Raw genomic sequence first — 131792 nt, forward strand, 5'->3', positions numbered from 1 at the left:
TGTTAATACGGGTTTGGTTTGTTTTTGCTTTTTACATTTTTCCCTGTACTTAGAAGCTGCTGCTGCCTTGGCTACCATAACCCTACATGGTTTCTCTAGGTTGGGCTTTATCCACATGTGCTAATGACTGCATCTTGCCAGTCAACCATATAAGGAATAATCTGGGTGTTTCAGGCTCCCATACAACCACTTTAAAAACTCTTTTGACTATGACCTTATCTAATGACCCCTCCAAGGGCCATCCTACACCAAAAGCAGGCCGGTTTATTTCACAGAAGGTCCTAAGCTTGTCAGGAGTCAGTTTGGCCCCATAATCTCCATTAAGTTCCCTCTTAAAGTTCTAGGGGAGTGTTTTTACTCTGACCTCCTCCCATTCCTCCCTGTTTGCCAGACATCTAGATAGAAACAAAGACAGAAGGGATGAGAGCTGTGGAGATGAGGTAAGAGGTTCTCCTTTGCAGCACACAAGGGAAAACAAATAACATCATTCACCTTGCCCATCTCCAGCTGCACCCCTTGTGGAAATTTAGGTGTCTCTTGGCCATAGTGAGTCCATATAAACTCTGGACTGGAGACCCTGTTAGGGCTCACCCTAGACCATATGACTTTGCCACAGATCCACAGATTGGGACTCCACATGTGCTTCATAACCAGGCTGTGTCTTGGGCTTGCACTTTCATACACTCTAACACAGCACAGTATTTCCACCCTGCTCCCTGAACCTGAAAAACACAGCTGCACTCCAAAAAAGGGTGTTACTTGGTTTCCTACAGAGAATTGATCAACTCCCTTCTGCCTCCTGAGGCAGGTCTGAATTTGAACTGTGGTTCTTACAAGTCTGATGAGTGGGGCTCCAAGATTGGTTCCCAAGCCTTCCCATGTCTTTGTGCAACCAGAACTCACTTCCTTTGCTCGCCAGGAGAGAGGCTCCCCCACTCAGATGAACATGGTCCAGTGGTGCCTGGCAGGGGCAGCTCTTTCAGTGGGATGGGGACTTTCAGCCAATGACAAGGAGTGGAAATGCCTCCATCCTAGTCCAGGGTGGGCTCCCAGAAATGTTGCACGAGGGCTGAGACAGAGACTGAGAGGGCACCAAAGATTTCAGGATGCAAGTTACTAAGCAAGCAGGTTGCAACTCAGTGGACTCATGACCAAAGGCTGAGCCCTCAGAACAAAGGGAATTTTCTTATATACCATTGAGAACAGGCTGCACAAATGGGGTTATGGGAGAAGCCGGAAAAGACAACACACAAAAGACAAAACGTGCATGACGCTGGGGCCAGGTAGGCTGGGTGCTCTGATGGAGACACACTGGCCCCTCCACCTCCAGTGCGTTTATTATACACAATAGCAACACCAGGCGGAGACACACTTCTCAGGGGAGAGTGTGACATTGTAATCCTCAGGAACAGGAGAAACCTGTGACAACTTCTCTCCCAATGTAAACATCTTAAACAGCTGTACCGCATCTTGCCCACCTCTGCGGTTGAGGCTGTGCCAATTCAAGCAGCGATCTATTGGGAATAACTATGCTTTCTCCTTTCTGCAGTTGTGGGCTGTGCCAAACTGAAACCCAACCCGCGGTTTATTCCATACACCTGTCAGCTCCCGACAGTGTGTGATCACTTCACCATGTTGTGGAATTTGGTTTGCAAATATTTTATTAAGAATTTGGTTTGCAAATGATTTATTACAAATTTTGCAAAGATTTAATTAGGAATCTCTCTCTGTATAGCGGTCTTTATCCCAAACTAGCAAAAACGCCATGTCTTTCTTATAGTCTGTCATGGCCCAAATGATATACATACACAGGTGAGTAAATGTAAAAATGATAAAATGAAAAAAGAATTTTTGCATCTATGTTCATCTATAATTTCTACTTTTTGTTTCCTTTTTTGGGTTTTGGTATCAGTGGAAGGCTGGCCTCATAGAATGAGGTATAGACCTGTTGATGTCCTCTTGGGTCTTTTTAGGTAGGTCACATGCACCTAGAAATTTATCCATTTCTTCAAGATTTTCCAGTTTATTAGAATACAAGTTTTTGATGTATTCCCTCATGATCCTCTGGACTTAAATATATGCACTTATAGCTATAAACTTTCCTGCTATATATAAACTTAGTGCTGCCTTTGCTGTGTCCCAAGGGTTCTTGTAAGTTCTGTTTTCACTTCCATTTGTCTTAGGAATTTTTTATTTCTGCTTTATCTTGTTGACCCACTGAGCATTGACTGTGTATTGTTCAGGCTCCATGTGTTTGAGTATTTTCTGTAGTTTCTTTTGCTGTTGACTTCTAGGGTTAATCCATTGTTATCTGATAAAATACATGAGTCACTTCTATTTTATTATATTTTTTAAGACATGGTTTATGTCCTAAAATAAGACCTACTTTGGAGAAAGATCCCTGGGCTGCTGAGAATAATGTGCATGTCTGCAGTTTTGTTTATTTAATCCATTTCATCTATGGTGTCATTTAATTCTGAAATTTCTTTTTTGATTCTTTATCTGGATGACATTGGTTTGTGAACGTCAGGCATGTAGTTCACTCACTATTCTATGAAGTTTATCTGTGCTCTTATGAATTGGGTGTGCTCATGTTTAGTGTGTATTATTTTACAATTGTTATATCTTGTGATGGGTTGCTTCTTTTTCAATATGAAAGGATCTTCTTTGTCTCTTCTAATTTTATTTTGAATTCTGCATGTCAGAGAAGAGCTATTCCTGCCTGCTTTCAGGTTCTGCTTCCTTCGAGTGCCTTTTTCCATCCTTTCACTTTAAGTCTGTATTTGTCTAGCCAGTGTGGTATGTTTCTTTTAGGCAACAAATGGATTGGTCTTTTTTTTCATCAAACACACCAAATCTATGTCTTTCGGTAGGAGAACTGAGACATTAACATTGAGAGTTGTTATGGAAATATATTTAGTAATACCTGTCATTTTTCTTTTTCATAGTGTTTGATTCTTTCATCAGCTTCATTTGTTAATCTACTCATCCAGTAAGATTTATTCTTTCTGGTATTTTCCTGATTACATCTGTCTTCCTTTCTGCAGGTAGCATTCCTTTATATATCTTCTGAAGTGCTGGCTTACCATTCATGCATTCCTTTAGTTTTTGTTTATCATGAAAGGTTTTTATTTCTACTTCAATCATGGAAGATAGTTTTGCTGACTATACCAATTTAGGTCACCAGCTGTTTTCTTTCAGGTCTGAAATACACTGTCCGCCTTGCTTTTAGGGTTTCTCTTGAGAAATCAGATAGATTTACTTTATATGTAACTTGTCACTTCTCTGTTGTAGCTTTTAATATTCTTTCTTTGTTCTGTTTATTTACAGTTTTAGCTATAATGTGACTTGGAGGGGTTTTTATGTGTGTATGTGTGTGTTTGCTGGGTGTCCTAAAAGCCTTCCGTAGGATGACTGTCTCTTTCTCATGTTTCAGGAAATTTTCTCATATTACATTATTGAATATGTTTTCCATACCTCTGGTTTGTACCTCTGCTTCTGTGCCTGTGTTTTATAATTTGGTCTTGTAATTGTAACCTAGAAGCCGTGGATGTTCCATTTTCACCTTCATATTTGTTTTCTTCATCTTTATCTGAATGTTCTAATTCCTCTAGCTTGTCTTCAAGTGCCAATATTGTGTCTTCAAACTCATCCAGTCTATTGCCAGGCTTTTGACTGAGTTTTCTTTGACTCCTTGAAGTTTTCATTTCCAGAATTTCAATTTGATTTTTTCAAGATTTCTATATCTTCATTGAATTCCTCCTTCATATCCTGCATTGCCTTATTTATTTCATTTAGCATTTATTTGTATTCTCTTGTAATTCATTCAGGTGTTTATCTGTACCTCTTTCCTTTGTTAACCATTCTTGTACCTGTTCTCTAGAATTTTTTGAGATTTTATGTACTTCACTGTTGCTGGTGTCTATCACTGGAGTTGCTGGCTTTTAGATGTGTCCTGTTGCATTATTTTTTCATACTGTGTGTTTCTGTATAGGGATTTGTGCATAGGCCAACCCACTGGTTTAAGATGTAATCAACTGTAGTTGCTGAGTTGAAATGTTCTCAGTGTTTAGGCAGGACTGTGTACGAGTGGAGATGAACTTTCTCAACTCTCCACTCAGTGGTGGGGGAGGGTTTCAATTAAACAAATTCTTGCCCATGTGCTCAGGGCACCAGTTTTGATTCCCAGCAACACTCAAATAGAGGAAAAGTAACTGGAGTCTGTTGCACTTCCTAGCATCTGTGTTGGTGCTATGTGTGGGTTGGGGGCAGGAAGAGTCAAAGGTCAGTTTCCACCTCTGTGCTGCTTTCACCTTAGAGTCATCCCTTCTTTGTGTACTGTAAGCCACAGCTGGCTGCAAGGAGATTTTTAGTCTGTGGGACAGGCAGGTTCTCACTTGCTGCACAGATTCCCAGTTTGTCCCCCCAGGGTCAGTTAGCCTCCAATCTTAGGGGTTTCGATAAATGTCTCAGATAGTGAAGGAAATAAGAAACAGAGCATTGAGTTCTGCAGTGGCAGTGGAGATCTGAGGGATTCAGGCGCTCTGTCTTCAGGTCACATTGCTTTCAGAGCCAGCCCCATGTGAGGGAGGAGGCTGAGGGAAATTGCATAATCCCCAGGTCCTGTGCTCACAGCAATCAGCTCCACCTGGCAACAAAAGTCCACAGCTGGCAGGTACCTGAGCACTCCAAGATACAGGCTTGCTGCCATTTCTGCAGTGATCCTCAGGCAATGGCACCTGCTCTGCCAAGGAGGGTGAAGCCTCAGACCAGCACACTATGCCTGAGACTGCATGAGCTCTAGATGCTAATACTTCCCAGCTGATCGACGTCAGACCTTCTCCCTCTCCACAAACACATTTCATGGCTTCTCCCTCCTGACACTGTGGTCAGGTCTCCCAAGACTCCCTGAGTCATGATTGGTCCTCATTTTTAAGTCTTGATCAAGATGATATATAGCTTTCTGGGATATGGGGACAAAAACATGTTTCTGCCCAATGCTAGCCTGGCACAGCAGGGAAGGCCCTGTCCCTCCAAATCCCCACACTGGGCTCAAGGCTTCTAGGAGATATGGGCTTGTCCGACAGCTAGGTCTGCCACTATCACCATGGCTGTCTAGATTATCTTCTGGTGGAGGCTTCTATTTTCCCTCAACTCCCCAAGTGCCCTGAGCACATGGGCAAAAATTTGGCTACTGAGATACCCCGTAGTCCAGTGGTGAAAAACGACACTTCCACCCAGCCACTACACATTTCTGCCTGAGCTTGCAGACATTTCAGCTGAAAGACTACAGGTGATGACAACTTCCAACCAATGACTTGGCCTCAAATACACAATGGGCTGGAGTCTCCTAATTATTCTGTCACCAGTTTCTTTGTGCTTTTCTGTTGTCCTGTTCTTCTTTCAGGGTACCAGTATGCTCTCTCTCTTCTGAATACAGTCTCTACTTTGTTACCCTGACTCTTCTCGTTAAGAGATTAGCCAGTTTGTGAAAGCTCGTACTATGCCATCTTGCCCTGCCGCCTCTCTGAAGATTTTTAACAATACAATAGCCTGCCGTAACAAGTTTTCCTTCCTTTCTTTCTTTTTCTTTCTTCTCTCTTTCTCTCTCTCTCTCTCTCTCTCTCTCTCTCTCTCTCTCTCTCTCTCTCTCTCTCTCTCTCTCTCTCTCTCTCTCTCTCTCTCTCTCTCTCTCTCTCTCTCTCTCATTTTTTCTTCTTCTTCTTCCTTTTGGCAAGCAGAGTTTGAACTTGGGACATTTTGCTTGCTTGGCAAGTGCTCTACCATGTGAGCCACACTCCCAGCCTTTTTTGCCTTGGGTACTTTTCAAATAGGGTTTCTCATTTATGCCAAGGCTAGCCTGGACTCTGATCCTCCTATTTACACTTTCCAAGTAGCTGGGATGACAGACACATGTCACCACATCACCAAATCTTTTATTGGTTGAGATGGGGTCTCACCATATTTTTATCTGAGGTGACCTCAAACCACAATCCTCAAAATCTCTGCCTCCCAAGTAGCTAGGAATACATGAATACCAGGCCCAGCAAATTTTTCTTTCTCACAGAGGCCAATAAGATATAAATGAGTTCTTTCCAATTGATGATATCATAGATCAGATGCCTGAGAAGATGGCCTGAGATAGAGATTCTTGTTTAAATGATTTATTGACCCAATTTATTTTAGGACAGTACTGGGGTTTGAATTTGGGGCCTCATGCTTGAAAGCAGGTGATCTACAACTTAAGCCACTCTGCCAGTCATAAAAGGTCTTTTAAGGATGAAATTTTTCTTCGAGTGATATATTGAAAGAGATGCCAGAAGAAGGGAAATGGGGAAACAGGAAAAGGGAGGAAGGGAGGCTGAACTGAATTAGCTGTAGTCTGCTCCCACAGAGATGCACAGGTGCAGGAAAGGCACATAGAGCTGGGCTGCATTGGGAGAATATGGCCTTGTGTCCCACACCAGTAAGCCACTGGCTGTATTCTCCCTACCAGGTTGAGAGGTATGAGAGACAGAATGACCTCCCTGCTGGAGTGACCTCTGCTTGACCAAGTACACTTCTCTTGAAATCCATTCCACATTGCGTTTGTACACATAACAAATTATATTAAAAATAATGCTGACAATGCAAAGTAGTGGGGGTACTTCAAAAGAAAATAACTAAAGCTTAAATAATGACATATGAGAAAGAGTATAACAGGGATAGCTTATAGGAAGTGGTCCACAAGCAATGGCCAACTTTCATGATCATTAACTGTATTTTGAAGCCTTATATCCTATGAATAACTCTTTTTTTTCTTTTAGTGCAACAAGGACTTTTCAAAAAGCACTAATCTGCAGATGCCAAGTGGGTGACTAAAAGCAGGATAGAAACCTGGCATCTCTGCCTTCCTTTTGCACCTGTCTCCTTCTGCACCTGGATCATATTCCTGCTCAGCTCTTCCCATAGACATGTCAGTCATTTCAGGAGTGTCCATCTAAAGGAAGTCATGCTCCCCTTCCAGGATGAAGGCACCAGGAGGAATAAGGTGTTTTCAAGATTTCCCAGGACACCACAATCAACAGATTGTCAACCACCAGCTTTTACATGTCCTGTTCCAGATCCCTTGGGTCAGTGCCTTGAGGTCTCAGGTCACTGTTCTAAACTTGCAGTCACCCTGGAGTCCAGGACCATGGAGACTCACAGCAGGTCACAGCGTGAGGACACTGGTCCCCATGCAGAAGCAACTACCTCAAGGCTGTCCCCTAAGACAGAGCAGTAATCTTATGAGAATTGGATTCTCCCCTTTATCAGTGACAGCGATGACAGTTTCTCCAGGGCCACCCTGAAGACCAGAACTGAGAGAATGATGACCACCATGGTTTAAAAACCACTGCTTAATGATGCCTACCTGACACCCCCATGCCAAATGCTTCCTCTAGACAAACCCATCGCTCATGTCAGTAGTCCCAACAATACGCTGGCCGTGTGGTCTCCTCCACCCTCCCCACATGGCCACAGAGCTTAAACTCCCTGCCTGCCATCCATCATTACCATTCCATTTGACTTCTGGGGTGAGTGGCTACATGCAATTGCTGGGACCCTGAGTCAAGAATGAGGTGTAGGAATCTGGTAGCACATCAGTCAGCACCTATAGCCATCAAAGACCAAATCTAATCAACTCACTCTCCTTACCTGAGAAGTTAACCCTCTGTGGTGGAAGGCAGCATGATTTAGAGCACTAAATATGTGTGCATTTATGTGAGTCAACTCCCTGTATAGCTATCCTTATCTCAACTAGCAAAAACCCTTGGTCCTTCCTATTATTGCTTATACTCTCTCTTCGACAAAATTAGAGATAAGGGCAAAATAGTTTCTGCCGGGTATCGAGGGGGTGGGGGGAGATGGAGAGGGTTGGGTGGGTGGTAAGGGAGGGGGTGGGGCAGGGGGGAGAAATGACCCAAGCATTGTATGCACATATGAATAAAAAAAAAAAAACACTGATTAATGATGCCTACCTGACACCCCCATGCCAAATGCTTCCTCGAGTCAAACCCATGGCTCAGGTCAGTAGTCCCAACAAAAGACTGGCATATGTGGTCTCCTCCAGCCTCCCCGCATGGCCTCAGTGGTTAAACCCACTGCCTGCCTTCCACCACTACTTTTCCATTTGACTTCTGGGGTGAGCAGCTCATGCAATTGCTGGGACCCCTAGTCAAGTATGTGGTGTGGGACTCTGGGAGCACATCAGTCAGCACTGAGAGCAGTCAAGACCAAATCTAATCAACTCACTCTCCTCACCTGAGATGTTAATCCACTCTGGAGGAAGGCAGCATGATTTAGAGCATTAAATATGTGTGCATTTAACAAATACACAAGCGCTGCTTCATTATAAGCTAAGCAGTCATTCCAGAAGATTTATTTGCACAGGGCTGGTTTTACAGATTAGATTTATAAAACCTAATTGCATAAATAATTGGCCTCAACACTCTGAAAACAGCCTTCTGGATTACTTCCTGTATGATGAGGTAATGGGCACATCCATCTATATTTACAATTAAGATTTATTGGGTATTTCCTGTGTGTAAGGTGGGATTTCAAGGCTGAGGTGCTGGTCATATTTATTTCATTAGTTATCACAGAAAGGCTGGAATGCATGCCCCACTATTATATCCATTTTATAGTCAAGGACATCAGAGCACAGACACCATAAGCATTTTATCATTTCACAGGAGCTTGGGTGCAACCTAGTCAGTCTTGGAACATGGCCAGCCTGAGTGCAGAGCTTCCAGTCTTAATGGCATCAGCCTAAGTGTTATCAGCCCATCCTTGAACTTGAGACTTGTATCATATCTTGCACGCCTTTATTAGTGCAGGTTCAGGAGGTCATGGCATCTGGTTAAGCCAGGTCTTTGTCCATCTTGATCTTATTTAAGAATGGCATGGCTCCCACCACTGACGAATGGATTAAGAAAATGTGGTATCTATACACAATGGAATTCTATGCAGCCATGAAGAAGAACGAAATGTTATCATTCGCTGGTAAATGGATGGAATTGGAGAACATCATTCTGAGTGAGGTTAGCCTGGCCCAAAAGACCAAAAATCGTATGTTCTCCCTCATATGTGGACATTAGATCAAGGGCAAACACAACAAGGGGATTGGACTATGAGCACATGATAAAAGCTTTAGCACACAAGTAAGGGGTGAGGATAGGTAAGACACCTAAAAAACTAGCTAGCATTTGTTGCCCTTAACGCAGAGAAACTAAAGCAGATACCTTAAAAGCAACTGAGGCCAATAGGAAAAGGGGAACAGGTACTAGAGAAAAGGTGAGATCAAAAAGAATGAACCTAGAAGGTAACACACATGCACAGGAAATTAATGTGAGTCAACTCCCTGTATAGCTATCCTTATCTCAACCAGCAAAAACCCTTGTTCCTTCCTATTATTGTTTATACTCTCTCTACAACAAATTTAGAAATAAGGGCAAAATAGTTTCTGCTGGGTATTGAGGGGGGGAGAGGGAGGGGGTGGAGTGGGTGGTAAGGGAGGGGGTGGGGGCAGGGGGGAGAAATGAACCAAGCCTTGTATGCACATATGAATAATAAAAGAAAAATAAAAAAAAAAGAATGGCATGGCTTTTCAATTTAGAACTGTCAGCTTCCTCCATACTCTTAGAAGTCCCATCCCAACTATTGTCTTATGTAAAGAGTGGCAATATGGAAGCTGAGCACAGCTGTACATACCTGTAATCCCAGCCCTCAGGAGGCTGAGGTAGAAAGATCTTAAGTTCAATACTCAATTACATAGTTAAGTTCGAGGCCAGTGTGGGCTGCATAGGTAGACTCTGTCTCAAACATACAAACATCTACGCACCAGTGCCTGTATTTCCAGCTACTCAGGAGGCAGAGACCAGAAGGATATTGGTTTGAAGTCACCTAAGGCAGAATAGTTCATGAGACCCTATCTCAAAAAAACCCATGAAAAAGGGCTGGTGGATTGGCTCTAGGTTTAGGCTCTGAGTTCAAGCCCCAGTACTGTAAAAAAAAACACAAAAATAGTGGCCAAATGTTTTAGTGGGTAAGGTGGATGATTGAGGAAAATAAGTGTCTGAGGAAATTTTTGCTAATGTCTAGGTGTATGCTACATGTGTCAGCATATATTTAAAAAGTGGCAGTCCATGTTGTAATCTTAGCACTTAGAAGGCTGAGGCAAGAGGACTGTGAACTCAAGGCCAGCCTGGGCTACCTAATGAGACTGTCTCCCAAAACTGAGGCCTGCGGATATAGACAGCATGCACAGATGCTTGTGTAGCATGTGCAAACCCCTGGCTTCAATTCTTGGCACTGAAAAAATTAACTCTTAGTTGGGCACTGTAATCCTAGCTACTCCAGAGGCAGAGATCAAGAGGATTGTAGGTTCGAAGCCAGCCCAGCAAAAAGCATGAATCTATCTCAAAAATACCCAATACTTTAAAAAGGCCTGGCAGAGTGGCTGAAGCTGTAGAGCGCCTTTCTAGCCCTGAGTTCAAACCCCAGTACTGCAAAAAAATTAATTCTTAATTAATTAATGAAAATTCTTAATTTTCCACTCTTATGAATGTACTGTAAGAGAAAGTATTACAAGGAATTGTATGTAGTGAAAATCAGTGTGAGTTATCCATTTATAGCACACTAAAGTCAAAAGAAGAAATTATAACACATTTCACCTGAAATCTGATTGGCTCTACTGCAATTCATGGATAGGGCAGCTTCCGTGCTACAAAGTAGGATGAGAGCTCCCACCAGGCCATGATTGTAAAAGCTACAAGGGAGCAACAAGGAAAGAGACCAGTGGGAGAAGTTGATTGGTTAACAGTTACCCCAGGTTACCTCGTGTAAGTTCTGAAGGGAAGGACCCTTCCATATCACACTGACTCAGGGTGAGTGGGATGTCCTGTTTTCAGGGAAAATGGCCTATTGGAGATCTGTTTCCTTCACTAAAGTTTAGACTTGTCTATGGTAGTTGGCGCAAGTGACTCCATTTTGGTTTGATCTGTTCTTCTGGGGTCTAGTGTAGGAACTAGGTCCAAAACTGTGTTCTAATATTTTATGTTTAATAGTAATAGCAAATGGTCTACTAAGAGTTTCTTCCCTGTGAGCCTTCCTGTGTGGAATTGTGTAGGCAAATAGAACACAGGATTGAGCCTTGAAATAAACAATCAATGCCCTGGCAAGAGACTGGAAAGTTTTCACAAGGCAGTAGCCTGAAATAATACAAAGGCTAAGATGTAAATCAGTTCTTTCCAAATGATGGTATCATAGAACAGATTCCTGAGAAGCATGGCCTGAGATACTGATTCTTGTTCAATTGATTACTTTTTTTATAAATAAGATAAACCAATATATATATAATAGGGCCTCTCAGCAGATCTTATGCATTCTTTGCTAAACATTTATCTTTTCATAAGTTGATTTATATTTTGTACATATAGAACTTGTGCCATTTTGTTTCCTTTTTTTGTTTATCTATTTTTTTAAAATTTTATTAGGATATATTCATTATACAGGGAGGATTTATAGTGACCATTCTGATTAGACTTATATTGTACATTATTTACATTGCCTCCATCATCCCTCCCCCTCAGCCTCCTCTTAGGTTTCTTAGTTCTGTTTCAATTAGGTATGTGAAGTCCATCTACCATATACCATCACCTTAATCTCCTTACTTACCCTCCCCCTGCCACTAGTAACCTCACCACACACTGTACCTATTTTACACTCCTTTCTTTCATTATTAATATTTGATATTTAAAGTGGTGTCTCAATGTCTTCCCACAGCGTGTATACTTCACTTTGGTCCAGTCAACCCCTTCCATTGCTCTGCCTTACCCCTTTACCTCCTATCCCCATTTTTTCGAAAGTTTTCAATACACATCCTTTTATCCTCTACCTTTACATCTTATGTGATGTGATATTACTGATGCTCTGTCATCTTCTTTCCCTTTCCCTTTTTCCCCAAGTTTCATAGAGCAGTTCCACTGTTACAAACATGTTCTACATATGAGTTTGTATTTGATCATGCTTGCCTTTGTGTATATGTTTATCTTTTGTATCTGTGTTCCATGTATGAGAGGAAACATGCAGCTTTTGTCTTTCTGAGCCTGGCTTACTTCACTTAACATGATGTCGTCCTCCAATTGTATCCATTTACCTTCAAACCACAGATCATTTTTCCTTATGGCTGTGTAATACCCCATTGTGTATATATACCATATTTTCTTGATCCATTCATCAGTTGTAGGACACCTGGGTTGTTTCCATAGCTTCTACGTTCTTTTGGGTAGATGCCCAGGAGTAGTATCACTGGGTCATATGGAAGTTCTATCTTTAATTTTTTGAGGAATCTCCATACTGCTTTCCACAGTGATTGTACTGATTGGCATTCCCACCAACAGTGTATAAGTGTTCTTGTTTTGCCACATCCTCACCAGCATTGATTGTTGTGATTACCCTTGATTAAGGCCATTCTAAATGGAGTGAGATGAAATCTAGGTGTTGTTTTGATTTGTGTCTCTTTTATAACCAAGGAAGAACACTTCTTCATGTATTTACTGGCCATCTGTACCTCTTCCTTTAAGAATTCCCTGTTTAAGTCATGTGCCCATTTCTCCATTGGGGTGTTGAGTCTTTGGGGGCTGAGTTTTTTGAGTTCCCTGTAGATTCTGGACATTAGAACCTTATTGGATGAGTAGCTGGCAAAGAATTTCTCTGATTCTGTGGGCTGTCTCTTGAGTATGGTGACTGTTTCCTTTGATGGGCAGAAGCTCTTTAGTTTCATACAGTCCTAACAATTGATTTACTCAAGGAGAGCTGCCAGGAGAAGGAAATGAGGAGCAGGGAGAGGGAAGAGGGGGAGAACTGAACTCAAAGCTACATAAGCTTCAGTCTGACCCCAGTAAGAAGCACAGGGGATGGAACAGCACACAGAGCTAGTCCTGCCTTGGGGAAAGATGGTCCTTTGTGTCCCCACATCAGTAAGTCATTGCCACATCCTGCCAAATAGGTTGAGGGATGTGAGGGACAGCTTCACCATCCCTGGTGGAGTGACCTCTGCCTGACCAAGCACACTTCCCATATGCACATAAATTGCAAAACAAACAAACCAACAACGATGACAAAACAGTGCTGATAATTTTAAATGGTTGGGAGAAAACTTTAAAAAGATAGTAACTAGCCGGACATTGGTGGCTCATGCCTGTAGTCCTAGCTACTCAGGAGGAGATCAGGAAGATCACTGTTTGAAGCTAGCCCGGAGAAATAGTTTGCAAGACCCTATCTCGAAAAAACCCTTCACAAAAAAGGGCTGGTGGAATGATTTAAGGTGAAAGCCCTAAGTTCAAATCCCAGCACTGCAAAAAAGAAAAAGAAAAAGAAAAACCCCACAAACCCCATAACATCATAACATATGAGAAAAAGTATTATAGGCAGTTGCATGAAGATAGTCCTGACCATGTTTTGAAATCTTCTATCATGGTGAGTAGCTGCTTTTTTATTTTAGTGTAACAGGATTTAGCAGCTGCTATTGTGAAAGTACTACTTCACTTGTTCCTGCAGATGCACAATAGGCAGTTAAAAGCAAGTTAAAACTTGCCATCTGCCTTCCTTTTGTACCTGTCTCCTTTTGACCTGAAAACTTTGGGTCAGATTCCTGCTTAACTCTGCACAGAGGCAAGTTAGTCATTTCAGTGGTGTTATCTTCAAGGATGAAGGCAGGAGTAAGGAAAGGTTGTGTCTGGGAGAAGGTAAAAGGAGGAGGGAAGGACGAAAGGAGAGGGTAGATATGGTCAAAGCACTTTATATTCAGGTATGAAATAGAACAATGAAACCTTTTGAAATTATTTTAAGAAGGGAAGGAGGCCCAGGCTCCAGTTGCTCACAACTGTAATCCTAGCTACTCAGGAGGCAGAGATCAGGAGGATCATGGTTCCAAGTCAGTCTAGACAAATAGTCCATGAGACCCTATCTCAAAAATACCCAACACAAAACAGGGCTGGTGGAGTGACTCAAGTGGTAGAGCGCCTGCCTAGCAAGTTTAAGACCCTGAGTTCAAACCCCAGTACCACAAAAAAGGGAAGGGTGATGAGGGGAAGGAATAACAGAAGGTTGAATTTGATCAGGTTACATTGTGTGCATTTATGGAAACATCACAATGAAACCCTTTTGTACAACTAATATATGCTGATAAAAATGGAAGAAAAAAGGATGAAGGTACCAAAAGTAAGTTAGATATTTTCAAGATTGGCAATCACACCATAATCAGATTGTCAACTACTAGCTTTTATGACAATGCCTGGAAGTCTTCAGTCATTGTCTTGCACCTATAATCACCTTGGATTTAAGGGACAGCAGAGCCTGGCAGGTGGATCGCCCCATGAGGAAACTGATCCCCTAAATAGAGCAATTTCCAGGTGATGGGAACTGGGGCTGGCCCCCTAAGCAGGAGCAGTCATCTCATGGTTGATTTTAGACCCACTCACCCCCTCACTGCTTCCCTCTTGCTTGAGCACTTCCTTCTCCTTCCCTGATAACACACCTCGAGTGTGTTATCTGAGCACCACACCTCGAGTCAGCACACCAGGCAGGTTATGACAGTCTAATTCTGACACCCCATTCTTTCTCAATCTGTTGTGAGGGGTTTGGAAACAGGTGAAAAGCCAGAGGGTGGGGAATGCCAGAGATCCTTTATATGCTGCAGCTCCTGGAAAGTTCTACAGAAGACTAGACCCAGTGTCAAAGAGCCACCAGAGGGACACAGAGATGGCAGAAGAGGTGAGTTGAAGAAGAACTGCATTAAACTTGGGCCATGGCTAAACCACAATGCATATTGAAGTGAGCAGGAGTGTGCCACTGAGGTGTGTGTGAGCTGCACTGTGTGTGTGGGGGCAGGGGAGAGAGAGGAACAGAACGACAGAGAGAGAAAGAAAGAGAGACAGAGAGACAGAGACACAAACACACACAAAAAAACACACAGAGATGGTTCTATAACCAGGTATTGAGCAGAGGGTGGGCATCTTAGGGACTGAGACTTACCTGCGGACACATCTCTGAGTGCTCACAAGAGCAGAATGGATGTGGCCTCATATGTCTCCTCTTGAGAACAGTGGGGAGAATGAGCTCACACAGCGGGGTGCTGGATCTTAAGGCTGGGTCTGTGTACAGTGACCTCAGGCTATTGGATCCCCTGCCTCAGGTCTCCTAGCAATGGTATTGCAGAAAGGACCCTCTCTTGATAGCTAACCCTGTATAGACCATCTAAATACCAGAGATTAGGGTTAAGGTTTTATACATGTTACCTCTTCTCTTTCCTGAGAACACTGTACGAGGTTGGCATTTCTGGTGATCGTCCTGTAAACTGAGTTAGGCAGTGCTTAGGTAAGGTATCTCTAATCCCACTGCTATTAAGGGTCAGAATCAGGATTTTAATCCAGTTAGCCTGACTGTTCTACAACCTTTCTATCTTGTTAAGTATACAGAGACCTGGCTGTGATGGGGTGGGAGAGCAGGGTCTTTGGAGCCTATCCTTCAATCTCTAACCTGCCACACCATTGGAAACTGTCAGAGGAAGAAAACCATAATCTGGTTGGCCCCTCTTATCTACTCTCTATCCCATGGCAGGTCCCATACACAAGGACTGTGGCCTTGACCATTGGTTCTTCAGTGACGATCAGAGGGACACCTACTATCGCTTTCGTGTGAGTTCTCTTTATACATGGGTGGGGTGAAGTAAGCTTTGGGGGCAACCTGTGTCTCAGTGACATTGGAATGTTTAATCTGCAGGATAGTGCCTGTCTTAGACCCCACCAGGCATTAATATAGGGCTCTGGGTAGATCTGAGGGATGGGGGAAGAGATAAGCTCATGGTTGGGACTCTGGCTCTTTATCAAGAGGTGTGGACTTTTCAGGGGGTGGACCACCAATGTCAGTGCTGCTCAGTTTTAGTCTTGGGTTAAGTAAGAGACAGAGGACTCACTGGCCAGCCCCATGGGGATAAAAACTACAGTATCACTTAGGAAGACCTTCCTTTCACTGTGGAAAGTAAGTGGAAAAGGACTTGTTTGTGTATCTAATCTGTGTGTCACCACAAGAAAGGGTCCATGCAACACATCATTTGATTTGCCCTTCAGGAAAGACCCTCAACTGCAAGTGGATTTCCATACTGAACCCAGTGAGAAGTCTGACATCGCCTTCCATTTCCGAGTCTACTTTGGGTATTCTGTGGTCATGAACACTCGTCAGAGTGGAAAGTGGGGCAATGAGGTGAAATCTTCCACGATGCCCTTTGAGGATGGCAAACCATTTGACCTGCGCATCTTGGTGCTCCGCAATGAGTACCAGGTGAGTGACCCCGGGAATGACCCCTACTCTGCATCCATGGGATCTTAAAGGAAGACACAGCTCACATGGCTTGGCCCCAAAAGTCTTGTGGGATCCATCTCCCATAAGTACTGGCTTTTAGCTCCCAGGAACCCTCTGCTCATTGCCATCCTCAGTTCTTTCCCTAAATATGACAAGGGTCAATGTCAAGGTCAGGTCACATGCAACTTGCCCCAAGTGGAAAATGTCTTCTATCTTCACCCACAGCTTTTCTTTCTTCTTATACTGTTAAATGAATATCCAAGTATCTAAATAATTAAAAATGCATTTGAATGAAATTATTTTAATCAACCCAAAATTGAAGCTTCCTCTCATCCCTGAACACCAATCCCCTTCCCAATAACAACTCTTATTAGGTTCTTTACTTCTTTCTAGAGACAATCTATGTTCACACAAGCACTTTGTGTTTAAGTATATATATTATATATTTATATATTTTCCTTTTTTTGAACTTTCTTGTGGGACTGGGCTTTGATCTCAGGGCTTCATGCTTGCAAAGCAGGTACTCTACCACTTAAGCCACAGCTCTAGTCTGTTTTCTTTTCTTTTTTTTTTTTTTTTGTGGTACTGGGACTTCAACTCAGGGCCCTCACCTCGAGCCACTCCAGCAACCCTACTTTTTGTGAAGGAATTTTCGAAGTAAAGGTCTCACGAAACTTTTGCCCAAGATGGCTTGGAACCGCAATCCTCCTGATCCTTGCTTCCTGAGTAGTTAGGATTACAGGCGTGAGCCACCAGCACCTGGCCTGTTATCATTTTTTAAAATGAAGGATAGTATCAATTTCTCTATACATTAAACTAGAGATTTAAATTTTTAAAGAATAAATCTTGCCAGGCTCCGGTGGCTCACATCTGCAATCCTAGCTGGTCTGGATAAACACAGTTGGAAGCCCACTGTGGTCAAATAGTTCTTGAGATCCTTTCTCAAAAAAACCCATCTCACACACACTCACACACACACACGAACACACACACACATACACACACACATACAAAATGGCTGATGGAGGGACTTGAGGTGCAGGCCCTGGGTTCAAACTCCAGTTTTGCCAAAATACATGAATGAATAAATGAACAATAAATCTTAATGAAAGAAGTAAAGGTTAAATAGTGGTTTCCAGAGCCTGGGAAGGATGAAAAGAGGATGGTAACAAAGCACAATTAGATAGGAGGAATGACTTCTACTGTTATGGCATGGTTTGACGACTGCGGCTGGCAACCACGGATTGTACATTTCAAAACAGGAATGAGAATTTTGAACGTGCCCAACACAAAGGAATGAAAATGTTGGAGGTGATGAATGTACTGATTACCCTACCTGCTCATTACACATTTGATACATGTATTGTAATGTCACCCTGTAGCCAGTAAACATGTCTAGTCACTACTTGTCATTTAAAAATAAAAACATAGAGTCAGATGTGGTGGCTTATGTCTGTAATCCCAGCATTCTGGAAGTTGAGGCAGCAGAATTGAGAATTGGAGTTCAGGCTGGGCTATAGCCTATAGTGAGACCTTGTCTCAAAAACTAATAAATAAAAATAAAATATATAGGCAATTTAAAAAAAGAATGTAACTTCCAAAACTAATTCTGGCCTATTTTCCTTCTTATAGGTAATAGTAAACGGAGAACAGTATTACAGCTTTGCCCATCGAATCCAGCCAAGCTCTGTGCAGATGGTTCAGGTGTGGAGAGACATCTGCCTGACCTCTGTGGATGTCGTCTAGATAAAGTGACCAGTCTCCCCTCTGTGAGGACACCCTCGCTCTGGACGGCCATGGGATTCCTAGAACCTCTAACCGAAGGCTTCCTCCTCACCCCTGCCATACATGGTCATTAAAATTAAAGCTCTACCAAACTTTACAGGGTTTTGTTTTTGCTTTAGAGGGGTAATAAAGTAAGAGTCCATCACCAAGATGGCTGTGGAAGTTCCATGAGAGAGATCAAGTAAAAAAGGAGGAAAAATCTTTCTGTAACACAAGGAGTGAGTGACAAGCTCACTAAACTGTCTGAACATAGCAAGGACATCATTATGTAGGACTTATCACATGTCAGATGCTCTCAGCCAAAATCTTTACCCAGTTTCCAATGACTGAACTGAAATATTAGGCAGGGTGGAAGGGGCTGGTGCATGTGGGTCTCCCTACATCACAGTATCACAAAAGATACCAGGAACAGCAATTAGACACGAAAAAGAAATAAAATGCATCCAAGAAAAAGGAATAAGGAAACCTCTCTTTACTTGCAGATGACATGATCCTGTATGTGAAACCCTCAAAGTGTCCATAAAAAAGCTGCTAGAGTAATAAATGAATACAGTAAAGTTGCAGGATACAAAATCAGGTATCAAGGTTTCCAGGGGCCACATCCACCCAGCATGCACAGAAGGGGACCAACCACAGTCCTCTTTCACTCGGTGGGGTTTGCCATCACTCTTCAAGCTGTTGCTTGATAGTCAGGCTTGTCACTCACCTGCCTCTGGGAGTTGACACAACAAACAGTGGACCTGAGAGTCTGGAAGGGATTTCCCACACAAAGGGTAATAGGTAATCTTTTTGTTTTGACAGTACTGCTGTTTGAACTCAGGCCATTGCACTTACTAGGCAAGTGCTCTATCATTTGAGCCATACCTCTGTCCCCTTTTGCTTTTAGTTTATTTTTCAGGTAGGGTCCTCATAGTCTGAGGTTGGCCCAGACAATGACCCTTGTACTACTACATCCCATGTGGCTGGGATTATAGGCATGCACCATACACCCAGCCAGGACTAGGAAGTCTTTATATATCCATAACTACTTTCCTTGTGGTGCTGAGGGCCTCTCACATGCTCGCACATGGTCTTCCACTGAGCTACATCCCCAGCCAAAAGAAAATCAGTACCATTTTAATACAGAAATAATGGTCTAAGTGAAAAAGAGAATGATCCTTATTTGTGATGGCATCAAAAATCCCCACAAACCTAGGAATATAACCAAAAAAGTGAAAGTTCTCTGCACTGAAAAGGGTAACCTTGATGAAATAAATTGAAAAATAAATAGAACTATTTCTTGAGCTCATGCTCATGGATCTGAATAATTAATATTGTTAAAATGTCCATACTAAGTGAACTATGGTGGCTCATGCCAAGTGTGAGACACAGATCAGGAGAACCATGGTTTGAGGCTGTCATGGGCAAATAGATCAAGAGACCCTATCTCAAAAACACCAAACACAAAAAAAGGTCCGGTGGAGTCACTCAGGTGATAGAATGCTTTCCTAACAATTGTGGGACCCTGAGTTCAAGCCTCATGCATCAAAAAAAAAAAATTCATACTCCCAAAAAAACCCACACAGATTCAGTGCAATCACTACCAAAATTGCAATGTCACTTCTCACAGAAATAGAAATGATGATTCCAAAGATTTTATAAAACCATAAAAGACTGAATAGCTAGAACAATTCTGATGAAGAAAATGTTGCAGGCATCATACATGCTCATTAAAATTATATTACAAAACTAAACTTATATTTACAAAGCTATAGTTATCATACAGTAACCTGCATGGTAGCTGTGTGTGGTGGTTCACACCTGTAATCCTCCTGGTTCTCAGGAGGCAGAGGCAGGATGATCACTAGTTTGAGGCCAGTCTGTGTTCCTAGCAAGACACAACCTCAAAAAACAAAAAAAAAAAAAAAAAAAAAAAAAAACCCTGCAGGATACCGGCAGTAAAACAGGCAGGAGACAAATGGAACAAAAATAGAAAAAAATCTACATGTTTATGGCCAGCTAACTGTTGATGAGGGCACCAAGAGGACAAATGGGGAAAGAATAATAGTTTCAGTAATTTGTTCTGGCAAAATTGGATAGTTGCTTGCACAAGAAGGAAGTTTGATTTCATGCCATCCACAAAAATAGACTAAAAATGGATATATAACCAGGAACTTTAAAACTCCCAGAAGGGAACTTAGGGGGAAGGTCCTAGACATTGGCCTTGACTGTTTTTTTGGATATCACATCAAAAGCTCAGCATACAAAGCAAAAATAAGTAAATGGGAGGTCGTCAAACTTAACAGCTCTGTTCAGCAAAGGAAACAACACAAGGAGACAGCTGCTTGCCATTTGGGAAAAATTTGCAAACTACAGATCTATCTGACAAGAAGTGAACATCCCAAATTCATGAAAAGCTCATGCAGCTCAATAGTGGCAAAACAAATAATTTTCTAGAAATGGACAAACACCTGAAGAGACATTTCTCCAAGAAGAGACAAAGCTCACCAACGGGTCTATGATCATCAATCATCAAGGAAATGCAAATCAAAAGTACTATGGGATATTCCCATACCTGTGGGAATGGCTGTTATCAAAAAGTCAAAAGGGGTAGGGGAGGAGGAGGAGGTGGCACAAACAATGTATACACATGTAAGTAAATGTAAAAGTGAGAAAATAAAGAAAAAAATCAAAAGAGGACTGGAGGAATGGCTCAAGCAATAGAGCACCTGCCTAGTGAGTGTGAAGCCCTGAGTTCAAACTCCAGTACTGACAAAAAAGTCAAATGATAGGGAAGATGTAAAAATCAACAAAAGTCAGGTCTTTTCTGTCAAAGGGGTTCATATATAGTATATTATCATTGTGCAGATGTCAATTGTTGCTCCAAATTGTTGGCTGTGAGCCTTGTGAGATATCACTTCAAACTGTAAATTCCTGTTTTAAACAAAGGGCTGTTCTTCATAGCTGAACAAGTTCCTATTATCTCCAGATATGCTTGTTTCAAAAACAGCTTGCTTAAGGCAACTGTTGTTCAAGTAAATCTTTGCCCTCTCTACCACAAGGTCACTTGTCCCATGTGTCCCCCTTTCAAATTAGCTGATTGTGAAGATTGTGAACCCAAAACCCTTTCAATCAGGGTGAAGGACAGACTTTTGTTAGAGATCAAATCTGAGTGGACCTCCCACCCATGTGCTTACTAACAGGACTCTGTCTGTGGAACAGAAGAAGTAAATTTTGCCATGCCTTTTGACATCTGAGTTGTGTCATCTCCCTCATGACACTCCCAATACCACAATTTCATTGTTAACAAGGATTAAGGAAAAAGGGAATGCCTGTATATTGTTGGAATGTGGTGAGCACAGCCATAGTGGAAAACAGTATGAGGATTCTAAAGACTTTAACACTGGAACTATCTTGTGACCCAGCACTCCCTCTTCTGGGTGTATATCTAACAATCAAGAAATAATCACCTTGTAAAGATGCTTTGCTCTATCATGGTCATTGCAGCTTTATTCACAGTAGCCAAGATATGGAAACAACCTAAGTATCCATCAATGGATAAATGGATAAAAATCTTTTAATGCATATACACAATGGAATTTTATCCACCCTAGTGAAGAATGAGATTTTGACATTTTTTTTGTCTCAACAGGGATAAGCTTAGAGGACATCATGGTAAGTGAAACTACTCAGTCATAGAAAGAAAAGCATTGCACAATGTCACTTATACATGGAATTTTGAAAAACCTAATATACACTGGTAGAAAACAAAACAAAAGTTACCAGGTGTAGTATGATGGAGGAGGAAAGGGGAAGGTGTAGGTCAGTATGAAGTGGCAGATATGTAGAATGAATAAGTAATACATTATCTCAGTTACATCTAGAGTCTAAAAAATGTCAAATGTATTGAAGTTTGACTTCTCTAAGTGGACAGGGTGGGGTGGAAAGGGAGCTGTTGACCAGAGGGTACAAAGTTTAAGTTAAACAGTTAAACAGGAGGAATAAGTTCTAGTGATGTGTTGCACGGCATGGTGACTAGTGTTTATAATAATAACATCTGTATACTTCAGTTGCTAAGAGTAGATTTTAAATGTTCTCATATCACAGAGAAATGATGAGTATGTGAGTTGGAAATGTTAATCATTCCATAAAGTACATACATCCCATCATGCCCCATATATGGAATTACTACCTTCCAATGAAAATAAAAACATGAATTACACATTTAAATCTAAAATAAGGTAGTTATCAAGCATTATAGAAGAAACCAGCCAGTTATGCTTGGGTCCCAGCTTAGCTCCAGTTGAGTTTAGCTCCATGAAAACATCTCAGTGAAAGTCAATATAATGCAAAGATTTCTGCTTCCCAGGGGCTATCTTCCATCTCTTCACTTTGAATTTCACCAAGCATTTAAAGAGAATATCAATTCTTCAAAAACTCTTCAAAAAGTAGAAAAGAGGATGACACTTCTCAGTTCATTCTATGCAGTCAAGTCTTACCTGCATATTGAAATGTAAACAGAAAAATACAGGCTGAAATTCTTCATGAGTACAGACACAGAAATCCTAATAAAATGATAGCAAACTAAATGCAAAACATATAAAAAAGGGTTATATACACAGCCATGTGAGATTTACTCCAGGAACACAAGAGTAAGCCACCCTTGAATTGGCTAAAATGAAATATAATGCAGTTAGAAATATTTAGAAATGAAGCAGTAAAATTATCTCTACTTAAAGGTAATATGGTTTCATATTTACAAAATCCTAAGGAATCCATTAAAACCCATAGATAACAGTATAATAAAACCATAAATCCCAAACTACATTAATATCTCAATACATACCAAAAAAAGCATTTGGCAATATACAAAACCCTTCCATGATCAAAACTCACAGAAAACTGGGATTAGAAGGGAGCTTCCTCATCCTAATAAAAGATACTAAAATGCCCCTGGCTAACATCACATTTAATTGTGAAAGACTGGACATTTTCTCTCTTGATCAGGAGGCAGCCTGCTCACTTGGACTGTTGGAGACAATGTGGCTATTTTTTTTGGGATTTACTATGTGTCTGGAACATGCCTTGGATTTCCTACTCTGGGGCCACAAGCAGCTTTCTGCAAACTCAAAAGTGTCACAGACCTCAAGCTAGGCTCTGCAAGGTTTCCTGTATCTGTGACCACAATATTTCTGGTGCATTGGGTGACCAAAGTTGGCATTTTTGCCTCCCTGGCTGTCAGACTGTGGTCCAACTCCTGGGGGTGTAACCCAGCCAAGGCGCCACTGGACACTTAGTCCAGACAGGGAGAGAAGCCTCCCACAGATACTGAAGCCTCAGGTCTGTACATGCCAACAGAACCTGGGTGGAGACCCCATGAACCAGGAAAATTTGGAGCGGCACCCGTCTGGAACAGATAGGACCTGGGTCCATAAGAGTAGTCCCATCCATGAGAGGATAGAAGAGGGGCATGATCAACCCCTAAGGTTTCCACTAGTACTCCTGAATCTGGTTGTTTGGTTTCTGTGATTATTCAAGAAGAAGCTGGGATACATTGCAGACTAGGTTTGTTGAGTTGGATGAATGTGTGATATGCAACTGAGAGCATGAAAGGAGTGTGACTTTGGTCACCACATGGTGTGTGGAGTCCATTTCCAGAAGCCAGAGGTGTTCTCATATAGTCTAGGGTGACCCCCCACACACACTTGGGGCACTGGGCAGGGGTTTATACGGGCTCACTACAGCTATGAGATGTCTCATATATCTCCACAAAGAGAGAACCTAGGGATGGACAAAGCGAAAGTTGTTTGTCTTCCCTTTGTGTCAGAAACTGAGGACGCCATACCTCATTTCCAAACTCCCTGATCCTCTTGTTCCTTGTGGGTGGGAACTATATGGATGGGAACCAAAGTAAAATGACTCCTTTGCAATGTATGCTTGACAATTTCAAGAAAGGATACTCAGGTGATTATGGTGTGGAACTCACACCCCAGAAACTTTGGAGAGTCTGTGAAATAGATTGGGTGTCCTTTAAGGTTGGATGGCCTTCCAAGGGATTTCTGGAGTGAGAAACCATACATAGGGTCTATCAGGTAGTGACAGGAACACCAGGCCATCCTGACCACTTCCCCTACATTGACATAGGGCAGACATTGACAGCTCATCCCCCTCCTTGGCTTAAGAAATGCTTTGAAGACAGTTGCAAGATTATGATGGCAAGGACTACAAATATGGGACTCTTAAAAGAAAGGAAAAGAGAGAAAAGGTTCCTCTCCCAGTGCAACAGGCTGATCCTGACCTGTACCCACCACTGTATGCCTCAGATTATCCTCCCATGCCTTGGCTGCCCTTGTCTCTGGCAGATCCCACAACAGACCCAGAACCTGAGGACTCAGGAGACCTCCCTTCTCCTCCCTCATCAGGAGTTTCAACCAGCCCTCCTGCACAGTCAGGAGCTCACCCAAAATCCCATTCAATGGCACAGGTAGCATTCCAGATGCCTCTCAGGGAGACCAGGGGGCCCATGTGGTATAATCAAAATGGTGAACTGCAAGGGGGTGGACCCTTGTTCATTTATCAACCCTTCACCACCACAGACCTCCTCAATTGGAAAAATCATACCCCCTTGTACACTGAGAAGACACAGGCCATGGTCAACTTGGTTCAGCATTATCCAAATTCAAAATCCATCCTGGCAGGAGTGTAGGCAATTTCTCCAAACACTCCTCAGCATGGAGGAATGGAGATGAGTTGTCCAGGCAGCCCTTCATTGGCTTGAAGCTCATGCCCCCAATGGGACAAATGATGTGTGAGCCTATGCCCAGACAGCCTTTTTAGAAGCCAAACCTACATGGGACCCAAATGAAGCAAAAAGCCAAGACAATTTACATAGATATAAAGAGGCTCTGAGAGAGCTAAGAGGGGCTCAGATGGCAGGTCTAAAAGAAGGGGGAAGGAAGGCCATGAACATGGACAAAGTCACAGGGCTCTTACAGAAGTCTGAGGAGAGCCCAGCACAGTTCTATGAGAGACTATGTGAAGCATACCGTCTATATTCTCCCTTCAATCCTGAGGCTCCTGAAAATCAGTGCAAGATCAATGCTGCCTTTATGGGAAAACCTGGGGGACATTAGAAGAAAGTAACAAAAATTAGAAGACTTTGAAGGCATGAATGCATTCCAGCTTCTAAAAGTGGCAACCAAGGTGTTTGTTAACCCAGACAAGGAAGTTCAAAAGGAGGCAGAACGAAAGATGAAAAAGAAAGTAGATCTCCTAGCAGCAGAAATAAACAGACAGGGAGGGCACAGTTTCACTCAGGGCAGAGGCTGAAGAAGAGGCAAAGGGGGGCCCCTAGGAAACTCCCCACAAGTACGGCCTCAGGGATCAGAGCCCCTAAAGAAAAATCAATGTACCTTCTGTTGCCAAGAAGGACACTGGAAAAATGAGTGCCCACAGCTCCAGGCCAGATGCAGAGTGACAAAAGAGAAACAGGACTTTGTGGGGCTTGCAAGCATTGAACAAGCTGAAGATTAGGGCCTATTGGGCTCTTTCCTCCTTGTCCCCCAAGAGTCCATGGTCCATATGTCAGTAGGGGGGTCAACCTGTAGATTTCATGGTGGACACTGGTGCTGAGCATTCCATGGTGACCTGACGGGTGGCACCAATTTCACAAAGACACTGGACAATTGTGGGGACCACAGGGATCCAAGCCCACCTCCCTTTTCTCCAGCCCCAAAAATGTATTCTGGGAGGACATTTTGTGACTCGTGAGTTTCTCTATATACCAGAATGTCCAGTGGCACTGATGGGCTGAGATCTGCTAAGCAAGCTGCAGGCCCAGATCAGTTTTCAGGAGGAGGGACAAGCGGCTTTGAACTTTGGCTCAGGGCCCCCTATAGTCCTAGCCCTCATCACTCCCCAGGAAGAAGAGTGGAGATTATATTCAGTAGAGACTGCATTAAAGGGGCCAGAGATGCCCTTTGAGGTTCTGGGAGTATGGGCTGAAGGCAATCCTCTAGGGCTAGCCATCAACATTCCTCCAGTGGTAATAGAGAGAAAGCCAGGAGTCACTCCAATAAGTGTGAGACAATACCCAATCCCAATGAGGGCACGAGAAGGGATATCTCATCACCTCCAGAGAATTTTAAACTATGGAATCCTGAGACCTTGTCAATCTGCCTGGAACACTCCTTTGCTGCCAGTTCAGAAGCCGGGCCCTAATGATTACCACCCAGTGAAAGATCTCCGGGCAGTCAATCAAGCAGCAGTGACTCTGCACCTTGTGGTTCCTAATCCATACACCTTGTGGCCCTGATACCAGCAGAGGCAACATGCTTCTTATGCTTGGACTTAAAAGATGCATTCTTCTGCATCCAGTTGGCACCTGTGAGCCAACCCACAACCCCTCCAATGGGAGGACCCCCCAGTCAGGGGGGCAACAAGAGTTAACCTGGACCCGTCTCCCACAGGGTTTCAAGAAATCCCCAACCGAGGATTCCAAGATGGCGGCTAGAGGTAGGAAGCAGAAAGCGACCCTCCTATAGTGAAATCTTGGAGAGACGCTGGAGACACACTTTGCAGGCATAATCACCGAGAAAAGGCATAACTTTGACCCCTCCACATCTCCAGCCGGTGCAGAGAATCTCCACTTCACATTAAACGGAGAAACGAGGAGGGCCCCTCCTCCAGTGGCCAGCGCCTATATGGCTTGGAAAGATGCAGACCAGGTGAGCTTCGCGGTATCGCAGTACCCCCACAGACAAGCCTGGGCCAGAGCAGCATAGCCCCCTGGACAGACTGACGTCCACCCAGGGAAAAAAGAGAAACTGAGTAATAAGCAATAAGAACAGTTAAGACACGCTGGAAAGAGGGTGGGGCGCACTGAGCGCTGAAGATTGGGGGAAGGGAATCCTTCCTGGGACTGTAAATAAACAAGCCAGGCGGGCCAGAGAGGCTCTGGCAGGAGCGGGGTGCGCACCCAGCAACCAGGAGCGGGGAAGCTTGTGAGAGGAGGGAAGACCCACTTCCCACGTGAACTGTAAACAAACATGGCTGCTGGCAGGAGCAGCAGCACCACCCAGTAAGCAGGAGCAGGAAAGCTTCTGAAAGTGGCAGTGGGAGGAAAACTTCAGAGGAGAGGGGGGAAGACCCACCTCCCACATGAACTGTAAATAAACACTCAGGCCTGACAATGCGGGGGCAGTGTCACCTTTCCCAGTGCTTGGAAAGGGGAAAGCCTGTAGCAGAGGCTCCCGCACAGGAGAACTCTGAGCAAACAAAGCCTGTGGGACCAGGTGAGTGCTAGCTCACCCCAGAGATCTGCATAAATAACGCCGCCAGCTACAGGCTGAGAGCAGCGGGCAGGCAAGCCACAGTTGCAGATACCACTCTCAGAACTGTCTCCAGACACTTTTTTCCTTTTTCTCCCTACCTTTGATGAGAGAACAACCGAATTACACCTGCAAGCCGAAAAACTTACTGAAACTGTATTGCATTTGAACTGGGGACACTTGGTGGGGCTTTGTGTGTGTGTGTGTGTGTGTGTGTGTGTGTGTGTGTGTGTGAGTGTGTAGTTTTGTTCTACTTTATGCATCCCCTTTGATGAGACAACTACAGAACAACATCTGAGGCATGAACTCCAGGACTGGAGATTGAGACAGACACCCAAATTATTAAGACTGAAACTGCATTGCATATAAACTTGGAAGTTTTTTGGGTTTTTTTTTTAATTTTCTATTTTCCATTTTATTTTAATTCATTTTTATATATAGATATTACTTTCATTTACTTATTTTTTATTTTTTTATCTTTGATTTTCAATCCTCTCTCTGTCTAATGTCTGTTCAGCTTACTGTTGATTAGTACACTAACACTCCCTGTTTATATCTTTGAAACTTTTTTGTTTGATTCCTTGTTTTGTTTTTTCCTACTTGTCTGTTTATTTGTTTCTCCCTTTTCTTTAACTTCTTGCTTTCCATCTCCTCTCACCCTTCCATTCTAAATATTACCATTGTCATTATTACAAGCTAGAAAATACTTAATTGCACACAGTACAGGGACAGTAACAACACCAAGGACAATGATGGGAAGACAGAAAAAAACAGGGAAACCAGTTTCCCCACAGCAAAATAATTAGTACAGGAACCAGAGGGGAATGAAGAAAACAGATACTCAGATCCAGACTCCAACAAAATGAAGATAAACTAGCCCAAAGAACCCAATGAGGCCCACAAGAATAATTCAAAAGAAGACATACTACAGGTACTCAATGAGAATTTTATAGAGATGATACTGGATATGGTCAACCAAAATGTACAGGAGACACTCAAGAAATTCCAAGACAACAAAAATAGAGAATTTGAAAAAGCAAAAGAAGAAATAAAGGAAACCATAGAAGCACTGTATAAACACCAAAGTGAAACAGAGAACATGATTAATAAACAGATAAATGAACTCAGGACAAAAATAGACAACATTAATCTTCATTTCAGTCATTTCTGTCCTGATCTTATTTTTTCCCACCTACTAATTTTGAGTTTGATTTGTTCTCACTTTTCTATGAGCTTGAGTTGTGTCACTAAGCTGTTTATTTGTGATCAATCTGATTTTTTTAAATGTAGGTACTCCTAGTGATAACCTTTTCTATTCACACTGTCTTTGTTGTGTCCCAAAGGCTCTGATAAGTTGTGTTTTCATTTCCATTTAATTCTAACCCTTTTAAATTCTAAGATTTCTCCCCTAATTTCATCAAATGATCTACTGGTCATTCAGCAGTGTGTTATCATCTCCATGTGTTTGAATGTTTCCTGTGGTTTCTTTGGTGTTGACTTCTAGTTGTTCCATTGTATTCTGGTGAAATACAGGAGGTTATTTCCATGTCCTTATATTTAAGACTTGCTTTATGTCCTAAAGTGTGATGCATTTTTGAGAAAGTTCCATGGGCTGCTAAGAATAATGTGTATTCTGTAGCTGCTGGGTGCAATATTTTGTAGATGTCTGTTACATCCATTTGATCTATAGTGTTATTTAATTTTGATGTTTCCTTATTGTTTTTTGTTTTGTTTTGTTTTTTTGGTCTGGATGATTATCTATTTTAGAAAGTAGAGTATTGAAGTCACCCACTGTTATTGTCTTGGGGTTCTTCAATAGTGTTAGGTTTATGAAATTGCTTGGCCCATGTAAGTTTACAGTTGTTAACTCCATGTGAGTCATTGTTGCCTTTATCAATGTGCAGTGACCTGCTTTGTCTTTTGTGACTAATTTTGTGTTGAAGTCTGTCAATATGAGTACAGCTACTCCTGCTTGCTTTGGGGTTCCGTTTGCTTGGAATGTCTTTTCCTGTCATTTCACTTTAAGTCTGCGTTTGTCTTTTTCAGTGATGCGCATTTCCTGTAGTGAACAAAAGGTTGAGTCTTGTTTTTTAATCCAATCTGCCAGTTTGGATCTTTGGTTGGATAATTGAGACTATTAACATTCAGAATTATAATTGAAAGGTCCTTTCATTTTGGTTTTTTTTGTAATTTTTGTTTCTTTTCTAATCCTCACTTAAAAAATAGACTTTTCTAGTGAAATTTACTCTTTCCCATATTTTCCTGTTTGCATTTATCTTTCTCATCTGTGTGAAGGATTTCTTTAAGTACCTTCTGCCATGCTGGCTTATTAGTCATGAATTTCTTCAGCTTTTCTTTATCATTGAATAAATGGACCTTCAATAAGGTGCCAAAATGATTCCATTGGAAGACAGTTGTCTTTTCAACAATGGTGCTGAGACCACTTGACATCCACATGTAAAAGAATGAAGTTGGACCCCTGTCTCACATCATCAGCCAAAAAGAACAAAGACATAAATTCAAGAACAAAAAAAAAAAAAAAAACACCTTCAGAAGAACGAATAGGGGTTGCTCTTCATGACCTAGAATTTGACAATTAATTCTTAATCATAACAGCGAAAGCATGAACAACACACAAAAAAAAAGATAAACAGGATGTGATAAAAAGAATTTGAGTGCCAGATGTGGTGGTGCATACCTGTCATGCCAGCATTGGGGAAGTTGAGGCAGGTGAATCTTGAGTTTGAGGCCAGCTTGGGATGCATAGAGAGAACCTGTCTCAACCGAACCAAACCAAAACACCATTTGAGTCTCAAAGGATACTATTGAGAAAGTGAAAAGACAGTCTTCAAATTGGGAGAAAATATTTTCAAATCATATAGATGATAAAGGATTTGTATTTAGAATACAGGAAAATCACTCTTATAATAATTAAAAGTCAAGTAACTAAAACTGGGAAAATAATCTGAATAGGAATTTATCCAAATAGAAATAAAATTTAAGTAAAAGAAAGAAGAAAAATTGAAAAATAGTAGCAGCATACCTGGCACATACTGCTTGCTCAAAAGGTGGCAACTGTTATTACTGTTACTGTTTCAAAATAATTTAATTTTTTCCTCTTCCTCATTTGGCTGCCTGAACAGAGTCTCCAATTTGCCCCACCTTCTCTTGGTTGAGGTAGTGGTTCTCCTCTTACCTGTGGGTGAGACGAGGTAATCTCATAGCTCTCTTTGCTCAGAAGGCCTAAAACAATGACAATCACAAACAACGAAACACAGAGCACTCAGATGTTGACTTCAAAATACCATCATCCACTAAAAGGAACTAGAGCTTCATGGAGCAAATTATTCATCCCAAAGATGGGACGGAGTAAGTCCAAAATAAATGTGGATCACCTTACCAAAACAAATTTTTAAATAGTTTTGGAGTTACAGAAAAGTTGTGAAGATAGTAGGTACACCTTCACAATTGATTTCCTTACTTTTCCTCTGCTGTTATTTTTCTGTTCCAGGACCCCTCCAGCATTCTGCATTGCATTCAATCATCACATATCCTTAGGCTCCTCTTGACTTTGTTGATTTCTCAGACTTCCTTTATACTTAATACACTGGAGGAGTTAATAGTTATGGTAAATAGACTGGAGGAGTTAATTAAGTTTTAGAATATCACTTAGTTGGAATGTGTCTGATTTTTTGTCATGGTCATTATGATATTAATGGCTTTTGGAAAGAAGATTACAGAGGCAAAATGTCATTTTCATCATTTCATCTCAAGAGTACATGCAGCTTGTGTATCCCTAACCCAAAAATCTGAAATCCAGCATGCTCCAAAATTCAAAAAAAATTTGAGCACTGACATGAATAAAGTTATTTAAAATAGTGTATAAAATCACCACTCAGTAATGTGCATAGGTATATGAAATAAATTTCATGTTTATACTTGGGTTTCATCCAAAGTATATCTGATTACGAATTTTGAAACATTCCATCATCTTAAACATACTCAAAGCTGAAACACTTATGATCCCAAGAATTTCAGATAATGGGTACTCCACCTGTATCAACATGACTTATACATATGGATTATCTTTATTTATATTAATATAAACATGGGGTCACACTGATATCGTCACTCTACTCCATCACTCCATAAATCATCCTAGCCTTCTCCCTAGTAGAAGATCTTGGATTGGATCTTTTACTAGGAGAATAATTGCTACTGAGGACATCATTGGTAAAATTGGTTTGATTGATTACTACTACTGTATCTATGTTGAACTTGGTAATTGTACTGTGCCATTGGAAAAAGAAGGTCCTTGTCTAAAGGAAATATATGTGAAAGTGTTCAGGTCCTTGTGGGAAAGGAGTGTGACGTATACAGCTTATTCTCCAAAATGATTCAAGGAAAAGAATCATAAAGCAAACAGAGCAAATCACTCTGGTGAATCTGAGCAAAGGGAGTTAGTTACAAGGCATGCAATTATGGCAACTTTTCTATAAATTTCAAATTATTTCCATATGGAAATATTTTCATTTGTTTTGTTTATTAAAAACCAGTGTAAGAAGTGGTGGCATATGCCTATATGCCCAACTACTCAGGAGGTAGAGATAGGAGACTTGCTGTTTGATGCCAGCCTGGGGAAATTTAGAGTGATACCCTATCTTAAAAACAAACTGAAAAGAATGAAAGGACTTGGGATGTGTAGGTCGAGTGCAAGAATGCTTACCTAGCAAGCTCAATGACCTAAATTTGATCCCTAGTGCCAAAAAAACAAAACAGAACAAGACAACAAACCACTGGCATTGAAACATGGTGACCTCTAACACAGAGCACCTATATGTTTATTCACTCATTCATTGCAGTGGAGTGTGTGGGGATAGAGCTTATGTCAAGGGCCTGGAGTATAAGCCTTGCTTTGTCCTCTACAACTTGGAAATGGGACTTTGTCTTTCTGTACCTCTGGGAATTTATCTACCCCGTGGTGTAATCAATAGACCCAGGAATTTGTGTGTGTGTGTGGTGTGTGTGGTACTGGGTTTTGAACGCAGGGCATACACCTTGAGCCACACCACCAGCCCTTTTTTGTGTTGGGTTTTTTTGAGATAGGGTCTCACAAACTATTTGCCCAGGGCTGGCTTTGAACTGCAGTCCTCCTGATCTCTGCCTCCTGAGTACCTAGGATTACAGGTGTGAGCCACAGGCACCCAGCTGATCCAGGAATTTTTAAAGATGAATTTGCCAAACAGATGACTTCTATCTTACACAAAATATTCTAAAATGAGAAAGGGAAGAAAAGCTGTACATTTCACCTTATGTTACTAATATAAATGTGATATTATCAGAGATAGAGAAAATAAAAAGTAATATTGACTTATCAGTTAATCAAAAATCATATCTAATAATGAACAACATATCACAAAATGAATAAATACTATCATACCAGAAATGCAGGATGGGGGCTGGTGGAATGACTCAAGTGGTAGAGTGCCTGCTAGTGTGAGGGCCTGAGTTCAAACCCCAGTACCGGCGCACACACACACACACACACAAAGAAATGCAGGATGGGTAGGTACCCCAGAATTTGCCTACAAGCTGGGTGCAGTGGTGCACACCTGTAATTCTGGCACTTGGGAGGCTTAGATAGGAGGATTTAGAGGTGGAGACCAGCCTGGGCTACATGGTAAGACACTGTCTCAAAAAAAAAATTCAGCTCATATATTCCAGGAAGACAGACAACATTTATCTCAAAAGACCTCTAAAATTCAACTACTGTCCGTGACTTTTTTTAAGACCTCAGCAGACAGAAGTGAAAGCAAAACTTCTTAACATAACATTTATTTAATCAATAAATCCCCCTTACCATAGTTCAGCACTGTTATAGTGTTTATATACACATTAACTCAGCTATCTACAAAAATACAACAGCACACTTTGTAAGAAAACTGTGGTCATTTATTTTCAATTAAACCCAATATTAAATGTTATTCGATGGAAGTCATAATCAAAACATTTTAAAAAGATAAATCACTGCATAAAACTTGGAAGAAAATGAAAATTGTAGCTATTGCCACTAATTACATCTTATATATAAATCTAGTAAAATTGAAAGGCAAGCTATCAGGAAAACAGAATTGCATAACTTTATAAACAGAAAATAATTATGATGCCAGGTGCCAGTTAATTACAGCCTCACACCTGTAATCCTAACTACTTGGAGGCAGAGTTCAGGAGGATTGCAGTTCAAAGCCAGCCTGGAGAAATAGTTCTGGGAGACCCTATCTCAGAAAAAAAATCACAAAAAAGGGCTGGTGGAGTGGCTCAAGGTGTAGGCCCTGAGTTCAAACCCTAGTACTGCAAAACAGAGAGAGAGAGAGAGAGAGAAAATAATTATGATATATTGTCTCTACAATCCTTAGAAATATTCATTAAAAACTCCTTCCAAGTCAGAAGCCCATGGCTCACCCCTGAAATCCTAGCTACTTGGGAGGCTGAGATTGGGAGGATCTGGTTTGAGGCCAGTCCAGGAAAATAGTTTGAGAGATGCTCATCTCAAAATAACCAGAGCAAAATGGACTGGCAGTGTGGCTAAATGGTAGAGAACCTGCTTTGCAAGCATGAAGCCCTGAGTTCAAGCCATAGTCTAACCAAAGAGTATGTGGGGGTGAGGGGGGATTTCCTTCCATCCATTTTGAGTTGATTTTTGTAAAGGTTGAGAGACAGGAACCCAATTTCAGTCATCTACATGTGGAATCCAGGTTTACCAGCACCACTTGTTAAAGATGACTGTTGTTTTGCTAATGTATATTTTTGACAATTTTGTCAACTGGGGAGGTGATGGGGAAAAGGGGCAGGAGGATGAATACAGTGCAAATATTGTGTACACCTGTATGCAAATGCAAAAATTATACCTGTTGAAAGTATTCCAGAAATGTGGGGAGGAGGGGATAAAGGAGAGTAGTGGAGGGGGTGAATTCAAGAATGCCATATTTAGTATGCTAAATAAATGTCACACAATAAAAAATGAAAAAAGAAAGAGTTGGAAAAAAAGAATCAGTTCACTGTAGCTGCCTGGGTTATTTCCAAGTCTTCCATTGTATACCGTTGGTCTACCTTAACATAAGACTTGAAACTTTGAAACTACAAGAGAAAAACACAGGGAAAACACTTCAAGAACTGGGTATCAGCAATGACCTATGAGTAGGACTCCAGTAGCCCAGGAAATAATAGCAAAAACTGACAAATGGGATTGCATCAAATTAAAAAGCTTCTGAACAGACAAAGAAATAGTCAACAGAGTGAAGAAACAGCCTACAGAATGGGAGAAAATCTTTACCAGGTATCCCTCTAACAAAGGGATTAATATTCTACATATATAAAGAACTCAAAACATTTAACACCCAAAGAGCAGATAATCCAATCAATAAATGGGCAAATGAACTGAACAGACACTTTTCAAATGAAGAAGTACAAATATCTAATAAACACATGAAAAAATATTCCCCATCTTTATCCATTACAGAAGTGCAAATCAAAACTACATTGAGGCACTATGCTCTTTTGCATAGCTGCCTGCCATTCTATCCCTTTTCAATGACATCCTACTTAAAAAAAAAAAAACTACACTGACATTCCATCTGACCCCAGTCAGAAAGTCTGTCATATTTGTCTGGGCCAAATATGAACCCAGTTTTCCAGAACTATTTGTTTTCTAGTGAGGCAGGTGGCAGGTGAGTTTTTACATTTTACTAGATCCTGGCTTACCTGGCTATTGTCCTCTTCTCTGTAAGAACCAACCCTTTTCTGGGGTCTCTGAGACCATTATAAAATGCCTAGTCCTGGACTTGCTTCATGTAGATGTACCAGGTTGGCTTACTCAAAGTAGCCCATTCGCCACACGAATTCCACCCTTGACTCCACTGTGATGAGTAAGAGCATGTGTTTCCTCCCATCTACAGTTTCAGAATAGGTTGACAAGCATCGGGCAATACAAAATATACAAAAGGAATGAGGCCTTCCTAGTCACCCTGATTTTCAACCACCTACTCCACCCTCAGCCTATTCCTTTACCCTAGGTTTGCAGGGCCAGAGGGCAGCATGATCAAATGGGTGCCCTCTGGAACTTCTTTCACTATTGTTTCTTCTGGCTCTACCACCAGGGTCAACCTAAATTCCTACCACCTCCCCAACTCCTGGCTAGCTCCACAGAGTGGAGGTAGAAAAGCCACAGTGTTCAAAAGGAGCCACTGGGAAGTGACAGAGAAAAATTGGGACATAATGGTTTCTAAGAACTTGGGGAGGGGGGTTCCTAGGGATGCCTGTTTGCCCCAGTTTCCATGGCACTACTGTTTATTGGGCCTGGAGAGTCTAAGGAAGATGATAGAGAAGGGGCCTGCTGAAGACACCCCTAGGTGGCCATGGGTTCTTTGGGATCCTCCAGACTGGTGAGGATGGAGGGGCTTCATGAACCATAACTACCCCACACCCTCTGTCCATCCCTCCCAGCTGCCTGTCACTGTCCTGACCGCTCCCACAATATGGCACTCCTGTTTCCAGGGGTTGGAAGGTCCAGGCGGGAGAATTCAAAGACAGTAGGGCCATAGGGGTATTTTCTCCAAGAACCTATGGGCCTATTGGATCAGTGGGGGGACCATTCCCTCACTCTGGCTGGCCAGTAGAGCTGGCCTTCCTCTTCACTTATCAGCCAGGACAGGCCAGGGTGAGACAGCACAGAGAAAAACCCTTGAGGACCTCTCTATAGATTGCCAAAAACCTTCTAAGTAAGCCTAACCATCTACAAGAGGAAAAGAGGTCACTAGAGCCCCCTGCTTGTCATGGTCAGCCACACGTGTCCACCCAATCCTCTCAGCAGCAGAGTCTACAATTGGCAAATCCAACACAGGAGACCTCTAGGGAGAGAACTCGAGGTTGTAGTGACTTTGGCTTTTCTCCCTCTGGAGGCCAGGGGCATCTTAACACTGTGCAGAGTTCCTCCTCTATTTCTGTGACATGTTGGAGTTGGATACTCTTTGCCAGTCAAAGACCAGAATCTCTTTGAAGAAGTTTTAGGATTGCTAACTGCATTGGCTCCTAATTCATCCCAGACCAGGGGCTGATTAATACTCCTTTTTTTTTTTTTTGGAAGCACTAGTGTTTGAACTCAGTACCTTGCTCTTGCTAGGCAGGTGCTCTATCACTTATGCCACATCTCCAGTCCTTTTTGCTTTGGTTATTTTTAAGATGAGGTCTCACTGTTTATATTCTGCTAGCCTGGACTGCAGTCCTCCTATTTATGCTTCTCACCTAGTTGGGATGGCAGGCATGCACCACCACATCCAGCCTTTTACTGGTTGAGATGGAGTATCTTGAACTTTTTGTCCAGGATAGCCTCGAACTGTGATCCTCCTGAGCTCAGCCTCCCAAGTAGCTAGGATTACAGGGGTGAACCACTGTGCCTGGGCAATTAATACCCTTAATCATGTATCCTAACTCCCCCCATTGATTCTGAGCTTTGTTTCCGCAGGCCACATACTCCAGAGAACCAGGGTGAGACCAAGACCTTCCAGAAATCTTCTGAGGTTATTAACCGCATCTGTTCCCAATCTTTCTGAGGCTGGAGGCAGCCTGACACTTCCAAAGATGTCCACCCCAATTATAGATGTGCCAGTCCACGCCCTTCCTTGGCCTAGTTATTGGAAAGAAAAAAATCAATGAAGGGTTCCTAAAGGCATTTTAAAATATGGCTGTTAGTTCTCAGCCTTCCGCCCTCACTCCCGAGCCCTGGGCGAGCCCAGAGAAGGTCTGCAGAGAGTTTTGATCCCAGAGGCTCTGAACCAGGTGAATTCAAGCCCTCCATACCCTTGCTTCTAATCCTCGCCTGTGCTCCTTTAACTTCTCTTGGTGAATATTTGCTATTATTTTGATGCACATTTACTCATAACTATTACACCCTTACTGCAATACCCTTGAGTTTATGAAAAACACTTTTTCTCCTTTAATGGTTATCAACCTGAATTCCACTTTTTTATTCATATGTGCATACAATGCTTGGGTCATTTCTCCCCCCTCCCCCCACCCCCTCCCTTACCACCCACTCCGCCCCCTCCCTCTCCCCCCCACCCCCTCGATACCTGGCAGAAACTATTTTGCCCTTATTTCTAATTTTGCTGAAGAGAGAGTATAAGCAATAATAGGAAGGAACAAGGGTTTTTCCTGGTTGAGATAAGGATAGCTATACAGGAAGTTGACTCACATTGACTTCCTGTGCATGTGTGTTACCTTCTAGGTTTGAATTCCACTTTTTAATAGTAAGATTGTGATCAAGCCAGGTGACAGGGCTCACACCTATAATCTTAGCTACTTGGGACGCTGAGCTTGGGAGGATCACAGTTCAAGGCCAGCCTGGGCAAATAGTTTGCAAGTGTGCCCCATCTCTAAAATAACCAGAGCAAAATGGACTGGAGGTGTGGCTGAAGTGGTAGAGCACCTGCTTTACAAGAGCAAAGCCCTGAGTTCAAACCCCAGTCCCACCCTCCCCCAAATAAATAAAATAAATAGGTTCATTACCATTGCCAGTTCCCCAGTCTTTTTTGTTGGAAAAAGAAATCCAAGTTGAAAAAACTTGGTTGACTGAAGTTGTCTTGTAATTTTTGTACTTATTGGGTATAAACACATAAAGAATTAGAGGGAATCTGTAACCACATCCGTTCCACCCAAGGTTGAGTGAAAGGTTCCTTAGAAAATAAAGAAACGAACGAAATGTAAGGAGTTGTGGATTCCTGTCTACATTTCTTTTCGGGTGAATGGTCACATATAAATCTCTAGGCTTTAGAAAGTTCTCAAATGTCTAACCACAGGAGTCATAGTTTTCATTCTATCTTGATTGCGGTGATGGTTTCACATGTCATATGTACAAACTCATCAATTTTTATACTTTAGCCACGTATTCTGTGATTTCATTTATGTGAAATGTGCAGAATAGGTAAACCCACAGAGACAGAAAGTGGGTTAGTGGTTTCCGTGGGCTGGGTGGGGGAGGGAATGGAGGGGCTGCTCATGGCTGTGAGGGTTCTTCTTGGGGAATGACAATGTTCTGGAATTAGCTGGTCTGGTGGTTGCACAACCCTTGGAATATGCTAAAAGTCACCGAATTGTAAACATTAAAAGTGAATTGTATGGTAGGTGAATTCCTTCTTCCTTAAGCTGCTGCTACAATGTGAAACTTGAAATATGTGCAGGTTACAGAATGTCAAGAATGTGTCGATGAAGCTGCAAAAAGTTTTATTGCTTTAAAATTTAAAAAAAAAGAATTTCAAAAAACCTGTAATAGATCTGAGAGAAATCTGATAGTTGCAAACCTAATCTGAAAGTCTAAAGTTCATAAAGTGTTATTAAAAGTTTCTGGGAGAACGGGCCAGCAGGACATCTCAATTTCCTTCTCTCTCTCTCTCTCTCTCTCTCTCTCTCTCTCTCTCTCTCTCTCTCTCTCTCTCTCCTCTCTCTCTCTCTCTCTCCCCTCCCCTCCCTCTCTGCCTCCCTTCCCTTCCCTCCCCTCCTGTTTCTTCTTTTTGTTATTTGATACCGGATCTCACTTTGCAGCTTGTGATTCTCGTGCCTCAGCCTCTGCAGCGCTGTGATTACAGAGGTGCATCACCATGCCCAGCAACACTGGGTTATTTACCCTGGCCTGAACTATGGAGGACGGGAGACAGAAGGGCAAGAGAATAAGGGAACCATCAAGTTCATTTGTCCCCAATGCTTCTGGGGCTGGAGGCGACCTAACACATCCAAAATCTCCGCCCCTGCTGCAGATGAGCCTGTAAAGATGCCCTTTTTCCTTCCAAGAACCAGGGCCCTTCCAGTCCTTTCCAAGAAAAACTGAAGGATTCCTTAAGGCATCTTTGAAACAGGGCTACGGCTGTCGCCTAGTTGTTGGTTCCAGGACACCGCCAACTTTGACCTCCAGGGGGCGCCACTCGTACGACATGAAAGATGGTGCCTGGCTCCTTGTCAGGGGCGGCCCTCTCTTCTCTGCCCTGCCTCGGGCAACCTCCTCCCCTCTGTGCTCAGGGTCTGCTGCTTCCCAGGCCACAAACTGGCCGTTAAACACGAGTGGATGGGGACCGAGACCCGGCCGCCCGCCCCGGCCCGCTTTCCACCCGACGCATCTATTCCAGTTTCCCCGCTCCACCACCAGTACGTCACTCATCGCGTAAGGCCCGCCTCTTACCCCTGATGTCCAATCAGGATCGAGGTCTGGATCTCCAGCAGCACCTGCTGGGCAGAGAATTTTTTTCCCCCACTGTTTTATAGGGAGAAAAATTTAAGGGTAGAGGAAAAGGAAGGATTTTGCATGGAACTGTTACCATTACAACACATGGCATAAGTAAAAGAAAATCCGAATAGATCAAAGAAGAAATTACAAATTAGATCTAAGAAAGGCCTTAGCTGTGCTTTGCACCACTTCGGCCACACATTCAGATAAATCATTGTATGGATTTTTATGTGTGTGTCTTCTTGATTTTTCTGTAAACTTAAAACTATTCTAAAATTAAGTTTATTTTTCAAAAAGTGATCTCTCCCCAAATGCCCTTAGAAACGTTAAAGGTTTATTTTTTAAAAAAATCTTCGATATCTCTGATTACTTTGTAAAGCTTTTTTTTTGTCTGTTGTTAAGACAGTCTTCATTGAAAAGAATGTTTTGGGCGGTGCTAGGATTTGAACTCAGGGCTTTATGCTTGCTAAGCAGGAGCTCTACCATTAGAGCCAGGCATCCAGCCTCAAACCTACGTCTCCTCCTCACCCTTCTTGTGTGTACTCAGATGAGTTTTTGTTGTTGTTGTTTTGGGTTTTTTTGGTACAGGCTGGCAGTCTACCAATTGATCCAGTCTATTCTTTTTTTGCTTTAGTTATTTTTCAGATAGGGCCTCCTGTTTTTTACCTACCCAGCCTCAGACTGCAATTCTACTTCCTGTGCCTCTATTGTAGTTGTGATTACAGGTGTGTACCACCACACCTGGCTCCTGCTGTCTGACTTTTATAACATGTGCTCCTTTGACCATTTGCAGCACCTTGGTTCAAGAGAAGGAGGATCTGAAGGTAGCAGTGGTGAGCGGGAGGGATGACTGGGGTCTGGTCCTCTCTGTCTTGAGCTTCAGGGGAAGTGTCAGGAAGGAGTAATATTAGTCACTCTCCTTCTGCTACCTGTCCCCTGCCCATTCACTACCCTCTTTGCTCCCTCTGAGATGACACACAAGGAGGGTAGAGCCAGCCAGCCTGGATTGGAGTCCTGCAACTTCTACCAAGCTGACCTTCAGCAAGGGTCACCTTGCTTTCCTCATCTGTGAAATGGACAAAATAATAGCTAATATCTACCACCCTGAATTGTGAGAATTAAATGGGTTGAAAGGTATGTATATTATCCGGGTGCTGGTGGCTCAATCCTGTAATCATAGCTACTTTCGAGGCTGAGATCAGGAGGATCATGGTTTGAGGCCAGCCTAGGCAAATATTTATAGACCCAACATTATAGACAAATAGTATTGTGATATAGTTATATATTGTTATATTATCATTATATATTACTCTACACTTACATAGTATATATAAGCATGCAGTATAACAATGTAGCTTTGTATTGGCTCCAAAATTTGATATATATGATATATATCATACATATGTATAATTTATAACCAGCTAAAAACTTAAATCAATCGAGAAGAGAGCCAGGAATAATTGTGCGCATCTGTAATCCCAGCACTCAGGAGGCTGAGGCAGAGGATCACGAGTTTGAGGCCAGCCTGGGCCGCATAGTGAGATCTTGTCTTAGAAAATAAATTAAAAGTCAATTGAGAAGAAAGGAGAAAAATCTGCATTTACTGTCTTTTAGAATTCCATAGTCTTTATTGTTGTTCTGTTTTTTCAAGTGGGTTCAGACATTTTGCTTTCATCCTGAAGTTTCCTTTTGCATTTCTTGTAAGGTGGGTCTAGAAGCAACAATTGTCTCAGTGTTTGCTTATCTGCGAAAGTCTTTACTTTGCCTTCATTACTGAAAGGTCACTTTGTTAGATATAGGATTCTTCCTTAACTTTTTTTTGGTGGGTAGGGTTTGTAGTCAAGGCATTACACTTGCTAGGTAGGTCTGTTAGCTCTTGAGCCACTCCACTGGCCCTGATGTTTATCTGAGTACATTGTCTCATGCCCTCCATTGTTCTTGCTGAGAAGTCAGCTGTTAGTCTTATTAGGGTTCCCTTTACATAGTGCAGCTTTTACTTTTCTTTCTTTTTTTTTTTTTCTTTTTGGTGGGACTGGGGTTTGAACTCAGGGCTTCACACTTGCAGAGAAGGTGCTCTACCACTTGAGCCACATCTCCAGTCCATTTTGCTCTGGTTATTTTGGAGATGGGGGTCTCAAGAACTGTTTCCCTGGGCTGGCCTTGAACCCCAGTCCTCCCAATCTCAGCAACCCAAAATGCTAGGATTACAAATGTGAGCCACTGGCACCTGGCTGAGTTATTTTCTTTTCTGCTTTCAAGTTTTTCTCCTTGTCTTTGCCTTCAGCATTTTTACTATGATGTGTCAGTTTGTGGACCTGTTTGCTTATCCTCCTTGGGGTTCATAGAGCTTCCTGAATAGGTATATTATTGTTTTGCAATAAACTTGGATGTTTTCAGCTGTCATTGTTAGAACAATTGCTCTGCTTATTTCTCTGTTCTCTGGCACTCCCATTACATGTATTTGTTTTGCATAATGGCATCCTACATGTTTCTGGAGGCTCTGTTCATTGTTCATCATTCTTTTTTCTCTCTGTCCTTTGGCTTCCATAATCTCTGTGTTCAAGTTTGTTAGTTCTTTCTGCTGTAGGTCAAATCTGCTGCTGAGATCTAGTGATTTTTTTCATTCAGTTATTCTTTTTTTTTTTTTTTGGTGGGACTAGGGTTTGAACTCAGGGCTTCATGCTCACAAACCAGGTCTCTACCACATTAGTCACACATCCAGTCCATTTTGCTCTGGTTATTTTGGAGATGGGGGTCTCAAGAACTACCTCAAACCATGATCCTTCCAATCTCTGCCTCTTGAGTAACTAGGATTACAGGCATGAGCCCCCAGCACCCGGCTCACTCAGTCATTCTTTTCACCTGCACATTTCTATTGGGTTCTGTTTCACAATGTCTTTATTGATAGTTTTGATTTGATCAGGCGTTCATTGTACTTTTTATTTGAACATATTTATAATGACTATTTTGAAGCTTTGTGTGTTAAATCTAACGTGGTCACTGTCACAGGAAGTTTCTGTTGACTGATTTCTTGCTAGTGTAGGGGTCACACTTTCCTTTCTTCCAGAACCCACATTCCTTCTCTTTCCTACCCAGAACTGCCTAATAAAACATTCTGCATGATAAAGATGTTCATTTTTTTCTTTCAGTACTGGGGATAGAGGTCAGGGTCTCACACTTGCTAGGCAAGCGTGCTCTACACTTGAACCACACCCCAGTACTTTTACTTATTTTGTTTTTCAGATAGACTCTTGTGCTAACTTTATGTAGGCAAGCTTTAGACCATGATTCTCCTATCTCTGCCTCCTCAGTAGTTAGGATTACAGTTTTGCGCCACCACACAGGCTTGGTTTTTTACAGAGAGGCTTGCTGACTTTTGACTGGGATGGCTTCAAACTGTGATCTTGTCTTCACCTCCCAAATAGCTGGGATTATAGGGGCCCAGCTGATACAGATTTTATTTATCTACATGGTGCAATATGATAGCTACTAGACAAATATGCCTGCTGAGCAACTAAAATTCCTCCCTTCCTCCCTCCTTCCCTTCCTTTCTTCTTTTGGCAGTACTGAGGTTTGAACTCAGGGCCTTGTGGCTTGGTAAGAAGTTGCTCTATCATTTGAGTGTATGCACCATTTTTGCTTTAGTTATTTATCATATAGGACCTCACATTTGCCTGAGCCAACTTGGATTGCAATCCTCCTACCTATACCTCCTCTGTAGCTGGGATTACAGGCACACCATTATGCCAGGCTTGTTGGTTGAGATGGAGGTCTCGCTAACTTTTCTCCCCAGCTGGCCTTAAGCCATGATCCTCTCGACCTCCACATGCCCAGTAGTTGGGATTGCAGGCATGTGCCATCATGCCTGCCCCTCCATTTCCTACCTTTGTGATGGCTAATGTGTGAACACTGTATAATGTTTTGACTGAATATAATAAGTGTGCATGTGTGTCTACATATATATATATATGCACACACAAATATCTATGCCTCACAATTTTGAAAAGGATTTTAAAATTTACACTATTAGGATAAATCTCAAGCTCTCCTCACATACATACATGCACACATTGCTTATAGAACCTCATACAATCTATCTTCCATTTGCCTCTGTGACCTGATCTCCTGCTACCCTCCCCCTTGCTCTCAGCTCAGTCAAGTTGACCTTGGTCCAGCCAGCAGGGCCAAGACACAGAGGACTTTGTTGGACAAAGCTTAATTGCCCCTTATTTAAAACCAGTCCTATTGGCAAAGCAAAGAAATGTGTGCAGTGGGGGGTGGGTGAGGACTGGAGTTGGAAGAAAGATACCTGCTTATATAAGAGAGCCAGAGATGGTTCTGAAGGCTGCCGAAAAAGGAGCCCTTTTGCTTGAAGGAACCATCAATCAGGTGCCCTGAACAGGTGCAAGCTCCTCTCTCTGGGGAGAGCTGGGCCCAGAGCTCCAGTTACCAGCCATGGGGAATCCAACTAGGGAAGCTGGTGCCAGAGGGGAGGGAGAGGAGGAGACAGAGGCTGAGTCAGTGGAAAGAGTTCCTCCAGAGCACCTGAGGTGAACAAAGAATCCCCAGCAAGAGATCTGGAGAGTGGAAACAAGAAGATCAAACTCTGGTTCTCAAAGGAGGGGTCTCTGGACCAACAGCACCACCTCATTAGAACCTCAAATACAATGCCAGGTGTGGTGGCACTCACTTGTCATCCCAGTTATGCAGGATGTGTGAATAGGAGGACTAAGGTCAAGACCAGCCTGGACATAAATGCACAACCCTATTTGAAAGATGACTAAGGCAGAAAAGCTGGGGATATGGGTTAGGTGATAGAGCACTGCCTAGGAAGGGTAAGATCCTGAGTTCAAAACCCAGTAATGCCAAAAAATACAAATTCTCAGTCTCCTCTTAGTGTCAGAAACTCAGGGAAAAGGAAGGCTCACAGCAATCAATGCACCAATTCTAACATACCTCTAGATAAATCCTAATTATATGGATTTTCATATATGTGCCTTAACTTTTCCATAAATTTAAAACTATTCTAAAATTAAAAGTTTATTTTAAAAAAATCACTCCTTCAAACCAGGCACCGGTGGCTCACACCTGTAATCCTAGCTACTTGGGAGGATCACGGTTTGAGGGCCAATAATTTGTGAGGCCCCTATCTCCAACCAGAGCAAAATTGACTGGAGATGTGGCTCAAGTGGTAGAGCGCCTTCTTTGCAAGTGTGAAACCCTGAGTTCAAACTCCAATATTCAGTGAAGTCAAAACTACAGATCTAGGTTTAGTTGAGTGTGTATTATTTTAGTTTGAGTGTGTACTAGGTTTAGTTGAGTCTGTACCAGGCACTATTCTGAGTACTCACTATCTATGAACTCATGGATCCACATGCCAGCACTATAAAATAAAAGGTGCACATTTTACACATAGGTGTGAGAAGGGAGAATTTGTGTAATGTGCTATTCATGTAATCAGAGAGTCAGATGGAGCCTCAGGGTCATGTCTTCCCCTTCTGCTGCATGCTTTCCTGCAGCCGTGCTGGGATTTCAGCACCCAGCCCTAGAGGGCTTCCCAAAGGGCCATTGCTGCTGGACCCTGGCCCTGCAGTGCAGGTGAGCATGCCATCTTGACAAATAGCCCACAGGGCCTTCAATTACTGTAGTTCCAGCTCAGCAAGAACCGCCCAGCTGAGCCCAGCCAAAGAGCCATCACAGTAACTGCTAAGACACTAAGATTTGGACTAGTTTGTTACATAGCAGTAGATTCTTGGAATCATGGGCTGTCACTAATGGCTTCTGTAGGATGAATAGCAGAAAATGTTTACCTCATCTGAAACATGTGCCTGCAACGTTAGAATTCCCTGCAGGGGATGGGTGGGCACAGCAGTGGGACAGACCCAGGATGCATGAAAGAGGTGACAAGACCACACATGATACTCTTTGGTCTTTTAGGCCCATCAGTAAAGTGAGGACCTGAAATCACCCTCACAAGGACATCATGAATACTCAGAGAACTCGTGCAAGTGAAGCCATCAGCACAGGGCCTGACACCTAGGTATACTTCCTAAATGTCAGCAGTAACACGCTTACCATGTGGTAAGAGGGGTGAAATCTAAAGGACTTGAATCACAGGAAATGCACATTTCACACGGCAAGGAATGTAGCTTCCAGGGTTGTTAAGTTCACTAATTTACCCATTCAAACATTTAAAAAATTAAATTATACTTCAATGAAAATTTCATTTAAAAGTATGAGTGCCAGGGCTGGGGATGTAGCTCAGTGGTAGAGCACTTGCCTAGCATGTGCAAGGCCTGGGTTCAATTCCCAGCACTGCAACAACAAAAGCATTATATATGTAATAATATAAAAAATATATTACAATATAAAACATGATAATATACATAAAATGTATTTATACAAATGTGTTTATATTAGTACATTTATGTGTGAGATATATAGTTTTATATATAATATATAAAATACATTTAAACATTTTTGCATATGAGAACCAAGTTTCGGCTAGGCACTGTTCCAGGAGCTTGAGAGAGAACAGAGAGGAAATCAAAGTCCCTTAGGTGGTGAGGGACATTATCAAGGACTTAGGTCCTTTTTCTTCTTCCCTCCCACCGTCAGCATGGCAGTCCCATCACTGGATGGTGGCGTCTGCCCTTAGCCTTGCCTCTTTACCCAGGAGCAGCCTGGGAAGGTGCTCTACCCTGCCCCCCTCTTTTTAACTCCTTTATTGAGGTGTAATTTGCCTGCAATGAAATCTACCCACTTTAAGTACAGCACAATGAATCCCAAAGGTCAGCTCACCTTTGCTATTTTAAGATAGTTTCATCACATATTCTTGAGTATCTAAAAATGTTTCCCTTTTCTGGGCACTGGTGGCTCATTCCTGCAGTCCTAGCTACTCAGGAGGAAAAACCAGTAGGATTGTGGTTCGAAGCCAGCCCAAATCAATAGTTCTTGAGACCCTACCTTGAAAATACCCAACACAAAAAAAGGCTGGTGGAGTGGCTCAAGTGGTAGAGCGCCTGCCTAGCAAGTGTGAGGTCCTAAGTTCAAACTCCAAAAAAATGAAGCTTCCTTTTGCTTGTTTTTGAGCTATATATAGAGTATCATCCTATAGGGAGACTTGAATTTTGCTTTCTTCACATTACATATGAGATTTATCCTTTCTTTGTGCACTTTGAAGAACTTTGTTTTCACTGGTGTATAATATTCTATCATGTGGACACACCACAATGTATTTACCCATTCCCCTTTCCATAGGCATCGAGTTTATTTGACTTTTTGCACCAGTGGTGACACTATGCACTCTGACATCTTACCACGATCAAGTGCTTCCTTCGCTCTGGCTAAGAACCTGGGGGTGAAGACACTGGCAGTAATGGATTCAGATCTCCATCTTGGTTGAATTTTCCAAAATAGCATCATGATTTCCTCCCCAGGAGGCTGCACCCATACAAGTCACACCAGCAACCCAAAAGGGCCTGCTCATTCCCACTGTTGCCTGCAATCATCTTAACTTTTGTCAATCTGTGGGCATTAAACAGAATCTCAGTGTGGCCTTTGTCCCTTACATGTTCACATATTTCAGGGCTGGCTTTTACTCCAAATGGGTGGGACAGAAGATGGAGTTGGAATGGAGCTTAGAGGGCAATGACGAATCTGTGATGGATAGGGGACAGTGGCCAGGGTGTGAGGAGTCATGGTGGCAGGGAAACGGTGGGTACTGGCTGGTGGTGACACTGAAGACAGAGGCCACAGTGGGTCCTGGTAGGGCAGGCTGGAATGAGGAAGCTGGTTCCAGGTTCCCACCTGACACTGTATGCAGAGCATCTCATGCCAACCAATTACAAAGCTGCTGAGGCTACAGACAAATCAAAGGAAAAGATCAACAGACCATTTTTTAGTGACTTTTAAAAACAATGTTTGTATTCAATTTTTTTTAAAAAAGTGAAATTTCCAACTCTGTCTCAAAATCCATTTTGTACCAAAAGCTGACATAAATGAACGCTGAAAACACCTTGTCCCCATTCAGAGAAGTGCCACTGGCAGAGGACACATCCTGACAAGGACACTCAGGAGGGGAGAAGGTTGTTTTTGGTGGCACTGGGGTCTAAACTTGTGCCTTGAACTTGCTGTGAGTTACACCCTAGTTCTTTTGCTTTTAGTTTGTTTTTCAGCTAGGCTCTTGCACTTTTGCCTGGCCTGGCCTTAGACCTCAATCCTCATACCCTTGCCTCCTGATTAGCAGGGATTACAGGTATGTATCACTGTACCTGGTTCAGACAAAACAGCTTTACAAAGAGCAGGTAAGTGCACTGCAGTCTATGTTCCACCCAGCAGGATAGTGACAGGAGTTTGAGCCTCTGTACTGGTGGCAGGGCAAGTCAAAACAAGACCTTGAGGCTGGCTTCACAGTCCCAGTTTGAGAGTCAAAATACACGATTCAAGCCTCACTTTTCACCTCTTAATTCAGTTAATATTTATTAAATCTGTGCTGGGTTCTGGAGATAAGGTGGTGACCAAAGTAGACTGTCCCCATCTTTATGGATTTGTCAACCTAAAATGGAAGGCAGACACCCTCATGCTGACATCACAGATGGGCAGGGCTGGGATGGGGGTACTCAAAGAGCTATGAAGCCCAGAACAGTCACCCAACCACTCCAGGGACCAGTGGAGCTTCCTAGAGGAGACTTCTTAACTGCAATCTGAAAGCAAACTGGAATTAGCTATGGGAAGGTGAGAGAAAGTGGGGTGCTTCCCAAAGATGGCAAGCTCAAATGCCTCCAGGTGATGCAGTCTGGCGTGTTCCTAACCAGCACAATCCAAAAGAAACCTAACACAAGCCATAAATGTGGGCTGCCGATGTGACTTTTCATTTCCTAGGACCATGTGAAAGAAAAAAACAGGTGCATTTTAATAATATATTTTATTTAACCCAAGATATCCAAAATATTACCATATCAACATGTGATTCAATATAAAAAATTTTGTACCAAGTGTTCCAAATCTGGTGGGCATTTTGCACTGAAAATACATCTCAATTCATGCTAGCCACATTGCAAGTACTCCACAGCCAAGGTAGCCTGTGGCCACCAGACTGAACAGCTCGGCAAGCCCCTCGCAACTCAAAGCCTGGGCGCCACTTGGGGGCTCGTTAGAAATGCAGAGTCTCAGGCCTTCCCAGACCTGGCAATGCAGAGTTTGCATTGGAACAAGATCCCAAGGGATTTGTGTGCACATTCAAGATTTAGAAAAATGAGTCCAGTTCTGTTTAAAGAACCTCTGCGGTTTTCTATTGCCTTCGTGGTATATGCCCAACTACTGAGCTTGGCAGTCAGCCATCCATCCATCCCTTCATCCATCTATCCCACATCCATCCACCCATCCACCATCCCTCCACCCATCTCTCCATCCATCCACCCATCCATCCATTCAGCACTACTGGGTGCTAGGCCTTGTGTTCGGTGATACTAGGGACACAGCAGGGGCAGACAGACCTGATTCCTGCCCTCACAAAGCCCTCAGCAGGCCATTACCACAAGGGGACCAAAACCAGTGTTCCATTCCAACTGCTGCAAATGCCACATGCTTAACATGAAGTTACAGTGTGTGAGAGCATTAGAGTCCCAGCCTGGCTGGAGAGGAGCGGGATCCAGAAAATAACCTGAATAAGGGAAGAGGCCACAACCATGGCAAAATCCACAAGCAGATTAAATGTCCTACTGCAGGGACAGGACTGCCAAGCAACCCAGCCTGTCCCTGATCATTAAGACAGATCATTTTCAGGACGAAGAGCAGCCAGGAGAGGTGCCTGGAGTATAAGGTTACAGGAAGTGTGCCAGAGAGTCACAGTGACAGTGTCACACCAGGCACAGACTTGTCTGCATTTGGAAACTGGGAAAAAGGAAACGGAGAATGAGGAAGGTGATCCATTGGCCAGTAGAGGGATAACGTGGGTCAAAGAATTGGTTATCTTTCCTTTAAAACAGTGTCCTTGCAAGGTGTGGTGGTACATTCCGCAATCCCAGCATTTGGGAGAAGAGGCAGGAGGTTCTTGAGTTCCAGCCAGCCTGAGCTACACAGGGTCTCAAAGTCCTTTAGTAAAACATATCTGAATTTGCTCTGAAATAACAGCAGGGGAGAAAAATGAGCAGAATACAGATAAAACAAGAACAGGCACCTGCTACAGCTTGGAAGCTGGGTGATGGGGGTCTGGGAGCTCATTAGGTTTTTCTCTTTGCTTTTGTATATGCTTGAAATTTCCCTAAAGGAAACTATTTCCCTTCATAAACAATTTGGGACATTGGAAAAGTTTTTAGTGGTTGGAGAAGAAAGTAATTTAAGCCCTTCCTTCAGGATCAGTACATTATGACCTCCTTTTAAGAACAGAGTCAAGAAAGAAGGTGCACAAGGGAACCTAGATGCCTGGGTTTGAATTCAGCTGTGGCCATCAGTTGACTTACTCTTTAAATGCCTCACTGAAAGGTGGGAGAAGTAACTACAGCTGCCTCTTATGGGCTGTGTCAAGGTTACTGAATTAGGGCTGGGGGTGGAGCTCGGCATTCTCAAGGCCATGGGTTCCATCCCTGGCTACTCTACTGACCAAGTTCACGCTGGCCTGACAACTGTGGTGTACACAGAAATAGCTTCCACCCTCTTCCCACTGCTGTAGAATGTGTTGGTAATAAAGTGATTCCTGAAAGACTTTTCCTCTTAAACCAAACACAATGCAATTTCTTTTGTTGACTTTTTTCCTACAAGTTTAGCTGGGCTGAAGAGGGAGAAGGGAGGCCAGGTCGGAGAGGAGGCAGAGTGGGGATGGAGGCAGAGCAGTAGATGGGGAGAAGAAAGCAAAGGTGAGAGGCATCCAGAAGTCCACTGGACTGATAGGCCAGGCTGGGAGTGGGGCTGAGAGAGATGTCCAGGGTGAGGCCAGGCTCTCTCTGGAAGCCTGGAGCACACAGAGGCCGCTCTGAGAGAGTCGAGAGAGGAGCTGATTGCAATTTAGGATATGGTGAGGGGTAGAGGACCACCAAGCTGGGGGGCAGTGGGCACCCTGGAAGCCTCAGGATCTCCCAGATCTGGGGCTCAGAGACGAAGTCAGAGCTAAGAACAGAGACTGGGCAATGCCAGCACAGAGACAGGAAAAGAAAAGGGTGAGATGGCCCAGGTGGGTGAGAGAACAGAGCCCCCACATCTAAGAAATCAAAGGGAACCTGCAAGAGAAGTGTCAGGGACAGCAGAGGCATGGAGCCATAGAGCCATGAGAGTGTGCTCTCAGAAGGTGGGCGTGGCCAGCACTGCCAGTCCCTGCAAGGTGACCAGTAAGATGGACACCGAGAGCCCAGAGCAGCTTTCTCACTGTCAGAGAAACAGTAAGAGAAAGAAGTAAAAGCAAAGGTGCAAGTGAACTCTCTGGTGCTGAACAATGGTTACAGGTGTCAGTGTGCACACACAGGGAAATACAGACATGTGTGTACATGGGTTTGTACACATGCATGTATTTCCTAGCTCTGTCAGCTGAAGACAAGAGGTAGCAGTAAGCATACCCCATGATGAGACCTGAGTTCCTAACACGCTTCTCCAATTTAGGGAACCAGTGTTCTCTAGAGAAACAGTTGACTCTAGGACTGAGGCAGAATCCATGAACCCAGGATCCATTGCAAGTACAAAGGTGCTTGAGGGGGAAAAAACAGTGAAGAACACAGGAACCAGCCCCAAAGGACCCAGTGGCCAACATTACAAGTTTCTTTTTTGTGTGTGTGGTACTTGGATTTGAACTCAGGGCTTCACATTTGCTAGGCAGGTGCTCTACTGCTTTGAGCCACCAGCCCAATGCTACAATAACTTGCACGAAAAACTCCAATTACATTAGTATTGAGTTATAACTGAAGTATAAAATAAAAGCTGGATGCTGGCAGTATTCATGCCTGTAATCCTAGCTACTAAGGAGGCAGAGATTAGTAGGATCATGGTTCAAAGCCAGCCCAGGCAAACAGTTCGTGAGACCCTATCTTAAAAAAACCTATCACAAAAAAAGGGCTGGTGGAGTGGCTTAAGGTATAGACCCTGAGTTCAAACCCCAGTACTGCAAAAAGAAAAAAAAAAAGAGTAAGATAAATATTCATTTTAGAATTATATCTATATTAAGTGTAGAAGAAAGAGGGAAATGGAAAATTATCATTAAATACTGCAGTAATTATTGCTACAAGGAAGATCCACTGGTGAATGCTAAAATTAGTGGGTGAAACTTTGAGAGAACAGGACATTTGCATAGCCTCAAAGTATCTTCTTGTGTTTTTAAATTACGCTGTGCCAGGGCTTGGATAAAGCTTGAGTGCGCCCCTCAAAGGCTCACGTGCTAGAAGTATGGTTCTCAGTGTGGTGATGCAAGAGGTGGTGGAACCATTTAAAGATGGAGCCTAATGGGAGGTGATTAGTCATTGAGAGTGTGTTCTTGGGAGGGATTAAGTAGCTGTCATAGGACCTCATTTAGTTTCCACGAGTGTGCTGTTACTAAAAAACAAGACTTGGGCTGGTGGAGTGGCTCAAATGGTAAAGTGCCTCCTTAGCAAGCACAGGCCCTGAGTTCAAACCCCAATACCACTGAAAACAAAACAAAACAAGAAGATTGGCTCCTCCTCACTCTCTGGTTTCCTGTCTCACCATGAGATCCCTCTTGCACATGTTCCTGCTATGATGCCCTCTGCCTTTAGATCCAAGCAAATGGGGCCACTCAGTCTTGGACTGTCCACCTCCAAAACTGTGAGCTAATTATCTCTTCTCTTTATACATCATCCAGCTTCTGGTATTTTGTTATAACAATGGAAAACAGACTAATACTCTGTAATAGTTTTAACATATGAAGATAAAATTCTCTTTCCAGGAACTGGAGCTTAATACTGCTCCCTTTGAGTGTGAGCTAGAGGTAGTGAAGGGGAAAATAATAATTCTGCAGCTGAGAAACCTGCAGACCCCACCTTAATGAAGGGATTGAGGTTAACATCACCTCAGGGAGGATTCTTTCTACAGCCTATAATCCCAACCCAACCATGAGAAAATAACAGCAAACCAAGACTGAGGGGCAGTCTACAAACACCTGACCAGTACTCCTCAAAATTTCAAGGTCATGAAAAACAAGGAAAGAATGAGAAACTATTACTGACTGGTGACCAAGGAGACATGATGGAGAGAGCAACATGGTATCCTGGAATGGACCCTGGAACACAAAAAGAACATTAGTGAAAATGAGAGAGGTATAAATCAAGTCTGGAATTTAACAGCGTGCCAGTCAGTGTTGGTTTCTTAGCTCGGGCAGATGTATCACAATCACGTAAGATGCTAACACTTAGGGAAGTTGGTGCAGACACAGTGGAGGGCTCTGCATTAACTTTGCAACTTTTCTGCAAAGCTAAAATTACTAAATAAACGTCCAGTAGCCCTCCTCCAGGAAGTCCTTCCTCTTTTGTTTTTTTTTAAATTTTTTGTGGTACTGGGCTTAAACTCAGGGTCTTGGACTTACTAGGCGGGTACACTACCACTTGAGCCATTCAGCCAGCCCAGGAAGTCCTTCCTGACACCTCAGACTGGGTCAGGTGCTGCCTGTGGGTTCCCATGGCCCCTTGTCCTCCTCCCCACCCCATCCTGCTCTGACCCCTCTGTCTGTGCTTCCCTATCCTGGCTGGGACTGCCATCACCTGATGGGCTGTCTCTCTTCCTAGACTGTGTGCTCTGTGGGGCAGAGGACGGCTCAGCCATCACCGTGTCTTGGGAGAATATGTATCTCACTGACTTTTTCATGAACCCCTATGGGTGGCTGGGCCTAGATTCTCCCAACCTGATCTCTAGCTCTTCTCAGTCCAGAGCCTGCCAGATCCCACCTTCCTCATGAACACCACCTACCAGGGTAGTGCCCCTACCTGGCTTACTCAATCTAAGCACACGTGAGGTAACAGAAATGGTTCATCTCACCTGCCTGCCAACACAGGATCAAATCACCCCCTCCCTGCCCTTCTACTGTGGGAACTGCACTGTAACTGTGGGCATCTGAGGGGCCTGTCCTGTTTACAGCCCTTCACAGTAGACAGACATCACTACAGGGACCATCCAATCACACTGCAAGGAGCAGATCTGGAGGTCTGACCCACCCATCCAATTTCCACCTGGGGGATTTGGAATGGGGACAGATGGCAGATGGGAATGGAGCTGGAAGGTCACACAGAGCTGGAGCCAGGGTCTTCCCAGGAGCAGCCAGCTGCCTGCAAAGGAAGGAAGCAGCAGATGTGGAGAAGAGGCCACAGGGTTAGGGTCACAGGGGCAATGCCACTGTCCCAGCTCCTAACTCCATTCTGTTCTCACAGGGTCCTTGGTCTTCTCTGTCACTGTCCACAACCAATCCACTGAATCTCTATATTCAAAACGTATCCAGATTACTCACTGCTACTCAGGCAGTTCACACCTATGCCACTGTCATCCACCAAAGTTACTGTGGTCACTTCCTCACTCATTTCCATCTCCCTTCTTCCACTGATCTGATCTGAGCCTGGACTTTCATATCACTGACCACTCCCAAATTCACAACCCCCTTCCTGTTCAGCAACACCCTCCTTAGTCTTCCCCTTACAGTTACCAGCACCCCTCTTTTCTCTGCCCCGTGCTCCTCTTCCTCACCCTATACCCACACTCCAAGTCCTGAAAACTCTCCCTTCAAACTATATCCAAAACCTGACCACCTCTCCTGCTACCACCCTGATCACACCACTACCTTCTCTCAGCTGGACTATTGCAGTGGTCCCTCGTGTAACCCTGATTCTACCCTGGTGCCCACATGGTGGCCACAGGAGGCTCATTAGAACCTAAGATTTTATCACTTTAGCTTGAAAGGCGTTGACTGCTCCCCAACCACTCAACACCAAGTCAAGTCCTCACCACAGTCCATCAGGCCCTGAAATACCTTGCCCTTGTCTCTTTCCTGTTCTCTCACCCTGTTCATACTGGTCCATTTTGTTCCTTTCTTTGCTTCTATCACATCAAGCATGCCTCAGGGCCTTTGAACTTGCTGTTTTGTTTTGTTTTTTTCCTACCTGAAATGTTCTTCTTCCCCAAATATGGGCAAAGTTGGATTTCTCCCTTTTGGTCCTTAACATTTTCCTTATAGAAATCTCCTTAACCCCTCCCTGTGAAATAGCCCCTCTTGTCACTGTATCCCTTTAATCCTCAAAGGACAGTCACAATATTTAATTATCACTTGTCTTGCTCACTAGAATGCAGCCTGTATGATGACAAGGGCTTCTGGTGGTCTTGTTTGCTATTATAATGCCAGCAACCACAACAGGGCTTGGAATGGAGTAAATACCCACTATCTGATGAATCAAATAAGCGAATGAGACCCTGGGATCAGCTAGGATGCTGTGGGTTCCAGGCGACAGGAAATGCAACTTGACCTAAATGACCAAGACCTAGTGGGCTCCCTGGGGAGACAGCCCAGAAGTCACCTTGCTCTGGGTGAGGCCTGATCTGGAGCTCAACAGATGCCTTTCTGTCTCTCTACCAGTCCTACCCAGAAAATGGCCTGAGACCACCCCACTATTCACCTACTACTTTTTAAACATCTATGGAAATTTCCATGCTGATTAGCATGATGCTGATATCAGCTAGCATGTTATTCAGGACTTATTCCTTCTCTGTGCCTTTACTTCCTCATCTGTAGACTAGGAATAATAATACAATCACTTAGCGTGACCTGGAGGATACTCAGTGAGCTAATACAGAAAACAAGTGAGGCTTTTTTTTTTTTTCTGGAGTGGGGCTAGGAATCTGTTTTGTTTGTTTGGTTTGCATTTTTATTAATAATGCATTAGCTGCACGGGCCGAGAGGGGGGTCATTGTGACATCTACGTATGTGCTTACAATGTCTCTTGATTTGATTCACCCCCTCTATTATTCCCTCTCAAAATGGGTGAGTTCTTGAGCTAACAGTAGCTGTTTCAGTTAGCTATTGCTGCATAACAGGTCATCCTCAGACACAGTACATAAAATAGCAACCACTTATTTGCTCATGACTCTGCAATTTGGGCAAAGCTCAGAGCATGAGGGCCTCAGGATGGTATGGTTCCTATTCCAGGTAGTATCAGCCAGATGCTGGGTCAGGACCTCCAAGATACCACCACTCACACACCTGGCACATCAGCTAAGACAGCTGGGACACCTTGGGGACGACTGGGTCTCTATAAATAGAGGCCAGGCACACCCAAGGCTCAAAGCAGAACCTGCCAGTCCTCCTATTTTTGAAACAGTGTCACTTCCACTGAATTTGATTGGTCTAAACAAGTAATAGGCCAGCCCACATTCAAAGAAAAGGAAGAAGATCTCCCTCTTGACAGGAGAAGCAGCAAAGAATGTGTGGTTGCTTTTAACTGCAGCTATTTTAACCTTACAGCCTTGTCAGTGTCTCTGCATCAGTTAAGAGTCTCTAGTAAACTCCTAACACAAAAGGGAGAGGAATCTTTTAAAACACACAAGTAACCACACTCCCTTCCACTGCTTAAAATTCTTCTACAGCTTCCCATTGCACATGCAGTAAGGAAACAAACTCCTTACAGGATGGGCACAGCCTAGCCTCTTGCTCCGTCCTGGTCTCTGGGTTCCAACCATCACACACTCTCCTTAATTTGTGGTGCTGGGGATGCAACCTGCATGCTATTCTGAGCTACGGCCCCAGTGGCACACTCTTCTCTGTTCAAGGAGCTAATGTCAACTCCTTCATGGCCTTAGATCTCTTCCTAGGATCCAGACTAGAGTTCCTACCAAGTGCTCCACCTTTGTAATTTCACACTGAGGTGATTATTTGGCTGCCTGAACCCCTCCCTGGAGATTGTAAGTTCTTTGGAAGCAGGAAAACTATTTTGTTCAATGCTATGTTCCCAATGCTAAGCACAAAACAGAGGCAAGATGAAATACTTGTTGAAAATCTTGAGCCCTTAGAAAGTAAAAGGTAGCCCTTTTGAGTTACGTAGGAAGGTGGAATCCCCAGCATGCTGGGATCTAGATCTATGCTCTGAAATTGTTCATCTAAAACAGTCAGTGAGCTCTACTGTATGCTGAACACTCTTCTGGGTGTGGGAGACAAAGCATGAAGTAGACAAAAGCCTCTGCCCTCATGAAGCTGAAGGTCTGGGGGTAGGGGAGGCAAAAATCAAGGCAAACTTTACAGTATGATAATTATATGATTCATATAGGGAAAAGCTACAGAAGGAAAAATGGACATGAATGTCAGCGCCATAATTTTTGGAGAGCAGTAAGGGAAGATTTCAAGGAGAAAGTGACATCTTTAGTGACCTAAAGGAGGGGAAGGACTGAGTCTGAGTTACCTGAGAGATGAGTGTTTCAAACAAAGAGAACAGCAAGTGCAAACGTCCTCAGGCCAGTGTGGATGGAGCAGAGTAAGCAAGGAGAGTCGACCATGTCACAGAGGTGATGAGGGCAGGCGGTGTAAGGCCTTGCCAGCCATGGAAAGGATTTTACCCTGAGTGAGATGGAGCCATGGAATGACTCTGAGCAGGGGAGGCACATGACCTGATGAAGGTGCTTGCTCACAGAGTCCCTCTGACTGCATGTGAGGAAAGACTGTGGGTGGGAGCAGGAAGACCACTGAGGAGGCTGAAGGAAGAGTTCTAGTTGACAAGAGATTACTCTGGGAATGCTGTTCTAGACAAACACAGAGGTTCTAGGTAGGCATCAGGAGCTCAAAGGAGAGGTTCTGGGCTGGAAATAAAATGTGAAATACACATTTCCACACCTGTTCAAATTCCTTACCGGGCCTATGTGCTCTGGCCCCTGGTGATGATGTCAATGGCACACGCACGCACGTACACACTCACTGAGCCTACTTCCTAGCTGTGTGGTCTTAGGCAAGTTACTTAACATCCTCTGCACTCAGTATCTTCATTTAAAGAAAAAAGATCACAACAGTACCTGCTTCCTAGTGCTGTTCATTCAAAATATTTTTACTGAGAAGGCTGGTGTAGCTCTGTGGTATAGCAGGTGTCCAGCATGTGTGAGGCCCTGGGTTCCATCCCCAGCACCCCTCGAAAAAAGATTTACTGAGAATCTACAATGACTGTATAGGTGGAGGGAGTCATTTTCTTGTTCTGTCCTCTCCAGAGCACAGGAGAGATCCTCCTTCCCGCCCCTCTCTACCTCTTCCTTCAACGCAACCTTCTGGACGCCTCTCCCACGTGCCCCTTCCTACCTTCCCTACCATGGCCCCTGCCCTGATCGATCGCTGACACCTCTTGCCTGGCATCTGCTACAACCGCCACGCCCCCGTCTCTTTCTCGTCAATTTATCTGCACATGGGAGCCAAATTAGACCATGAGCCTTTCCTTCTGGAAATCCTCTCATAGCTACTCATTGCCCTGAGGACAAAGTTCAGCCCTCTAGATGATCCAGAAAATCCACCACGACCCTATTTATATGAACTTTCCAAATAATCTCCAACACCACCAGATCACCTGCAATTCACCAACTACAAGCCCTTTGCCATCGCTGCCTCTACACATGCCATTTCACCCCCCACCCCGCGCCCCGGCCCCTAACGACCCTTTCTTCTTCAGACCTCAGCTCAGACGCTCCTAGTCTTCCAGAAAGGTCTCCCTACCTGTGCTTCCTCCGAGTTCCCACCGCGTTCCACGCTTTCGCCATTAGTAAACAGGTACAGGTCCTAATGGCGTCCTCGCCTGTCTCTCCACCGACCTGAGCTTCCCGCGAGCCGGCCCAGACAGCAGCCAGCAACGTCCCGCGTGATGGGAGGCGCTTCAGCCCTTGGCACCTACCGCCAACTCCGGAACCACGAGTGCCTAACCTGCGCGCTGTCAGGGCCCACCTTTCCGAACGCTCTGGAGAACTCCACACCTGCGCAAAGCACGGCGCAAACCACCCAATCACGGCCTGCTTTGCCTCTACTGACCGTCCCACAAACCCAAGGTCCTGCTTGCCTCTGACTGCCGATTGGCTACCTGAACGCCTGCCCCAAAAAGTATGCGCGGAGGATTCTGGTCTTTGTAGTTCTCTAACGAGAAGCGGCTAAAGATTGTGCCCCATAGAACTCCATTTCCCAGGAAGCGCCACGCCCCAGCAGCAGGAGTCCATACCCTTTGAACCAGGCGGTTCTGGATTGGACAGTTGGGAGGCGGAAGTTTCCAAATTGCCATGGAAACAAGACAACTTACCTGGAACCCTGGGAGTATCTTTTTGCCTGAGACTCTTGAAACGCTTTGCTTTGCAATGATTCCGGAGTAGGACCGGACATGGATGGGATAAAGTCTGTACTCATCTCCTGCCTGTTCCCCAGATGGCATCAAGGAACGCGTGCTAAATGCACCCAGAACCAATTGGATGCCTGCCTGGCATAAGGAGCCATTCCTGTGCTGGCTCCCTGGAAGCCCTGGCTTTATGAGGGCAGAACATGATGTTTTCCAGAGAAAGGTGAGCCTAAGTGGGGGGTGGAGGGCTTTACTTTTGCAGGGTCTCAGTTTACCCTAGAAAAGGCAAATGTGGGCTAGAATCCTATCCAGGATGTCTACGACTCTGTAGCCCCCTCCTGCGGTCCCATGCCTGTTCCAACAGCTATAACTACCCCAAAGGAACATACCCACACCAGAGCTCTCCCAGCATCCCTTCCCCAAACCCTTTCCCACCAGGTCTCTGAGGGCCAGGTGAGGGGAGCCAAGGCCCTGCAAACGCTCAGGCAGGCATGTGAGAAAGCTCTTTACTGGGGGGTACAGCGAGGAGGAGCAAGGCCATCTCCCCCTACCTGCCCCCACCCCCTCCTAGGGCCCAGGGGTGAGGGGGGTTCTCCCCTCCACCAGACCACCACTGTCTTTGGTACAATAAATAGAAAACAAAGGGGGAGAGGGGGCCAAGGGTTCAGTCCTTGGTAGGGAGAGTGTGGCCAAACCCTTCTCCTTGACCCCCCTGCCCCGGGCCCCAATCAGTGCAGGCCTCACCCACCCCAGCTGGGTAGCAGCAATTCCAGTCAAGGGGGAAGATGAGGATGGGAGCCCAGGGCCCCCAGATGGGGGGTATGGCTTCAGGAGGGGCCCCAGGGAGGGGCAGGGTCATGAGCTGGCTGCTGTGCTCTGGGGTACACCACGGAGACCCAGGCGAGGCCCCAGAGAGGCAGGGTCATCAGGGGGTGGGAGAGGTGGGCGGCCTCCTGTCATCCGAGTCCGGAGGGCTGAGGCAGCCGGGTGCTGGGGGGCAAGTGCTGGGTGAGGTGGAGAGTCTGGAGGGCCGCCCACCAGGCTCACATCCATCAGCTCTGGGGGGGGTGGTGAGGTTGGTGATGGGGGACGGCCAAGGCATCGGGGCTGGGGGGGTAACTGGGCCCCCGGCCCCGGCAGTGACGAGGCAGAGGTAGGGGCTTGATGTGTCTTGTGGGGCACATCGCCCCCTGCCCAGGGACGCAGCGGCTGGGAGGGTGGAACCTAAAAAAGCAACAGTGGTGAGTGATGGAGACCCAGGTTCTGAACACAGGTACCCCACCAATCACTTCCACAGCCCTCAAAACCCAGTACCTGGGGGCTGTTCATCTCACAGTCAGTGATGGGGGGCCCAGGGCCCCCACAATAGCGGTTGCTGTAGCGGTAGGTCCGGTTGTCACTGGAGGAGCCACTGGAGCCTCCTAAAACAGAGAGAAGAGGCCTCAGGTGAGGAGAGGGGTGGTTTGAACGTGGCCCATGGTTTGGGCTCAGATTTTGACTCTGGGATCAGAACCCATCCGAAGCATCCAGTATAATTTTGAGATGTGCATGAGTCATTTGGGGTGTTAAAGGGTCAGAAGCAGTTTTACGAGTCTGAGCGGAGTACAGACATACTGTCAAGGCCACGGGGGGGGGTCTCCCACCCCATCTCCAAGTAACAGTGCACCATTAGGCAGTTTCAAAGCTCTCATGGAGGCCCCGTGGCAAGGTAACCCACACCAGCCAGGCCAAACAGGAGCCACCCCCACCCTGCGGCACCCATCCGGGCACTGAGCACCCACCCGAACTGGAGATGGAGCTGGCGGTGCTAGAAGAGGGGCAGGTGTCGAGGGGCGCGGGCGAGGTGGAGGCACTGCTGCCTGCCGGGCCCGTGTTGGTGGCCTCGTCGGCCGTGCGGCGGAAGAAGCCGTGCTGCAGAGCCCCCAGCGGGCTGATGCGGGCGGCGGGCTCATACTCCAGCATGCGCAGCACCAGGTCCTGGAAGCGGAGGTAGTCGGCGGGGCTGTGGCCCGGCTCCCCCGCCCGCCGGCCCCCGGGCCCGCCCGTCTGCACGCCCAGCACCTCCTGCAGCCGCCGTGTCCCGGGGCCCTGGTAATCCTGGCAGGGAGGGGGTGGGAGGGGGGGCAAGAGAGTGGCCGTCAGTGGGCAGGAGGGGCAGGGAGACACACACGGGGAAACAGAGGCACAAGAGAGAAAGTGGAAAGAGAAGCTAAGAGAATTGTGGGGTGGGAAGGAGAGATGGGGTGGGCAGGGAAGGAAGCAAAGGACAGACAAGGGGAGAGGAAGGCAGGGAAAGACACTGAGAGAAAGCAGGGAGAGAGGGAGCCCCAAGTGTGAGAGAGTGAGGGCCAGCCCGGGAAGGAGGAGTGGTGCGGGGCAGGACCGCACCTTCCTGAGTTCCTTTGTCCTTCGTAGGGTCCAGCCACCCCCAGGCAGCCGCTCAAAGTACTTTCGAGCCTTGGGGGCCTGCTCCAGCATGGGGGCTGGTGGGATGCCCAGCACCTCCACGATGCGACTCATCTGGTCCACCTGCAGGCAGGCTGCGGTCAGGGGCCCCAGGCCAACCAGCCTCCACCCCACACCCTCCAGCACACCCTTCCTGGGGGCACACCTCATTGGAGCCACTGAAGAGGGGCTCTCCAGTGTGCATCTCTACCAGGATGCAACCCAGGGACCACATGTCGATGGCCAAGTCATAGGGCGTGCCCAGGAGCACCTCAGGCGAGCGGTAGAAGCGGCTCTGGATATACTGGTAGATCTGGAGAGGAGGGTATAGTCAGGGCTCCCAGCCTCTCCTGCTGGTCCCACTGGCGTCCCTCAAAGCTCAGAGGACTCAACTGAGCACCAGCCCCCTGCTGTGAAACAGGATGGAGGCACCAGATGATCCTGTTCTCAGCACAACACTGTCTGGAGACTGCCACGATTCTGCTCTTCAAACTCGATTCCATGCTCTGCTGGTCTGGTCTGATCCTATCTCTGTCCCCTGCCCTGCCCCTTCTTGGCCACCAATCAGAAGCTGGCAGTCCTTAAGGCTCTACATTAGTACAACCTTAGGACCTGCAGGTCCCCTCAATCCCAAAGTCAGCAAAGCAGCACCCAGGGCTGGGACTAGCCACACCACTTGCCACAGCTGAACTTCAAAACCAGCCCTGTCCCTTGTGGGCCTCTTGTTTACCTCCTTTCTTAGCCCACACTCCACAGTGGCAGTAGCCACCCTTCCCATATTGCTCTATCTCTCAGGCATCCTCTGCCACAGCAAGGGATAAACCCCCACCCTGGTCACACCCACACCCCCGGCCTTGCCCTGGCCACTCTGAGCCGCACCCGCTGGCCGAGCTGGCAGGAGCTGCCAAAGTCTACGATCTTGATGGCGCTGCGCTTGGGGTTGCAGAGCAGGATGTTCTCAGGCTTGAGGTCGCAGTGAATGATGCTGAGCTCAGGCGTGGCCAAGAAGAGCAGTGCCGTGCACAGCTGCTGGGCCAGCTTCCGGGTCAGGTTGAGTGAGACGCCACGGAAGTGTGTGTTGCGCAGGAGGTCATACAGGTTGTAGGACAGCAGCTCAAACACCAGGCACAGGTGGTTCCGGAACATGAAGTGCCGCTTCAGGTGCACTGTGAGGAAGGGCGACAGCCGACATGGAAGACTGGCAGTGGCCTGGGGCCACACAGCGATGAGTGCCTCTGCTTCCTCATCACTGGCCATATTGTGGGGTGCCACCTGCTAGTAGCAATGTGTTCATTACGGCAAGTAATGAGACTCACACAGAAACTTCATTCTTTTTTCAAGTTTCTGTAAAAACTTCTGATTAAACCAAAAAGGGTTGTTAGCTCTTAGTCTTTAACATAATTCTCCACTTCTCCTTTAATTTTATAACACAGTTTTCATCTTTGTTGTATTTATTTTTGTGGCAAGGGATGGTGGTTTTCCATTTGCAATAAGGATGTAAATTTTCCTCTTAAAAAAATAGTTCAGTGCCTTTTCCAGTAGGAATCAATGTGAGAGATGAAAAAAGACTGGCACAGGTGTTAAGTCACATTACAGCTCTGCTGCCTAACTGTACAAACTGCCACCTCATGTAAGTTTCTTGTCTGCAACACATGGGCAATAATGCCCCATCCCTCATGGGGCTGCAGTGAGGTAGTTTATGTGATGTGCTTACAACAGAGTAAACTGACCACCGTTATCAAGCCAATGGGCAAAAATCATGAAAGTAGCAGGAGAATCACTAAGAATCACTGAAGCAGAACAGCCTAGCTCTGAGGACCAAGTCCCTTCCTCCAGGGGTGACCCCCCACCTCAGGCCTTACCTATGTAGTACTTCATCTCTGTGTCATGCTGGTTCATCAGCTCCAGCAGCCGAAGCTCAATCTGGGCCTGGTTCAGGAAGGCCTTCTTGTTCTTGATGATCTTGATGGCCACCAGCTCTTGGGTTTGATGATCGTAGGCTTTCACCACCTGTGGGGGCAGGGCACCACAGAGAATGAGGTGGGGGCAGGACAGAGCCAGGCAATGTGCTTCTCCAGGGACTGGGCACTGGTGTAAACACTGGACACAAAGTAACTCAATTCCCTTATGTGGAAGGTCTTGTTACTTGTATTTCTACAGAGAATAAAATTTAGGCTCAGAGAAACTAAGTAACTGGGCTGGGGTGAGTAGTCCCACTTAGGCCTTAAAGCCATAGAACCACTGTGTGGGGGGATGGGGGAGGATGGCTCATGTTAGTATGTGCCAGTGCTCCCAACCCCTCACCTGGCCAAAGGAGCCTTTGCCAATCAGAGAGTCAATCTCATAGCGCTCCAGCCAGCGCTCGCCACTGCGCACAATGTAGTCATGGTTGTCGTCATCATAACCGTGGTTTAGGACCCTCTTCTCCTTCTTGGTGCTTGAGTCCTGGGGTGGCACTTGCTGGGCCCGCCGCTTCTTCTTAGCATAGTACACCTACCCAGCCAGCCAGCCAGCCAGGAGACAAGGACTGGTGAGTGACCTGTGATGGCAGGCAACACCCCTAGATGCACCCCAGGTACCTACACCCCACCCACCTCATTGATGTGCTTGTAAGTCTTGATGAGGTCCACAGAGAGCTTGCGCAGTGGGGCCGAGGTCGCGTCCCGGAAGGCCAGGGGTAGCCTCCGAGGCAGTAGCCGCACATCAGGCAGTACCTGTGGGATGCGGAGAGGAACAGACTCTGAGCACTGGCCTTCACCTCCAACCTCAAGGGGAAGAGCTACAGCCACTGGCTCATCACAACCACAAATGTATTTATCTCCTCACTGGCCTGCCACTAGAATATAAACTTCCCAAGGGCAGAGATTTGGATCATGTCCTTGTTGTATCTCTAGTGCCTTGAGGAGGGCCTGGCACGCAGGGGATGTTCCCTAGAGATCTGTCCTGTGAATGAAGGAGTGGACAATCTACCCTTGGCCTTTCACCCAGACCCTGGGTCAGCCTGTTCACTCCACACCTGAACTCTGTTCTGAACCTCAGTGGGAAAGATCTGGGCAACCTGGGCTCTGTCACCCTAATCCTTCCACCTGAGACCGTCTATTCTGGGAATTCCCCATCTCCATTTACCCTCACTTCAATTCTGAGCATCTCTGCCCAGTTCCTTCACCCCAGAGCCCTTGGCTCAGGACCCAGCCTCCTGGATCTCCCACTTTCACTAGGCTTCAAGCTCTACATGTGAGCTTTACCAGAGCTTCCCTGTAGCCCCAAGAGTTTCAGCTCATTCCTCCCCCCATTTGCCCCCTCCAGACCATTCACTCTCGGGAGTTTGCTCTGAGCCAGGCACTGTTCTAAGCAGTGTGTGTAGGGGTGTCATCAATGGCCCATTTTACACAACAGAACATGAAAGTATGGAGAACCTCAGTAATTTAGCCACCATAGCATTTGAACCCAGGCTTTCTAAACTCTGCTCTGCCTGAGACCCTTCCAGTCCCATGGTGACCATAATGGCCTGTGGAGACTGTCCTGTCCAACCACACTGTCTTCTGGCACTGAGACCCTTCTATCTCAGTCATTCTTTACCCCAAGAAGGTTAGGGGCCAGCTGAATGCCTACCTGCGTGTGCTCCTGGGGCCCCGGGAAGCCAGAGAAGGGGCCATGGCCTGGTGGGATGGCCATGGTGGGCTCAGAGGGCCGCAGGGGTGCGAGGCCTGGAGCGGGAGCCCGGCCGGGGGGCGCCTTCTCGCATCCTGCACCTCGGCTGCCACCGCCGCTGAGACCTGAGAGCAGGCAGGAGGTGGGGAGGCGACATGGAAGAGGGGGTGTGTGGGACAGGGTGAGGTAGAGGTGGTTATGAGAAAGAAGGCAGGGCAAAGAGGAGAAAAAGGATGCAGCAGAGCAACAGGTAGCAATGTGGAAGGGACAGGGAGAAGTGGCCAGAGGGGGGGGTGGGGGGGCACAGCAGAGTCCCTCAGGAAATGAAGAGTAAGTGAACGAGGCAGGGCAAAGAGAAGAACATGTAGGGGCCAGGCAGGGGTGGGAGGGGTGAGCAGGAGCCATGACAGGAAAGGAGGACAGAAAGAGACCAATAATTGGAAGGAGGAAAAGAAGACAGAAACCGCAGGTCTGGGGAGCAGAATTGTTTCTTCCCTTATCTATTCCTATTTCCCCCCAGAATCACTCACACAAGACCCCACCTTCCAACAGTCTTCCCAGAACATCAGGGTCTCCTCTGTACCAAAACAAGAACCCTTCATGTCAAGCCTGCCATTCCCAGGGGCTTTCCCTAAACCACATGAGTCTTCTGGGATCCCTGCCAATCCACAGCAGAGTCCTCTGCAGACCCCTAAGTCCACATCAGGGTCCTTGGGGACCTCCTGGTTACACCAGTTATCTGAAAACCTCTACAGAACAGTCCTAATACTATGGCTTTCTCAACCACAGGGTGCACCTTTCCCAGGGGGCCCTCTCCATATCCTGCCCAGACCTCTCCCTGTGTCAGGTCTCCCACACCAGGGACCATGGCTCCAAGTAATCTCTCTATATTGTATTCCACTCCCCCTGGGGCACACTGTACAGAACTTTCCCCACATAACCCAGGACTCCCTCCCAATCAAGGCCCACTCCTTGCGGAACAAGGGGATGTCGTCCATGATTTACAGCAATCGTCCTTTACTCCCTCACACTGGATCCTTGCTAACCTCCAATCTCCAATATTCCTACCAGATACCTTTTACCAGTTTCCCCTTTCTATACCAGGTCACTCCACAACTGTGTCTATTCCTAGAAGGCCCCCACGACCAAATCCCCAAATATCAGAGTTCTCTCTTCCTAAGTGTCCCCTACAACAAAATACTGTTCCCCACGGGTCTCCCACTATGTCAGATCTCTTCTATCCCATGCCTTGCAACTCCAGGACCCCTAATTTCTTGCAGCTTCCCCCTATGACAACCTTTTTCCCGGGGCCCTTCCCACACTAGGACCATCTCTCCCAGCCCCCACCCCCTACCGGGGTCAGGGCTGGCGCCGGGCCCACGGGGGGCTGGGGCGCGGTGGGGCCCCCAGTGGGGTGGACGAGCGGCCAGCATGGCGGTGGTGGCAGCGGTGAGGTTGCCGCCTGTCCCCGGCCCGACCGGCCACGCAAGCCCCGCAGCGGTGAGGGCAAGCGGGACAGGCAGCCCGGTGGGTGACAACAGCAGCAGCAGCCGCGCCGCCGCCGCCGCCGGGGGCGGGGAGGGGAGGGCGAGGGTCAGCCCGGGGCACGCGGGGGAAGAGCAGAGCAGGTGGACGGGGGAGGGGCGGGTTAACCCTCGCCCCACCAGCCCCGCCCCACCTGGCGCGGTCACCCGCCCCCGGGGACCCTGCCGTCCCGCCCCCCACCAAGGAGGCCCGCCCAGGTCGTCGGAGACCCGGCAGGCGGGACCCAACTGAGCTCGGCAAGCCGCACCTCCCATGGCAACAACTGTGCCATTGGTCGTTGCTGCCAAGAGCGCAGCCAATCAGAGCCCGGGGCAGGTGTTGCTAGGCGACAGCGAAGCGGCCGGCGGAGTCGAGCCCAAACAAAGGGCGGGAGAGGGGCCCGACTACCCCCTTCCAGCCTCCCTCTCAAGACTGCTCCCTCGGGCTCGGCCCCTTCCAGGAATCCGACTATGAATAGCCAGGCACGGCCCGCACCTGCCCGACGCCCCCCTCTTCTCCCTCGGCCTCGTGCTAAGCCTCGCGGCGACGCAGGCAGGGCGGATCCCGTTCTACCCTCCTCCCCGCGAGCGCATGCAGCCCCGCTCGTCACCGCGTCGTTACCTGAGGGCGCGGGTAAGGGGACTCAAACTGCTCGGGCAGCCCGAGCTCAGACCTGCCCACGGGCTGAGAGTATCCGGAGGACGCGATGAGCCCGGGCCCCGATTACCCAGTAATGCAACCAGCAAAATGGCGACCACAACAAACCGCCCCCCCCAGCCCCGGACTCCGCCCCCACCCCCTCCCGCTCTCCTCACGTGACCCAGGGTAACATCCGCGCCTGCGCTCTCCTAGTACTTATGGGCGCACATGTGTAGCAGGCTACCAATCGCGCCCAAGCGCCGAAAATACGGGTTATAGCTGTGCAACAAACCGCGAGGAATGGAGCATGCGCTGTGTGACCGGATGAAGACTTTCCAACCCCCACCCCAAAGCAAAGCTGACCAAGGGCGCATGCGTCCTGTAGTGGTCACGGAGCAAACAGCAGCAGACGGGAGTGACAAATGAGTCTTTTAATTAAAAAAAAAAAAAAAAAATCACACGTGCAACAGTAGCAACACACATCTAAGAATCCAGGCAGCATCTGGCTTCAGTTCTTCACCTTGGGAGGTGGCCTGTGAGAAGACAGGAGATAGGGTCACCACTTTGTGAGTCCCCAGAACCTTGGCACTCTGGGTGCAGGGAAGAGAGCTCCTTATCATGTGGATTTCTGGACCCCATCTTACCTGTACACGCCCACAACCACAGCGTGGTCTCTTTCGTATGGCTCTAAGGTCAACTGCTCCTGGGGCTTCATGTTCTCCTGCTGCATCTTCTTCACTTCGGAGGCGAACACGGCCTCAGCTGAGGCTGTGGAGTCGATGCAGTTGGCCTAGAAAGAAGAAAGGACTTGAGGTCTGTAGCTTTGACCTGTCTTTATCTGGTGCTCTTTTAAGCCGTTTTCACTAGAAACTCAAGTGAAATCCCAGCTTTGGCAATATCGTCAGACTTCACAGTTTATAATTTGGTTTGGATTTGGAGCAGGAAATTCTACCTAGCTTAAAACCAGTGTTTAAATTTAGGGTTTTTTTTTTTTTCTAATTACTCCTTTTTTTTTTTTTTTTTTTGGTGGCTGTATTGGGGGTTTGAACTCGGTCTTGTGCTTGTCAGGCAAGAGCTCTACACTTGAGCCATGTCTCCAGCCCCCTATTTCCTTTTAATCACAGTAATGCAGCTGGGAATGACAAAATAACAGTAGCAAAAGGCTAACACCTATCATTTACCTAGTATCCTATGCCAGGATCTGTTCTAAGCATTTCACATATGTTGATTACCTTAATCCTTACATCAACACTTAGAAATAGGAGTAATTCTGTTACAAGTGAAGAAACGAATCACAAAGTAACTTAATAGCTAGAAGTCAAACTCAGGTGTTCAGACTCAGCAATCATGCACTCCATCGCCACACTTCCCTCTTTAAATACAAAACTGACACCCCATCTTAGATTCCAAGCCCCACCACACCTTAATGGAAATCACAAAGTGTCCTCCATTACGCAGGAAGGTGTGAGCATTCAGAGCCACAATCCGGGTTTGGTCTGGCTGGGCCACATCAGCAAAGATCACATCTACCATTGCTAAGGAGAAAGACATCGGTTACAAATTTGACTCCACCAAAGATCCTCCCAGATCCTCCCATGGGGCCTATGCTCCATCACCAGCAGGTTCCTGGGGGTCTCCCTGCCTCCAGTCTCACTCCCCCCAAACTGATCCCCCTCCCTCCAGTGTCCCCAAGATGGGTCAGAAACCCACAGTCACATCACTCATTCATTCCTCTTGTAAACCATGGTTGCCACCTACTCTGTGGCCAGCCCTGGGCTGGGCGTGGGGGACATAGAGATGAGTCAGACCCGGACCCTGCCCTCGAGATGCTCCAGGGTCTGGGGGGGAGACAGACACATCATCAAAAAGACAAGTAAAAGTGAGCAGTTAAAGGCAAGAGCATGTAAGGACTGTTGAATGAAAAGGAGCTGCAGGACAAGGAGGAGTGGATGAGTGCATGAGAAAAAAAAATGCTCAGAAAGAAAAATGACTGGAATGAAAGTAATGGGAGTGTAATGGAAACCGATTCTTTAAAAATTGGGAAAAGCAAATAGCAAATGTTTTTTTCAATCACCTCTAGGGGAAATTTAAAAAATAATAATAATAAAGTCATTTATATTCACAATGGCCCCTCTGGGCCAAGCCCTGCTCAGTTTATGCTTTCTGGGCTAGGATCTCACCAGACCCTCTTTTCAGGATCCCTGAAAAAAGCTTCTAAACACAAGCCAACGGCAGTAATATAAAGTACCATGTTTTGGAGGGAGGCAGGAAGTGCAAGGGGCCTAAGGAGGGAGGAGATCAGAGAGGAGGTTCCCTTCCCACAGTGCCAGACATCCGAACCCCTAAAGCAGAGTCACCACCTCTACCATCTCACCTGCCTCTCCCACCCTGTCCACTCCCGCAGAGGCAAGAGGCCCACCCATCCACTATAACCCCTGGGTTCCACTGGTCTTCCAGGAAACCTAGAGTGGCTTGTCCTACCCATCCTGGGCCAACCCTCAGCCCCTCACCGATAAGCATGCGGTATTTGTGTGGGTGTCGAGCATCCTCAATCACAGGAATAATGTTGGTCCTCTTCTTGGCCAAGTTGATGAGGTCACGGCCAGAGCGGTGGGAGAACTCGACTGCATAGACAAGACCATCCTAAAACAAATCCAATAATAATTTATAATGACACTGGTCCTCAAGTATGCAGCCTTCTTTGCGCGCATACACTACACACAGCATTTCTTCAAGACCTCCAAATCAAAACCCTACCCTTGAATGAGGATCATTTAGTCCACATTCCAGATGAATAAGCTGAGGTTGAAACATGAAGTCACTAGTAAGCAGTGAAGCTATGCAATCCTCTTTGCCTAATCTGAGCCAGGCTTCCCAACAGGGGTTTAGAAACAAGCGGCCAAGGCAGAGATGAAGTAAGAGCAAAGAGCATTTGCAATGGTCCAGGCACTTACAAGAATTAACTTGTTTAATTTTCACAACAGCCCTGTACTCCAAAGGGTTAAACTGAAGCTCGGAGAGGTTAGGTACCTTGCTAAAAGTCACATAATTATTAAATGCCTACCAAAGAATCTGAGTTTGTTTTTTTTGAGACAAGATCTCCTTAGCACAGACTGGCTCAGAACTCTCAATCCTCCTGCCTCTGCCTCCCAGGTGCTAAAATTACAGGTATATGTCACCATGCCTGGCAGAATCTGGGATCTTTAACCACCAAATTAAGCAGCCTATAATTGTTTAAACAAGAGGTCGCAAAGTACCAGGTGCCCTCCATATGGGAAACCTGTATGGCCACACAGATAGAAATGCAGGCCCAGAGCCTACACCTTGAGCCACTCTGTCCAATGCTATACAGTCAGGGAAGCAGCTAGGCCCCATTCCGGATTGGGAGAGAGGCAGCCATTCCTTCACGTTCCTCCCCTGTCATCCACTCACCGGGCCTACGATGTCAGAGACGTGGGAGACTGTGGTGCCTGAGGCTGCCCCCAGGTAGAGCACCTTGGCTCCTGGCTTGATGTGAATCTGGTCCACGCCGCCCAGGATTGCCGCTGCCAGCTTGGAGCGGAAGGGGTTCCATGCTCGGTACTCAATTTTGTCATCTCCCTCCTGGCCCAAGAGAGATGAGAAGGGAAGTCAGTGCTGGGCTCTCCCACAGGACCCCATTACCCTCCACTTTAGGCCCTCAAAAAGAAACAGGGCAGTCCAATCACTACGTATGAACTGAACGTGCATACCCAGCAGTGACCATGACAGACACTGCCCCTGTCCTCTCATGGAGGCTGTTGACTCAAGGAGAAGAGTGACAGTAAACACCCAGGGTCACAATAAGACCTGGACACTTAGTCATCACTTCTCAAGCCAGTACCTGTTTATGCCGCCCTGGCCCTGGTTCCAGGCACTGGGGACACAACAGCAAACAGGACATACATCTTGCTCTTAACAAGCATAGACTGTATTAACCAACTAAATAGAACCTTGTCATATTAGATGGCGACAGGTGCTATGTAGAGAGAGACCAAATGCAGAGAGAAGACCTGAAGCTCGTGGAGCAAAGCAAGGAACAGGTAAAAATGAGAAAGGGGAAGCCAGGAAGGAAGACCTGGAGGGGCAGAAGGAGCCACTGAGCTACTTGGGGAAGAGCACTCCACGCAAAGGAAAAGCAAGCAGGAAAGCTGTGAGTGGGCTGTAGTTGGCCAGAGAAACGAGACAGGAGACTAGGGCAGGGGGTGGGGCAGTAAGAGCTGCTTGACAGACAGGGTGAGATGATGTGCCCTCAGCCTAAAGAACAGCTGACACCTGACCAGAGGCCCAGGTGAGAAGGAATTAGTCTGGCACGGAGCTGGGAGAGGGAAGAATGATAAGGCCAGTGGGGCTGGGAGGCACTTGCTTAGAGGGATGAATGGAGAAGGGGGGCTGAAGTGTTCAGGCCCTTTGAGGCCACAGTGGGGTGTCAGCAGTTCCACCAGAAGGCAAAGGGGAGTTCTCAGAGGCATCTGAAAGCATGCATGGTCTGGCTGTCACATGTAGGACACATGGTAGTGACAGGGAGACCAGGCTGCTGGTGAGACCATCAGCCTGGTGGTTTGGACAGGGGTCCAGTCTCACCGAAATGGAGACTCTTTTCTCCCCATAAACAGATTCTCCAGGGACCAGGTTCTTGGTGACGAGTGCATCTTCCTTTCCACGACAAATGAAGACACCTGGTGAAGGGGTTCATCCATGTCATAGCAGGTATCAGACTCTCATTCCTTTTATCAGGTGTGTGTGTGTGTGTGTGTGTGTGTGTGTGTGTGTGTGTGTGTGCGCGCGCACGTGTGCATGTGTTACTGGGGTTTGAACTCAGGGCCTCACGCTTGCTAGGCAGGCGCTCTACCACTTGAGCCATTCCGCCAGCCCGACACCTGGTGAAGGGAGAAGAGCAGGTCTGAGGCCTCCGGGCTGCACCCCACCTCTGACCTCAGTCAGTCCCCGACTTCCTCACTCACCTTCATGCCGGTGAGGTTCCACCATCACATTCTTCCCTGACTGGTTTCCTCTCTTTCCTCCCCGGCCACGACCCCTGTTGCCCCCAGCCTGGAAACCTCCACCTAAAAGGGAGAGCTGCAGTAGGAGAGGGACACCCCTATCTCTTCCCTCCCCACGCCCCACGAAGGCCTCCCCCTCCTTCCTTGCCATCCTCACTCACCCCTTCCTCCTCCTCCTCCTCGTCCCCGAAAGCCTCCGCCTCCACCTCGACCTCGGCCTCCACCAAAGCCTCCTCGGCCTCCACCAAAGCCTCCTCGGCCTCCACGGCCTCCGCCACGACCACCTCTGTCACCAAAGCCCCCTCGGCCACCGAAGCCGCCCCCACGGGGACTGAAGCCTGCAGCAGAAACACAAACAATATATCAGGGCAATAAAGTTTAAAAGGCTAAACAGTTCCACTCAGGTGAGACTGGCGAGGCACACTCCATGTGCACCAGGGCACATGTCCAAGAATGCTCACAGCTCACAGCAGCAGAAAACGCAGGACAAACCCAATGTCCATTGGCAGAAAGGACCAATAAAATGAGGAATATCATGATCAACAGTAAAATGACCTTCATTCATACAGCACGGATAAATACATCTTAGTGAGTGTGAAAACTCCAAGTTCTAGGAAAGCACATCCACACAACATCCTTTTTATGAAGCTCAACAAGAAGTCAACCTCAACAATGCTGGGCTGTGTTGATTTATGTGGTAATCCCCACCCCCCACACTCCTCCAAAAAGAGGCAAACTTATGATTCAGGTTACTGATCAGGAAGGAGACATTATGGGGTTAGGAAGGAGACGGAAGACAGATATAGATGTAGGTTCAGTCAATTTTCTAGTTTTTATGGAGGTGGGACATATCCGACAGAACCCATTCTATTCTTAGTTCTGCAAACCCTCCATGTGTGCATGAATTGTGGTAATAAGTTCCCCTAAACCCTGGAAACATTCTCACACTCTCTAATCCCCGCCCAGCCGGCCCTGTGTCTGTATAAAAAGCAACATCCCACAAACCAATGCTCCCTAATTCAGCTCTGCTTCCAAGTTCGCGACACTCTTCTCATCTTGGGAAAAGCAAGAAAAGTCCCAAATCATCCTTTAAGGATGGGCAACAGTCTATAGGCAGTGTAGAGGATGTCAGTAACATGAAAAAAGTTGGCTGGAGGAGTGGCTCACATGGTAGAGTGCCTGTCTAGCAAATGTGAAACCCTGAGTTCAAATCCCAGTACCACAAAAAAAAAAAAGAGAGAGAGATGAAAAAAGTTGAAGAAAAACCAGTTTCTGTCCTTTCACTTCAGGCTAGAGCAAACATCACTGTGCACAGAACGTTATTTGAAGGAGACAAAATTCTGGTGCTAAAAGACTTGGTATTTGATTTTTCTGTGATGGTTTCAAAAGCTCTGAGCTACTTCTCTGAAAAAAAATCACACGTTAGTTTGGAACCATAGTTAGTTTGAAAAGCAGTGATGGCAGTGTAAGGCCATCTCATGACGTACATTGTTATTCAATAATAAACTTGCTCATTATGTCCATGCCTTGTGACAGCTTCACAGGTATTCTCTTAAATGAACATGTAACTGTTCTATTTTCTCTTTGCTTGTTTTTGGTTTTTCTTTGAAAATATAACTTAATAGACATTCCTAATTTAATTCTTTTATTTTAAATTAATTTTTATTGGCAAAACTGGCAGTTTTTGAACTTAGGCTCTCTTGCACTTATTAGGCAGGCACTAATACATTGGTTGAGATGGGGTTTCACTAACCTTTCCCCTGGGCTAGCCTCCCAATCTCCACCTCGTGAGTAGTTGGGATTACAGGCATGAGCCACTGCGTCCAGTTACTTCTTTTTAAATTTTTTTCTTGTACTGGAGATTGAACTCAGAGCCTCAAGCATGCTATCATTTGGACACCAAATGAGACTGGACACCCTCCGTCTCCTAGCTTAATTTTTTAAAAACTTAACAGTTTAATTTTCAAAACTTAGAAACATAACCAATTGTTGTTCATTTCTTTTCTTCTACTCCCTCTACAGTCTACTTTCCACACAGCAGCTAATGGTTGATATTTTTTAAAATAATAAATTAGATCTCATCATTTCCCTGCCCAAATCCCTTCAAGGGTTTTCCTTCCACCACTTCCCAAAGGAAACCAGAATATCAAAATTCCCTTCTCTGGCTTACAAAGCCCTCCAACAGAACCTAGAGATGTTGGCTTCGTGCGCTGGACATGGGGACTGTTTAGAGCTCCCCAGATGATCTAACAGGTAGCACAAACTGAGAACTCCCCTGCCAAGGCCCGGCCCCTGCTGACTTTCCCAACAGCTCTGTGCTGTGCTCCTGCCCACCAAAGAACAGTCCAGCTTCTCATCTCAAATGTTTGTGGGTTCCCACAGCTGTTCCTACTGGCAGTGGCACTGCTCCAATGCATTCAGGTTTCTGAACAAATGGTACTGACTCTGGCCAGGTACTGGTGGCTCACACCTGTAATCCTAGCTACTTGGGAGGCAGAGATTAGGAGGATCACCGTTCGAAGCCAGCCCCAGACAAATAGTTTGCAAGGCCCTATCTCCAAAAGAAACCCTTCAAAAAAAAGTGCTGCTGGAGTGGCTCAAGGTGTAGGCCCTGAGTTCAAACCCCAGTCTGCAAAAAAAAAAAAAAAAAAAAAAAAAAAATAGAAAAAAGAAAAAGAAAAATGAGCAAGTGTCTTCTAGAGTCTTAAGCCCCTAGGGTCCTCCTCATAGAGAAAATACCCTCTTTTCATTCAGAAAAGTGACTGGATGGTGACCAGGAGTCCTGATCCCATCCTAATACATCCCCTACAGGGAGATGGCTATGCCATTGTCATTCAAGACCCCAGAGAGTAGGGAAGGTTGCCAGGAGTCAGATTCCTCATGAAGTTGTAAAGATTAAATGGTTTTACACACACAGCACTTCAGATAACACACAGCTGGGCACATGATTTGAAGACCCTGCTCCCCTCTACTTAGAGGAAAGGCCACTAGGTAGGCGTGTGAGCCTCTGAGGACAATTTCCACAACTTCACATTCAACCATGCCATGGAGAAAGGTTGAGGGAAGATGTCCCCTCCATTCCTGAGGGAATCAGGCCAGGGACCAGGCATGCCAGAGTCTTAAAATACACAGCCTAGGCCAGGTGCTGGTGGCTCATGCCTGTAATCCTAGTCACTCAGGAGGCAGAGATTAGGATTGTGGTTCAAAGCCAGCCCTGGGCAAATAGTTCATAAGGCCCTATCTTGAAAAAAAACCCATCACAAAAAAGGGCTGTCTGAGTGGCTCAAGTGGTAAGAGCGCCTGCCTAGCAAGCATGAGGACCTGAGTTCAAGCCCCAGTGCTGCCAAAAAAAACAAAAAAATAAACAAAACCCCACCACAGCCTAGCAGCCCCACACCTACTTCCCACTTCCTGAGATCCCCAAACACTGAAGAGAAGGGGAGAGTGGGAAGTGGTGCCAAGGTTCCACAAATTCCCTGCAGGTGACTCCCATCTGTCCATACATGCACAAACACAAGAAAAGAAAACCTGTGCTAGGGAAACAGACCCTTTTGGGAACTGTGAAAAAAAACCCAAACTTAGTCCAGCAAGTTATCAGTGACTGAGGGAGAGTGAGAGTTTGGAAGGTCTGATTTAGGAAGCTCCAACACACAGGTCTCCCTATGGCCCTCCATGGTAGTGCACTTCTGTAAGCTCAGCTACTCCGCAGGCAAGAGGGATGTGAGTTTGAGATCAATCCAGGCAAAAGTTAGCAAGACTCTATCCTAAAAACAAAATAAAATGGACTGGGTCAACTGGTAGAGCGTTTGCCTAGCGAGTGCAAGGCCCTGGGTTCAATTCCAATACCGGAAGAAAAAAACACTAACTTTGTTCCCCTTGAGAAACATAAGGGTAACAATTAGAGCCATCACTCTTACATATCAAGATTGTGCTATATACTAAAAAATACCATCTCACTTAATCCTAACCAGATGACTTATTACTGATGAGGAAACTGAGGCTAATAAGTAAAACCACTTGTCCAAGATCACATAGTAGACTAAGAAGCTGAGCCAGAAATGAAACACTGAGGCCCTTCTATACTGTCAAAGCCAAGACTCTCTTCAGTCCCCCCATGAGGTGGGTTCATCAGAGAAACGAGGGGAATAGAGGAATAAAACTACTCACATCCTGTGACTACTCCCTCTCCACCCGTTAATGCTGGGCTTCTGAAGTTTCTCTTCCTGCAGAATTGGAAATCCACTCCGTGTCGCGGGACCCGCCCCCGCCCCAAGCGCAGAGAGCGGGAAATGGGGCCAGAGAGAGTTGCACACTATCCTGGGGATCCTGGCCAAACACACAGTGAATTGGGGGAGTACATGGAGGGAGACAGCTTAGATGGATTGGGAGCCTACCTAGGAAATGGTGTGGTGAGCGGAGACTGGGTGGGGAAGCGGGGCTTCCCAGACCCAGCTCCCGGTCCGAAGATCAAGGACTCTCGGTCTCCGACTCCAAAACCCATGTCCAGAGATCCAAGACCCTAGATGCCTATACCGACCCCAGCCCAATTAAAAATCCCCTACTGGACGCTTCTGTAAGATGAATTCCAGGTCAAGACCCTCAATCACAGGCCAAAAGAAACGCCCATGACCTCCGAAGCCGTCACAAACCTCCAGATCTCCTGGGGCCAGGACCGATTGTGGGGCGGAACCAGGACCCCTTTCCCACAGAGACAGGATCCCAGGCTCAGAACCCCTGCCCCCAGACCAAGGCCCCGCCCCTCCGACTCCCGCCTTTCCAAACTTTCGATTCCCGCCCACCCACTCCCTGCGCCCCGACTCCAACTTCGGCCTATACCTGGCTTCATGGCAAGCGGTGAGTTTCTAGGATCCGGGAGTCTGCGGCGTCCCTGACTGCACGAGTCCGGAGATTTTCGCACGTGGAAAGGAGCGCAGGCGCGCGGCGCCGTACGACGCGTGACGCAAAACGTAGCCCCCACCTTCTGCCCCGCCCCGTAGCTCTGCGCGCGCGCGCAGTGGGCGGGGATTCCCGAGCACCTGGAAGCACCGCCCCCTCACCTTGCCCGGGGCGCTCTGGGCTTTTGCTGTTAACTGGTTTTTACCCAAACACACCTCCGGGTTTCCCTTTACTGGTGCAACCCCTGCAGTAATCAGGATTCCTACGCAGGCCTTCGTCCGAGCTCTGCCCTCTGCCTCTCCTCTGAGCAATGATTCTTGGTCTTAGATTTATATTTCTGATTTTTTTTTTCCGGTGCTGGAGATCAAACCCAGGACCTCTAACATATTAGGCAAGTGACTACCGCTGAACGACCTCCCCAGCCCCTCTGCCTATTCCTAACTCCCTAAAGCTCCCTGTACCCTCAAAAGCCTTTCCTCACCCATTCCCACCCCCAAGACCAGTCACCTTTTCTGGGCTCCCATCTGTACCTTACAAAGACAATTACTGTGCACCTGGATGTACTAGACACTGGGAATACAGCAGCTAACAAGATAAAAATCCCCATTCCAGAAGGACAGCTTTTTAAATGCAGGAAACAGCAAATTAGTTAATAAAACTTGCTGAATATTAGAAGGTACTAAGTGTTTTGGAGAAAATAATAGAAAACAGGGATAGGGATCAAGGGAGTTGACCTTTTTTATAGGGTGGTCAAGAGATGCAATCAGGTGACTTTTAAAAAAATTTGGGGGTGACTGGTGAAGTGGTTCAAGCGGTAAGAGTGTCTGCCTAGCAATCATAAGACACTGAGTTCAAACCCCAGTGCCAATGGTGTTAGGAATTGAACCCAGGGTCTTGCAAATGCTAGGCCAGCACTCTACCACTGAACTATATCCCTAACCCCAGGTGACTTTTGAGCCAAAGAGGTAAAGGATGTAAAGCATACACCTATCTGGGAGAAGAGAGCTCCAGGCAGGGAGCAAAGGCCCTGGGCAAGACAGATGTGGAGGACTGGAGAAACAATGAGAGGTGTGAGCAAGGGGAAAATGAGAGGACACGAGGGTTGGGAGGTAATAAGGGCCTTGTGGGCCCTCATGAAGACTGGCTTTTAGCCTGAGTGAGATGGAGCCATGGACGTAAGCAGAGAAGGAGCATGACCTGACATGAGGGGGTAAACAGTCTGTGGGAGTAAGGGCAAGAGCAGGCCAAGGAGGGGCCCTGCTATGGACCAAGGAGGAGACAGAGATGAACAAGATCAGAGAGTGTGGGGGCAGAGGATGGGGTGAGAAGTGAACAGATTTTGGATGGATACTGAGAATGTTGTGCTGTAGTATTATAATAATAAGATCCATTCATGTATTTATTCCACAAGGAAAAACAGAAGTGCTGCTTTAAGACGTTACTAGGAACCTACAAGAGAACCAGGAGACTGTAGCTCAGATACTGAATCTAGTCCCTTCACTGCTTTCTCATTTAAGCATTTGTTGAATGAATGAATGAATGAACCCGTCCTGTTTTGACTTCTTCACAGTGTGTTGTATTGTACAATGTGACCATTTTGCACACAAACATGTCTGAAAATTTGTTTAGACATTAGATGAAAAATCTGCTTAAACTTTTCAAAGCCATGGGATTAAACAGTTGAGTCTATTCTGGATTTTTTTTTTCTTTTTTTTGGTGAAACTCAGAGCTTTACACTTGCCAGGTAGGTGCTTGAGCCACACCTCCAGCCTTTTTTGCTCTAGTTTTTCTAGAGATAGGGTCTCACTTTTTGCCCACAGCAGTCTGAATAATGATCCTCCTATTTATGCTTCCTGCCATCACTGGGATGACAGGTGTGTGCCACCACGCCCAACTCACACACACACACACACACACACACACACACACACACACACTGTTGAGATAGGGTTTCACCCAGACTGATCTGGAACTGTGAACCTTGCAATCTGACATTTGTGTGCCACCACACCCAGCTATCAGTTCAGATGGGATCTTACAAATTTTTTGCCTGGGTTGGCTTCAAACTGTGATCCTCCTGACTTCAGCCTCCCAAGTAGCTAGGATTATAGGCATGAGCCACTGGTACCTGGCCACTATTCTGAATTTCTAGGAGCTGTTCAATAATTCAAATGTGTGCAATTTAGGATAACATTACCTCATTCGAATGGGTTTTACTGTTGGCTTTCTAATCCAGATACTTTCTGAAGGACAAAAATACTCAGTGCACTGCAGATTTGGGTTGCCAGCCTAATTCTTGGAATCCTGGTACTGTCTCCTGGTACCTGGTACTTCACCTGGCAACTCATTCAGCACTCCTGAAATTGATACTATCAGTGAATAATTAGTGGGGTCCAGGGACACAATAGTGACTGAAACAACCCCAGGCCATGTAATTCTGGAGTTGTCAGTCCAGTAGAGAAGACAGATTGGTCTCCACACAGGGTATGCCCAGAGAAGTTGGGACCAGGGTTAGAGTTTGAATCTCTCAAAGGCTCATGTGTTGAATGCTTGGTCCCCAGCTGTTGGCACTATTGAGAGGTGGTAGAAAATTAAGGAGGTGGTTACCAATTAGCTGGCTGGGGTCCTTTTGCTCCACCTATCTTGAAATCGCAAGTGGACAAGGAAAAGCCCTTCTAAGTATTGACAATCCCAGTCCCTTGAGCACCTAGCACTGGCACCCAGGGGCTTACAGCTCCAAGTCCTGAGAGCTATTGCCCAGGCTCCAGGCTCTCAGGCTGGAGGCTTATTGCTCTGGTCTTTAACCAACAGCAGCCTGGCACTTGCGAGCTCTTGTCATCCTTGGCTTCCAGCAGCAAGGAGCCGCAGCAGCAGGTAGCACCTAGTTGTGCTACAGCTCCTGAACAAGCACTGGGCGTTGGGACCCTTATCGGTTACAGGACCCTTGGCTCTTGAGAGCAGATAGTATAGTTCTTAGGCCTACAGTTATGGGACCCGTGACCCTTGAGGCTTGGCAACTCTGGAACTCTTGTAGTGACCAGGGCTCACTGTTTACAGTCTTTGGCGTTTCCTAGCAGACCCTTTATCTCTTCCCTTTCTCTGCGCCCCTCCACTGGGCACTCTGGAACCCGTTCACTGCTATGCTGTTGCCTTCCCTGCTACCAGGGCTCTACTTCTACCATCCATTCCAGAGAAGCCTTTTAATTAGAGGGCCTAATGTTGCAACACCAGAGGGCAGTACAGGACCGTGGCTTCCGGCTGACTCAGAGGGTGAGCCACCTTAAAAGCTAAAGCTGGAACTGCCATATGATCCAGTGATATTGCTCCTGGGCATCTTCCCAAAGGAACAAAAGTGAGGGTACAACAGAGACATCTGTACCCCGATGTTCATCGCAGCACTATTCACAATAGCCAAGCTATGGAAACAACCCAGATGCCCTACAACTTATGAGTGGAGCAAGAAAATGTGTCATATACATAACGGAGTTTTTCTCAGCCATAAGGAATGACAACATAGGATTTGAAGGTAAATGGATGCAATTGGAGGACATCACGTTAAGTGAAGTAAGCCAGGCTCAGAAAGACAAAGGCCACACGTTTTCTCTCATATGTGGAAGATAGATCCAAAGATAAACATATACACAAAAACAAAAATGACCATATACAAACTCAGATGTAGAACATGTTTGTAACAGTGGAAGTGCTCTGTGGAACTTGGGGAAGGAGGGAAAGGAAAAGTGATGATAGAGCATCAACAATATTGTGAAACATAATGTGAAGGTAGAGGATATAAGGATGTGTATTGAAGGCTGTTGAAAAATGGGGGTTAGGAGGTAAAAGGGTAAAGGAGAGCAATGGAAGGGGTTGAACAGACCAAAGTAAAGTATACCCATAGCGGGAATACATTGAAACACCCCTTTGAACATCAACTTAAATTTCATTATTAAATAAAAAACAGGACTGTTAAATAGGTAGAGTGTATGGGGAGGAAGTTGTAAGCAGGGAAGGTGAGTGAAGATTAAGATGATGGTGTATGGTTGATGAACCTCATATACTTACATGAAATAGAACAAAGAAACCTCTTGCAGTTGCCTTAAAGGGAATGGGGAAGGGGTAGAAGGGAGGGATGGTGGGGGTGAGCTAACCAATGTACAATATACGCCTATTTGGAATTTTCACAATGAATCCCCCTGTACAATGAATATATTCTAATTTAAAAATTTTTTTAAGTGAGCCAAACAGCCTGCATATATAGTCAGAAAATGTGGGAGGGGAGGGGTGTGGATATTTGCACTAATCAACGTACAGTCCTTCTTCATGCAAATGAAGGACTGTGCTTGCACTAATCACAGGCCTTCTGCTAGGCCACCAGGGGAAGTGCTCCCCCTCTGGGCTCTGGGTGAAAACGGCTGTTAGAGTTCACTGAGGCTGGTGATAGCAACAAGCCTGACACAAGCTGTTGGAAACAGTCATGGCTGGAATGGTGTCTTCTGGAGCTGGAGTTGTATTGTACTTCGGTAGCAAGCAGCTGTGATTACTGTGTAGCTTCCTCAAAGCATCCTGGTTCTGGCACAAGGGCAGTTCATCTGGCAACTTAGTTGATAGCCTTTGCTCAAGGCAGCCAGGGTACCAGGGAAGGATCTAACAACTGTTAATTATGAAGTCAAATCACCCAAGCCCCCAGCATCTTAGCTTATTTAAAGGACAAATAATCATTAATCAGGGTACTTTAACAGTATTTAACAGTGCTCTGACAACGCTTAACTCTTGCCGCAGTGGCCCAGAGAGAAGTGGGTCCCTCTCTGTGCCTTTGAAGGGTATGTGTTGTCCTGCCCTCTTCCTCTGTCTAGATTCTGCTTCCAGTTACCATGAGGTGAAAAACTTTGCTCCACCCTGCCCTCCTACTGTGGTGTTCAGCCTCACCACAGGCCCAGAAACAATGGAACTAGCCAACCATGGACTAAAACCTCTGAAACAATGAGCCAACATAAATCTTTCCACTGTTGCTTTTCTCAAATATTTTGTCACAATGATGAAAAGTTAACATGGCATGGATGACGGAAGTGCAGGCAGACAGGGCACGGCTGAAGAAAGAAGCACTTGGTGCTTTTCTGGATATTCCCCACTTCCTCAACTCCCTCTGGACCTTTCTTTTACTTTCCTGCTCTAACCATCATCTGATCTCCTCTGAAGACACAGCTTTCCATGTAGTCTTCCAAGCAGAGGGGTTTACTCCTCTTCCTCCCTCATTTCCACTGGACCTGTAGATGGGATAAGACCCTTCTTACTTCTCAATGCACTTCTCTACCATCCTCTCTGCCTTCTTCCAACTCACACCTGCTCTCATTGTCATTTTAGGATCCAGGCTCACTGCAACCCACACTTCTCCTATCATTATTGGTGACTTCCAAGTCCAAATAGATAAGCCTGACCATTCTGGCTTCTCAGTACCTTGCTGTCTTCCCCAGGGAGGTTTGTTTGTTTGAGAGAGGGTCTTGCCCTTGAACTCACGCAAACTTGTGATCCTCCTGCCTCAGTCTCCTGAGTGCTAGGATTACGAGCATGTGCCACTGGATCCAGCTTTTCTCCAGTGACCTTGTCCTTCACCCAGCCCTTCCCTCCCATGGTCACACTGAGACTTTGTTCTGGGGACAAGAAGAATACTCTTTGACCAGTGAAAATCAAGAATGGTATTGCATGAGACAGATACACTGGCATACAGCTTGGCTTGAGATATTTACTCAACCGTGACTGTGATAACCCCAGAGGACCCAGCGTTCTGAGGGAGAAAGACCCATCTCCAGACAGTTATAGCCACACAACTACAGAATCTTAGTTCCAAGTACCTCATTTTCTGCCTATCACCTCCTGTCTCTCCACCTCACTCTCTCTATGCTAATGTTTCAAGGATCATTCCTGTTTCAACAATCCATTGGGGTGGTCACATTTTCATGCTCCCTGGTGACATTACCCCAACACCCAACTGGATTCCCCACCTATCGTCATCACACACCCTACATCCTCAAACTACGAAATGGTTCCATCTCTACAACTTCTTTGCTCCAGAACCCTAGCAACTGAATGTGGATAGAAAATAAAAAAGAACGTACAACCACTCTGGCCTGTTCATAACAAAACTCCTTGAAAGAATTTCTTTTTTTTTTGGTGGTACTGGGGATTGAACTCAGGGCAAATGCTCTACCACTTGAGCCACACCTCAGTCCTGAAAGAAATTTTCATACTTCCTGTCTTCACTTCTCAACTTTTCTCTTAGACCCAATCAGGTTTCCCCTCCATCACTCCACCAAAAGGTCACTAAGGACCTCCATGTTGCTAAAGCCAGTGGTACATTTTCTGTCCTCATCTTACTTATCAGCAGCAGCATTTGACACCCACTTCTGCTTCATACACTTTTTCACTTGGCTTTCAGGCCCTCCTATGTCTTATTTTCACCCTTCTGCTCAATTTTTGGCTTGTTGATTGGATTCACACATTAGTCCCTCACTCTAAATCTAAGATAAATACTATCATTCATTCCACTTTAAAGATGAGGAAACCGAGTCAGAGAAGGTGAGTAATTTACTAGTGTTATAAATGATAAACCCAGAATCTATTGATCCCTCTCCATCTTCCACTTCTTCCCTCTATTGAATCGTTCATCTTCTCATCCATCCATTCCTCTAATCATCCATCTCTGAATCTTACTATTTCCCCATCCACCCCTTTCCCAATCCAGTCACCTGTTTCTTCATCTACCCATGCATCCAGGCATGCATGCATCCATCCACCCATCCTCTCACTCTCAATACATATTAATCATGGGCTGTGTAGGGAGGAAAGTTGGAAATGAGACATCATGAGACAGACACACTGACTTGCAGCTTGGGTGGAGATATTTACTCAATACTCAACCTTTCACCTTAGTGGCTTAGCAAAGGGGTAGAGAAGGGAAGGGGCACACAGGACATCCTTCAACCATTGCAACCTCCAGGGGCATCTGGTCTTGAAGTCCTCATTGCCAGTGGATGACTGATCAGTTGTAACTGCAAGAGACAGACACTTAGCTCCTCATCTTACAAACGAAGTGTCTCCTCCCTCCAAAATGTCCCCTTCCCATAAAGACCTAGGTGCCCCTGCCCCAAGAAGCCTGGCTTCTCTACTACAGCTCTTACCATGGGGAGAAGTCCTTTGCTGTCCATTTCTCTATCGCTGTCTTCACATCATTGGTCTGCTCCCCATCAAAGTTTCCACAGGCCCCACACAGTGTGCCAGCATGATCATTACCAACTATCACAGTCAGATGCCCATTGGTTCCAAGCGACACCTGGACCCCTTCCTTCTGGCGGACTAGTATGGAGCCATCTGGTGATCGACTCACAGACACAGATGTTAACACATCAGCTGGGAGATCCACTCGGAGACCGTTCACCTAGTAAGGGGTGGGGGAGGCAAAATAGAGGGGAGGCCAGAATTGCTGGGTGTTTCCACGATGGAGTCCCCAAGCAAAATAACTAGTTCCAGGAGCTAACGCAAAAAGGGAGGTGTTGAAAGAGGTGGAGGGAGGGAGGGAGGATAGGGAGAAAGGAAGGAGATAGGAAGAAAACAGAGATGGAAAATGGATGGATAGAAAGTCACACTAGATGCAGGCCTCGCAAATATAAGGACTGGGTCTCTGTTCCCCAGCACATGGCTTGGCACAGAGGAAGCAAGGATGAATTAATTCACAAAACCAATTTTTTCCTGAGTACCACCCAGCTACCAGGCCCTGATCTGGGTGCTGAGAACAAAGTGATGATTGCCAGGGTCAGGATCCTTGCTCATCTAGTGATGACAAAAGTTGTTTTATCACCTTATAGGAATTATCCTTCTGGGAGTGTGAAATACTGGTATGTGCTAAGCAGAAGGTGACCAGCAACCAGTGAAAACCATGGACATTGAGACTTTCACAGGTTTAGTCACAAAGTTTTGCAAGAGGAATTAAGCACATCCTTTATGATTCCATGAGGAGAGGACTTTTGGAAGCTTGTGCCTGGTTTCCTCTAGATTTTGCTTCACGTGCCTTTCTCCTTTGCTGATTTTGCTTTGCATTCTTTCATTGTAATAGTTTTCAGCTATAAGTGCAACTACATGCTTTTAGTGAATTGCTGCATTTGGGAATGGTCTTGGGGAAATCCTGCCATATCATGTGACTCCAACCTGACCAACCACAGCATTATTCCCTCCCTAGGGCCACAGTGATTCCTTCCACAGTGTGCATGTGATCCAGACTGGCTCCTGGCTCAATGAGATATAATTCTGGTTCTTTTGTTGGATCACTTTCTTCTGAGGTAGCAAGCTGGTGGAGTGTAGCCCTGGGGCAAGTGGAAGGTTGTCTTTGCCCCTGTGAGAGGAAAGTCTTCTGAGAATGATCCTGATTTAGTGGACAATGAATCTAAGAGTTAGAGATACAAACTCCTGATATTATTGCCAGAAAACCTGGACCCAGCCATTCCTGAGGCTCTATCTCTGCACTCTGGATTTTTCTAGTAATGTGAGCCAATCCATTGTCTCTGTTTTTATTTTTTTGCAAAGTAGCAGAGAGTCTTATTCAGAGTGAGAGAGCATGAGTGAAAGAAGGAAAGTCTACTCCCCAGTGAGGGGGAGGGAGTGGTCTCTGAGCAAGTTGTCTTAAGAGCAGCACCTGCAGTTCAGGAGCCAATCAGTTCATTTTTGCTTAAGGTAATTGGAATTTGGTTTCCTGTCACTTGCAACCAGTCTTGGTTAATACTATTGCCAAAACTAGTAAGTTACTTAAGTGTGTTTTTGCTTCTCCAGGACTCCGCCTGATCAGAGGGACTAAGTCTGAAATATTGAGACAAATACAAATCCAGAGACCAAACTGCAGAGACATGGATAAGGAAAACAGCAAGGCAGCCAGGAAGTAGAGCACAATAGGAATGACAAAGCCCAGGGGGACACATCAGCACCCACCACACCCAGGCTTACCCACACGCCCTTGCTTGGGGTCACAGTCACCAATCCATCCTGGAAGAAGATGTGGACCTCGCCCACAACCTGAACTTTGTCTTGGCAGGCCTGCACGTCAGCAACTATACGGTACCAGGGGACAGTGTTCTGTAGTCCTGGGCAGCGGAAAGAGAGCTCATAGAAGCCAGAGGAACTGATGGTACCATGGGCCCCATCGAAGGTGGTAAGGTTGGCGCCCACAGAGAGGGAGCAGAGACCACGGGCAGGCCAGCAGTCTTTGGCTCCCTCCTGGACCTCACAGACCCGGTCTTGTGGGCAGCCAGCTGCCTGGCATGTCAGGCTACTGCCTGGGGAGCAGGAACAGCGTTCGCTGCAGTCTGAAGTCAGTAAGGAGGAGTTCACCTGCATATAGAAAGGGCCAGGTTAGGGTGGTGCATGGGACTGCTGTGACAGCCCCAAGCCTCTAAGCCTCTGTAGTCACACAGGGGGAGTTTGTAGCAGATTGTCAGTAAAAAAATGAAATATCTGTTCCTTGCCCATGAATCTGAGCTGGCTCTAAAAAGGACTGTTTTCTTAATAAAACACAGCAGAAGCCATGCTATGCCAGGTTCCTGTCTAGACCTCACGAGACCTGACAGCTCACTTCACCCCAACTCTGCCTCTGTTTGGGTACTCTGCCCAGCCACCATGAGAACAAGCCTGGTCTAGCCCACTGGAGGGTGAGTGAACACATGGAACAGAGACTGCTCTTGCAGCTCAGGTCACTTGCTTTGGTTTGTCCCCAAGCTCTTGCAGGAGTTTAGTCCCCAAAGTCTTATGTTAATGGTGTGAAGAGAGTGGAAACTTAATCTAACTCTAGTGTTCAGAAGTCGGACCTCTGGAAGATAATTAGATTAATAAGGTCACTAGGGTAAAGCCCTCATGACTGATGCTTGGTGGCTTTATAAGAAAAGCATGAGATCACACATGGACACAGAAGCACACATGCTTCTGCCATGACGTAATACAGCTGTGTAGGGCTCTCACCAGATCCCATGCCATGCTGACTGGACTGCTAGCTGCCAAAGCTACAAGTAAATTAAATCTCTTTTCTCCACAAAGGAGCCAGGCCTGGTATTTTCTTACAGTAATGAAAAGCTAATACACTACTCTAGAGTAGTAAGCCCTTATTTGATCCACCAGGTAACTACAGATACAAGAGTCAGTTTAGGACCAGCAAAACAACCATCCAGCCCAAACTTTGGGTAATGAATTATAAACAAAATAAACAGTTGTAAGTTTAAGCCACCATGTTTTGGAGTGATTTTTAACATTGCAAAAGCTTACCTTGTAGGTAATGGTGAGCAATGACACACCAGCGTCCTGGTATGCACTGCCCAGAACACATGACCCTGGAAATCATTTCCAGGAACTGATTTTCTCCACAGCCCTTTTTCTTTTGTAGCTACATCTACTACCTGATGATTTCATCAGATCTTATGACCACAAAGCAGTGTCTGATCCTCAGTTGGACCCTGGCCCAGAGAGGAGTAATTATTATAGATGACTTTATTGGAACAACTGGTGAAGTCTGGATGAATTCTACATAGTACATAATAGTATTGAGTTGATGTTAATTTCCTGGTTTTGATCATTGTTCCCTGTGTTATCTAAATGAATTTCCTTATCCTTTAGGGGTGGAATGGGGAGGCACAGGCACCTGTGGGAGTCCAGAGGAGGCAGCTGATCTAGCCTAGGGGGTACTGGACAACTTCCTGCAGATGGTGAGACCTGAAGGAAGGAGCAGAAATTTGGCTCCTCTTGCAAGTGTAATAAATAAGCACCACTTGACAAATAGCCTTGGGCTTGCTTCTCTATGGCACAATGTCTTTATTTGTAACGTGGGGAAAATATCAATAGCACCTATCTGATAGGATTATTGCAATTATTAAAGGACTTCACATCTTAGGACTTCACATCTTAACAAACTTGATGCATAGAAAGATCTCAAAACAGCATTAACAAGAATAACTCAACTATTAAATTTCAAATCATATTATTGAATGATGATTAGCTGACTATCTCATTACACTATTTTGAATTGTTATTCTTTTCATTATTATTGGTTGAGATGGGATCTTACGTGTGGGTTGGCTTCTAACCTCAATCCTCCCAATTCACACCTCTGGAGTAACCAGGATTACAGGTGTGAGCTACCATGCCTGACTTGCTATTTTTTTTACTGACTGCTATGATCTGAAGGGCAAAGGCCCATTGCTCAGTGGGCATGGGTTGTACTTGGTTCTCAGATACCTATGGCACCAGGATGTTGATTAAATCATTCTACAGGTGAAGAAAAATGTGATTCAGGAAAGGAGTGTAGTAGGATAAGTATTGGCTTCCCTAAAGACATCTAGTCCCAATCTTTGGAACCAGTAAATGCTACCTTATATGGAAAAAGAGTGTTTGCAGATGTGACCAAATTAAAGATCTTGAGATGGAGAATTTATCCAGGATTATCTGGGTAGCTCCTAAATCCAATCACATGTATCCTCATGAGAGGAAGGTAAAGGGAGATTTTATGACACGCACACAGAAGAGGAGGCAGAGATTGGAGTGGTGGGGCCACAACCCAAGGAATGCCAATGACTACCAGCAGGTGATTCAGTGCCACCCTACTAACACCTTGATTTCTGATCTCTGCCCTCAACAACAGTGGGATAATTAATTCCTCTTGTTTTTAGCAAGGATGATTTATTATAGCAATCATGGGAAACTAATACAGGGAGGTTACCCACATCGAGTCACACAGCTGGGAAATGGTGGTGGCTCTCCTAACCTCCTTGAGCAGAAGCTTAGAGCACAGAAGCTCTAAGTTACCCTCAAGCTCCTCCACCTACCCCTACCCACTTTAAGCCCCCGCTCACCGGCAAGTATCGGCCATTATGGGAACAGCCACAGTCTTGGGCAGGAATGCAGACACCCTGGGAGAACAGGAAGCGGTCGTCGCACTCACAGCCCTCAAAGCAGAGGGCAGTGCAGCCAGTGAGGCCGGAGAGAGCTGCACAGGAGCTCTGGCAGGAGTGTGTGCAGATGGAGTAGTGGCTGTGGACAGGACACTGGAGAGCTGCAGAGAGATGAGGCAGAGAAGGGAGGGTGGGTCACATCTCCAGGAAAACTCTGGATAAATGATGGAACCTACTGCACACCCAGGTCTGGGGTAGATGGTTGTTATCATTTGGACATGAAGCCCAAGAAGGGCTTCTTTTTAGGGCTGTTCTCCAACTGGTGGATCCAATCATGGAGAGGTGAGGCCCACAGGGTTCTGACTTTTTCTTTTCTTGAAGTACTGGGGCTTGAACTCAGGGCCTACACCTTGAGCCACACCACCAGCCCTTTTTCTGTGTGTTACGTATTTTTGAGATAGGGTCTCATGAACCATTTGCCCAGGCGGGCTTTAAACCATGATCCTCCTGATCTCTGCCTCCTGAGTAGCTAGAATTACAAGCATGAGCCACCAGTGCCCTGCATGTTCTAACCTTTTCAATGGATTAGTTCATTGGTGGATTCAAAATTAGAATGGCGTATTGGGAGGTGGTACAAACTTTGGAGGTGGGACCTAGTTGGAGTAAGTAGGTCACTGGGAACATGTTCTTGTCCTGGCCTCTTCCCATCTCTCTTTGCTTCCTGGCCAGCATGAGATGAATAGGTCTACTCCACTATGCCCTCTCTACCATGATGCTCTGCCTCACCACAGGTCCACAGCAATGTGGCCAAGGTTTCACATGGACTAAACCATGAACCAAAATAAATCTTCCCTTCTAAGACTTTTAAAAAATCAGATATTTTGTCTCAGCAATGAAAAACTAACACAGAAAATTGGTACTAAGAACCGAGGTCATTGCTATGACAATGTTGTGTGGTTCACATAGCTTTAGAACTGGTGTGGGGAGGAGTTTGGGAAGATCTAGAGAAGTGAGCTAGAGGACTCCTTGAGTGTTATAAGCAGAGCTTCGTTGGCATTTCCAGTGAGAACTCAGAAGACTAAAAGGCCAATAGGAATTTGGACAGTAGAGGCTGTGCTCATTTCAGAAGGAAATGAAGACAAGTATTGGATCCAGACACTTTGAACAAATTTTTCCTCCTTTCAAATTGCTTCTCTCAAGTATTTGTCACAGTGACAAAAAGATGACTACCGCAGTGTTGCAGAGGACATGAGTTATGAACACAGCCCTGAACCCTGTCCAACTGAGCTCATCTCCAGTGGAACAAATATTAACAGTCCAAAGTAACCATGCTGCACTGGAGATGAACACAGTTTGGACCAAGATGTGGAGTTACAGATGGAGGTAAAGACTGGGACAGGAGAGAAAAAAAGAGGAACCAGGAAAACACCCAGGGTAAGACCATGGGCTCTCACTAAGTAATTGGTGTGGCTGTCCTGAGATGGTCACTGGGGTAGGGAAGGAAGAATCAGGTTTGGGGACAAATGGCTGATTTCTCTGGGAACACAGCAGGTGTTAGGTACGTAAGGACAATAAAAGGAAGGGTATCCAGGAGGCCCTGGACCCTTGGGGCTTGGAGTCAGGAGTTCAGATCTTGCAACAGTCAGTGTCCACCGTCAGCACTGGGACAACTCCAAGGTCATAGGGGTGGATGATGGTCCAGGATGGTCCAGTCCTGAGGAGACTGAAAGAGAAATAACTCTGCCCTGATGTATAAGGGGCCACTGCCTTGTGTTGGAGAGCCTGAGGGGGCATGTCCCTGCCCTGGGGATCTGAAGGAGAGGTGCTGTGCTGGATTGGTGGGTCTAATGGCTATAGCCTTGTGTCCAGGCATGCAAGGGGATACGGTCTTGGGGGTTGCAGTGAGACACAAACTCAGGATTTTGTGTGGACTTCCAATGTACCCAACCTCCTCTCAGGATAGAAATCTCCTCTCACCATAGAATGAGCTGGGTAGAACCTTAGGGAAGAAAGGAAGGGGTGTGAGGTTTGGAGAGCATGGGCTACCAAAAGGAATGTGAGAAAGCAGAGTCAGAGAAGAAGGAGAGAGAACAAAGGAAACACCACGCTGTGGAAAGGCCCAAAGAAGCCCTGTGACAGGCAGGGACTGCTCCTGAGTGACAGAGTGAGATCAGGTCAGGTGTCCTCTGAGGGACTCACAGACACTTACGGCAGAAGCTGTCTGTCCTCCAGGAATTCACAGTGGCACCAGATGCCTGACAGTCTGCTGTATAGGTTGCCAGGCTGCGACAGAGGAAGGCTTTGTCACCCTTATTGGCACACAGGTCGTACACACATTGGCGGAAGTATTCAGAGGGACTCAACACATTGTGACAGGACGCGAAGGGGCCTTTGGAGTCAAGGAGCTGCCCACAGGCCTCGCTGCTCTCATATGATTTTGTCTCCTCTGCCAAGCACACGGGACAGCCTTGGGACCCACAGCCCTCACTGCAGCCCTGGGAGGAGCTTGGCACCCGCCACTCAGCTCCAAAGGCCTCCGCGCTGGAGGCCACTGTGCCATCGGGCAGCACAAAGTCGTCAGTCCAGTTGCCGTTGAAGTTTCCACAGAGGCCACAGACACGTCCATGGAAGGGGCTAGGGATAGACATGAGGATATGGGCATCACCATCAAAGAGAAGCCGCAGTCTTTTGGTTGTCTGCAGAATCATGTTCCGGCCTTCTGCAGTCACACGCACATTGCCCACAGCCACAGGCAGGGTCACAGCCTCACCGTCCACGGTGACCTGGGTAGAAGGCTCAGGTAAGTTGGGAATCACAGAACCTCAGGTAATGCTGTGCCGCCCCCAGCAGGAAGCTTTGTCCATCTTTAGGAGAGATGCCTGAAGAGCAGAGCCCAGGGCAGAGTTGGGTCCTTCTGAATTCTATTTGGGTGGGATCAGGTTAAAATACCAGGATGGAGCCATTATCCCCACCCCTAACCCTCTAGGGTAGGTCTGTGTCTCCCTCTGAACCCTCAGATTGGGCAAGGTCCCCCTCAGATCCTACAGGTTGGGGCCTGGATAGAGATGTGTCCCCTCAGAACCCCAGGGCGGGTTCATGTCCACTCACCTGTGGTCCTTTAGCCAAGCTCACAACCTGGTCTGCCACAGTAACCAGCACACGTTGGGATTCACCAGCCTCATCTTTCTCAAGCACGATGGAAAAGTCCTCATCTCCAGGTTTTGAGTCACAGACTTGGGCCAAGACATAGGAGCAGGTGCCATGCAGGTCATAGACACGTCCATCAAGGGTGACGTAATGGATGCCTCCGCTGACCAGGCAACGGCCACAACCCGTGGGATAGCAGGCCTGGGTGCCGTCCTCTACCCGGCACTCCTCATAGGCTCCACAGTCTCCACCCTCCTGGCAGCTGACCTCACCACCTGATCCACACTCACAGAGCCGCTCACACTCAGGGCCAGGGTAGAAGGTTGCACCCAACTGGTAGTAGCGGTCATTGTGGAGGCAGCCACACTGGCCCACAGGCACACAGGTGTCACCACTGAGCACAAAGCCAGCATCACAGACACAGCCTTCTCGGCAGGTTGGCTCACAGCCCTCGGGTGCAGAGAGGGTTGGGCAGCTCACGGGGCAGGAGTCACCACAAAGCTCATAATGACTGTTGGCAGGGCACTGGATGGCTGTGGAGACACAACAGGTATCAGGCACGTGCAAGGATAGGAATGAGGGGAGCCCCCTAGTAGGAGACCCTGTCTTGGACAAACTGGGCACCTTTGGCAGAGTACCAGGTTGTAATAATTCAGAACATCTGGTGAGGTGGCTTGGAGGGAAGGAGGGAATTCAGTATGGGATCTCGGGTGTGTGTGTGTGTGTGTTTGTGGAAGACATGACCAAGTCTCTCTGACCAGGGTGTGTATTAACCTAACAAAGAACTTCTAAAGATTAAGTGACTCTGACCACATGCCTCTGAATAGAATAGCAAAATTAGAACTAACCATGGCTATCTCAGGGTGTGACTGTCACTGGGAACAGATGTATCTGGGGGACCAGTCAGCCTGAGTGTATTATCTGGCTGTGGTGACTGACATGACCTGGAACACCTGCTAATCTCTCTGATACAGTCTGTTTCAGGCTGTGACTCTGACAATGTGTGACTGATTGGGTGATGCTAACAGAGAAACTTGATTCAGCAGATGTACCTGAAGCGAACTGCCCAGGACTATGTGTGCAAATCTCTGTGAATATGCCTGGGGCCAACTGATTTCAACTGAGTGTGTCTGATCAGTATGTAATCTATCCAGATACTACAGGTATGTGGCCAGTTGTGTATGACCAGTTGTATTCCAATGTGTGACAATTGAGGGGCATTTGAATAGGTGTGGCTCACTCTTTCTGACCAGTGGTTCCTTGCTGTGGGACTTTGACCGGGTCAACCGCCAACTCTTTCTCACTAAGAGTTGCACCTCTTTCTCACTAATTTATGCACCTGAATGCATAAATTCCCAGAGTGGACTGAACCCAGCGTTTCTGATCAGGTGTGTCTAACTGGGTCCCTCTCATTGGGTGACCTGACTTGGTGGATTTCAGTATGTGGATACTGAAGGTGCCTCTCTGACAAGTGATAACCTGCTCAGGTGAAGGAGGATGGGCCCTGAGCTCCAGGTAAGCAGGAAGTCTATTGTCTTAATATAGTGGGAGGCAAGATGAGCCTCCCACTATATTAATCATGCATGGATCAATACTCACGACAGAAATCTGGCCGCCTCCACTCCTCCAGCTGGGCTCCAGCTGCCTGACAGGCTGCCACATAGGTAGCCACGGCTGGACAGAGACCTCCTGGATGGCCTTGAGCCTGGCAAGCATCCAACAAGCAAGCCTCGAAGTACTGCGCCGGTGGCAAGAAGCTGTGACAGGGTGCCAGTGGACCATCGAGGGCTGAGATCACGCCGCAGGCGTCGGGGCCACGGTAGGGTTCCTGTTGCTCAGGAGTGCATGCCTCTGGGCATGGCCCGGGTACACACTCCCCGCAGCCTGCCTTACCGCCCACCTGCCAGCCGGCTGGGTTCCCTTCCACCGCTGCCAGGTCATCTGCAGGGTTTTTGTTGTAGTTCCCGCACAGGCCACAGAGGGCGCCCGCGTACGCTGCTGGCACGCGTAGGCGCACGAAGCTGTCCCCGTCAAAAAGCAGCGAGAGCCCAAAGTCTGTGGTCACCACCACGTCAGAGCCGCTCAGGTACGCGTGCAAGCGCGAGTCCAGCTGGAAGGGCAGATCCACGAACTCGCCGTCCACCTGCGGGAGTCGGGGAGTAGGGGACGGTGAGCGGCGCCTATACAAGTTCCAACCTTGTCTCCACCACCCACTAACTATGGGATCCTAAGCACATGACCTCTCCTGTTATAACAATAATTTTGGCTGAAGATATGGCTCAAGAGGTAGAGGGCCTGCCTGGCAAGCACAAGTCCCTGAGTTCAAACCCCAGACCACACACACACACACACAAATTAATAACAGAGCATCTGTAGACAGTGTCATTGGCCCCACCCTATTCTGAAGCAGGTACTTGAGGAAGATGATTTTACAGAGGAGTAAACCAAGGCTCAGAAATGCAGAAGGGGAAGGGGACAGGGGATGGAAATATAATGGAGGGGGTAGACTTGTCCAAAGTATACCATATGCATGTATGTAATTAGCACAATGAAATCCTGTCATGTTATTAACGTATGATAATTCAAAATTAAAGTTTTTAAAAATAAAGAAATGCAGAAGTCACCGCTCCAAGCCTTCCTGCTTCTAGGCCTATAATCTGAACTCCCTGCTAAACTATGAAAGGGGCAGGACCCATCCCTTACTGCCTCCCGCTCCCTGGGAACATCTGCTTCTGCCTGGTGCACACTCTCCTCACCTGTAGCTTCCGGGGCCAGCTGGCACTGAGAGTCAGGCTGTGGCTGTAGACATGCAGCGTGACACTGCGGGTGTAACTGACAGCCTGGCTGCCTCGGTGCTCGTTGACTACAGTGACATTGAAGTCCTCAGTCCCAGAGGGTGGTGCATTGCAGGGAGCACTCAGCAGATACTCACAGGTGCCTTGGAAGTCGAATTTATGCCCATCCAGGGTGACATAATGGGGGTCACCCCAGGCCTGGCACTCAACTGTGCTGGTGGGTTGGCAGCCGTACTGGCCAGAGGACAGCAAGGCACATTCTTCACCTACCCTGCAGCTGGCAGATGAGCAGACAAGAGAGCCACCACCAGACCCACAATGGCACCTCTGGGAACAGGTGGCGTCGGTCCAGAACTCACTGCCTGCCTCATAGTAGATATTATTGGCCCAGCAGCCACAGCCACCATCCAGGGGTACGCAGCGATCAACACTCAACACGAAGCCCTCGTCACACTGGCAGCCCTCGAGGCAGGGGCCCTCACATATAGCTGGTGTCATGAGGGGTGCTGGGGGTGGGCAGCTGGCTGGGCAGGGTGGGCCACAGAGCTCATAGTGGCTGTTGTCAGGGCAGGACACCTCTGTGGGTAGATGAAGGAATGAGAAAGACAAAGAATGGTGTTGAGTGGGGTCCAGGAGGAGACAGAGACTGAGAGAGATAGAGCAAGAAAACATAGACAGAGAAGGATACAGACAGAGAGGCAGAGACCCAAACAGTGACAAATAAGAGGTAGAGAATAAATAAGAAACAGAGAGACATAATCAAAAAGAAACAAATCAAGAAGTGCCAAGAGACACAGACAAAAAAGTAGAAAGAGCCAGGCACTGGTGGCTCACGCCTATAATCCTAGCTACTCAGGAGACAGAAATCAAGGGGATCGCATTTAGAAGCCAGATTGGGCAAATCGTTTGAGAGACCCTATCTTGAAAAAACCCATCAGGAAAAAGGGCTGGTAGAGTGATTCAAGGTGTAGGCCCTGAGTTCAAACCCCAGTACAGATTAAAAAAAAAAAAGCAGAAAGACCCAAAAGGACTGGAGTGGAACCAAACAAGCCAGACACAGATGAGACTGCAGCCCCCAGCCCTAGCTCTGCTCCCCAACACTCACCACAGCCAGCCTGTGTCCTCCAGTCCTTGATGACAATGCCAGCAGCCTGGCAGGCAGCAGCATAGGAAGCCAGTGCTTGGCAAAGTATGTCTCGGGCCCCACCACCCAAACAGACATCCAGGACACAGCCTTTGAAGAAGTCTTCAGGTGGCACTTGGGTGTGGCACGTGGCGAAGGGGCCACCTATGCTAGTAGGGTCCAGAGGTCCACAGAAGCCGGGACCCTCATACTCTTCTATTTTGTCCTCAGGACATGTTGGGCAGGACCCCTGACATTCATCCCAGCAAAATGGGTCCCATTCTGGAACTCGCCAGCTGCCACCCCAGATGGGTATTGAAGGAGCCAGTGTGCCATTAGGGAAGATGCGGTCATTTTGGGGGTTTTGGTCCATGTTTCCACAGAGCCCGCACACGACACCATAGTAGCTACTGGGAAGGGTCACCTCTACTTGCCAATTCCAGTCATAGGTGACTTGAAGCCCAAAATCAGTTATCAGCACAGCCTTTGATGCACCATGGGTCACTAAAATACGCCCACCAGCAATGGAGACAGGCAAGGCTGTCAGCACACCGTTCACCTGATGGAAAGATGGAGGCAAACATTGTTCTGTGAGGTGGGGTGGCCCCAGCTCTGGCCCCTGTCTCCCTCCTCCCTCATCCTGCCAGGGGCCAGGAGTTGCCTAGGCATTCTGCACAATTGACAGTTTTATAGTCATTGTACAAACATTATGAACATCTGGTCTCATCCAGGCCCTGGGGACAAGATTTCACATCTGATTCTTTTTTGGTTCTCTCTCTTGATCTTGATCTCCCTCCTTCCTCTCTCTCTCTCTCTCTCTCTCTCTCTCTCTCTCTCTCTCTCTCTCTCTGTATCTCCCTCTCTCTTTACCTCTATCTCCCTTTCTAGAACATTCCCTCTCTTTGCACTCTCTCTCTCCATCTGTCTCTTTCTTTCTGCCTCATGCCTGCACCTCTCCAGATGTTCCCTTACTCACATATGCTCATCTGGGTCAGACTCTGAACTGAGTCCTTAACTTATACCACCTTGCTGTGGGATGTGGGTTTGCTACCATACCCATCTCAAAGATGAGGACACTGAGGCCCATGGAGTTAAATCACTTTGCCTAACATCACAGAGTTCATACAGAGGAGGGCCTGGATTCAAATGCAGGTCTAAACAAATCAGCAAATGCTGATGGCTACTCAACGCCGTTTAGCAAAGGCCTAGGCTTCATTCCCAGGAAAAGGTTGATGGTTTGCTGTAATTATTGTTTCTGTTGCCATGTAGTTTCAGACCTAGGTGAAGGAGACCTTTGAGCTCATGACTGTGACTGTTGGGGTGCTTGGAGGACCATCCTGCTAAAACTTACCCGGACTTTTCCGACCTCATTTTTGTGGATGGAGATGTTGGTACCAAGGACAGATACGGTGACCTCCTTCGCATAGGACACAGCAGGGTTGCCCCGATTCTCATTCTTCGTGGTGATAGAGAAGGATGGCAGGCCCTTGGCACTGACCCCTGGGCAGTCAGTTGTGGCCAGCACATAGTTGCAGGTGCCCTGGAAGTCAAAGGCCCAGCCATCGAAGGACACATAGTGAGGGTCTCCCCACAGCCAGCATGTAGAACTATAGTTGGGCACACACACGCCCTGGCCATCTTGGTCTTTGCATGTCTCCTGCGGCCGGCAGGCTACACCATGGCATGGATCTAGGGGAAGAGAAGAGAGGACCTTGAGAGGCTGCTCCTCAGCACCTGCCCCCATCTATGTCAGGACTATTGGCTCTGAAGATTGTCTCAGGTGAGACCAGATCTCAGGGCTGTTATACATGATACCAGGGTCCTCACATCTAATACCCAGACCCAGTAGTTTGCTGTGTCCAAGACCAGGCTCTGGGAGTCCCCCAAGTCTGACACTCAGTCCTATGGTGGACAGTGTCTACAGTCCAGGTGTCATAGGATCCTATACTGAGACTCAGGTCCTGGATGTCCTTGCTACCAGGTCTCAGGCCCTAAGGTCCCTTCCTCCAAGACCCAGGCCCTGCAGTTTTGTGTCTGAGATGCACGTCCTTTGCAATAGGGGACCAAAGTTGAGACTTGCACTCCATGGGTCCCTGGGTCTGAGATGTCAGTCCTAAGAGCATCTATGTGTGAGACCCCAGCCCCAGGTTCCTCTATGCTTGAAAGCCCAGCCCCCTGGTCTCATTCCCTAGACTAGGGTTCTGGGAGATTTCTTGGTGAGAAGCTAGTGCCAGAGGTCCCAACATTTCATGACCTAGTCCTCGGTCCCCATATCTGAGTCTCATGGCCACCATGAGCAGTTATTGTGCCCAGCAATAGGAGTCTCATTTGTAAGGCCCTGCCCTAGAGGGCTTCTGTGTCCAAGGCCCCATGCTAGTGTATCTGTGACTCCAGCTTTTGAAACCCCAAGTGTCTAGGAAACCAGCTGTCAAACGTTGGGCTCTGTTCCCTGTGCCCTTCCCACCAGGAATCCAGCTGCACAGCTAAACGTTGCCGGTAGGGGGTGCTGAAGTCACTCCAGGAAGGAAGGCCCCTCTCCCTGCTCTGCATACAACCTGATGTGCAATCCCAGCTCCTGTTTGTGGCATGTGGGACTCAGGCTCAGTGGTCTCCACACACAGGAGCTTCCCAGCTACTCACCTGAGTGTCCCAGCAGGACAGCTTCTCACTAGGTTTTTCCATCCCCTCAGTGGGGGTTTCATTCCTGCAGGATTCTGTGCCACCCAGGGGGCTACAGCAGTGCCCTCTTCAATGAGCTCAGAGGCAGCCTTGGGGTGGGGCCCTTCCTAATTCCTGCTTTCCTTGTATGTTTGGTGTTAGCCATAAAGGGGAGTTACTCCCTATGCCTGCTGGGATTGTATTCCTTAGTGCTCCCTTTACTCTCTAATAGTTAACCCTCCGGTAGTAGTACTTTTTTTTTTTTTCCAGTGCTGCAGAACCCAGGGCCTTGCATGTGCTTAATCAAATACATGAATGCAAGCTTAATCTTATTCCTATTCACAGAACAGTGTGGTGTCTGTCTCCTGGCTGGACCCTGACCAATGTAGACAAATCCTGGGCACCCTGATATTCCTGTCATCAACCCTGATGTTTTATCCCCTTATTCTTACTCATTGCCGGGTGGGGGGAGGTCTCTGCATATCACCCTAAGAAGCCAGCTCAGGTGGGGCTCTATGTTCCAGATTTAGACTGGGGATCTTCTGAAACTGTACCCCTAGAAATCCTCCACTTGAAGGGGTCCCCATAGCCAAGGTCCTGACATGTTGGGATCTCTGCAACAGACCTGGGAGCTTTTGCCTGAGACCTTAGAGCTCTGCTTCCTGCCCATATTATCCCAGGAACCCATGTCTCTTGGTACTGGTGTCTGAAGCCCAAAGCCTAATCCCACGAGCCAGTGGCCAATAACTGCCAGTTGCCTGGTTTTGGAAAGAAGGCTTTCTTGGAGCTACACCCCTTACTTACATAGTCTGTGGCTCCTTTCAGGCCACAATGGCAGAAGTGAGCAGTTGTGGCAGTCTGTATGGCCTACAAGCTTATTTTCTTTTTAGTGGTCCTGAAGTTTGAACTCAGGACCTCACACTTGCTAGACAGGCACTCTATCACTTGAGCTGCTTCACCAGCCCATGCAAGCTTAATCTTATTCTTTCTCTTTCTCTATCTCTCTCTCCCTCACCCTCCCTCCCTCCTTCCCTTCCTTCCTTTGGAAGTACTGGGGTTTGAACTCAGGGCCTCATGCTTTCTAGCCAGGTGTTATACCACTTGAGCCATGCCCCAGCCCTATTCCTCCCTTATTCCAAGTGCCTCTGACATCTGCCCTGGTAAACTTGCCCCGCTCCCCATAGCCTGGACTCTCCCCTAAGGGTCCTGACTCCCAGACTGAATGATCTCTACCCTTGGCTCTGAGAAACCCTGTGAGATCTGATACCTCAGTCCTTAGCCCTGTGTACCTCCCGTCATGAACCTACCATGAAGTCAGACCACCCTCAGCTCTCAGTTCCCTGTCCTCTGATCCCAACCACACCAGCCCAGCCCCACACACCCTAGTACCTTTGGTAACGCAGCTCAGGACACCTCCTGAGGGCTCGCACACCTGGCCCGGCTTGCAGCTGTGATCCTGGCACACCATGCCCTTGCTTGCATGGCACGCACACTGCTGCTGACAGCTGTCAATGAGGACCGTCTGCTCCGGCTGTGGAGACAGAGGGCATGCCCGTCAGACATCCCATGGGTGGAAGATGGCTCTGGAATCTCTAGTGTTTCAGGCAGAGAGGACCAGTAGGCACGAAAGGAGAAGCTCTCAGTGGGGTGGTCCCTTGTCAGCGAAACTGAGGCACAGCATGGCTTTGGGCCTAGTTTACTCATTTATTCATTCACTCATTCATTCATTCCCAAATACTCCCTATATGGCTGCTGTGTAGGAGAAAGAGTGCAGGAGCAAGGTAGGGCAAAGACTCGGGTTTGAGCCTGGCTCTGCCACTTCTGAAATGCATGCCTCTGGACAATGTCACTTAACCTCTTTATCGCCTCAGTTTCCTCATCTGTAAGTTACAGATAACCACAGCACTGACCTAAGAAAATATAACTGAGTGAATGATATGTGTAAAGCACAGGTGGAAAGGGGGTGGTGGTAACGGATGGAATCAGATTGGGAAAATACTGATTATTTTTGAAGCTAAGTGGAGAGCAGGCAGAAGGAAATTCATCCACTATTCTCAACTGCTGCATGCTTGAACATTTTCATGCTGGGTGCAGTGGTTCACGCTTGTAATTCTAGCTACTTGGAAGGCTGAGATCGGGAGGATCAAGGTTTGAGGTCAGCCCACGCAAATAGATCATAAGACTCTGTCTCCAAAATAACCAAAGCAAACTGGACTGGAGGTGTGGCTCAAGGGGTAGAGCGCCTGCTTTGCAAGTGTGATGCTGTGAGTTCAAATTCCAGTCCCGCAAAAAGAAAATTTTCATAGTAAGTCACCTATATGGATATGTAAATATATGTAGTGCGTGCACAGCAGGCACCATCCACTTCTCTGCTGTCATTCCTGTCAGCATTCGTGTGAGAACAACAAAGGGTTGTGAGGGTCTTGCCCCCTCAGAGAACTCTTCTTTTTTTTTTTTTTGGCAGTACTGGGGGTGCCTCATACTTGCTAGACAGGTGCTCTACCACTTGAGCCACTCCACCAGCTATTTGTGTGTGTGTGTGTGTGTGTGTGTGTGTGTGTTGGGTATTTTTGAGATAGGGTCTCTCAAACTATTTGCCCAGGCTGGCTTCGAACCATGATCCTCCTGATCTCTGTCTCCTGAGTTGCTAGGATTACAGGCGTGAGCCACTGGCACCTGGCACAGAGACGTCTTAGTCCTGCCAGGCAGACAGACTTTAGACAAACACACATTCTAGTGAAAGGACTCCTTGTGGGAGAGTGGAAAGGGGAAGCAGAGGGTGTTAGCAGGTAGTATAGCAGGGACAAAAGTCCCATCTCTGTGGTCATGAAGGGTACCTGTTCCCAGACCTGGAATATCAAACTAAGGCTTAAACTGGGGAGCCAGTGGAGGGTTTAAAACTTCACGATCCATGGTCATATTTACAAAAGTCTTTCCCATTGCTATGTGGAGGGTGGATCCAAGGAAGCAAAAGTGGGGGAGTGGACAGGATAAGGTAGACCAAGATGGAGTCAGGGGAGGGTAGGCAGAGACTGAATGGTCAGGCTGTGGGAAGGATATGCAGTATATGTGTGTGTGTGTGGCAGGGAGAGCCTGGGGTTCTTCCCTGGATGGCTGAGTTCTTACCTCATAGTAGACTCCATTGTGGAAGCAGCCACATTCCTCGATGGGCACGCAGGTTTTGCCATTGTACAGGAAGCCAGAGTCACATTCACAGCCCTCAGCACATCCACCTGGGCACTGCAGGGGAGCGCTGAGTGCAGAGCAGCCCAGGGAACAGGTGTCAGCACAGAGTTCATAGTGGCTGTGTGAAGGGCATTCCATCGCTGCAAAAAGGGGGTTGCCGATTAGAGTCTGGGTCTCTCTTCTGTGCCTCAGTCTCCCCTCTCCCTATCCCTCAGTGTTCCCTCACTCACGACAGAAAGATTCAGTCCTCCAGGACTCCACCTGGCCTTCCACTGCCTGGCAGGCACTCACGTAGGCATGAATGTTGGTGCAGAGAATACTCAGGTTCCCTCCCCCCAGGCAGAGATCAAAGACACAATCTTCTAAGGGTCCCTGAGGGTCAATCAGCTTGTGGCAGGCAGCCAGTGGCCCTGTGGGGTTGGCAAGGAACCCACAGAATTCCACCTTCTCATATTTTTCCTTCAGCTCAGTGCTGCACTCTGTGCAGTCCTCGCCCGGTTTGCAGTCAGGCACTGGTGCGCAGGGTGAATCTGGTACCTCCTCCTCCCAGGAGTTGCCAAATTCATTGGGGTTGGCTGCCTGGGAGCCATCAGGCTTCTGCAAGTCATCCTTGGGGTCACCATTGTAGTCTCCACACAGGCCACACATCTGTTGGTAGTAGTTGCCTGGGATAGTGACCCGTACATAGTATGCAAGGTCATAGGCCACACGCAGACCAAAGTCCGTCTCGATCACAACATCTGAGCCGTGCTGGTAGACATGGACCTCACCATCACCCAGCACCAGGGGCAGGTTCATGTTCACACCGTTCACCTAGGAGACAGGGGGTGCCAAGCTTCAGAGGGTACACTTTGTGGTGGTCTGTCCCTCAAATGTCTGTGCCTGACATTGAAGATCTGTGTGTCCTCACCTCTCTGAGACTCAGTTGTCATATTTGTGAAGTACTTATGACAATAGTCTTACAGCAGGCTGAAGAGTGGTACCCAAAAGAAATGTCCACACAGAATCTCAACATGTGGCCTTATTTGGAAAAAGGGTCATTGCAGGTATACTTATGATGATGACCTTGAGGTGAGATCACCCCAGAATAGAGTGGGTCCTAAATCCAATGACAAGTTTCCCTATAAAGCCAGAGAAGGAGAGGACAGAGAGACACACAGGAGAAAGTCATGGAGGGGCCAAGGTAGGACTGGAGTGCTGCTGCCTTAATCCAAGGGACACCTTGAGCCACCAAAAGCTGGAAGGGCAAGGAAGGATCCTCCCCTAGAGACTTTGAAGGGTTTTGGCCCTGCTGCCACCTTGATTTTGAACTTCTGGCATCCAGAACTGTGAGAAAAAAAATTTTTTTTGTAGTACTGGGATTTGCGTTCAAGGCTTCACTCTTGCTGGGAAGGCCCTCCACCACTTGAGCGACACATCCAGCCCTTTTTTTGGATGGGTGTTTTTGAGATAGGATTTTGAGAACTATTTGCTTGGTCTGGCCTTGAAACATAATCCTCCTGATCTCTGTCTCCCAAGTAGCTAGGATTACAGGCATGAGTCACCGGTACCTGGCAAAATTTGTCATTTTAAGACACCAAGTTTGTGACAATTTGTTAAGGCAGCCACAAGGAAATGAATTCAAGTTTCAAAGGAGCAAATACCTCACCAGCTATCTTTCATTTTAACTTGCTACAGTCATTTATGATGCAAGGACCAACCCTGGAATCACTTGCTTAGGCACTAACACAGGCGGTCCCTTACCCCTCTGTGACCTTGAGCAAGTGGTTCACCTCAATCATGTTTCTGTTTCTTGTCTATACAGTGGGAGTCACGTGCCTAGCCCATAGGGCGGGTGCCTGTGGGTTCTGATAAATTATGTTCTGTAAAGAGGTAAGAAACAAGCTTGCACAGAAGGCAAGCTCTGGAATTAGCAGCTAGGACTAGAAGTTTTCATTCTGCAGAATAAATGAGCCAGGCGCCAGTGGCTCACACCTTAATCCTAGCTACTCAGGAGGCAGAGATCAGAAGGATCGAGGTTTGAAGTCAGCCCCTGGCTAATAGTTCTTGAGACCCTATCTTGAAAAATACCCAGGCAAAAAAGGCACTGGCAGAATGGCTCAAGTGAGAGAGTGACTGTTTAGCAAGAATAAGGCTCTGAGTTCAAACTCCAGTACCACCAAAAAAAAAAAAAAGTGAGCACTGAGGGTTTCTGATCTAATCACAAGTGGGTAGAAAGTCAGGCTCAATTCCTAGGGCAGTGAACTTCAAACCCATGAGTGGATCAGTTGAAGGCTGTGGGCTCCAACAAGGCCTGGTAAACACATGCCCAGTTTACACACTTGCTGGTCCTTCCTCATCACCTACACAGTGCATGCTAGATCCTTTCACAGGTGTGAGGAATCAGGGAAGAAGGCAAGAGAAAAACATGCTCTTGACTGAGTGCCCTAAAATATAACCAGCCAAGCAGGGCTGGGTAGTGATTAAAGGCAAGTGACTTGACATCTGTGCCTCCGTTTCCTCCTCTGTAAAATGGGCATAGTGATAGTTTCTTCCTCAGAGGGAATATGGGGATTCAGTAAGAGGAAACTAGCAAGAACCCTAGGAACTCCCGAATGTTTGGCGTTAACTCCATGTCAGGAGCTATGCTAGGAGCTTGAGGTATGTTAGGGAACAATGGTTATATGCCTGCATTTTCATGAGATCTCTAGGGAAATCCTTTCAGTGTAGCTGAAATGCCAGTTGCTGGGCAGGAACAAATCCTTCTTGATAAAAAAAAAAAAGCACTGCAGCATGGCCTAGGGTCCAGTGTGTTGTTTCTGACCACACAATCCTGGGTTCAAATCCTTCCTGTTATGGTTTGAATATGAAAGGTCCCTCATGGGCTCATATTTTGAATGCTTAGTCTCCCTGGTGGTTGTGCTGCTTTGGGAAGTTTGGGAAACTTTAGGAGGTAGAACCCAGCTGGAGGATGTAGTTTCCTGGAAGGTGGGGGGAGGCAGGCACTTGGGGGAGTCTTGTCTCTGACCCTTTCTAGTCTCCTTTTTTTGGCTTCCCGTCTGCCATGAAGTGAACAGCTCTCCTCCACCTCACACTCCCACTGCCATGATGGCTGGTGCCGAGCAACCATGGACAGAATCCTCTGAAACCATGAGCCAATATAAATCATTGCTTACTTAAGTTGTCCAGGTATTTTGCTCATAGTGACAAGATAGCTAACTGATGTGCTGCCTTTGCAGTACATTGGGTCAGTAATGGGACCCCCACCCTCCTTGCAAATAGAAAATGAAGTGCTTCGCAGCCAACAGGGTCTGGGGTGGTGTGTAAAATCTGTTCTCATGTTCTTACTTTACTGCAGTTCTTACAGTTATGAAGGGCTAATGGAGTCACGGCTTCCTGCCTATGGATGGGCCACCAGGGAGGTGGCTGTGGCAGGGACCAGGTATGACAGATGATAGGAAAAGAGGGAAAGATGAGAGGTCCAAGGAAGAAACTGAGGCAACAGAGGAAGGTTCCAGGTCCTTGAGGGCTCCTGCCCCTGGCTTCCCACCAGCACCCCCTCTCCTTGGATGCCCAGATTCCCGGATACTGGTGCCTCTCACATCCTCCTGGGCTCTGTCCATGCCCCACCCACATGTCACCTCCTCCCCCAGGGTCCTCTGCTATGCCCTGCCTCTTTTCTCACCGTGACCTTTTGCTGATTCTGCTGCAGCTTCAGGGTGTAGTTTGCCACCTTGACTGTGATGGCCTTGGTCACACTGACTTGTCCATTGCCCCAGGCCTCGTTCTCCTGCAGGACTGTAAACTGGTGCAGGCCAGGCCGGGTTCCACAGGTCTGAGCCAACACGTACACACAGGTGCCCATGAAGTCGAAGCGATAGCCATCAAAGGTGGTGTAATGAGGGTCTCCTGACGCCTGGCAGGTGGTAGTGCCCACAGCCACACATCCCAGGATACCATTGGAGGGCTGGCAGGCCTCATGAGGGCCACAGGACGAGGGCTCACAGGACACCAGGCCACCCTCCTGGCAGTGGCAAAGGGAATCACACGATCCAGGGTGGAAGGTCTGGCCTGGTAGGTAGTAGGCACCCTCCTGGACGCAGCCACAGGAGGCCAAGGGCACACAGGACTCACCGCTGAGGACATAGCCATCATCACACACGCAGCTCTCTCGGCATTCTGAGCCGCAGCCCCCGGACACTGGGAGGTCTCCACAGGACAGAGGACAACCGTAGGAACATGCCTCATAGTGGCTGTGAGCCGGGCAGCTCAGGGCTGTAGGGAGAGGACAGAGGCTGTCAACACTAAGAATTCTTTCTTTTTTTGGGGGGAGGGGGTTGGGTTGAACTCAGGTCCTCACGCTTGCTAGGCAGGTGCTCTACCACCTGAGCCACTCCACCAGCCCTTTTTTGAATAGGTATTTTTCAAGATAAGGTCTCACATACTATTTGCCCAGGCTGGCCTTGAACCATGATCCTCAGATCTCAGCCTCCCAAAAAGCTAGAATTACAGCATGAGCACCGGCACCCGGCTGTCTGTAATATCTTTAATGATCTTATTCGAGTTGGCTATAAATTGCTGATACGGCATATATTTTAAACATGCATATACGTGTCATGTTGTATAATCTCTGCAGTGTATTTGTGAGTGTAGAATCTCTAGTTGTAGTTTCTTCTGAGTGGCAGCTTTTTAAAAGCAAAACCAAACAAAACAGAAAAAAAATAAGAAGATGAAAACTGAACTAAATCAAGTGTCTTTCTGTGCTGTCCAATAAGGTAGCCACTAAAATTAAAATGAGAGTGCAGATTTAGTTCCTTGTTCATGCCAGTGCTGGTTCAATTTTCCAAAAGCCACTTCTTGTCTCTGGCATGACCATCATTTGCAAGGCAGAGCCTTGACAAACTGGGGTTTGCCTGCTCTTGCTAGCGGAAGCAGAGGCAGGCAGCGCTCCACTTAACCACCTGCCTGACAACTGACAGATGTATAATGCTGTTGTACATCATCCAGCCTCAGCTGATGCCACCAGCAGACTGCAAAGAGCAACAGAGCTGGCCCGGATGAAGAGAACCAGACTCATAACTAACAATAGACTGATTGTTGTTTCAACCCACTAAACTTTGGTGTTGTTTGTTATGCAGTAAAAGCTAACAGATGAAGTGATTTAAAAAAAAAAAAAAAGACTTTTGGCCAGGCTCATGCCTGTAATCCTAGCTACTCATGAGGCAGAGATCAGGAGGATCACAGTTTGAAGCCAACCCAAACAAATAGTTCATAAGACCCTATCTTAAAGATACACAACATAAAAAAGTGCTGGCAGAGTGAATACCTGCCTAAAAAGCATGAGGCCCCGAGTTCAAACTCCAGTGCCACCAAACAAACATACAAAAAAAGTTTGCCAACCCTTGCTGTACCCACATCTGAAGCAAGGCTTTCAACCGATGACCCTGATAGGCAGGGGAGGGAGATGTTGTAAATGGGTGAAGTAGGCCAGATAGGGACAAGAAGACCTGTGGAGAGGACCAGCCTCCCTCTAAAAGCTGCACTGTTGCTTATCTCTGAATGATAGCTGCCATATAGAAATCAGACTTCAGTTCAGTCATTATCACAATATTGACTGCATGCCTATGGTCCGTGACTTCCTGTCATGATCCCAGGTACGTAACTTAAAATTGCCAAATCTCAGTTTCTTCATCTGTGAAGTGGGTATAAACACAGTCTCTTCCTCACAGGGTTGTTATAAGAAAGAAAAGAATCAATGAAACAAAACTTACAGGTTAATGAATAAACACAAGGCTGAGCCCCGCCCCCAACTTGTCATTCTCGGTACTTACGGCAAAGTTCCTCCGTTCTCCAGGGGTGCACAGTGGCCCCGGCAGCCTGGCATGCAGCAGCATAGGAAGCCAAAGCATCACACAGTACCTTGGACTGGCCTGGCAGCAGACAGAGGTCATAGACGCAGTCACGCACGACATCCTGGGGTTTCAGTGTGTTGTGACACTCCCGGAAGGGACCCGCAGGATCAGCAAGGATCCCACACTCCTTCTTGCTCTCCAGCTGCTGGGCCACGAGGGAATCTAGGTTGGGACAGTCACCCGCCTCAGTGGCACCACAGCCAGGTCTTGTCTCCACTTCCCAGCTGTTTCCGAAGGCCAAAGCATTGGAGGCTTGGTCTCCACTTGGTTGTGCAAAGTCATCTGCTGGGTCCCCATTGAAGTTCCCACAGAGCCCACAGAGGGCTTTCGAATAGCTGCTGGGCACCTTGGCAGTCACATAGGCGTCCCAATTGTAGGTGACAGTCAGGCCAAAGTCTGTGCTCACCACAGCGTCATTGCCCTGGCGGAATATCTGCACCCTCCCATCTGCTGCTTGGAAGGGCAGGTTGTAACGGACATCATCCACCTGGGTAGAGACACAGGAGGGCCAACTGGTCAGGGTACTCATGTGCTGTTGCTCCCCCCTCTCTCACGTGGCTCTGGCAACTCTGACACCCTGTGATTCTCTTGAGCACATTATGGTTGGTCCCATCTCACGGCCTTTGCACTTGCTGTTCCCTCTGCCTGGCGTACAATCCATCATTCTCCATCCTTTAAGAAACTCCATCCTTTAAGAAGTACCTAACCCTGGGCCTTCAAAGCCTACCTGATCTGTCTCCCCATTACCTGAAGTCTGCTAGGTCTCCCACTTTAGTTTAGTCTCATACCCTTTGCATTTTGCCCAAAACACTAGCCACCAAGCTGGCTGGTTGGGCTTTATTCATCAGAGCTTGTTTTAAATCCAAGTCTCTTGCCTGGAAGGTCTTGCTTGACCTTGATCTTGGCCACCTTTATGCCTCCACTATTCACATCACTCATAGCTCCAGCTACTCTGGTCTCCTTACTGTCTCCCTGAGTATATCAAGTGCACTTCCAGCTCAGCCCTTTGCATCCGCTGTGCCCTCTTTCTGGAACACCACCTACCATTGTCCATCTGGCTACCTCCCCCTCATTGTTTAGGTGTCATCTTTGATCTAAACTCCTTATCAGGGCCTCAAAGGTCTTAGATGATCCACAGGCCACTACTCCCAGTACAGCCCCAAGCCAACCCCTGCAATCCAGTCATGCAGGCATTTCAAGCCCACCAAGCTCAGATGAGCATCAGGGCTTTGCACTTACTGCACACGTCCTGCTAGCAACATTCCCACCCTCATGCACCTCCCTAGTCCTTGCCTGCATGGACAGAGGTCCTTCACAATCCACTTAAAATCGAACCTCTCTACCCACCTGGCTCTACTTGTCCCCATCTTTCTGACCTCATCTGCCAACTACTTATTCTTCTAGTCCCTCCTCCTTGGCCTTGGTAATGTTCTGTGCTCTTCAAGTTCAGTCCAGCCTCAAGCATTGCACTTACTGTCCCCTCTGCCTGGGAGCCTCCACTCTTCATCTGGCGGTCCCCTCCTTTGTTCCTTAGGCCTCACCTGAATTCAAAAGGCAGCCCCTGCCTCGTCTCCCCCTCACTCTCTGCTTAGTCCCTCTGCTCCAGGCCTGCTGGTGTTCCTGCTGTTCCATGCCCTCCTCAGCCTTTTCCTGTCTCAGAACCTTTGTTCTCTTATGCACCTTGAACTCACCACTCACCCAGCCTTGACCTCAAGTAGGTGACTTAACCTTTCTGTGCCTCGGTATCCTTACCTAAAATGAACTACGTCATGTGGTTTCTGAGAAGAGGAAATGAATTAATATGTGCCTTGAATTTAGCACAGGGAAGTAACTTAATACATTTTCATTATTAGTAGTCAAAATGTCATTTCAGAGAGACAGGAACGTAACTCTTAATAATTACGCCCTCTGTTTATATAAAGCCACTGTATACCAAACACTAGGGTTTACAGGTAAACTTTCCTTTACCCCCAGGTTGTGGGAATTCGAGGTTAAGGCCCGTATGTGAAGGGAATGGAAAGTCTCTCCTTTCCCACTCATCCACCCCCTCCATTGTGCATTACCCCAAACTGCACAATTATAATTATTAGCTTTTGTCCCAACAACCCCTCTTCTCCATTTTACCTATTTTTGAAAAGAGAAAATCAATGGTTCTGTACTTCTACTGTGTGGTAGACCCTGTGAGAATCCTCTGCCCAGAAATTTATGGCTAGGTAGCCCCATCTCTGAGCCCCCAGCCCCACCTTAGTCTGGAAAGTTGCATGAGGGTTTTGGTTAGCCTCCTCCTCCCACCCGGCACCTGACAATTATCTAACATGACATCGCACTTTCTGAAATCCTCCTCCTCTAGAAAATGTACAAATCCATAATTCAGAAGGTTCATCACAACAACAATGGTAGGAAGAACCAAGCCCTCTTTTAAACACCCTACAGGTATGAACTCAGCCAGTCCCCACAATCATCCAGTGAATGGTGGATCTGGTGGGTTCCTGAGTGGGAGCCCTCTTACCAGGCTTTGACAGAGGATGACAGATGGGAGAGATAGTCACACAGCCTAGAAGGGCACTGAGCCTTAACCACTTAACCACAGATCTTTTAGCAGACCCCCAGCTTCGACCTGTATCTGGAGCCACTAATCTTTTTTGGGGGGGTGGGGGAGGGAGTGTTGGAAGTTCCTGCCCTTCCCCAGTCCCAGGTGCCACGTAGCTCACCAGCACTTGGCCAGGGTACTCCCTGCGCACAGCCACGACCACACCGTGGACTTCCACACGCACGGCTCTGGTGTAGCTCACAGTCTGGCTACCCCGATGCTCATTTTCCACCAGCACCCGGAAGGCGGGCAGTGCCTCGTTCTGGTTACACGATCCCGCCAGCAGGTAGGTACAGGTGCCCATGAAGTCGAAGCGCTTGCCATCAAAGGTCACATAGTGCGGGTCCCCGGACGCCTCGCAGGTGGCGAACTTGTAGGGGTAGCAACCCAGGAGGCCATTCTCCACGCGGCAGCGTTCACCTGTCGGGCAGCCCTGCGTGTCCTTGCAGGTCACCTCCTGGGTGCTGGCGTCGCAGGTGCAGCGCTGCCGGCACTGCTTATCAGCCCACACCACCTGACCCGGTGAGAGCAGGCGGTCCTGGTAGACGCAGCCACACGAGGAGGCTGCCACACAGGCCCCACCACTGGCCAAGAAGCCCGGGAGGCACACGCAGCCCTCCACGCACGGGCGATCGGAGCAGTTGGCAGGCACAGCCTCTGAGTTGCAGGTGGCCGGGCAGGCGGGGCTGCAGAGCTGGTATTGGCTGTTGGCTGGGCAGGACAGAGCTGTAGGGGGGACAAGAGAGGGTGGGTCAGGCCAGTTGCAGCTGGATCCCAAGGGCTACCAGGTGGGAAGGGACATGCCAGGACTCTCCCAGGCTCTGCTGCTCACTCAGAGCTGGCACCTCCACCCTACCTAGTGCTCAGACCCTAGCTACTCGTCTCTACTCATTCCCTATACAACCAATCTGGAAAATCCTGTGAGTTCCATCTTCAAAAGCCACCCAGAATCTGCTGCCCCATCCTGTGCACCACAGCAGCATCCGGCCTGCTCCCCTCCTACCTCCTCACATCAGACAGAGGTACCCGTGAATACCAAGTCAGACCAGGTTCTTCCCATTCTGAGCCCTCCTATGGCTATATCTCACTCAGGGCCCAGGAAGTCCTCCCACAATTTATCCACCTTCACCTCACTGCTCTCATCTCTCTCATTCCTGCTCTGGCTCACTCTGCCCCAGCCTCAGTGAGGTCCCTGCCTCTGATCCCTGGTTCTCAGACTCCTACCTCAGGGCCTTTGCACTGGCTGCTCCCTCTGCCTGTAACACCCTTCCCTCAGAAAGCCATGGCAGCATAAGGTGAGGCTTCAGAAACCCAGATGCCTTGGCTTCAAATCCCAGTTCTCTCTTTTACTCATGTGTGACCATGGAGCAAATGACTCTGATGTCCCTTGACTCAGTTTTCCCATCATTAAAGTGTGATGATATAGTACTGACCTCACTGGGTAGTCGTGAGGATTCAATGAGTGACTCTATGCAGAGGTACTCCCTCCATGGATATCACTGTCATTACTTAGCTGACTCCATTGCCTGACCCTGATCTTGATCCAAGGTCACCTGCTCATAAAAGTCTTCCCTAACCCCTCACTTCATGAGCGCCCATACACTTTTGTTCTATGAACTTGCTTTTATTTGCTCTCTGAAGATATTTCATGGCTGATCTGTTACTGTCTGTCTCTCTCTTCTCTCTGCTGGAGAGGGCTCCAGGTCGGTCTTAGTCACTATTAAATCCTCAGCACCAAGAACAGACCTGGCCCACAGGAGATGCTCAGGAAACACTACAGAGGTGAGTAGGGAAGCGGATGAATGAAATCACTGCTTCGTCTTTTGTGCCTGGCATAGGGGATCTGGGGTGGGGAGGAATACTGGGGGGTGGGGACACAGCGGTGGTGTACACAGTTCCAAGATAGCACCAAATTCCCCAAGTGACTCAGGAACCTCCTCTGGCATCCCATAGTGCCCTTGGACTTGTCTCATCTCACCCTGACTTTTCTGCCTCTGCTTCCTGCATCCTAGCCCCAGCCTCTGCTGACTGTCCCTGTCCAGTGACATTTGCCCCAATCTTAGGTGCCTTGTGGCAGAGCCTGACTGTCTTGGCCATCACTGTGGCCTTGACATTGACCAGTATCAGTGCTCAGATATTGACCAATGCCACCCACTCATATACTTCTACCCAAAGTGTCACTCACGGCAGTTGACTTGTGACCTCCAGCTTCCAATAGAGATGCCCAGCTCCGCACAGGCCTGGGCATAGGCACTGAGGCCACGGCACAGGCTGAGTCGCTCCCCACCGGTCACACACAGGTCATATACACAATCTTCCAGGAAGGGCTTGGGCTCCAGGGATTCATGGCAGGCAGCAAAGGGGCCTTCAGTCAGAGTTAGCATGCCACAGAGATGGTCACCCTTGTAGTGCTGAGCCTGGCCTGTGGTGCAGGCAGGACAGTTGTCTTGGCAGCCATCATCACACAGGTAGTCCCCATCATCCAACTTCCAGCTACTGGCGAGCTCTACAGGGTCCTCAACCAGCTCCTGGTCAGGTGTGAGGAAGTCATCAGCAGGATCACCGTTATAGTTGCCACACAGCCCACACACCTGGCCTTGGAAGCGCTTAGGTAGACTCAGCGTCAGCTGGCAGTCCCAGTTGTAGGTGACCACTAGCCCAAAGTCCAGCTCCACCACACCCTGTGTTCCACTCTGGTACACGCGCAGGCGACCCTCACTCAGACACACTGGCAGGCGGGAGCGCTGGTTGTTGATCTGCAGAGAGATGTGAGTGGTCAGATCCCAGTGTGTTCTCCCCTTCCACCCTTCACCCCCCCATCACTTCCCCTGTTCTAGCCACACTGGGATTACCACCATGTGAACCCCAAAATCATCACCCTTGCACCTCCTTTGACCCACATTGCCCTTTCGCCAGATGTGGACATACCTCACTCCCTCCATGCCTATTAAATACTTGCTCAAGTCACTGAGTTGGGGAGGCCATCCCTGATCTCTCTATTTAATAGCACTCCTTTCCTACTATCCTCCTCCTCTGTTTTCCCCATCACTTTTCACCTCCTGATACATAATTTGGAAATTGTCCACATTCGTCAACTGTCTAACTGCATGACAATGTCAACTCCTCTAAGACAAGGATTTTTCTATGTTGATCCCAGTTTTATTTCCAGGGCCTACCACAGTGCAGAATAGAGGCTCTTAATAATCACATGACAGCCAGGCACCAGTGGCTCACGTCTGTAATCCTAGCTGCCCAAGAGGCAGAGATCAGGAGTGTCAAGGTTCAAACTCAGCCTGGGCAAATAGTTCGCAAGACCCTATCGTGGAAAAACCCATCACAAAAAAAGGCTGGTGGAGTGGGTCAAGGTGAAGGCCCTGAGACCAAACCCCAGTACAAAAAAAGAAAACCAAAAAATATATCATATGCTATCTGTATGCCCCAGGCCATACCTTCACAGGTTCCCAATGCACTGGGAGGGACAGGCCACCATAAGACAGTGACAACTCAGAAGAGTCAGGGCTGGGATGGAGGAGGCTCAAGAAAAGTGGTCAGGACTAGGTTGAGAGCCTAGAAAAGGGGCCATATGCAACCTTGCCAGTCAAGAAAGGCTTCCCAGAGGACGAGACAGCTGAGCCAAGCCTTAAAGAAATCCTAGCTTCTAAGGAGGCTGAGGCAGTAGGCTTGCAAATCTGAGGCCTGCCTGGGCAACTCAAGATCTTATTTCAAACTAAAATAAAAAGAGGGCTGGGATGTAGCTTAGTGGTAGAGCTTGGCTAGCATGTGTGAGACATGGGCTCAATACCCAATACTGTTTCTTTTTTTAAAGGACTAATACAAGAAATTACTTGTGGTGAACAGGGAGAAAAGCATATGAAAACAAATGTAAAAATAAGACCCCTCATAATATGCTTTTTATTTTGAGCTGTGTGACTGCTTCACCTATTTAAAAAACTTAGTGGAGAGTCTCTAAGGCGTAAAGCAAAGCAAAAGAAGGCTTACGCAGAAGACTTCTGACTCCATCTGATTCCATCAACATGCCGTTCTTAAAGAAGCAAAATTAATCTGTGATGGGCAAAAATCAAAACTGTGATTGCCTTGAGCGATGGGCTGAAGGCTGTGGGAAGGAGGGCAGTAGGGAATTTTCAAAGTGATGAAAATATTCTGTATCTTTTTTTTCACTTTTTTGAGGGGTTGGGGGCTTGAACTCAGGACCTTGTGCTTGCTAGACAGGCACTCTGCCACTTGAGCCACTCCACCAGCCCAATATTCTGTATCTTAATGAAGGTTTGGTTACATGTTTGTGAAAATTCAATTGAACTGTATACTTAAGATTTGTGAATTTTATTATATATAAATCTATGTCAAAATTAAGCAAAAAGAAATGTAAACTATTGTGTTCTAAGCAGGGTGCTGGTGGTTCACACATGTAACCCTAACTACTTGGGAGGCTGAGATCAGGTGGGTTGTGGTTTGAGGTCAGTATGGGTAAATAGGTCAAGAGACCCCCATCTCCAAAAGAACCAGAGCAAAATGGAATGGAGGTGTAGCTCAAATGGTAGAGTGACTGCTTTGCAGGTGTGAAGCCCTGAGTTCAAACCTCAGTCCCACCTCTCCATCCTCACTCCCCAAAAAGGAGGGATAGAACAGATGGAGGTTTACAGATTGGTAATGTGATAATCATGAGTGTCTAAAATGTTTAGAATCCAGGGGATTGTGGGTATCCCTCATCCAAATATCTGAAATCTGAGATTATCCAAAATCTCACACTTTTTGACAAGATTCCACAAGAACAAAATTCCACTTTTGATCTCTTGTGGTGGGTCACAGTCAAAACACATATGCACTACAACTGTTGTATAAAATTACCTTCATGCTATGTGTGTCAGGTGTATATGAAGCCTAAATGAATTCTGCATTGAGATTTGGCTCCTCTCGCCAAGACATCTCCTTATGTAGATGCAAATGTTCCAAAATCTTAAAAAAATCTGAAATCTGAAACACTTCTGGTCCAAAGCATTTCGTACAATGGTTTTTACTTTTTTGTATGTTTTAACATTTTTGTAATAACATGGTGGAAAAAAGAAAATGATTCTTCTAGGCCTTTATTTGTTTTGGCTGAAGAGTAGTGCATTTACCAGAGGTAGAACATAGACTCAGGCTGGGCACCAGTAGTTTGAGCCTGTAATCCTAGCTACTCAGGAGGCAAAGATCAGGAGGATCGCAGTTCAAAACCAGCCCAGGCAAACAGTTCCAGAGACCCTATCTTGAAAAAATCCAACACATAAAAGTGCTGGTGGAGTGGCTCAAGTGGTAGAGTTCCCATGAAGCCTTGAGTTCAAAACCCCAGTTTTCAAAGAAAAAAACCACAGATCAGGAGCCAGCCTTTATTCACATGCTCTGAATGCTACCTCTTCCTGGATTTTGGCCTTTGGGAAGTCACTCATCTCTTTCAACCCCAGTTTCCCCTTCTGTATCTGTTCAGAATAACAACGCCTACCCTTCAGAGTTGTTGTAAGCAGTAGAAGCAATAATGAAAGGAAAGTGCGAAGAGATAGACCTGCATACTGAGGTACTCACTCACTTCAGTAATTTTATCACTTCAGGAATCCCCTACTGTTGAACATTTATATTATTAGTTTTTTCTTTTTGCTATTTTAAACCATGTTGGCATGTTGTCTTGGTAACCATCTCTCCCAGCATCCTTAAAATTTCTAGAAGTGAAATTGGTGGAAGAGAGAGTTTTAAGGTTCTGATACTGATTTTCAAATTCTTCCCTCCCCATAGAAAAGAGCTTGAGTTTGGGGTCCTAACCCCAGGGCTTTGGCTCCTTCTTAAGTTTGGCAGCTGGTGTTAAACCCAGAGCCTTAGGACACTCACCCGGGCGTAGCCAACTTCTCCTCGGACCAGTGACACAGAGTGGCTGTAGGCATGCACGGTGACCGAGCCAACATAGGAGACTTTGCGGCTGCTTCGGTGCTCATTCTTGGCTTCCACACTGAAGGCTGGCAGGGTCTCATCCAGCCCACAGAGCTCAGCCATTGTGTAGGAGCAGGTGCCCATCATGTCATAGCGACGGCCATCAAAAGTGGTGTAGTGGGGGTCACCTTGAGCACGGCAGACAGCTGTGGACTCTGTCAAACAACTGGCCTTCCCTTTCACCACCTGACAGCGTTGCCCAGCTGCACACCGTACACCTTCACAGGAGGGCTCTGCTGGAGGCAGCAGAGCTGGGGAGGGAAGAAGAGTAAGAAATGTCACAGGACAGAATCCTGGGGTCCTCCTGCTGGAGTAAGTTGAGGCAGTTTACTCACAACAGCCCACATTAAAGTCAGGAAAATTGAGGTGTGGAATCTCACAGGGAGACAGCTACTCAGGCTTCCCCCAAACCCCAGGGTTCCTTCTTTCCTTCCTTCCTTCCTTCTTTCTTCTTTTTTTTTGTGGTACTGGGGTTTGAACACAGGGCCTACACCAGCTACTACACCAGCCCTTTTCTTGTGATGGGTTTTTCCAAGATAGGATCTTGCCAACTATTTTCCAGGGGCTGGCTTTAAACCATAATCCTCCTAATCTTGGCCTCCTGAGTAGCTAGGATTATAGGCATGAGCCACCAAGCTCCACTGACCCCAGGATTTCTAAGTTCCTAGTTTAACACAGCTTGACCCAGAAGAGTAACAGCTAGTGAAGAAAGAACAGCCACTGAAATATTAATTTGTACTTTTCTCTACCTTGTTCCCCCTTTTCCCTGACTTTCCACCAGGCTGGAAAGGCTAAGGGATTTCTTTTAAAAGACAGACTTTAGCAAAATAGAAGCAACCTTGGTATAGGCTGCCTTGGTAGGAATCCTGGTCCACACCTAGCTCTGTGACACTAGGCAGATACTTTAAATACTCTGTGCCTCAGTTTCCTAAATTGTAACATGAGTATGATAATAATTTCTTTATAGGGATTGGTGTGGGGGTGTCAGGATTTAATAAGCTAAAATATAAGTAAGATTTGAAACTGAACCTCGCTATTAAATTGAATGTTACCTGTTACAATTAACCACCAACCCCTCCCCCATTCTCCTATTCAAGTCAAAAAGTGTCCCTTGAAGTTAAGTGGCTTCCATGTCCTGGAGGACAGGGAGGAGGGGCATTTTTTCCCTGTTTCTAGGGTCCAAGCTCGGAGAAGACCATAGGAAGAAACAGCCCTTCCTTGTCAACCTTCTAGTCTTAAAAACTTCTAGTGTTAAGAACCATGAGGCACCATGGCTCATACCTGTAATCCTAGTTACTTGGGAGGCTGAGATTGGGAAGATCGAGGTTCAAAGCCAGCTCAGGCAAATAGTTTGCAAGATCCCATCTCCAGAATGAGCAGAGCAAAATGGACTGGAGGTGTTGCTCAAAGCTGTAAAGCCCTTGCTTTGAGGATGGGAAGCCCTGAGTTCAAACCCCACTACAATCCTGTGAGGGAGGTGCAGTTACTATCTGCACTTTATGTATGTGAAAACCAAAGTCAGAGAGCTGGGATTTAAATCCTGGCACTCTGTCTCTGCCTTCTGCCATCTGCCATCTGCCACATGACACCTGCACAGGGCCAGGTGCTATTCATTAACTATGTCAAACATGTAAAGTACCTGGGAAGGTCCCCGCTATATTGAGAGGTACCCGCCTAGCATGGTAGTCATTATGATTCTGTACTTTTAGACCTCCTGAGTTTGGCCACCTGGTTAGCAACCAGTATAGCTGTACTAGTTACTAAAATGTCAAAATATTTCCACATTGGTTGGTAAGAAGCTACTGATCTGACACCTCCCCAAATATCCTTCCATTTGGCACCCTAGCTCTCCCCTAGGACCTGTTCCTCAACCTCCCCCCAACCAACAGACAAAGGCTGATGTCAGCCTGGTGGGAGCTTCCTGCTGCAGTGCTCCGAGCCACCCTGGTTGCTGAATACTTATTGTTCCTGAAGATAGGGGAAGGGCTGGGAGGACTCAAGAAAGGATGCCAGGGAGGATGGGAGAGGGATGGGCAGCCTGGATGAACCAGGAAGCCACGGAAGAACAGCTAGGTAGAAAAGGTATGGCCATGTGGCCAAGGTCAGGTGTCATCTCCCATCACTCACTCTCACTGCAGGCAGCTTCTGTAGCCCACAGCCTGGGCCAACCTGAAGGTGAGCAGCCTGAAATTGGTAGTAGCCTCAGCTGTGTGGATTCTGTCAGCAGTGCTGAGGTCCATTTCAGCATACAGGAGAGAACTCACTGCCTGGCACAGTCACCCAGGTGAACATCATCCCTAGCACCTGCCCATCCGTGGTCATCTCATCAGCAGCCTTTGTCTGGCACACTCCTGGTCACATAGGCAGAGCTATGGGCTGCCACATCCGGGATCAGGACTAGGTAAGTGTCATAGTGTATGGCCTCTGTGCCAAACAGCATGACCTGGATCCCCCACATCTGCAGACAGGTAGAGTGGCCAAATTGGCTGACCTCCAACTCAACCACATTCAACTACCTGGAGCCCATTAGAGCCAGTGGTACCCCATGGTTGTAGGCCAAGCTCATGGTCTGTCTGGCCACAATGTAAACCAGATTATAGTGGGACAAGGAGGCCAGAAGGGGGACCACATAGTGGGTGCCCCAGACTGACTTAAATAGCAGCTGCTGTAGTACATATGTTTCTGGGCACAGATGTGGCCAGGGAGCACAGCTACAGAGTTATTGGCTGTGACCTTTGACCCAGGAAAATCAGCCATCCTCTGTAATTGGGCTACTTGGTAAGGTTGCAGAGTCACACTAAAGATTTTGCCAGCTGGGTAGAAATTACCCTGGAATGTCACTGCTCCCTTCAGGTTGATACTGACTGAGGCACCTGCCTTGCCGGGCACCACAGCAAACATTTTTGGTTGAGGTGCTGGGGGTTGTGAGCACAAAGTTCTCAGTTCCCAGGGCTCAGATGGGCCTCAGCGGTGTCAGCTCTGCAGTGCTGGGCTTAGCATGGAGACAGTGCGGTCAGAGTGGACTGACCATGACTGACTCCCTAAGCCTCACTGTGACCTTCTGGGAGGTGATGGTTGTCTGGCTGAGGACGGAGACCAAGCCAAGGCTTTCTGACAGACTGGTGATAAGGAGATGGAGGTGGACTGTGCTGACCTGGGCTCATAATTCTGCAGGAAGGTCATGAGGAATTCCTCCCCCAACCCAGTGTTCCTGGAATCCACTGCACCTTCCTGGGTCAACCCTTAAGAAAATGCAGTTGTGGGTCACTTACCTAATCCTTCCCGTCAGAGAACCAACCCCTTGCCCTGTGCCTGGAAACATTGAAATAATTGCTCCGCCTGCCCCTGCTCTTTCATTTACAAGCCTTTCTGGCTTACCCCCCATCCAAAAAAAAAAAAAACTGAGCACCGTGGACAAGACTCTCAAACTCAAATGCTGCAGAGACAGAAAGTAATATGTAAGAGACAGTCAGGTGGTGAATTTGGAAACCAGGGCATCCACACAAACTAAAGTAGGTTGTTGCTATTAGCTTTTGCTGGTGTTATTATGAAGGATTGGGGACTTGGAAAAAAAAAAAGCTAAACTCTCCCATCTTTTTTGTTTAAGAGAAACTGGCTCTCTGAATTTTTCCATGAAATCTCCAACCCCAAATTTTTTGAAAGATCGTGGCTGGACTCAGCCACCAGTATGATGTCTGTTTTGATAGGATTTGGGGGTTTGGGTGAAAGAGATGAAAGGGACTGTTGGGGTGTGGACAGAGTGACTCCTAGAAATTGAGGGAAGTGAGGCTTCTCAACACCCCAAATAAAGAGAGAGAGAGAGAGAGAGGAAGGGAGAAAGAACATCAGAGTGTGGGATTATGGGATGACTACCTACTGAATAAGAGGGGCTTTGAAGGATACCCTAGCATACCATGGGACCAGAAAATTGGGACAATGAGCACTGTGAAAGTTACCTATGGGACTGGAGGTGTGTCTCAAGTTGTAGAGCACCTACTTAGCAAGTGCAAGACTCTTAGTTCAACCAGTACTACCACCAAAACAAAAGTTTTGGCGACTTCTGGCTACAGGACTCTGATATTCCATCTATCCCCTGTTACCTTGACTTCATCCACCACTCTGGTTCGGGACAGAAACCTGGGAGAACTGGGGACAAATCCTCCTCCAAAAATGATTTCAGAGAAATTTCTCATCATTTCAAAATGAGGCTCAGAGTCAAATCCTTAGGTGAATTGCAGAAAAGCAAGAAAATCATAGTTCTTGCACACTTGAATTTGAGGACTATAGGTCTTTTTTAACCTGCTTCCAAGAGAGAGAGAGAGAGAGAGAGTGCGAGAGCGAGAATGAGAATGAGAATGGAGATAAATAGACCAGTGACACCATATTTCACTACAGAACCTGAGGGTCTCCCTCAGCTAGCCTGGGGAGGACAATAGGAGGTGGGTTTGTGGAGGTGACACAAGTAAAGGATGCTGATTCAGGCGTGCAGGGTTTCCCAGGTTAGAACAAAGATATGGATGGAGGCTCAGTCTCACTTACCCCACAGAAGGGTTGCTCCAGCCCAGAGTGTCCACCAGCTCCTCAGGGATCCCATGCTTGCTGTAGGGAAAGAAAGGGGGTCATAGGAGGTTTATCTGCCAGTTCTGTTGGAGGCTGTCCTAGAGAGGACAGAAGGGGTTAGTCTCAGAATAAGAGTCACCCGGGTACCAAGAAGGCTGAGATGGGAATGGAAGTTGGGTAGTAGGATCAGGTGGGCCAGATTCAAGGCTGTATGTGTGTGGGACTTTAACTTGATCCCATTTCCACAGGGGACCACAGCCCTTCTCACCTGTAGGTCCCTGGAGCTGCAGGGTCAGCCTGTGGACGGGGCTATATAGTGGAGTTTCTTGACCCCTCAGGCCACACCCTGGACAGTTGCCAGGCAGGTGATGCCAACTTCCTGGAGGAGGCTGCTGATTTCAGGGCCAGGTGGAATGGGGAGCCGGGAAGGCCCGGGAAGGGTGGAGGATAAGTCTGGAGCCTGAGTTCTGAGAGGAGTGTGAGAACAGCTAGTGGTTGTACCCTGGGGGCCTATGGGAAAATCCAGTCCTGGAAGGGTGGTGTCTCTGAGGGAGACAGCTGGGGAACAGGGTGCAGAGAACCTGGGTTCCTGGCTAGGGGTGGGGTAGGGTGGAGGAGTGGGGTACGAGATAGGAGTTGGCATTTGGTTATGTTTGTTGGCTCACTGATCCCTGCCAGGAACAACAGCAAAGGGCCCATATCCGGGTCCTGGCTCCTTCCTAGTTCCCACAAGCTGATCCCTGGTTCTCAGTCACCACCCACATCTAGTTTCCAATCACTGGTAAAAGACAGGTGTCTAGGGATGGGCAGGGGTCTGAAGTCCTGACCCAGGCCATAAAGTTTTGGCCCTTAAACCACCAGGGCCTACTGAGTAGCTCATCTGCAAAGTGGGCACATGGAAACTAGCCTTTCTGGGTTTATTGCTTTCCCACAGGATGGTTGGTGACAGGTAGGCTCTTCTGTGGTCCCATGTAGGGAGCAAGGTGAGAACTGGCCAGAGGTCTGTTTCCTCATTCTGCTCAGTCATGCAGTTTCACTTCCTGAAGAATTATTTGGTTTGGGAGTTTTTGCTTTTTGTGGGATCCCCTCCCCACCGCCTCAGAAGAGAACTAATTGGCTGAATAGGTTTTGGGGGAATCAGTGCTTCCCTATTAGCCCAGAATTTGCTTGAGATGAGAAATGGAGGGCCAGGCACACATCAGGAGGCAGTTTGGGCTTTCTGGGGTGAAATGGACACCCCAAGGTTCTGACATGACCCATGCCTAGCTCTCCTCCTCCCTATCACAGGGGTCATTGTTTGACAAGGAGTCTCCCCAGGAAACAGCAGCTGCAAAGCCTGGGTGTTGTCATCTGTCAACACCAGGCAGCTGCTGCTCTTAGGACTCCTCCTTTCTTATCATAGACCTCTTGGAGGTCAGGGTGGGGGATTTTCTATCCCTGGGACTCTGACTACCCCCACCCCCACAGGGCAGGTTACCAAAGGGAAAGACAAAGGCTCAGCATTGCTGAGGGACTTTAGGGCCCTAAAGTCAACCAGGAAAGTGAAGCAAGTAAACAGGAGGTTGGATTAAAGCCAGTGATAACAAGAATCAGCAGGGGTGGAGGACCCATGTGGAGTAGACAGATGCCCGCTGAAGGTCCCTGAGGAGAATAAGGCCTGGAAGGAGGGGACACTGGGATCCTTGAGAAGGAAACAGTTGTCAAAATCCACTTTATGGACATCCCTCTTATCTTCTGAGACAGACAAATGAGAGGCAAGAAGCAAAAAATTACGATGAGCTTTCAGGGATGGTTCTGGCCCCTTTTCTATGCACCCCTCTAAGCCTTGGGTCTCCCCAAAGAAAACCTATCCCTTTCAAAATCCTTCATTGCTCCCTGCAGCTGGAGTCCCAAGAAATAGGATAGTGGAGGAAATGTCAAAAATTAATAACTCTGAATTTGGCAACCACCTCAGACCTTTTCTGTTACTCCTTTCAGGGCCCAAGGAGTACATGTGTGCATTTGTTTGTATGTGTGGGTGTTAAGGCACACCCGAGTCCTACCCTGTATTGTGCTATTCTCAGGAATCCCACTGGTGACTCTGGAAATAACCTCTGGGGACACTTCCTTATGGTGTCAGAGAAACGGCATCAGAACTCACTGGCAGCCTTGTTCTGAACCCAAGCAAGAGTATTTGTGTCTGAGCCTTCCAGCTTCTCCCTGTGCATGAAGGGGCAGGATGTGCACTGGTTATGCCATTCCAGAGCCCTGAGACCTTCTGGCTTCTCTGGGCTTTATAGACCAGGGCACAGCTGGGGAGAATTTCTTTTCCCAGATAAATTCTCTGGGTCTCATGATATGATTTCTACATACACAGAAACTGTTTTTCTAAATTCTCCAATGACCTGCACCTCTGTAACAGCTGACACCAATCCTTCCTCTTCGAAAGTGTCTAATGCCTTGGCTTCCATTATATCACTTTCTTTTGCATCTTGTGTAACTTTGGTCTGTTTCCCACAAGTACCTCTTTAATGTTGGTAATTCTCAAATTCTATTTACTTTCTTTCTGTAATTACTTTTTTTCTCTGAGGAGATCTCTACCGTGCACAACTATGCTATCTAAATAGGATGTTCTGAGATTATGAGATTCTATATTTTGTGCTGTCCCACGTGGTAGGCAACTGAGCTAATGAACTCATGTGATTATTGAGTGCTGGGAAAGTGATTAATGGGATGGAGGGGCTGAATTTTTAATTTAGTGAAATTTGAATTATTATTAGCTTTTTGATAGTATGGGAGTTTGAACTCAAGTCCTCACACTTGCTAGGCAGGTGCTCTACCACTTGAGCCACTCCTCCAGCCCTTAAAATATCTTACTGAAATAAAATACACATATTAATAAGTACACAAGTCATAAACATATACAACTCATTGAGTAAACACACCCTTATAATCTTTACTCAGGTCAAGTGCTCGAAGAGAACATACCAGCATCCCAGAAGTCCTCTTCATGCTCCCTCCCAATCACTGTCCACTCCCTACCTCCCACAGGTAGAGAGGCTTCTAACACCACAGGTTCTTTTGGTTGTTTCTGAATTCTGTGTAAATGGATACATATGTCTGGATTGTTTTCTCATTGGCTTCTTTCCCTCAATGGCATCCATGTCCGTGTAACTATGTTTCATTTTCAGCAGTATTTTTATATGCTACTCAGTTGTATAAAAACACTAATTTACCCATTCTACTAATGATGAACAGCTCCTTTGGGATAAAGGACTCTTGTCTTTTGGTGCATTTATGCACAGTTTCCTTTCAGATATGGTGTAAAGTTCCTAACTCTAGATCTTCTAGGTCATTGGGTTCAGCTTAAGATACTACCAACACATTTTAAGACTAATGTACCAATTTAAACTCCCACAGTAAGTGTATAGCCCATTCTGACTGCTTCACAACTCCACCAATACATTCTAGAAGCGTAATGTTACAGGGTTGTAGTTTTAATTTGCATTTCCTTGATTGTCAACAAGGTTGAGCATATATATGTTGGCCATCTGGTTCTCTTTTGTGATTTGTGATTTCAGTAATGCTCTTAATTCAAGTTTTTTGTCCATTCTATTTGCTTGTCTGTCTTATTGATCTGTATGAATTCTTTGTGTATTCTGGATGCAAACTGTTTGTTGGTCATGTTTTAGAAATATTTTCTCCCACTCTGTGACTTGTCTTTCAACATTCTTAAGGATGAAGACTCCTTAATTTTAAGTTTAGTCGGTTTATCAATCTGTATTGTTTTAGTAACTGACTTTTCTTGTGATTATATTGAGTCTTCTCATTCATGGAGATGGTGTTTATTCCAGTTGTTTAGATCTTAGATTTATTTCACTGGTATTTTGAAATTTTTTCTGCATATAGATTCCCTACATGTTTTGTTAGATTTCTACCTAAATATTTCATTTTTTTCTCCAATGCAATTATAAATGGCATTGTGCTTTTAGTTTCAGATTCCACACTTCGTTGTTCCTGTTTAGAAATACATTTGATTTTTGTGTGTTGATTCTGTTTTCTGCAAACATACTGAACTCATTTGTTCTAAGAATTTTTTTGTAGGTTCCATTTTTTTTTAAATGCAACCATGTTGTCTAAAAGCAAGAACAGTTCTCACACTTTTCTGCGTGTGTGTGTGTTCAATATTTTTAAGTATTGGTTTTGCCTTATGAACTTGATAGAATGTCTACTACTGTGTTGAATAAGAGTGGTGAGTGAACATCCTAGTCTTTTTCCTGATCTGCAAAACATTCAGTCTTTCAGCATTGAGTACATTAGCTGTTTTATGAGGTTGAGGCAATTCCCTGCTACTACTAGTTCGCCCAAAGTTCCATCATAAGCTAGTGTTCGATATTGCCAAATCCATTTCTTGTGTCATATAAATTTTCTTCTCTAGCTTATTGATATGGTGGATTACATTTATTTGCTTTTTTAAGTATTGAGTTAGTCTTCCATACTTGGGATAAATCCCTCTTGGTTATGGTATGTAATTCTTGGTATATAATTCTTTTTACATACTGCTGGATTCAATTTGCTAATATTTTCGAGAATTTTTTTGGTTTAAATTCATGAGAGATACTCTCTAATATTCTCTATCCCTGTCCTCTCCTCTTCCTTTTTTTCCTTTTTGTAATGTCTTTACCTAGTTTTGGTGTCGAAGTAGCACTGGCCTCATAGAGTGAGCCAGAAAATGTTCCCTTTTCTGCTTTCTGGAAGAAATTGCATAAAACTGTTTCTAATTTTTTAAGTGTTGGGAAGACTTCTCTGAGAAGACTATCTGGACCTGGAGATATCAATCCTGAGAACTTTTTAATTAGAGGTTGAGGCTGGGGGTATGACTCAAGTGGTATGGTACTTGCCTGGCAAGCACAATGTGCTGGGTTCAATCCCAGAACTGAAATAAATAAACAAAAAAAACAAATAAATATAAATTCATCTTCTTTAATGAATATTCAGATTGTCTGTTTTACACTGGTTGAGTTTTTAGGGTTTGTGAGTTTTAAGGAATTGATCTATTTCATACAAATTGCCAAATTTGTGAGCATAGAGTTTCCATAGTATTCCCTTATTAGTTAGGGGTCTATAGTAATATAATATTTTTCATTTTTGATATTGGTGATTTGTGCTTTCTGTTGACTTTTTTCTCTTTGATTGTACTGAGGTTTGAACTCAGAGCCTCAATGCTTGTGAGGCAGGCATTCTACCACTTGAGCCATTCTGCCAGTCTGTAATTTGTGCTGTCTTTTCATGTTTGTCAGTCTCTCTTGATGCTTATTTTGTTGATATTTCAAACAACCAATTTTTGTTTCATTAATTTCTTTCTTACTCAATTTTTAAAAATTAATTTTTGCTCTTCTAATTTCTTTGTGCTTGTTTTAGTGTTCTTTTACTACTTTCTTCAGTAGAATCTTAAGTTACTGGTTTGAGATTTCTCTTCCAATGTAGACATTTAGGGCTACAAATTTCTCCTCCAGTATTGCCATCTACATATTTTAATGTCTTATTTTCACTTACTCCTATGCACTTTTCCTTGAGATTTCCTCATTGGTTCGTGGATTATTTAAGAAGTTAATATCCATTTGATTTGATGATTCATGGCTTATTTATTATGGTCCAAGAATATACCCTAAGCAATTTCAAATCTTTGAATTCTGTTGTCTTACTGTGTCTGTCAAGTGGCACTTGTCTTTCTATGCCTGGATTAGTTCCCTTAACATAATGACCTCCAGTTACCTCCATATTGTCACCAATGATAAGGATTCAGTCTTTTTATGACTGAATAGTATTCCATTGTCTTTATCCACTCATCAGTTGTTGAGCAACTTGTTTTCATGAACATGGGATATCTTTCCTTTCCTGTGTGTGTCTTCTTTAATTTCTTCCATTTATGCCTAATAGTTTTCTTTGTAGAGATTTTTCACCTCTTTGGTTAAATTTACTCCTGGTATTTTCTTTTTTCTTTCTTTCTTTTTTTCTTTGGCAGGGTTGGGGATCAAACACAAGGCCAGTCAGGTGCTCTATCTCCAAGCTACCGCTCCAGCCCCAAAGGTATTTTTTTGTAGCTATTGCAAATAGGATTGCTTTCTTCAGTTTTATTTTTGGATAATTCGTTAGTGGCACATAGCTATGCTACTTGTTCACTTTTTTTGGCAGCACTGGGTTTGAACTCAGGGCTTCATGCTTGCTAGGCAGGTTCTCTACTACTTGAGCCACTCCACCAGCTACAAGTGCTTTTTATATCCTGCAACTTTGCTAAGTTCATTTATTTGTTCTAACATTTTTTGGTGGAGTCTTTAGCATTTTCTACACATAAGATCTTATCATCTGTAAAGAGTGACAATTTGACTTCTTCTTTTCCAGTTTGGATGCCTTTCTTTCTTTCCCTTGCCTGATGGCTTGGGTTAGAATGTCCAGTACTTTGTTCAATAAAAGTGTGAAAGTAAGTGTTCTTGTCTTTTTTCAGGTCTTAGAAAGCTCTCAGCTCCCTCACATTCAGTACAATGTTAGTTATTGACTTACTAATAATGGTCATTAGAAGCCAAGTGTGATGGAACACTCCTGTAACTCCAGTACTCAGGAGGCTGAGGCAAGAGGATTGAGAGTTCCAGACTAACCTGAACTAAATAGTGAGACCCTGTTTAAAAAACAAAACAAAACCAAAATCAAAAATAAGATAAAATCAATGGTCTTTATTATGTTGAGGTAAACATAATTTGCTTAGCGTTTCCAGAAATAGGATGTGGAGGAAATGTCAAAAATTAATAACTCTGAATTTGGCAACCACCTCAGACCTTTTCTGTTACTCCTTTCAGGGCCCAAGGAGTACATGTGTGCATTTGTTTGTATGTGTGGGTGTTAAGGCACACCCGAGTCCTACCCTGTATTGTGCTATTCTCAGGAATCCCACTGGTGACTCTGGAAATAACCTCTGGGGACACTTCCTTATGGTGTCAGAGAAACAGCATCAGAACTCACTGGCAGCCTTGTTCTGAACCCAAGCAAGAGTATTTGTGTCTGAGCCTTCCAGCTTCTCCCTGTGCATGAAGGGGCAGGATGTGCACTGGTTATGCCATTCCAGAGCCCTGAGACCTTCTGGCTTCTCTGGGCTTTATAGACCAGGGCACAGCTGGGGAGAATTTCTTTTCCCAGATAAATTCTCTGGGTCTCATGATATGATTTCTACATACACAGAAACTGTTTTTCTAAATTCTCCAATGACCTGCACCTCTGTAACAGCTGACACCAATCCTTCCTCTTCGAAAGTGTCTAATGCCTTGGCTTCCATTATATCACTTTCTTTTGCATCTTGTGTAACTTTGGTCTGTTTCCCACAAGTACCTCTTTAATGTTGGTAATTCTCAAATTCTATTTACTTTCTTTCTGTAATTACTTTTTTTCTCTGAGGAGATCTCTACCGTGCACAACTATGCTATCTAAATAGGATGTTCTGAGATTATGAGATTCTATATTTTGTGCTGTCCCACGTGGTAGGCAACTGAGCTAATGAACTCATGTGATTATTGAGTGCTGGGAAAGTGATTAATGGGATGGAGGGGCTGAATTTTTAATTTAGTGAAATTTGAATTATTATTAGCTTTTTGATAGTATGGGAGTTTGAACTCAAGTCCTCACACTTGCTAGGCAGGTGCTCTACCACTTGAGCCACTCCTCCAGCCCTTAAAATATCTTACTGAAATAAAATACACATATTAATAAGTATACAAGTCATAAACATATACAACTCATTGAGTAAACACACCCTTATAATCTTTACTCAGGTCAAGTGCTCGAAGAGAACATACCAGCATCCCAGAAGTCCTCTTCATGCTCCCTCCCAATCACTGTCCACTCCCTACCTCCCACAGGTAGAGAGGCTTCTAACACCACAGGTTCTTTTGGTTGTTTCTGAATTCTGTGTAAATGGATACATATGTCTGGATTGTTTTCCCATTGGCTTCTTTCCCTCAATGGCATCCATGTCCGTGTAACTATGTTTCATTTTCAGCAGTATTTTTATATGCTACTCAGTTGTATAAAAACACTAATTTACCCATTCTACTAATGATGAACAGCTCCTTTGGGATAAAGGACTCTTGTCTTTTGGTGCATTTATGCACAGTTTCCTTTCAGATATGGTGTAAAGTTCCTAACTCTAGATCTTCTAGGTCATTGGGTTCAGCTTAAGATACTACCAACACATTTTAAGACTAATGTACCAATTTAAACTCCCACAGTAAGTGTATAGCCCATTCTGACTGCTTCACAACTCCACCAATACATTCTAGAAGCATAATGTTACAGGGTTGTAGTTTTAATTTGCATTTCCTTGATTGTCAACAAGGTTGAGCATATATATGTTGGCCATCTGGTTCTCTTTTGTGATTTGTGATTTCAGTAATGCTCTTAATTCAAGTTTTTTGTCCATTCTATTTGCTTGTCTGTCTTATTGATCTGTATGAATTCTTTGTGTATTCTGGATGCAAACTGTTTGTTGGTCATGTTTTAGAAATATTTTCTCCCACTCTGTGACTTGTCTTTCAACATTCTTAAGGATGAAGACTCCTTAATTTTAAGTTTAGTCGGTTTATCAATCTGTATTGTTTTAGTAACTGACTTTTCTTGTGATTATATTGAGTCTTCTCATTCATGGAGATGGTGTTTATTCCAGTTGTTTAGATCTTAGATTTATTTCACTGGTATTTTGAAATTTTTTCTGCATATAGATTCCCTACATGTTTTGTTAGATTTCTACCTAAATATTTCATTTTTTTCTCCAATGCAATTATAAATGGCATTGTGCTTTTAGTTTCAGATTCCACACTTCGTTGTTCCTGTTTAGAAATACATTTGATTTTTGTGTGTTGATTCTGTTTTCTGCAAACATACTGAACTCATTTGTTCTAAGAATTTTTTTGTAGGTTCCATTTTTTTTTAAATGCAACCATGTTGTCTAAAAGCAAGAACAGTTCTCACACTTTTCTGCGTGTGTGTGTGTTCAATATTTTTAAGTATTGGTTTTGCCTTATGAACTTGATAGAATGTCTACTACTGTGTTGAATAAGAGTGGTGAGTGAACATCCTAGTCTTTTTCCTGATCTGCAAAACATTCAGTCTTTCAGCATTGAGTACATTAGCTGTTTTATGAGGTTGAGGCAATTCCCTGCTACTACTAGTTCGCCCAAAGTTCCATCATAAGCTAGTGTTCGATATTGCCAAATCCATTTCTTGTGTCATATAAATTTTCTTCTCTAGCTTATTGATATGGTGGATTACATTTATTTGCTTTTTTAAGTATTGAGTTAGTCTTCCATACTTGGGATAAATCCCTCTTGGTTATGGTATGTAATTCTTGGTATATAATTCTTTTTACATACTGCTGGATTCAATTTGCTAATATTTTCGAGAATTTTTTTGGTTTAAATTCATGAGAGATACTCTCTAATATTCTCTATCCCTGTCCTCTCCTCTTCCTTTTTTTCCTTTTTGTAATGTCTTTACCTAGTTTTGGTGTCGAAGTAGCACTGCCTCATAGAGTGAGCCAGAAAATATTCCCTTTTCTGCTTTCTGGAAGAAATTGCATAAAACTGTTTCTAATTTTTTAAGTGTTTTATAATGAAAGGATGTTAAATTTTATTAAATGCTTTTTGTGCATCTATAGAGAAAATCATTGGTTTTTGTCCCTCATTCCGTTTATGTAGTGTATCATGTTTACTGATTTGTATATATTAAACCATCTTTGCATCCCTAGGATGAATCACAGTTAATGAATAATCAGTCTAACTAATACTGCATTTGGTTTTATTTTGTTGAATATTTTTGCATTTATGTTCATCAAGTATATTGCCCTTGGGCTGGCAGAGTGGCTCAAGCAGAAAGAGCACCTGCCTACCAAACATGAGGCCCTCAGTTCAAACCCCAGTGCCACCACAAAAAAAAGGAAGGATATTTTTTCCTTTCTTCCCTGCTTCCCCCTTCCTCCCCTCATTCCCTCCCTCCTTCCTCCCTCCTCCCTCCCTCCTCCTTCCTCCTTCGCTCACTCCCTTCCACTCTCCCTTCCTCCCTTTCTCTGTCCTTCCCTCTTCCCTTCCACCTTCCCTCCCTCCCTTTCTCCCTCCTTCCCTCCTCCCTTCCTCCCTTCCTTCCTTCCCTCCCTCCTTCCTCTCTTCCCTCCTCCCTCCCTTCCTTTTCCTTTTCTTTTTTTCATGTCCTTTTTGTTGTTATAGTATCCTCTTCTCATTTTAGTATCACTATAGTGAAGGTCTTGTAGAATGATCTAATAATTGTAGATCAAATCATTAATCTTCAATTTTTTTGCACCAATTAAAGAAGAATTGGGTCAGGTGCTGGTGGTTCATGCCTGTAAATCCTAGCTACTTGGAAGGCTGATCAGGAATATTATGATTCCAGGCCAGTCTGTGCAAATAGTTCATGAGATGCCCATCTCCAAAATGAACACAGTGAAATGGTGTGGTCCAAGTGGGAGAGTGCCTGTTTTGCAAGTTCAAAGACATGAGTTCAAATCTCAGTCTCCCCTAAAAAGAATAGGTATTAGTTCTTCTTTAATGTTCGACAGAACTCAGCATTGAAGCCATCTGCTTCTAGGAGACTTTTTAGAAGTGATTCAATTTCATTATTTGTTATTGGTCCATTAATGTGTTCTATGACAAAAATCATGGCAAGGTGTATGTGTCTAGAAATTTTTTGTATGTTCTAGTTAGATATATTTATATGTGTATGCATATACAGAG

General features: G+C 46.2%; 4 protein-coding genes across 25 annotated transcripts; 1 reads left to right on the forward strand and 3 right to left on the reverse strand.

The window, feature by feature from the left end:
• The first annotated feature begins 14664 nt into the window (after nt 1-14664).
• Nucleotides 14665-18265, forward strand: LOC109697931 (galectin-10-like). Its single transcript, XM_074058687.1, has 4 exons — nt 14665-14796; nt 15643-15719; nt 16152-16362; nt 18016-18265. The coding sequence occupies exons 1-4, from the start codon at nt 14785-14787 to the stop codon at nt 18127-18129; spliced, it is 414 nt and encodes a 137-aa protein (XP_073914788.1). The 5' UTR covers nt 14665-14784; the 3' UTR covers nt 18130-18265.
• A 3374-nt stretch (nt 18266-21639) lies between these two features.
• Nucleotides 21640-67399, reverse strand: Dyrk1b (dual specificity tyrosine phosphorylation regulated kinase 1B). 22 transcript variants are annotated; one of them, XM_074058672.1, is made up of 16 exons: nt 66460-66680; nt 65067-65230; nt 64049-64168; nt 63759-63947; nt 63317-63464; nt 62334-62620; nt 61621-61767; nt 61398-61538; nt 60791-61106; nt 60324-60430; nt 58406-60233; nt 52914-52966; nt 30958-31083; nt 30520-30672; nt 30175-30250; nt 21640-22646 (listed from the first exon to the last, which is right to left on the reverse strand). In XM_074058672.1, exons 1-11 carry the CDS (start codon nt 66536-66538, stop codon nt 59865-59867), a joined length of 2067 nt encoding a protein of 688 aa, XP_073914773.1. In that variant the 5' UTR covers nt 66539-66680; the 3' UTR covers nt 21640-22646; nt 30175-30250; nt 30520-30672; nt 30958-31083; nt 52914-52966; nt 58406-59864. The 22 variants fall into 22 exon arrangements, with proteins under 22 accessions (XP_073914773.1, XP_073914767.1, XP_073914772.1 ...); XM_074058666.1 differs by lacking the exons at nt 30958-31083; nt 52914-52966 and adding an exon at nt 25194-25266; XM_074058671.1 differs by lacking the exon at nt 52914-52966.
• Nucleotides 67400-67678: 279 nt separating this feature from the next.
• Fbl (fibrillarin) lies at nt 67679-77258 on the reverse strand. The gene is made up of 9 exons (XM_020181832.2): nt 77126-77258; nt 72451-72627; nt 72251-72352; nt 71871-71965; nt 70701-70871; nt 69779-69911; nt 68691-68803; nt 67913-68058; nt 67679-67801 (listed from the first exon to the last, which is right to left on the reverse strand). Exons 1-9 carry the CDS (start codon nt 77133-77135, stop codon nt 67777-67779), a joined length of 972 nt encoding a protein of 323 aa, XP_020037421.1. The 5' UTR covers nt 77136-77258; the 3' UTR covers nt 67679-67776.
• Nucleotides 77259-84060: 6802 nt separating this feature from the next.
• On the reverse strand, nt 84061-121295 carry Fcgbp (Fc gamma binding protein). Its single transcript, XM_020181830.2, has 19 exons — nt 121003-121295; nt 116365-116714; nt 112673-113243; nt 110609-111213; nt 107817-108384; nt 105671-106260; nt 102237-102819; nt 101947-102146; nt 100210-100351; nt 97514-97851; nt 96145-96721; nt 95001-95617; nt 93844-94387; nt 92206-92777; nt 91307-91880; nt 89059-89258; nt 86171-86554; nt 84358-84614; nt 84061-84228 (listed from the first exon to the last, which is right to left on the reverse strand). The coding sequence occupies exons 1-19, from the start codon at nt 121055-121057 to the stop codon at nt 84219-84221; spliced, it is 7737 nt and encodes a 2578-aa protein (XP_020037419.2). The 5' UTR covers nt 121058-121295; the 3' UTR covers nt 84061-84218.
• Nucleotides 121296-131792: the final 10497 nt, after the last annotated feature.

This window comes from Castor canadensis, chromosome 16 (assembly GCF_047511655.1).
Source record: "Castor canadensis chromosome 16, mCasCan1.hap1v2, whole genome shotgun sequence".
NCBI classification, from domain to species: Eukaryota; Metazoa; Chordata; class Mammalia; order Rodentia; family Castoridae; genus Castor; species Castor canadensis.

What these genes read in the sequence shown, in the direction of transcription:
- Dyrk1b (XM_074058684.1), bottom strand. Translation starts at nt 66,538, where the DNA reads ATGCTGGCCGCTCGTCCACCCCACTGGGGGCCCCACCGCGCCCCAGCC. An exon ending in CTTACAAGCACATCAATGAG is followed by an intron (nt 63,948 to 64,048) that starts GTGGGTGGGGTG and finishes CTGGCTGGGTAG; the next exon opens with GTGTACTATGCTAAGAAGAA. An exon ending in CCTGCCAGCTCGGCCAGCGG is followed by an intron (nt 61,768 to 62,333) that starts GTGCGGCTCAGA and finishes CCTCCTCTCCAG; the next exon opens with ATCTACCAGTATATCCAGAG.
- Fbl (XM_020181832.2), bottom strand. An exon ending in GGAACCTCACCGGCATGAAG is followed by an intron (nt 71,966 to 72,250) that starts GTGAGTGAGGAA and finishes CCCCTTCACCAG; the next exon opens with GTGTCTTCATTTGTCGTGGA. An exon ending in CAAATACCGCATGCTTATCG is followed by an intron (nt 68,804 to 69,778) that starts GTGAGGGGCTGA and finishes CTTTCTCCTTAG; the next exon opens with CAATGGTAGATGTGATCTTT.
- LOC109697931 (XM_074058687.1), top strand. An exon ending in ACACCTACTATCGCTTTCGT is followed by an intron (nt 15,720 to 16,151) that starts GTGAGTTCTCTT and finishes TTTGCCCTTCAG; the next exon opens with GAAAGACCCTCAACTGCAAG. An exon ending in TGCTCCGCAATGAGTACCAG is followed by an intron (nt 16,363 to 18,015) that starts GTGAGTGACCCC and finishes TCCTTCTTATAG; the next exon opens with GTAATAGTAAACGGAGAACA.
- Fcgbp (XM_020181830.2), bottom strand. Translation starts at nt 121,057, where the DNA reads ATGGGATCCCTGAGGAGCTGGTGGACACTCTGGGCTGGAGCAACCCTT. An exon ending in ATGAGGTCGGAAAAGTCCGG is followed by an intron (nt 96,722 to 97,513) that starts GTAAGTTTTAGC and finishes TCTTTCCATCAG; the next exon opens with GTGAACGGTGTGCTGACAGC. An exon ending in CCCCAAGCAAGGGCGTGTGG is followed by an intron (nt 84,615 to 86,170) that starts GTAAGCCTGGGT and finishes ACCCCTTACTAG; the next exon opens with GTGAACGGTCTCCGAGTGGA.